Raw genomic sequence first — 144179 nt, forward strand, 5'->3', positions numbered from 1 at the left:
TCAGGGGCTGGCAGCTACAGAGCTCGCCCTGACTGAGAAGATTTCTTACCGGACCCGGAGTCCGAGGCTGTGGGGACTAACTCCTACCCAGCAGCAGAAACCGTCCGGCAGAGGATTTCAGGTCCTCTGGCCCAGAAGCCCGAAGGCACGGTCACACGCGTGGGACCAGCACCGCCATCGTGGAGCGGAAGCCATTAGAAGGCCCCGAGTCACCGGCCATACGGGTGAGCACCAAACGGTACACTCAGGGACGTGGGCTACTTATTCCCGCCTCTAGCAAGGTAGCCAGAAGAGTACAGCTAGTTGGGAAGGCCTACAACTCCGCCTGGCCAGGGGAGATCCCATCTGCTCAAGGACTGACCAGGCCCCTATCACTAGCAAGTACTCCGGGAGGGTCTATCTTTGTCACCAGTAAAGACCCTGAACTACACCGCACCGTCTCTGAGTGGTTCCTGCTACCCCCATCATCCACATCTGCTGCCCTGAGGCCATACCCCTCCCGTTGGGGGTTATACCATCTACGCTGCACCATCCATCCACCGGCCTCAGCGGACTGTCCTGCAGCGGCAGCTCCATAGCTGCATTCAACGGGTGGCGTAGTCGTCCTGCATCTACCGCTGATACATCGCCGCTCAGTTTGACTCCCTGGGCACGGACCGGGTCACCGCCACGAGACTACAGGCCTCAACAGATCCGGCTCCGGGTAAGCTCCCGCGTGCGCAACGCTGCGCGACACAGGCCCAGGGGCGCGTCAACTTTGGCGTAGTCGGCAGGATTTCGTGCCCGCAACCACCGGGTACTGCGTGCCTGAAAAGCAAAGACTGTTCAAACTTACCAGTGGTGAAGATTCCCGTTATCCGTGGAGGTTTCCCGCCATCCGGCGCCATCTTCTACCTTCTTCCCGCCATCCGCGAAGTTTTCCCGCCATCCGGCGCCATCTTCGACCTTCTTCCCGCCATCCGTGGAGTTTTCCCGCCATTGGACGCCATCTTGAGGACGCCGCGCGGGAAGAAGAGGGGCGTGGACTCCGAAAGCGCGCGAGAACTGAAGCCCCGCCTCACGTCCGGACGTTGCGTAAGGTCCTGGAAGGAGCCCAGCAGACGCCGACGTCACCGGAGCGCGACGGAAGGTCCTCAACCCTGACGATCCACTGCGGAGCCGCGGCCTACGGAACAGGATCATCGCAAGGTAGGCCACGGTCCACTAGGGGGGAGGAAGATGTCGGATACGGAGGAGAGCTTCACTGCCTCAACCCCCGCCAGCGCCACCGCTGCTGCAGTTATGCCCTTCACCATGCCCTATATCCCGGGAGCAGCTTGGCTACCCCAGTACTCAGGGGAGTCACATACCCTGCATGACTTTAGAGAAAAGCTGGATAGCCTCTTCCAGGTGTACCCCCTCACAGAAGAGCAAAAAGTGAGCATCCTGGTGGCCCAACTAACTGGGGCAGCCAAAAGGGAAGTAAAATCCTGGCCACCTGGGAGGAAGACTGTCGCAGGGATACTAACCCGGCTGAAGGACACCTTTGATACCCGCACCTCAGCCGAGATTAAGCTTAGATTCTACGGGTGCAAGCAGCGAGCGCATGAGAGTATAAGGGACTATGCACTAAACCTACAAGAGGCCCTGAGGGCCATAAAGCAGACCGACCCTGATGGGGTGGGAAACGAGGACAGGCTGTTGACTGAACAATTTATAGAGGGTTTATATTGCAATGCCCACCGAACCCAGTTGCGGGCAATGGCCTTACAGGATCCCCATCTGGACTTTGCACAGTTCAAGGACAGAGCCATCCGAGTGCTCCGAGAACCGGCACCGGGTGGCGTTGTGACCCACAGGCGCCCAGCTATCACTTACCACCAGGAGGCGGCGCCCTTGTCGGCAGGGCCTGTGGGAGCTGATGCGCAGGCTTTGGACAATGACCCGGCTCCAGACCTACGCCATCAGGTCCAAGAGCTAGCTAAGAGCGTTGCTGCGCTAACCCGAACTGTGCAGTCTTTACAGGTTTCCACCCCAGGGAAGATCCAGCTGGCATCCGGACCGGAGGACATCCCGTGGCGTCGACCAAGGAGGACCCCACCGGCCAGAGGAAGACCCAGTGACCGATACAGCGAGGACGGACGACCCATCTGCCGCCGCTGCAATCAACCCGGACATATGGAAAGGTACTGTTCTTTAAACGGGCACAACCTGGGGTAGAGGGCCAACCCCCAGGAAAAAGATCACCAGGCCCATCGAACTGGCGCGACAGATATGTGGGAGGACGTCCAGTCTTGCCTGTGGTACTGGAGGGCATTCCCATGAGTGCCCTACTGGACACCGGGTCACAGGTCACCACCATCCCGTACGTGCTCTTTAAGCAGTACTGGAATGACTCGGATATTACCCGCTACCCTGACGACGACTTGAGTATCATCGCCAGCAATGGCCAGCCCGTGCCACAGATCGGATTTAAAGAGGTGACCATCAAAATCGGTAGAGTCGAACTGGCAGCACAGGGACTGATCATTGTAGACATTGACAAACATGAGAGCCACCCAAAAATAACTCTAGGAACTAATGTAATTGAGAATTGTCTTGCAGAGGTGATTTTCCTTCTACAGCAGGTTGCCAAGAACGCCAGCTCCGGCGAGCAGCGAGTGCTCCAGAAAGAGATCCGGGCACTGATGCGACGGCAACAGGTGGAACTCTCCGGCGGTGAGATTGGTAGTGTAAGAATGTGTGACCCTTTCCCTATTGCCATGCCCCCAAAAAGTGAAATGATGATTTGGTGCCGGGCAGCTATTGGTCTGAGAGGTAGAGATTACCAGGCAATGGTAGAACCAGTTTACTCAGACAGTAGGCCCACCATTTTGACAGCACGGGGGGTGGTCAATGTACGCCATGGGAGGGTGCCCGTTCGCATAATCAATATCGGGGAGAGGGAAGTGTACCTGCCCCGGTATGCCACGCTAGCAAAATTATATACCATCAACCAAAACTCTATACAGTCTGTGGAACCCTTGCCTCCATCTCACCCGGAGGAAGGTAACGGCTCTAAGAAAGTAATGGAGGATTGGTGTCAGCAACTACACTTGGGAACTGACTCCACTCCCTCCCACCAGAAACAGGGAGTCTACCGGGTGGTTCAGGAGTATGAGAGAGTGTTTAGTAAACACCCGTTAGACTTCGGGCGAGTCAAGGGGGTAGAACACCGCATCCCCACGGGAGATCATCCTCCCATAAAAGAGAGGTATCGACCCGTACCCCCTGCACATTACCAACACGCCAAGGGGATGCTTAGAGACATGAAGGAGGCTGGGGTAATCCGGGATAGCTGTAGCCCCTGGGCAGCCCCGCTAGTTTTAGTCAAAAAGAAAGACAACACCATGAGGATGTGTGTAGATTACCGGAAAATCAACCGTATCACACACAAGGATGCGTACCCCTTACCAAGGATAGAGGAGTCATTGGCTGCTTTAAGATCTGCTAACTTCTTCTCTACCTTGGATCTCACTAGCGGGTACTGGCAGGTTCCTGTAGCAGAGGCGGACCGGGAGAAGACCGCATTCACCACCCCGATGGGACTTAGTGAGTTCACCTGCATGCCGTTCGGACTCTGCAACGCCCCAGGAACCTTCCAACGATTAATGGAGTGCTGTCTGGGCCACAGAAACTTCGAGACGGTCCTGTTGTACCTGGACGATGTCATCGTATATTCCAAGACGTATGAGGACCACCTGAAACACCTGGCGGAAGTGTTCGAAGCTCTGGCAAGTTACGGCCTAAAGGTGAAACCCTCCAAGTGTCACCTCCTGAAACCAAAGGTGCAGTACCTGGGACACGTGGTGAGCGCTGACGGAGTGGCTCCCGACCCTGATAAGATCACCGCAATTAAGGAATGGCCAAGCCCCTCCAGCGTAAAAGAAGTGCGGCAGTTCCTCGGGTTGGTAGGCTACTACCGAAGGTTTATTCCCGGTTTCACCAAAAAGGCAGCACCTATGCAGGACCTCCTGATAGGCCAGTCCCGGAAGGCCAAGAACCAGAAGCCGCCCTTCAAATGGGAGGAGCTGGAAGAAGAGTCCTTCCGCCAGCTGAAGATGGCCCTCACGGGGGACGAAATCCTGGCGTACCCGGATTATAGCCAGCCCTTTATCCTCTACACCGACGCCAGTAACATCGGGCTAGGAGCCGTACTGTCCCAGATCCAGCAGGGGAAGGAACGAGTAATCGCCTACGCCAGCCGAAAACTGCGACCCACCGAAAGGAACCCCGAGAATTACAGCTCATTTAAGCTAGAGTTCCTGGCCGTAGTATGGGCAGTCACCGAGCGCTTTAAGCATTACCTCGCTTCTTCCCGGTTCACCGTGTACACGGATAACAACCCGTTGACACACCTGGACACGGCAAGACTCGGTGCCCTGGAGCAGAGGTGGATGGCCCGTCTGTCCAACTACGAGTTCACAATCAAATACCGGGCCGGACGCTCCAATACCAACGCGGACGCCCTGTCCAGGATGCCCAACTTGCCGGACGAAGGAGAAGATCCGGAGGGACTGGAAGAAGTTGAACTCCCTGCGTTCCACCGTCATGGGACTATCCAGTACTCCCACCGGGTAAGGAGTAAGCAGGCTGCTACGTTGAACCCCTTACCTCACTACAACTGGGCGGAAACGCAAGACAGCGACCCTGCCGTCCGACTGGTGAAGGAGATGCTGACTCGCCCGGAGGCTTGCCTTGAACCAGACGCTCCGGAGGAAGCCAAACAACTATGGGCAGAGAGGAGTCGACTGTTCCTTTACAAAGGGAAGTTGTGCCGCAGAATGGTTAACTCCCGGACGCATGAATTACTCTGGCAAGTAGTGGTGCCACGAAGAGACGCAGCCATGGTGATGGAGGCATACCACGACGGAGCTGGACACTTCGGGTGGAAGAAGCTGGAGTTCCTGCTGCGCGAGCGGTTCCACTGGGTAGGCATGAGGGGAACCATCGAGAAGTGGTGCAGAGACTGTGGCCCGTGCAACCTGAGAAGGAAGGACCGTGCCAGCCAGAAGACTCCCCTGCAGTCCATCGTCACCCGGCAACCGTTGGAACTGGTAGCCTTGGATCATGTAAAACTGACCCCAAGCAGAAGTGGCTACGTCTACGCGTTAACCATCGTGGATCATTACTCCCGGTTTCTGGTTGTCGTCCCCGTCAAGGACTTAACGGCTCAAACAGCAGCTAGAGCCTTCCAGCAGCACTTTTGCCGTCCACACGGGTACCCGGACCAAGTGCTGACGGACCAGGGACCTGCCTTTGAAGCGGAGGTCTTCCAGGAATTCTGCAATCTGTATGGCTGCCGGAAGATAAGGACGACACCCTACCATCCGCAAACTAATGGACTTTGTGAGAAAATGAACCAGGTGGTAATGGATCTTCTAAAAACGTTGCCCCTGGAAGAACGCAGTCTGTGGCCTGAGAAGTTGCCCGATCTGGTGGACCTATACAACCACATCCCGGTAGGTTCCACCAACTGTACCCCGGCTTACCTAATGAGGGCAAGACCTGGTAAGTTACCTGTCGACCTGGAAATGGGAGTCCTGACACCCGAGGACACTTCACCAGAAACAGACTGGGACACAGAGAGGCAGCAGCAGTACCGGAGAGTACAGGAGAGCGTGGAGCGAAGTCTCTGTCAGGCTAGGGAAAGACAAGAGAAAACTTACAACCAGTATGCTCCCGCTGTTCCCCTGGTACCCGGAGAGCAGGTCTTGAAGAGGAAGAGACGGCTCCACAAGTTGGATGACCAGTGGGAGAAGGACCCGTACACCGTACTGCCCTCAAGCCACGAGAACCCGAAGGTTTGTACCATCAGTAAAGACGGAGGGGAAACCACAGCCATTGTATCCCGGGACCACCTGAAGAAGTGTCCCGAACAACTGAGGAACCCTGAAGAGGAACAAGAAGACCATCGACCCGTAGAGGAAAGGGAAGATATGGTTAGTACCGTGCTCGGGGACTTCCCTCGGTCTTGGACTCAAGTCAATGGTGCAGTTGTGGTACCCGTACTCACCTTCCTCCAACCATCATCCCAAGAACCTACGGAGCAACCGGTAGAGCTGGAAGAACAGCCGGTCCAGGAGGCAGAAGACTCTACACAAGCAGACCCGGAAAATCAACCCTCTGCTTATAGTGAGCCTGCCATACCCCTAGTGAGCCAGAGGGCCCATAGACAGCTGCCCAGTTTACCCTTGACAGCTCCTACACCCTGTAGTTCAGGGCCAGACAGTCAGCTCCGTAGGTCCACTAGGGCCACTAGAGGCCAGCTACCCGCACGTTGGAGGATCTAAATGTTTAAGCTATCTTATAATGTTTACTTGTTTATAGTTGCTTGTGTATAATTTTGTGTTTCTAGTTCTTTTTAGGAGTCCTTGGTGGATTTACCGGGAATCCTTGTACATAGTTGGAGCGTAACCCAGGATGGACTAAAGACTGTTAAGGACTCGGGGCAGGACAGGCCCCTACCTGGTTACGTCTCCCTGTTTTGGTGAAATGGACACCTTGCTTTTCAAAACTGCACCCGGTTGCGGACACGCCGTAACCATCTTATGTGTTTTTCTTATTGTATTGTTATTGTTATACCTTGTTATGTTTTTCTAAAAAAAAAAAAAAAAAAAAAATATGTTTAGTCCCGGAGTACTAAATTTCACTAGGGGGGAATGTGACACCCCAGGGGTCTGGTTGCCACAGTGATAGAGATATTACGTCTGAGAGCAGGTGGGAGGTCCTTTGGTCAGGGATCCTGTGCATGCCACACCTCCTGCCCAGTCTTGGGAGGGGAAGAACTTCCCCTATATAAACCCGGGGCTGAGGCAGGGTTAGTGAGAAAGAAGACAGAATAAGAGTAGAGAAGAGAAGCAGCATAGCAAGAAACATCAGGAGCTCTGTGGGGAGCAGTGTTACAACGAGTCAGGGGCTGGCAGCTACAGAGCTCGCCCTGACTGAGAAGATTTCTTACCGGACCCGGAGTCCGAGGCTGTGGGGACTAACTCCTACCCAGCAGCAGAAACCGTCCGGCAGAGGATTTCAGGTCCTCTGGCCCAGAAGCCCGAAGGCACGGTCACACGCGTGGGACCAGCACCGCCATCGTGGAGCGGAAGCCATTAGAAGGCCCCGAGTCACCGGCCATACGGGTGAGCACCAAACGGTACACTCAGGGACGTGGGCTACTTATTCCCGCCTCTAGCAAGGTAGCCAGAAGAGTACAGCTAGTTGGGAAGGCCTACAACTCCGCCTGGCCAGGGGAGATCCCATCTGCTCAAGGACTGACCAGGCCCCTATCACTAGCAAGTACTCCGGGAGGGTCTATCTTTGTCACCAGTAAAGACCCTGAACTACACCGCACCGTCTCTGAGTGGTTCCTGCTACCCCCATCATCCACATCTGCTGCCCTGAGGCCATACCCCTCCCGTTGGGGGTTATACCATCTACGCTGCACCATCCATCCACCGGCCTCAGCGGACTGTCCTGCAGCGGCAGCTCCATAGCTGCATTCAACGGGTGGCGTAGTCGTCCTGCATCTACCGCTGATACATCGCCGCTCAGTTTGACTCCCTGGGCACGGACCGGGTCACCGCCACGAGACTACAGGCCTCAACAGATCCGGCTCCGGGTAAGCTCCCGCGTGCGCAACGCTGCGCGACACAGGCCCAGGGGCGCGTCATCAGCCCAGTCGCGGCTCCTGCTGCTGCTGGGCACTTGCTTGTGCCCGCTATTCAAGAGCATGAATATTCACCCCTCTCCACACCCATGGGCGTGGGGAGCGAGCATAGGCGGATTATAATGAGGGCAATCCGGGCGACCGCCCGGGGCCCCGAGCCTGCAGAGGGCCCGCGGCTCCGGGCGGAGTGTCTAATGCCGGATTGCCCTCATTATATGTGCGGGCCGCCGCGGCACATACCGGTAGCAGTGGTGGGAGGGGGGGCCCCGGACCGTTCCCCCAGCAGCAGCCGCCGCTACTTCTTCATCGGCCGGGCCAGCACTGCAGCAGTTAACTTCCCTGTGCTGGCCCGGCCGCGTCACTGCTAGGAGACACGGCCCTGTGCGCGGCCGTGTCTCCTAGCTGTGACGTCACGCAGTGCGCGCCCGGCCTGCACTGCTACTTACCACGGGAGAGGAGCAGGAGCCAGGAGGACTGGAGCCGGGGGATGGTGAGTGAGTGTGTGTGTGTGTGTGAGTGAGTGTGTGTGTATGTGTGTGTGTGTGCAGATGTCATTGTGTGATGTCTGTGTGTGTGTGTGTGTGTGTGTGGGCAGATGTCATTGTGTGATGTCTGTTTGTGTGTGTGTGTGTAGGCAGATGTCATTGTGTGATGTCTGTTTGTGTGTGTGGGCAGATGTCATTGTGTGATGTATGTGTGTGTGTATGTGTGTGTGTGTGTGTGTGTGTGTAGGCAGATGTCATTGTGTGATGTCTGTTTGTGTGTGTGTGTGTAGGCAGATGTCATTGTGTGATGTCTGTTTGTGTGTGTGTGTAGGCAGATGTCATTGTGTGATGTCTGTTTGTGTGTGTGTGTGGGCAGATGTCATTGTGTGATTTCTGTTTGTGTGTGTGTGTGGGGGGGGCAGATGTCATTGTGTGATGTCTGTGTGTGTGTGTGTGTGTGGGCAGATGTCATTGTGTGATGTCTGTTTGTATGTGTGTGTGTGTGTGTGTGGGCAGATGTCATTGTGTGATGTCTGTTTGTATGTGTGTGTGTGTGTGTGTGTGTGTGTGGGCAGATGTCATTGTGTGATGTCTGTATGTGTGTGTGTGTGTGTGGGCAGATGTCATTGTGTGAAGTCTGTTTGTGTGTGTGTGTGTAGGCAGATGTCATTGTGTGATGTCTGTTTGTGTGTGTGTGTGTGTGTGTGTGTAGGCAGATGTCATTGTGTGATGTGTATGTGTGTAGGCAGATGTCATTGTGTGATGTCTGTTTGTGTGTGTGTGGGCAGATGTCATTGTGTGATGTCTGTTTGTATGTGTGTGTGTGTGTGGGCAGATATCATTGTGTCATGTTTATATGTATTTTTGTGTTTCAAATGTGTTTATGCGTGTATGTATATGTCTGTATATGTTTGTGTGTGTGCGTGACTGCGTGCGGCCTCCTGCTGAGTATAGTTGGCGCCGTGCGGCCTCCTGCTGTATCTTGGGGGGGCGCCGTGCGGCCCCCCGCTGTGTACAGATGGCTACGTGCGGCCCCCCACTGTGTATAGATGGCAACGTGTGGCCCCCCGCTGTGTATAGATGGCTACGTGCGGCCCCCCGCTATGTATAGATGGCGCCATACTGCCCCCCGCCGTGTATTGATGGCGCCGTGCGGCCCCCTGCTGTGTAGAGATGGCGCTGTGCGGCTCCCCGCTGTGTATAGATGGCTACGTGCGGCCTCCCGCTGAGTATAGATGGCGCTGTGCGGCCTCCTGCTGTCTCTGGGGGGGGGCGCCGTGCGGCCTCCCGCTGTGTATAGATGGCTACGTGCGGCCTCCCGCTGAGTATAGATTGCGCTGTGCAGCCTCCTGCTGTCTCTGGGGGGGGTGCCGTGCGGCTTCCCGCTGTGTATAGATGGCTATGTGCGGCCTCCCGCTGAGTATAGATGGCGCTGTGCGGCCTCCTGCTGTCTCTGGGGGGGGCGCCGTGCGGCCTCCTGCTGTGTATAGATGGCTACGTGCGGTCTCCCGCTGAGTATAGATGGCGCTGTGCGGCCTCCTGCTGTCTCTGGGGGGAGCGCCGTGCGGCATCTATACTCAGCAGGAGGCCGCACGTAGCCATCTATACACAGCGGGAGGCCGCACGGCGCCATCTATACACAGCGGGAGGCCGCACGGCGCCATCTATACACAGCGGGAGGCCGCACGGCGCCATCTATACACAGCGGGAGTCTCAGTGCTTTGCAAGAGAAGTCAATAAATTCTGCTTGACTAATTCTGAGCACCATAAAGTCTGGTTCGCTTCTAACCTGCTGTCTTCATTTTCAGCTTGCTGAATTCTAACTCATTTACTGTCATTCGAGACGATGCCTTTGCTGGTCTCTTTCACCTTGAATACCTGTAAGTGCTCCACTTAATGTCATGTTTTTGATTCTGTTCTTCTTCATCTTTTGGCATGTGAAATTGTATGAGCAAGTATTCATATGAATTTATGACCTACTTAAACCTTCGAGGACCTTAAATTTTATTCAATCAAATTTTTTTCCAGTTTAAAACTATGGGACATATATGTGCCTTGGTCCTCAAAGGGTTTTTAAAGGGGCTGCAAACATAAATACGAAAAAAATAATTCAATTAGTGCTTTTTGTGTTCATTTAATTTTTATTTGAAGTCCATTTTTTTTATATACCTTGAAATTAAGCCCTACCCCATGGAATGAAGCCCTACCTACATGACATCTGAGAGCTACATGGATCCCGCTTGTGAGGTGCCTGTCCGTCACTACTGTTCAGTTTTAGGTTCCACTCACTAAGCCATATATTCTCTCATGCAAGAGAATAGGGCCAATTATGCTAATGACACTCGGCTCAAACTCAGAGCTTCAACTGAGTGTGATCCGATTCTCTCGCAGCACAGATATGGAGAAGATGGAGAACTTACTTTCTCCATCTTCTCCATAGTCTCTGTGAGTGTTCATCGGACTGCACTTTGATGACATCCGAGTGCAGTCTAATGTTTTACGTGCACCCATAGACTTGTATGGGTGCACATGGTCCGAATATCGAATGAGATTATTTTCTCATGCCAATAATCGCACTGTCCCATAGTATAACATAGGGCCGAGTCCTATCCGATAAAACATCACATAGCATTCAGCCGTGTTATACGACAGTGTGAGCGAGCCCTTAGAGTCAAGGAATATTTACATGCAGATGATGATATTACTCTCCAAGTGTATATTTTTTTAGGCGAGTTCATAGTAAATGCTTTGCCTTTTTGACATGTGATCAACTAAAGAACAAGAAAGATTTAGGACCTCCCCTATAGAGAAACGGAAAATAGTTTGGAGGACTTGCATGTCCTTTTTTATTTATTATGAGAAAATCATAAAAGATCCCGTTTTTTCACCATGCTGTGACTTTCTGCTGAGGGAGAGGGAGAGAGCTGCCCTATTCAGAGTCTGTAATAAGACCTGCTGACAAAAGTGTTGAAGATACAGTCTAATGTGAATTAACAATGAAAAAAAGTTAATTTCACAAATGGCTTGTATTTTTTTTAATACAAACCTTTTTGTGTTACAGCTCCTTTAAAGGGAATCTGTCATCAGTTTTTTGCCACCTAATCTGAGAGCAGCATAATGTAGGGTTAGAGGCACTGATTCCAGTAATGTGTCACTTACTGGGCTGCTTAGTGTTGTTTTGATAAAATCATTGATTTGTCAGAAGGTAATTATCACTAGATGACTAGTAAGTTCTGTAGGACCCCACCCCCATCACTGATCAGTAGATTTCTGTGTACACTGAGCATGGGCAGAAAGCTGCCAATCAGTGGTGTGGGCGGGGCTATACAGAGCGCAGCATTCAGAGAGCTGCTAGATCTGCAGCAGATAAAACGGTGATTTTCTCAAAATGACAACAAGCAGCTGAAAAAGTGACACATCGCTGGAATCAGGGTATCTGCTCCAATATTGTGCTGCTCTCAGATGAGGCAGCACAATTAATATTGTGGCAAATTAATTTCCCGTGAACTATCACATGATCTATCACAGGGGATCATGTGACATGTCACGTGATAAATCAGGTGGGGGGGGGCCCCGCGCCTTCTAAACTGCCCGGGGCCCTTGCTACTCTTAATCCACCCCTGGGAGCGAGCAGTGAATATTCATTTTCTTTAGCAGTGGGGACAGTGTAGGCTGCAGCAGTCTGAGGCTGCCTCCTGTGCTCCGCTCCCCCCACACACCCACAGCAACAGTACACTAGTAGATTCGGACTATAAGATTCACTCCCCACTTTCTTCCAAAATTTTGGAGGTAAAAAGTGTGTCTTATAGTCTGAAAAATACGGTAATTCCCTATGATGGAGTTACCTTCTGGATATTTTTCAGATGCTCTTCACACTCTATTTTTAAGCACACTAGATTGATTTTCTGGCAGATGAGGGTGATTTAAATCAGCTCTATTGGCCATTTAGGCTGTGTGCACACATTGCGCTTTTGCTGCATGTCTTTCAGTGCAGATTTGTCACAAGCTTCAAGGGTTTCCTGATGCCAGCAAAGCGAATGAGAATCCTGAGGTCTCATGCACACATTGCTTATTTGTGACTTGCAGATTCATTACAGATTTGGTGCAGCATGTCAATTCTTTCAGCAGATTTCAGCCATACTAGTGAGAGGGGAAAAGTCTGCACCAAAAACACAAGTAAAAAACATTTGTTTTTGCCTCTGCGTTTTTCCTGCCAAGAGATGCAGAAATGGTGCAGTAATTTCTGTACCAAACACTTAAAGTGTGCACAGAAACCCTTACACATATTTGGTCTGCACTTGTGCAGGGACCCAGTGATGTTCTAAATTTCTGACACAGTCATTCACTTTGGTAACCATCTCAAACCAAATATAGGCACGTTTTATATGTAGAAGTTTATTAAACATTTTACTTTTTTTTTTTACAGTTTGTAAAAATATAAGTCGATATATTTATAAATATAAAATGCTTGTAGGATAATGCTTGAAAAATAAATGTTATAACAGAATAGGAGTTAATTTTATAAAAATTATATGAAATGGAATGTAAGTATGTGACAGTGATATATAAAATACATCTGAACCAATAAAGTAAGACTATTCACAGAATAATCAGGGTAAACAATCTTTTCAGCCACATAAATAGCCATTAAGATTTGCAGCAAGAAATAGGAATATATAATTTACAATTCAAATAATTGCACTCAATATCTTGAGCCAAAATCCCTTTTCTATACAGTATGCATCTGTTACATAAGGAGAGCTTGCTCGGGTGCTTGTTTGTCGGCTGACTGCTGGGCTGACATGCATGCTCGGCCGATTGCAAGCATTTATAATAGAGGGGAATAAGCCTATAGTAGAAACAAATGATAGGTCATAATGAAATCCAACATGTCCTTCCCCTGACATCCACTAACAGAATGATTTTACAGGACACTCCCATACACTTAAGATGGTCAGATTAATCAGCTGAAATAAGTAGCTAAATTTATAGGGTTTGTCCCATTTTGACATTTCTGGCATAACAATAGGATAATGTCGTATAGATGCAGGTCCCCACTGGCCCTTTAATCAAATGTGTATGATCACCTTAAGGCTATGTTCACACGTCGTCTTTTTTTCTGCAGCTAAATCTGCTGCAAATCTGCTGACAACGTTTCTCTGGCAGGAAAACAGCTGCGTCAAAAATGCAGGTTTTCTTGCGTTTTTTGATGCATTTTTGTAGCGTTGTTTTCACTGTCCTTCTGTCTCTATTCAGGCATATACATATAATTATTTTTTTAAAAAAAGGAATCCCATTCTATGTTGCCATCAAAAACGCTGCAAAAATGCAGGTGCGTTTTTTGCTGCGTTTTTGCAGCGTTTTTTCACCACCCATTACTTCCTATGGGTGAAAAAACGCTGAAAGAAGTGACATGCTCTATTTTCCAAAAACGCAAGCAACGCAGAAAATACGCAGCAAACAAAAAGCAACATGTGTGAACAGAGAATTCTGGTTTCTCATACACTTTGCTGGTACTGCCAGACGCAGTTGAAAATTTGCATAAAAATCTGCTGCAAAATAAGCAGCAAAACACGTGTGTGAACATAGCCTAACACTACTTTCTAACAAAGGTCTTGAAAACTTTCATATGTTTCCTTGTTCCATCATCCACGTTAGAGACCCCTAGACTTCAGTCTGAAATGTGATAGGTTTTAAGAATACAAGGAATTTTACTGATATGTACACAGATATAGTAAATTCTTCTACTGTATATAAAACATAGTTGGGTCAACTTACATTGAACACCTTCACCCATGCACACGTAACTATTTACATCATAAACATCCGTCTTTTATCAGTGTGCAGTATCAATATACATTTTACAATAATCAGTAGTTCCAGTCTCTGAAACGCATGCATTAAACAATGTAAAGTAGAAGTTCACATTTGCTGAGAAACTCCCTAATATAGAATTATTGGAATATGAGCAGAAATAACCCTATACTAGAGCCGAGTATACACAGGGAATATAATCTGCCCTGTGAGTCTGCAAATAGCATATAGGTTTCTATTAGGAAAGCTTGTATCTGTGGTGCAGCAGACACGGCCAGGCATAAGTTAGGAAAGCTTGTATCTGTGGTGCAGCAGACACGACCAGACATAAATTAGGAAAGCTTGTATCTGTGGTGCAGCAGACACGGCCAGGCATAAATTAGGAAAGCTTGTATCTGTGGTGCAGCAGACACGGCCAGGCATAAATTAGGAAAGCTTGTATGTGTGGTGCAGCAGACACGGCCAGGCATAAATTAGGAAAGCTTGTATCTGTGGTGCAGCAGACACGACCAGACATAAATTAGGAAAGCTTGTATCTGTGGTGCAGAAGACACGGCCAGACATAAATTAGGAAAGCTTGTATCTGTGGTGCAGAAGACATGGCCAGGCATAAATTAGGAAAGCTTGTATCTGTGGTGCAGCAGACACGGCCAGGCATAAGTTAGGAAAGCTTGTATCTGTGGTGCAGCAGACACGGCCAGGCATAAGTTAGGAAAGCTTGTATCTGTGGTGCAGCAGACACGACCAGACATAAATTAGGAAAGCTTGTATCTGTGGTGCAGCAGACACGGCCAGGCATAAATTAGGAAAGCTTGTATCTGTGGTGCAGCAGACACGGCCAGGCATAAATTAGGAAAGCTTGTATGTGTGGTGCAGCAGACACGGCCAGGCATAAATTAGGAAAGCTTGTATCTGTGGTGCAGCAGACACGACCAGACATAAATTAGGAAAGCTTGTATCTGTGGTGCAGAAGACACGGCCAGACATAAATTAGGAAAGCTTGTATCTGTGGTGCAGAAGACATGGCCAGGCATAAATTAGGAAAGCTTGTATCTGTGGTGCAGCAGACACGGCCAGGCATAAGTTAGGAAAGCTTGTATCTGTGGTGCAGCAGACACGGCCAGGCATAAATTAGGAAAGCTTGTATCTGTGGTGCAGCAGACACGGCCAGGCATAAATTAGGAAAGCTTGTATCTGTGGTGCAGCAGACACGGCCAGGCATAAGTTAGGAAAGCTTGTATCTGTGGTGCAGCAGACACGACCAGACATAAATTAGGAAAGCTTGTATCTGTGGTGCAGCAGACACGGCCAGGCATAAATTAGGAAAGCTTGTATCTGTGGTGCAGCAGACACGGCCAGGCATAAATTAGGAAAGCTTGTATCTGTGGTGCAGCAGACACGGCCAGGCATAAATTAGGAAAGCTTGTATCTGTGGTGCAGCAGACACGGCCAGGCATAAATTAGGAAAGCTTGTATCTGTGGTGCAGCAGACACGGCCAGGCGTAAATTAGGAAAGCTTGTATCTGTGGTGCAGTAGACACGGCCAGGCATAAATTAGGAAAGCTTGTATCTGTGGTGCAGTAGACAAGGCCAGGCATAAATTAGGAAAGCTTGTATCTGTGGTGCAGTAGTCACGGCCAGGCGTAAAACAACACATCTGCTAATGACTGGCAGGAAAGCCATGTCTCACTGCTCTATAAGACTGATTCCATTAATAACTGAAATGATTGTAATAATATATACAGAAATCAGCCATGACTTTAAAATCACCTTCCTAATATTGTGGAGGTCTCCCGGGTGGCTACAGCTGCACACTGGCTCTGTCAACTTGCTTCCTACTGCCATCTCTTCTGCAATGGAAGTGATGCACACACACCCGGCCACCCACATGATGGAAAAGAAAACATGGCTAGACCAGGTCACCTTCTTTCCTTAATTTATGGTTTAATTCTGTTTCATATAGGCCCAATATACTCACTTTCTGTGAAGGGAGGTCAGCGTGGGCACTCAGACTTAAAGAGGTTGTCCACTACTTTTACATTGATGCCCTATCCTTAGGATACCAAGCCCCAGCCACTACAAGTAGACGGCCAAGCTCTACAAGTAAGTACTTCCAGCCGGTGGCCGCCACTGATGCCAGCTGATGAGTGGAGTTGCTAAGGATAGGGCATCAATGTAAAAGTAGTGGACAACCTCTTAAAGTAGCACCATACACAGAAAAATGTGACACACTGTCTGTTCTGACATCTTTCCAGAATAGGCAACATTATCTTCTTTTTAAGCTAATTATGCATAGGACGAGACGGGCCAATCTACGCAAACCCATGTGCATCAATGGGACACCCATTACCCTGTAACCGGTTCATCAGTTGTCCTTCCTTCAATCACTTATTCTAGGTCCTAATCACGGCATACTTGCCGTCTTTAAGGTGCTCTGACCCAATCATCTATCCATGTCTACTTGGCCTTTTTCAAAGTTGCTCAGACCCATAGGCATGCCTATATATCCTGCTTCTAACAAATCAACACTAAGAAATCCAAAAATATCAGATTTTATCCACCCAGTGTGATAGAGCAATGTGCCAGATTCTCAATTGAGCCATCAACACTAGATATTCAATGTCTTTCACTTCACCTGTCAGTTGCAGTAATGTTATAGCTTATGGCATATATTAACATATTCGCTAATAACTGTATATATAAAAATTTTACAATGTGCAAATACACATTAAATTCCAGTGATAATCTTTATAATATAGGTTCACAATACAATGTGGGAGTGCATTAATTATCCCCTTCATGCCGTAGCCATTCCCCACCCTCCTTCTTTCAAGAGCCATAACTTTTTTATTTTTATGTCAATATGGCCATATGAAGGCTTGTTTTTTGCGGGAATAGTTGTACTTTTGAATCACACCATTCATTTTACCACATAGTGTACTGGAAAACGGGGAAAAAAATTCCAAGTGCGATGAAATTGCAATTCCACAATTTTTTTATTTTTTTATTTACCATGCTCGCTATATGGTAAAACTGACCTGACAATAGGATTCCCCAGGTCAGCACGAGTGCTTTCTTTAATTATTTTATTTTCAATGGGGCAAAAGTGAGGTTTGAACTAACTGATTTGATCTTTTCCGTTTTTTTATTTTTTTTATTTTTCTTTTACTTTATTTAATAGTCCCCTTAGGAGACTCGAATCTGATTGCCTGTGCTATACATAGCAGTGATAGAGCACTACTATGTTTAGCAGAAATCACGATCTCCTATGAATGCCGGCTTTCACAGGAGTATCGTAATGACAGGCACAGGGGTCTTCTGGAGACCCCCGGCTATCATAACAACCCATCGGCGCCTTCTGATCACATGACAAGGGCGTTGTTGGGTGGGATTTGTGACGTGCTTCCGGCTGGCGCATGTTAATTCCCATACAAGCGCCGATCCACCCGCGGCTGTTATAGACACTTATAGCTGTGATAGTCTCTTAGCAGAGGCATATTGTCCATTTATACAGGCTTATAGCCCAAGAGTGACATATCCAGTGGTAGCGTAGTTACCCATCAGACAGAGGTTACCTTGTCGCGGTTGATGGGCACACACGAAAAACCTTCATTTTGTAAGTACATTTCATTAAGTGACATCAGTCTAGATTCAATATTTTCAATGTATTCATGTATTTTGACTTCTAATTTAATATAGTGCTGCTGCTGCTGCTCTTTCTGTCTTTTTTACAGTGTTATAGCCACTTGATGGCTGATTAAATCAGCTGTCATGTGCAGGGAAAGATGCGGTCTCAGCGCTGGAGTCCACATCAATGTCAGGGACACAACATATGACGTAAAATACGTCATATGTAGTGAAAGGGTTAAAATAAAAAGTGTTCTTGATTTTATAGATTAAATAAAATGTTTCTGTAGAGCTCATAGGGGAAATCTATAATATTTCATCTGCCCACAGATATACTGTATGTGTCAACCTATAAACATCATACAAAGATAAAAAGTAATTTTTTTGGTAAGTGCTTCATCTATACTTATGGGGTCTGATTACATGAAAGGGAATAGGTCACAAGTATGGTTGAGCGAGTATGTTCTGTCCGAGTATGCTCGGGCCGAGCTCCGAGTAGTTACAGCTGCTCGGTGATATGGTTGAATCGCTCCAGTGTGCATGATTTGCAACTGTTTGACAGCTTTATTATATGTGAGGAATGTGTAAGAAATAGACATTCCTCACATGTAATAAAGCTGTCAAACAGTTGCAAATCATGCACACTGGAGTGATTCAACCATATCACCGAGCAGCTGTAAATACTCGGAGCTCGGCCCGAGCATACTCGGCGAAAGGGTTACTAGAACATACTCTCTCAACACTAGTCACAAGGCTTTTGCTATATAACCTGAGAGTAGCACAAAGTAGGGGCAGAGAAGAGACCCTAATTAAAGCAATGTGTCACTTACTGGGCTACTTGCTGCAGTTTTGATTACAGCCTGTTTTACTTGCTGCAGATCTACCAGCTCTCTGAATTATGAACTCTGTATAGCCCCGCCCACACCACTGATTGACAGACTTCTGTGCATAGGCAGAAAGCTGCCAATCATTGCTGGGAACGGGGTTATACAAAGCTCATGAGTGTGGAGGACTACATGGCAGCAGATTTACTAGTCCTCTAGTGATAATCTCCTGCTGATAAAACAATGATTTTATGAAAACTGCACTAAGCAGCCCAGTAAGTGATACATCGCTGGAATTAGGGGCTCTGAATCTTAAAAAACAAGATGATGTAGGGGCAATTATCATTAAAACTAAGTTCTATGCAGAAATTAAGCATGTGTCCTATTGCTTACATGTCATTACAAATATTTCCAGTTTATGTAAAAAATGTGTTCTACATCTATATTTGTGATGCATAGCAGGGAACATGATTCAGTATAACCTATTAGTCCATATGTACACTGCTTTATTAAAGGCACTGGACAAGCTCTGAGTTGTATAGAGCTGTATGGGGCCGTACGGCACATTTTTATGCTTTTGACTTTATACAGTCATTCAGAGTTTCCAGTTAAATCTTACAGAAAAAAAGTGTTGGCTTGCTCCATCAGAGGCTATACAACCCCTGGCAAAAATTATGGAATCACCGGGCTTGGAGGATGTTCATTCAGTTGTCTAATGTTGTTGAAAAAAAGCAGATCACAGACATGGCACAAAACTAAAGTCATTTCAAATGGAAACTTTAGGGCTTTAAAGCCCAGTGATTCCATAATTTTTGCCAGGGGTTGTATAATCGAGCCACTCGCCCTAGAAAAGAATACCTGTGCAAAACTGTGCGTCTCCGGTGTCCTGTACAGGTTTTATCTACATCGGTATAGATCTATGTGCACAAGACCTAATATCACAATAGACGCCTTTCCCAGAAATAATTCTTTACAAAAATATACATTAGCAATTGTGGCAAATAAAAAACATATTAACCATTTTCTTTACTGTGGTAATAGTGCGTATTTATCATTACAGCCAAAATGGAAATTTCTTACGGATGAAGTGTATCCAAAGCAATATGCCAAATAGATATTATATGTATAACATGTCAAGCAACGCAGATGTTTTTTTTTATCCATAAACATTTTTCTTGCCCAGATGGTTTCTCATTGGGAAGGAAGAACATAATAGATATTTCATGAGTTGTAGATTTATGGTGTATGGCAATGGCAAAAATCTGGACGCTGACTATATTCTTAGCCCCATTTCTAATGAATTAAGGACAATGATGTCGCCTGCCTTCAGGTGTCCTATAGTAAGGGTTATAGGTAATAAATAATGAGCGTTTCATAGCAGCACATATGCAGAGTAAATTCACAGATAACTATGCTATGTATATATTAATGTGAACTGACATGAATCCTTACAAACGTCATAACATTCTGTACATTCATTCACATAACACATTTCCCACATGCTGATACACTCTATTCTTCTGTCTTCTATATTCCCTTCTTTTGTTCCGGCCATTTTCAGCTTGTGTATTCACATATCTTCTTCTTTCCTGTAAATACATAAGATGCATTCAGATTGGAATATGTATACAAGTTTTCTCTTGGATTTACAGCTCTGGGGCCCGTGGGTTGTGTCTGCTATTGCAGCTCACCCCTATTGACTTGAACGGAGATGAGATGCAATAATAAACAGAACCCATGTGCAATTGTAGTGCAGCTTCCAGAAAACAAAACATCTTTTTCTAGTCTTAGGCATCTCTTTTAATTTGATCTTCCATGTAAACTAATCTATGACTGTCCATATTGGATGTTAGTAGTTATCTCCCAACAAGATCCAACTTCTTAATTTGCAACAATATTACCTGTGCTTGGTCACATATGGTGCCACATATTTCTAAAAGAAAGGAATTGCCAAAAGAGGACAATCCCTTTAAAAGAGATGTTTGTCAAAAAATCAGGAAAAGATAGCACCCACCACAGGGCATCAGTCTAAAGTACTTTACTCCAGGTCATGCGTACATGTGAGTGGTGGGCACGGGGTTGCACCTCTATGGGTCCAATGGTCGTAGAAGCGCAACTACCAGTTTGAAACGGTCGATGCCCTCGTTCACTCCCGCAGCCTCCGTGCCCACCGCTGTCACAGGTGTATCAGATTTAACAGACAGTCGTTTTGGATCCGGCTATAGGAAGTCGCTGCGCTTGGATTTGCAGACACCTTCCACATTCTTGATCTTTGCATCATCCTTTTCTCACTAGGACCCAGTGGTGATGTCCACTTTCTGCTGCTAATTAACACACCCTTGTTTAATATTTAAAAACCCTCAGTGTCTCCAGAGAGTCACCAGTGGTAGAAGTATTTTCCTCTGTTCAGGCCTGGAGGTCTAGCAGTCGGCTAGTTTCTTCTTGGAGTTCAATGGTGGATTGTTGTCGTGATCTCTCTGGTGTCTTCTTAAAGCTAAGTGTACCCCCTTGTCTGTTAGCCTTGTTTGTCTTTAATTGTAGTGGGGCCTGACTAGTGGTCACCCCTTCCCCTTCCCCTTCCTACCTAGGGCTTAGCTCTAGGATCAGTCAGGGATTAGATATTCTGCTCGGCAATAGGTGCGGAACCTATTTAGGGACGGTAGGGGAGTCAGGGTGTTGTTGGATCTGCCTAGGGGTCTCCACTCTCCCTTTCCCTAGTTGTTGGGCTTCCCCCCTTTTCCCATCATCGTACACTGGGTCCTTCCCATACCTAGCATGACAATCACTCACATATATGCATGACCTGGAATAAATGGCTTTAGACTGATGTCCTTTGGTGAGTGCTATCTTTTCCTGATTTTGTGACAAACGTCTATATTACTGCTACTGTGGAAGCACCACCAAACACATGCAGCATGGCTATTACTCTGTAAAAGGACCACAAAGTATCGCTTGGTGAATATTTGGACTGGTGTCACAGTAGCTTCATCTATATATATTTTTGTTTAATCCCTTTAAAAGGTGGTGTTGTCCAATTCCTGGACATCCCCTTTTTAGATAAAATAGTCCCCTCACATAATAAAAATAACAAATTCTCACCTCCTGCACTGGCAGCATTCAAGAGGTGTTGGCGCCAGGCTTCCAGTGACATAGTTATTCCACATAAGCGATGCAGCCAATCGGCTGCTTTGCTCTCATGTCCTTCTGACGAACCTTGGATAAGCGAAACAAGTGAGTGCAGCAGCTCAATAGAGGACGCTGACTGGCTGCCACGCTCATGTGGCATAACAATGTCATGGGAGACCCGTCGCAGATATTGCTGTAGGAGATGAGTCTGTTATATTTATTTTACCACAGTCAAATGTCAAATGCCATGACAGTAAATAGATTTTGGGGAGATACTCAACAATCAGCTGTAATATGTGGATGAACCCAGCAACAAATGTTTAAATCCCCTGCAGCGCCACCACAGGAGATAAAAAGCATTACACAGTTCTCAATTAAATCAACGCCTCACCATTTCCCAGATTGCTGTGAGTGAGTGGAAACATTTTTGCTTGCACCCAGAGGTAATGGGGTAATACATCTCATTGCCAGGTGTAAACTATAATTCTATGCAATTCAGTCTAGCCCCTGTGCAATAAACAGCCTGCGCTCCAATTTGGTAAACATGACATAGGGTTCTGTCACATTGTGCTCAGGCTCCTGTTCATTGGCCCCGTCGCTGAAGGCGTCCGAACCCCCGCAAAATGGGATTCTGGTGTATGCGCTGACTGGGCCATGAACTATAATGGTGCCGACAGAGCGAATGTGTGCTCTGTCATGCCTAATTTTCGGGCATGTCCACCTCCAGAAGGCCAACACTCTTGAAAATGATGCACAACAGAGCTCACGTTCACTCTGTCGGCACCATTAGAATCTATGGCTCCGTCAACTCATATGGCGGAATCCTGTTTTGCGGGGTGTTTGAACGCAACCCCGACTGAGTCAACAAACGGGTGCCAAAACGCAGTGTGAAAGCACTCTTACACATAGTATAAAAAAACGCCAGAAGAGGGAAGATTTGTCCTGCTGACATAGTTAACTCACAGGGGATTGTCTAGACTTGATACAATTGTGTTTACCGCTCAGCTGTTAGGCTATGTTCACACATATTGGGTTTTTCAGCGTTTTTTGCTGCAGATTTTTATGCAAATTTTCAGCTGGATTTTGCAGTACCACCAAAGTCTATGAGAAACCAGAATTCTCTGTTCACACATCTTGTATTTTTGTTGTTTTGTGCATTGTTGGGGTTTTTGAAAAATAGAGTATGTCACTTCTTTCAGCGTTTTTTCAGTGTTTTTCACCCATTGGAAGTAATGGGTAGTGAAAAAAACATGATGTGTGAACATAGCTATCAGATTTTGCTGCATTTTTAGTGAAAATAAGCAATGGGATGAAACTAAATGGGAGGAGACACAGATTAGATATTAGAAAAAACTTTTTGACAGTTAGGGTGATTAATGAGTGGAACAGGCTGCCACGAGAGGTGGTGAGTTCCCCTTCAATGGACGTCTTCAAACAGAGGCTGGACAGACATCTGTCTGAGATGATCTAGTGAATCCTGCTTTGAGCAGGGGGTTGGACCAGATGACCCAGGAGGTCCCTTCCAACTCAACCATTCTATGATTCTATGATTCTATGATTCTAAGTACAACAGTATATGAAACTCATTTATTTTTGTGATTTTACCATCGTGTATTGGTCACTGAGATGTTTGTTTGTATTGGGAGAGTTTAGTTGAATTAGTGATGTGTAAAGTATAAACAATAGCTTTGCTAGGTGTGAAATTGAACAATACATGTGGCCAATTGAGGTGTGAAATTGAACAATGCCCTGAGCAACTGAATGGCAGAACCCATAGTGTGAAAGAAAATAGTGTCATACAAACTCAATGCATTGCCAGTGTCTAACCTGTATCTAAACAATTCACCCCCAAAAACCAGAATGAGATTTTTTTTTCCACAGAACTTTATGTACATGCATAGAGACAGAAGGACAGTAAAAAAAAACGCAGAAAAAAAACCACAACAAAATCTGCGTTTTTGACACAGCTTATTTCCTGCCAGACTTGGGGTTTGCTGCAGATTTGTGACGCTGAAAAAACCCAACATGTGTGAACATAGCCTTAAAAGCATTAGGTTTATAGGTAAAGTTTTCAGTTTTTGTGAACAAGAATGTTTCTATTTAATGAAAGGAAACAGATCTTGAAATAAATGAAGACTTAAAATACACAGTATAATCTCACAATAAAATGTAAATCCTCTTAACATGGTATTTACCTGTTTAAGACATACAGACTGGACCATGCGTTTTCTCTGCTTACATTCTGCCCAAACACAATCATGGAGTTTCTGTCTCTTCTCTTAATCTCACCATGTACGAGATCAGGCCTGGTGGAAAAAAGTGTATTGTATGATTGACTCTATAAGCAGAAAACAACAAGGTGAGCGTGCAATGTTATTACAGCGATGATGAGAAGTGATTACACTTCTATATCAGGATGTGTCAGTGCATCTGGAGGTGCTGGGCACACAGTGGAAAGATATATCCACATTCATCATTTCTTGTGATTCACACATAGCACATTCCAATCTTAGCCACGGGAATGGTTAGTGGAATAACACATTCATGATCTCTTTACACATACACAGCTAATTGGTATTAGTTAGTAAAAAAAATAGGAATTTAATAATCAAGACGGTCCCTCAGGGGTGAATATATATATGTATATAAGTCTATTTCTATCTATCTAGACATATATACATACAGTTGTGCTCAAAAGTTTACATACCACTGCAAAATTGTTGCTTTCTTGGCCTTGTTTCAGAGAATATGAATGATGACAAGAAAACTTTCTCCACTCATGGTTATTAGTTGGGAGAAGCCATTTATTGTCAAACTGCTATGTTTTCTCTTTTTAAATCTTAATGACAACTAAAAACATCCAAATGACCCTGATCAAAAGTTCACATACCCCAGTTCTTCATACCATGCATTGCCTCCCTCTAACATCAATGACAGCTTGAAGTCTTTTGTGGTAGTTGTGGATGAGGTTTTTATTTTCTCAGATGGTAAAGCTGCCCATTCTTCTTGGCAAAAGGCCTCCAGTTCCTGTAAATTCCTGGGCTGTCTAGCATGAACTGTGCACTTGAGATCTCCCCAGAGTGTCTCTATGATATTGAGGTCAGGAGACTGAGATGGCCACTCCAGAACCTTCATTTTGTTCTGCTGTAGCCAATGACAGGTCGACTTGGCCTTGTGTTTTGGATTGTTGTCATGTTGGAACGTCCAAGTACGTCCCATACGCATGTTCCGGGCTGATGAGTGCAAATTTGCCTCCAGTATTTGCTGATGACGTGCTGTATTCATCTTTTTTCAAATGTATCAAGTTTCCTGTGCCTTTGTAGCTCACACAACCCCAAAACATCAGCGATCCACCTCCGTGCTTTACAGTAGGAATGGTGTTCCTTTCATCATAGGCCTTGTTGACCTCTCTCCAAATGTAACGTTTATGGTTGTGGCCAAAAAGTTCAATTTTGGTCTCATCACTCCAAATTACCTTGTTCCAGAAGTTTTGAGGCTTCTCTCTGTGCTGTTTGGCGTATTGTAGGTGATATACTTTGTGGCATTTGTGCAGTAATGGCTTTCTTCTGGTGACTCAAGCACGCAGCCCATTTTTCTTCAAGTGACTTCTTATTGTGCATCTTGAAACAGCCACACCGCTAGTTTTCAGAGAGTCCTGAATTTAAGCTGATGTTATTTGTGGGTTTTTCTTTGCATCCCAAACAATTTTCCTAGCAGTTGAGATCGAAATGTTTGTTGGTATATCTGACCGTGGTTTGGTTTTTACAGAGCCCTTGATTTTCCATTTGTTAATCACAGTTTGAATGCTGCTGACTGGCATTATAAATTCCGTGGATATCTTTTTGTATCCCTTTCCTGTGTTATACAGTTCAACTACCTTTTCCCGTGGATCCGTTGACAATTCTTTTGCTTTCCACATGACTCACAATCCAGAAACGTCAGTGGCTGGATGAAAGATGCAAAAGTCTGTCTGGATCCCAGAAACTCACGTAGCTTTTATGCACACACACTGATTACAAGCAAACAAGTCACAAATGAGGATGTTACCTTTTAGTAGCCATTCAAACCCATTTGTGTCAAATTCTGTGCAAGTTATCAGGCCAAAATCACCAGGGTATGTGAACTTTTGATCACGGTCATTTGGATGCGTTTGGTTGTTATTAAGATTTAAAAAGAGAAAACACAGTAGTTTGGCAATAAATGGCTTCACCCAACCAATAACCATTAGTGTTGAGCGAGCACTAAAATGCTCGGGTGCTCGAAGCTCGGGCCGAGCTCACCGTGATACTCGGGTGCTCGACCCGAGCAACGAGCCCAATGTTAGTCTATGGGAGACCCGAGCATTTTTGCGGCGGCACCCCCGTCAGTCTTTTAAAAGCCTAACAAGTGCCCAAAACGATAGTGACAGTGCTCAAATGACATGGGGACAGCATGGGGATCGCCCCAGGAAGCATTTGTGACCCCCAGGTCACTACTGTCAACAACGTGGTCAGAGGTATTAAGCCACTTTTACGGGCTCACAATAAAACGTTCAAAAACGAAACTGAAACTGTTTTCCTGTGAAATATGTTAAGGAACATCCTTTCCAGGGTAAAGACTTGTGTATAAGGTAAAATAAATAACCAAAAACAAAAATACTCCTCCACACCTTGGGCTATGTTCACAAGTAGCCTTTTCTATGCGTTTTTGCACTTTTGTATTGCTTTCAACCGTGACAAATGCATTCACCGGGAAATGTCATTTTAACATTTTACAACCTTATCTGGCCATGTGCTGTGTGACACATGCATATAGTGCTGAAAAGACATGGGAACAGCATGGGGAAGACCCCTGGAAGCATCTCTGACAACCAGGTCACTGTCTAAAAGTGTGCCCATCAGAAGTGATCCTTGCCGCATCAGAAGATGCAGACTTGCAACTAACCCCGTGCAAGTCCTTGTCCCAGGGCAGTGTTCAATTGTACCTCTCCCATTCCTTGAAATGCAAGCGCAAATATGCAGCCAACCACCCACCCGCAGGCTGCAATACTATACTGCTAGCTTGCACTTGAAATGGGGCCTTTTAGTTTGGAGGAGGCCAAAGCTGGCCACTACATCATGGCTGCGTCGGCGGTGAGGTCTCCATACTCAGTCCCCAGCCGCCACTATTTGTCCCGGGAACCTTCCCCACATTTTTCTTAGCCTGGCCTGCTTTAGGGCAGCATTGGACGAGCCCACCAGACAACCAGAGACTCCTAAGGTGGGCCCTGGAATCTCCATCAGGGGAGTTGAGAGTGCCAAGGTGAGGAGCATGATGATGATGATAGAAGTTAGCATCTGCTTTGTTTTCTTGGAATGCAAGCGTAAGTGTGCAACCTGCCACCCACCCACCCCCAGGCTGCAATACCATACTGCTAGCTTGCTTGCACTTGAAATGAGGCCTTTTAGGCTAGTGGAGGCAGACGCCGGCCACCATGTCATGGCTGCGTCGGCGGCCTGTTATCCATACTCAGTCCCCAGCCGCCCGGCGGCCGGGTGTCCATACTCGGTCCCCAGCCGCCCCTATTTGTCCCAGTGTGCCTTATACACAAGCGCGCATACCAAAGCATTACCTGTGCCTTCCTCAGTGCGTTTAGTGGGAAGGACAGCCTATTCCGCTGTAGTGTGTGCACGCCAACTCCCTGTTCATGGCACATGCGAAGATGCCTCCCGCTCTGCACCTTTCATTGCAGACTTGCAACTGTCCCCATTCAAGTCCTTGTCCCAGGGCAGTGTTCAATTGTACCTCCCCCATTCCTTGCAATGCAAGCGCAAGTATGCAGCCTGCCACCCACCCACCCCCAGGCTGCAATACCATACTGCTTGCTTGCACTTCAAATTGGGCCTTTTAGGCATGTGGAGGCGGGATCTGGCCACCACGTCATGGCTGCGTCGGCGGCCTGGTATCCATACTCAGTCCCCAGCCGCCCGGCGGCCGGGTGTCCACGCTTGGTCCCCAGCTGCCAGGGGGCGGCCAGGTGTCCATACACGGTCCCCAGCCGCCCCACGGCCGGGTGCCCACACACGGTCCCCAGCTGCCATATTTGTCCCGGTGCGCCTTATACACAAGCGCGCATACCAAAACATTACCTGTGCCCTCCCCAGTGCATTTAGTGGGAAGGACAGCCTAACCACAAACACGCGGACAAGTGAATGTGGCCAGGGATGGTCCATCTCACTGACGCCTTCACACTGGGTTAATATTGTGGAAGCCGGGACACAGTTGGACACTGGGATGCAACACGTCCTCCAGACATAGAGGATTGCGGGCCCTGGGTCAATCAGGCTTCAACACAAAGTTCAGAAGGTAGACAGCAGCAGTGGTCAGCCTCCTACACAACGAGTAAATTATTCATGATCATGAGGCCTTCCATCTTCTTAGCTTTCTGTTCCTTGGAATGCAAGCGCATGTATGTAGCAGCGGCTAGGCCTGAGGTGGTCAGCGTTTTGGCGCATATCCCACCTCCTCCGAGGATTGCTGGATGTTTTCCTGCTACTATCCCAGTTCTATGACTCCTGTTAAAACAAAGCTTCAGGTGATGAATGATGGATGAGGTGGTGGCAAAGGAGAAAGAGCAGGAGGAACAGGGACCATTCACATCAATATCAGGCCAGTCAACCACACATGTCTTGTAGGATATGTTTCTGTACCAAAAGAAGCGGTTCGGCTACACAGTTACAGTGAGTGCAATGCCTACCAAAAATTTCAAGGCACTCCAATGCCCTTTGGAAGTGACATGGAGGTCAGAGGGCCTTAACTAAACCACTTTTTCCATTTATAGCAACTGGGTCTCCTGTACACTGTTGGCCTAAGCAGTGAATGGAAGGCTTTTCAAAAATGATGAGGAACTGCAATGCCCCTTGAAACAGATGTGGATTACAGCGTACTAAAAACCTTCGACCCATTATTGGGGAGTGGGTCTCCCTTAGTGTTCGCCTATGCATTGAAAAGCAAAAGCTGACTAAAATTAGGAGGAAATGCAATGCCCGTTGGAAGAGTCGTGGAGGTTAGAAGTAATTAAAAACAACATTTCAATGCCCCTTGGAAGAGCTGTGGAGTTCAGAGTGGTTTAAGAAGACGGTTTTAATGCCCCTTGGAAGAGACATGGAGGTCACAGTAGCTTAACAAGACGGTTTTAATGCCCCTTGGAAGAGACGTGGAGTTCAGAGTGGAATAAAAAGACAATATCAATGCCTCTTGGAAGAGTGGTGGAGGTTACAGTAGAATAAAAAGACAATATCAATGCCCCTTGGAAGAGTGGTGGAGGTCAAAGGAATAAAAAGACAATATCAATGCCCCTTGGAAGAGTGGTGGAGGTCGCAGTGGAATAAAAAGACAATATCAATGCCCCTTGGAAGAGTGGTGGAGGTTCCAGTGGAATAAAAAGACAATATCAATGCCCCTTGGAAGAGTGGTGGAGGTTACAGTGGAATAAAAAGACAATATTAATGCCCCTTGGAAGAGTGGTGGAGGTCGAAGGAATAAAAAGACAATATCAATGCCTCTTGGAAGAGACGTGGAGGTCACAGTAGCTTAACAAGACGATTTTAATGCCCCTTACAAGAACCATGCAGTACAGCATATTAAAAACATTATTCCCACTATTGGGGAGTGGGTCTCCCATAGTCTTTGCCTATGCCTTCCAAGCAAAAGCTGCCAAAATTTAGGATGGAGGAACTTGCAATGCCCCTTACAAGAGCCATGCAGTACAGCATATTAAAAACATTATTCCCATTATTGGGGAGTGGGTCTCCCATAGTCTTTGCCTATGCCTTCCAAGCAAAAGCTGCCAAAAATTAGGACGGAGGAACTTGCAATGTCCTTACAAGAGATACTTGCAATGCTGGCAACACAGACCACGGTCACCCTGGTGGTATAGTGGTGGTGGAGGCTGAGGATAAGGAGAAGAGCAAAAAACAGCCAAAATGAGGAAGCGTATACCCATGTGTGGGTGTGAAGCGGTGAATGGGAATACACCTCCCGAAATAACACAGTGGATTTGACTTTGTTACTCTGCTGTCATTTGGTGGTGATGAGAAGTCTGGCCCAATCTAGCCCTTGTTCATTTTGATAAGGGTCAGCTTGTCAGCATTGTCAGTTGACAGGCGAGTGCGCTTATCAGTTATAATTCCCCCAGCGGCACTAAAAACACGCTCCGATAACACGCTAGCAGCAGGGCAGGCCAGGACCTCCAAGGCGTACAGAGCGAGTTCATTCCAAGTGTCCAGCTTGGATACCCAATAATTAAAAGGCACAGAGGAATCACGGAGGATGCTGGTACGGTCGGCAAGGTGCTCCCTCACCATCTTTTGAAACTTTCCACTCCTTTTGAGAGTACCCCGCGCCTCAGGGCCCATAAGCTGGGCGGGTCTCAGAAAACTGTCCCAGAACGTTGACAGTGTTCCCCTGCCTCTGCTGGATTGGAGTTGCGTCTCTCTCGCCTGTACGCCTTGGTTGGTCAACGAACTGTGACCTCTGCCGCTAGCGTGTTCAGATGGGAAATTTTTAACAGTTCTGCAGCAAGGGCCTTCTGGTACTGCCCAATTTTTGTAGACCTCTCCACCTCAGGAATAAGAGAGTGAAAGTTCTCCTTGTAGCGGGGGTCTAAAAGTGTCATCAACCAGTAATGACTGTCACCCAACATTTTGACAACGCGAGGGTCACGGTTAAGGCAGCGTAACATAAAGTCAGCCATGCGTGCCAGACTGGTAACGGGCAAGACTTCCGTGTCCTCACCAAGATGACGACTGACCATGCTCTCCTCCTCCTCTCCTCCTCCCCCCTGTCCTCAGGCCACCCACGCTGAACCGAGGGTATGACAGTTGTACAGGTACTACCGTCTACAGCGCATGATGCCAGCTCCTGTTCTTCTTCCTCCTCCTCCTCCTTCTCCTCTCCCTCATTGTCGCCCAATACACGTTGGGATGAGATGAGGCTGGGCTGTGTGTAATCGCCCGCTACGGCTTCTTGATCCATCTCATCATACTCTGGCTGCAATGCCTCCTCTTTAATTCTCTGCAGAGAGCGCTGCAAAAGACAGACAAGTGGGATGCTGACGCTAATGATGGTGTCATCACCACTCACCATCTTGGTGGACTCCTCAAAGTTTGTCAGGATGTTACATATGTCAGACATCCAGGTCCACTCCTGAGGTCTTATGTGTGGAGTCTGACCTGAATATCGACGGCCTTGTTGCAGCTGGTACTCCACAACTGCTCTCTTCTGCTCACAAATCCTTTGCAACATGTAGAGGGTAGAGTTCCAACATGTGGGGACATCACACACCAGTCGGTGTGCCGGAAGTTGCAAACGCTGCTGCAACACAGCAAGGGCGGCAGAAGCTGTAGCCGACTTCTGAAAATGAGCTGACAGGTGGCGTACTTTGACGAGCAGATCTGGCAACTCGGGGTACGATTTAAGAAACCGCTGAACCACGAGGTTAAGCACATGAGCAAGGCATGGTACGCGTGTGATCTCGCCTCGTCTCAGAGCCGCCACCAGGTTACGGCCATTGTCACACATGACCATGCCTGGATGTAGGTTCAGCGGTCTCAGCCACAGATCTGCCTGCTCTTTCACAGCTGTCCACAACTCAAAAGCAGTGTGAGGTTTATCACCTAAGCTTATGAGTTTCAGCACAGCCTGTTGCCGCTTGGCTGAGGCAGTACTGCAGTGCTTCCAGCTTGTAACTGATGTGGTGATATCTGAGATGGAGGCTGAAGATGAGGAGGATGATGCGCAGGAGCTGTACACTGTGGGGGCAACTCTGACTGACATAGGGCCCGCAATCCTCGGTGTGGGGAGGATGTGTTCCGTCCCAAGGTCCGACTGGGTCCCGGCATCCACTATGTTTACCCAGTGTGCCGTCACGGAGATGTACCGTCCCTGGCCACAAGCACTTGTTCACGTGTCCGTCGTCAGGTGGACTCTCCCAGTAACTGCGTTGTTGAGGGCACGGCAGATGTTTTGGGACACGTGCTTGTGTAGTGCGGGGATGGCACACCGGGCAAAATAGTGTCGGCTGGGGACCGAGTACCGAGGGACGGCCACTGCCATAAGGTTGCGGAAGGATTCCGTCTGCACCAGCCTAAAAGGCAGCATTTCCAACGCAAACAGTCGTGAAATGTGCGAATTTAGGACTGTGGCCTGTGGGGCATTGGCTGCGAATTTGCGCTTTCGTTCAAAGGTCTGGGATATGGACAATTGAATGCTGCGGTGGGACGTGGACGTTGATGCTGTTTCTTGAGAAACTGCCATAACAAGTGAAGACTGAGAGGAGGGGGCATCTTTGCATGCAGTATGGACAGGGGATTGCCTTGCATGCACAACAGGGGGTTCTCTTACATGCACAACAGCTGAAGAAGCACTGGTGACACCCACTGACACTGGTCGTGGACCCTGGGGTTCGCCCCACAAAGTCGGGTGCTTTGCTGACATGTGCCTGATCATGCTGGTGGTGGTCAGGCTGGTAGTTTTGTCACCCCTGCTGATGCTGGCCTGGCAGGTGGTACAAATGGCCTTTTTGGGGTTATCAGCAGAGTGTTTAAAAAAATTCCAGACTCTTGTACTGGCAACATCCCTCGTGTTGGTGTTACGGGGAATGGTTGCCCGCCTTCTGTCTGCGGCCACCACACTGCTTCTTCCTGCCTGTTGGGGTACTCTGCCTCCCTCCCTCTGTGTGCTGCCGGTCTCGCTCTGCGTGTCCTCCTGCCACGTTGGGTCAGTTACTAGATCATCCACCACCTCCTCCTCTTCCACTTCCGCACAACGGTCCTCCTCCTCACTTCGTGGCAATTGTGTCTCGTCATCGTCCACCTCTTGTGACAAATTTCCAGCGTCGCCTTCCTGTGGCCGTGGCTGTTCAAATATTTGGCCATCGCTACATGGGATCTCCTCTTCCACCACTTCAAGCGGAGCAGGCGAGGGGCCCAAATATGGAAATGGACCCGTGAACAGCTCTTCAGAGCTCTTCAGAGTGTCCAACTGTGGGATCAGTTGCTGTCTGACGACACTCGGCATGGTGGGAGGAAGGAGCATCAGGGTGAGGAGGAGTATGCGGTCGAGACTCACGGCTACTAAGATTTGACCATGTGGAAGACAGACCGGAGGTGGTGGTGCCCAGGTGACTGGAAGTATTATCTGTTATCCAATTAATAACCTGCTCACACTGATCAGTTGGCAATAGTGGTGTGCTTCCCTAGTAATTCGGTCAAGAACTGGGAGCGAGCAGATGTGGCTGTTGGTTGTGGCACATTTTCACCTTGGCCACGGCCCCATCCTCTGCACACACCATCACCAGAACGTCCAGTTCCACGTCCCTTGCCACGCGCCTTGCCCATTGTAAATGAAGTAAAATAGCTTACACTCGCACTATCAATGGCGAAAGGGTAATAAAAAGGAGATTAGAACCGTGGAAGAGGAAAACCACAGTTCTAGTTCTCTGGCCTACACCAGAATCTTTTAAACAGATATATTTGTGTCTGAACAGTCAGCGAGACACTCAAACTGTTTTTTTTATGGAAAAAAGGCAAAAAAGTGAATAATACAGAGATTTGAACCGTGGAACTGCAAAACCACAGTTATAGCTATCTGGCCGAAACCAGACTCTTTTAAACAGATATATTTGTGTCTGAACACAAACACACAGACACACTTTTTTTTTGGGGGGAGGGAAATACCAAAAGGTTAATAAGATGGGTATTTGTACAGTCTGACTGAGGGGAAAAAAAAAAGAGGATTTAGATGAAAAAAAAAGGATTTTTCCTGGCCCCTGAGACCTGGGGCTAAGTCTAGCAATTTGAGCAGCAGCAGCACACAGGACTGTAGAGCAGTGTTTGTTGGTATAATCACTGCGTCTCCTATACAGTCTGCCTGCCTGCCTGATATCTGGGATGGATATATGTCCTCAGAAGGACTGTTTGTTTGATTTTGCAGGCTTTAGAGACCCTACACTACCTATTTCGCAGTATAAATCTCTCCCTAGCTCAGCAGCACTCTCCCTACACTGTCTGATCTGGAGCGACTGTGTCCAAGATGGCGGCGCCCGGTTTTAAATACTCGAGGTGACGCTGTGCGACCAGCCAATCACTGTAATGCCCACAACCAACATGGCTGCGGCATTACAGTGACTGGCTGGCAATCCCTGCATGTTCATTGGCTCTGTAAAGAGCGCCAAACATGCAGGGCGGAGACCCGAACTCCCGCCCGAGTAACCCGAAAATGCTCGGTGCTCGCCAAGCATCCCGAGTAGTGAGATGCTCGGGCGAGTACCGAGCAGTGTCGAGCATGCTCGCTCAACACTAATAACCATGATTGGAGAAAAAAGGTTTTTTTTGTTAGCATTCATATTCTCTGAAACAATGCCAAGAAAGCAAAAATTCTGCAGGGGTATGTAAACTTTTGAGCACAACCGTATGCCTCTCTGTATACATGTATATATACAGCCATGGGCGAAAGTGTTGACACCTTGAAAATGAAGTATTTCTCCCAGAAAATCATTGCAATTACACATGTTTTGTTATACACATGTTTAACTTCCCTTGTGTGTATTGGAACAACACAAAAAAAACAGAGAAAAAAATGCAAATTGGACATAATTTCACACAAAACACCAAAAATGGGCCTGACAAAATTGTTGACACCTTTCCAAAATTATGGGTAAACAACTTTGTTTTAAGTATGTTATGCTCATTCAAACTCACCTGAGGCAAGTTACAGGTGTGAGCAATATGAAAATCACACCTGAAACCAGATAAAAAGGGTTAATCTTTGCATTGTGTCTGTGCTTGCCACACTAAGCATGGAGAGCAAAAAGAGAAGAGAACTGCCTGAGGTCTTGAGAACCAAAATTGTTGAACAATATCAACAATCTCATGGTTACAAGTCCATCTCCAGAGATCTTGATGTTCCTTTGTCCACGGTGCGCAACATAATCAAGAAGTTTATAACCCATGGCACTGTAGCTATTCTCCCTGAACGGCAGAGAAAAATTGATGAAAGGTTGCAGCACAGGATACTCCAGATGGTAGATAAGCAGCCCCAATCAAGTTCCAAACAAATTCAAAGCTGTCCTGCAGGCTCAGAGTGCATCAGTGTCAGTGCAATCTATCTGGCGACATTTGACTGAAATTAAACTCTATGGCAGGAGACCTAGGAGAACCCCCACTGCTGACACAGAGACATAAAAAGCTATACTGTAGTTTACCAAAATGTATGTGAGTAAGCCAAAATCCTGCTGGGAAAGCATCTTGTGGACAAATGAAACCAAGATAGAGCTTTTTGGTAAAGAACATCGTCCTACTTTTAACCGAAAATAGAATGAGGCCGACAAAGAAAAGAACACAGTACCTACAGTTAAATATGGTGGAGTTTCAAATGTGTTTTGGGGTTGTTTTGCTGCCTTTGGCACTAGGTGTCTTGACTGTGTGCAAGGCATCATAAAATCTGAAAATTACCAAAGGATTTTGGGTCGCAATGTAGTGTCCAATATCAGAAAGCTGGGTTTGTGTCCTAGGTCGTGGGTCTTACAGCAGGACAATGACCCCAAATATACTTCAAGAAGCACGCAGAAAACAAAGCGCTGTAGAGTTCTGAAGTGGCCAGCAATGTGTCCGGACCTAAATCCCATTGAACACATGTGGAAAGATCTTAAAATTGCTGTTGGGAGAAGGGGGCTTCAAATATGAGAGATCTGAAGCAGTTTGCAAAAGAAGAGTGATCAAAAATTCCAGTTAAGAGGTGTAAGAAGCTTGTTGATGGTTATAAGAAGCAATTGATTTCAGTTATTTTTCCAAATTCCAAAAGGTGTGCAACCAAATATTAATTTGAGGGTGCCAACAGTTTTGTCCGGCCCATTTTTGAGGTTTTGTGTGAATTTGTCCAATTTGCGTTTTGTTTCTTTTTTGTGTTGTTCCAATACACATAAATATATATACACACATACACATATATAAGGCCATCAGTGGCCATAGTACTATAAGTTAATGAATTTTTTATTTTATTTGTAGAAAAATATTCTTCGTTTACATCTGGTTGCTCAGGACCACGGCTTCTGTGATCCATTTATTACTTTTACCTCCTTTTACAATGCATTGTCTTAAATGAAGATATATATATAGAAGCAATGACCTCTTGTCACACAGTCACTAATTTACACGTGCCGATCTATTAATGTTTGTTTACTAGTCTGCTTATACAAACTGATGAGAACAGAACAATCGTTAATAGATCGTTCAGTAGTATGTTTACCTGGGCCAATATTTGGGGACGAGCATTTTTACAAATGCTGGTTCACTGATTCCTTCCTCGTCTGAATACACCAGACAGGAAAATGTCTGGGAAATAGTTTCTTTAGAAATTGAACACTGGGTCTATTAGATAAAGATATGTTCTGTACATAAAACAAGGAGAGGAAAGGAACACATGGCTAGGTCAAACCATACATGACATGGAGGAAAACTATTTTTTGAATACATATACTGTAAATCAGAAAGTTGATTTATTTTCATTTACATAGCTAATGTTAAAAGGTATATGAGGACAGACAACTCATTCCTAATCTGATAAATGTATGTCACATTTTGTATCTCCAAGTGGCTAAGTAAATTGAAGGAACAGTAAAAAATAGCTAAATATAATATATGCAATAAAATAATAGAACTGCACATGGATCTTTCTCTGTCTTGTTCTTTAACAATGAGGTCAAAAAAGCAATTCAATTGTTAAAAAAGGAAGTGCAGAGAATATGCTGAGGTCTGGGTTTTCTTTAATTTCAAACAATTGAAGGAAATTCTGAGGTTGACTACAGATGTTAATGTGACAGTATGGGCTTATTTGAAGAATATGTATATATATAGGCTATTTCCTTTGAGCTTATGAACAAAAAAGTAACCTCTGCTTTTTCCACTATTTCTGTTGGATGAATTATGATCACGAGAGGATATCACACACCCTAGAAACACTGAATTGCTAGGAATGTGAAGCTCCATTTTTAAGTCCATAGCTAATTACAATGGTTAATGGTAAAGACAACCAACAAGGTGGAGTTGGAAAAAAACACAAGTGAGCAGAATCTACTGTATATCCTTGGTGAAGATATTTTTTACACACTGTACCTATCAGAAACTCACATCATTTATGATGAAAGTTCTATAAAAGATAACTCAATTGTGAGGGCAGCCAACTGGATATTTTATCAGGTCTTACTATTTATATGACCAATAAAAACCCATCTGACTGTAAATCCTGCTGATAGTCGGCAGTGCTCTCATGACATAAAGAATGTCACGAGATCACTGGGGGACTCTGAGAGGTAAATATGCTTCTATTTTATTCTGTACACAGTAGGGTTGTCCAGTAGCCGGCAGCCCATTTAAATTGGATCTATCAGCTCAATATTCCATCTAATGTAAGGATATTCTATTTCAGCTCGAGGTCCATCTTCTTAACAGCCAAAATTGCACCAAGAAATATTATGCAGTTTGATTACTAAGAGTGCTGAAAAATAAACCTGACCCAGTGATAATGAGTGGGGGACTCATCACCATGTGGCTCAGGTATTTTTAGCACACTACTAGTAACAAAATGATACCATTTTTTTGTGACATTACCAGGTATTCAGACATGTGCTCCTACACAGGGTAGAATATTAAGCTGATAAGTCCGCTTTAAAGTTGCACCTACTTTATAACGAGCCGTAATGCTCATCTTTCAATGTAGACAATATCAGGTATTATGCTACCAAATCAACAATTATAGACATGGATTAATAAAAAGAAAGAAGTAAAAAAAAAATCCCAGGTGCTCTCCTATACAAATTTATGTACTGAAATGAGCTTTTGGCAAGTGAAAGTAGGGCCCATTTTCACACACAGGGTGCTTTTAGATTGCATTTCTGCACCCGTTCAATGGCCCCGTCAGAGTTTACATCCAAATCCCATGCAAAACGGGGTTCAGACCTATGCGCCTACCGGGATAGGAGGACAACGCAAGGCAGTCTTTTTATGTCTATGGGAACTGCCACTGCAGGAAACCCTTATATTTAAACTCCTATATCCCCTGATGAATCCCCCCTATGGGGGAGGAAACGCGTAGGGATTTCATACATAAAAGAATTTTGTAGTGGCTTTGGTCTGGACATTAGGCCTAGTCTCAGACTTGGGGACTGCCCTTGTAAGGGCGGGAGCTTTGCAAGGGCACGACAGGGGAAAGTAGCATATTACTAACATTTCTCCGGATTGCTGTGAAGTCCTGATTATCTTTTATAGCCCCTATGGTCTTGGAATCTCGGGTCCCCCTGCCTGTGAAACTTCATCTGAGTAGTGAGACCAAACCGTATATTTTCTTAAGCACTGATCACTTTGTGGAGCAATTGGACTTTATGTTTGTATTTGAATCCTAGGTACGGTTGTTTTAAATGGTCTTATTAAATGTTATATTTTACATGAAATAGAAATATTCCCTAGTATAATTTCTCCTGCTGAATTTTCTTCTTTATGCGCCAATGGGGCCATAGACTGTAGTGGTGATGGATGTAAACTCCGACGGTACCACTTAACGGGTGCAGAAACGCAATGTGAAAGCACCCTTAGCGTCTTTTTAGTGTTGTTGGTAGCATTGTTCATGCAGGTTTTTGCTAAAGTTTTGTTTTTTAAACATTAAAAAACACTGCGTATGGCTGCAGATTTGTCCATCTTGAAGCAAAAAAAATTTCTTGTTGCCAAAGGTTAAAGCAGCAAAGTTCAGACCTGCAAAATGACAAGATTTCGACTGTGTATAGGAAAAGCCAAAGTGGTCTGTGGAGCGCTGGAGTGATCACTGGAAATCAAATTTGGGGCTAAAATCATTTAATGAGCCCCGGAAGCGGCAGTCACAGGCAGCAGTCCGCAGCACATAGCAGGTGGCAAGCCCACCGGCCAGTACCACGCGGTGAGAATCACCATCTCCCCACCCTTTGGCAGTCCCTGGGGTTGTGCAAGGGTGCACAACTCCAGCAGGTGAGTGGCATCTTGGCAGTCCTTAATCCAATATTGGTCCACCCGGTCCTTCACACAGCGCGCTTCTCTCCTTTCTTTCTTAAGATTTTGAATGTGGCATAATAATAGTGTTAAAAAGGTATTGAACGTTATCCTCTATCCTTAGGAATGAAATAGAAAGAGGAGTACAACACTGAGACAGTTTACCTGTAGAGTTGGGGGCAGGATCTTTTTAGTGACGCTGAGGATAATCCAAGTTTATTTTGGTTCTTATTTTTGGTCTTCTTGAGGAGATCTCTGACTCTGCCCCATGGGTGATCAAGCTAAAAACCAAGAATAGAGATATGTCAGAACATCCACAAGACATATAGGGAGGACCCTGATGCTGACATTCACTAGCCTTTACCCTATGACCCTCTAAGACTAATATTATAATGGATGAGTCATATTTATTCAGTATCTGATGACATGAGACCAGGCCTCACACTGACAATCAGAAACAGATTTTCTGTTCCGTCTTTCGATTGGATGATCAGATGTTAATAAAACAGGCTTTGTTATTCTTGCTTCACACCATTCTGATAAAACTTATTTTACCCTGTGCATAATAATATCTTTCCCACTCTGGAGTAATGTCATTTAGCTGGAAGCTATTTTCTTTTGCTATATTGGCGTTATCCAGTGCTAACAAGCCAATCCTGCCAGAGAACTCATGCAGTGTAGAAAAGCAAATAATAAAGTGCAGGTTTCGGCTTGTTGAGGAATGTGTGAGCATCCGTTAGGGACGCAGACACCTTATAGTCTGAAAAGCATGGCTGCTGATTACTGTCTCTATGATCACACTTTTAGGAGCCAGACTCACACCTGGTATTTTCATCAGAAAATCTTTATTACCCTTCCATTAATTAGTCTGGCCTCAGTCTGCCATAAAGGGTGTCTGGCAAGGGAGCAGATGACCTAAGAATAACACCCAGTGACTGCTGCAAGAAAGATCACTCCACTATGTATATTAAATATGATATTTTATTATCTAAAGGAGCCATGGATGTGGCCCTGCATAGATTCCCTGCTTTTATATTGATATGGCATCTTTTAGATGTTTTTGTTAATGGGGTCCGTCTTGGGCATCTTTTAGATGTTTTTGTTAATGGGGTCCGTCTTGGGCATCTTTTAGATGTTTTTGTTAAAGGGATCCATCCTGGGCCAGTTTAATTGTAAAGCCCTACAACTTCCTTTACATGTCAGTGAAAATAGGGCAAGAGTGAGACTCATGTGTTATACATAAAGAAACATGGCTGTCAGTGAGACATTTCATTGAGAACGGTTAAATTAAAGGGAACCAGACAGGTCCCCCATGCCCCACCAAATCACCAGCATTTGTATTTTCCTATATAAACACCCTGCCAAACAAGCCCTTTATTACGTTTGACACATTAGCAGATATTTAGAAAAAGTATTTCTAAAGTCCATTTTTCATATTGTAGGGTTTCTACTCACTTGGGTCCGTCGGGAGGCAAAACAGGAAGCATTTTCATTTAAATGTCCATGTCGGTTTACTACCTCATAAACCGTCCACAAGCAAAAGGAAAACAAACAGCATTTAGTGCAGGCAAAACAAAGAAAACAGTGCTTTAGGCAAAGCCTCTGGTTAGCCAGTCCTGTGGGCACACAGGCTGGGTAGCATCCAGTACACTGGCTCAGTCTGGAGATAACACCAAACAAAAGGGCTTCTACCTCCATACACAGACTGTGTCAAACAAAATACTCCATTTTAACTTTTTAACCACACCCAGAGGTGACGTATGTGGGCAACCAGACCCGCCTGTCTATCAGGTTGCCAGTAAAACATGGACCCAGATGCACAAACAATCCTCTTAGTGCTATGCGCACGAGAGCAACACTGCAGGATTACATCACAGACGACAACCATCTCTGTGACACATATGACTCGCCCCCTGGGCCAGTGCTGTAGTGCGGCGCGCGTGCGCGCGGGGATACCCGGAGCCGGATCCGATGGGGGTAGTAGTCTTCTTGTGGCGGTGACCCGGTCCGTGCCCAGGGTGTCAAACTAAGTGGCAGTTATTGGTGTCATGGTATTAGTGTCCGACTACACCACCCGTTGAATGCGGTTATGAAACCGCCGCTGCAGGGCAGACCGCTGAGGCCGGTGGTATAGGTGTGCAGCAATGTTGATATAACCCCCAACGGGAGAGGTATGGCCTCAGGGCAGCGGATGTGGGTGATGTTGGGAGTGATGGTGTGGATGTCCCGGCACTAACGGTGCGACAAGGAAGCACGGAGACACGAGGGTACAGTTCAGGGCCTTTACTGATGGTACAAGGCAAATTCCCCCGGGAGTACTGGCTAGTAGTTGGGGCCTGGTTAGTCTGCGAGCAAGCCGGAGTTCCCCTGGCCAGGTGGAGTTGTAGGCCTTCCCGTTAGTCTGTACCCTTCCTGGCTACCCTGCTTTCAGCGGTTACAAGTAGCCCACGTCCCTGGGTATACCGTGTGGTGCTCACCCGTATGGCTGGTGACCTGGGGCCTCCTGCTAGCCTCCGCTCCGGGATGGCGGTGCTGGTCCCTTCGTTGTGACTGAGCCTCCGGGCTTTTATGGCCAGAGGACCTGGAATCCCCTGCCGGATGGATTCTGCTGCTGGGTATATCTTAGTCCCCACAGCCTCGGACTCCTGTGTCCGGTTTTAGTACCTTCTCCCAGGGTGAGCTCTGCACAGCTCCAGCCCCTGGCGCTTCTCCTTGGCTCCTACAGAGCTCCTGATGTCTCTCTGTCCCTGTTTCTGCGTGTCCAGACCAGACTCCGTCTCTGTCTGGAACTCCTCTCTCTAACCCTGCCTCAGCCCCAGTTTATGTAGGGGAAGTTCTTCCCCTCCCAGGACTGGGCAGGAGGTGTGGCATGCTTAGGATTCCTGCCCAGGAGACCTCCCACCTGCTCACAGACGTAATACTGCTATTACTGTGGAAACCAGACCCCTGGGGTGCCACATTCCCCCCTAGTGAAATTTAGTACTCCCGGACTAAACATATTTTTTTTTTTTTTTCAAAACATAACAGGGTATAAACAATAACAATTAAATACATGAGATGGTCACGGCGTGTCCGTAACCGGGAAGCAATAAGGGTGTCCATTTCACCAAAGAACAGGGAGCCGTAACCAGGTAGGGGTCTGTCCTGCCCCGAGTCTTCAACAGTCTTTAGTCCATTCCTGGGTTACGCTCCAAACATATTTACAACAGAGTTCCGGTTACTCACTGTCCATAACCTGTCAGTCCATATAAAGAAATCTGTAACTGAAAAACATAATTAGCAACGGCTACAACAAAACAGGTAAACATAAAATAGTTAAAGCAACTAGCCAACTTAGATTCTCCAACGTACGGGCATCTGGCCTCTGGTAACCCTAGTGGACCTACGGAGCTCACTAACTGGTCCTGCACTACAGGGTGTAGGAGGTGTTATGGGCAGGCTGGGCAGCTTTCTGCGCACTCTTTGGCTCACTAGGGGCACGGCAGGCTCACTACTAGCAGAGGGTTGATCCTCCTGTACTGCTGGTGTGGACTCTTCTGCCTCTTGGGCCAGCTGCTCTTCCAGCTCTACTGGTTCCTCTGTAGGCACTTGCGGGGCTGGCTGGAGAAAGGTGAGGACAGGTACCACGACAGCACCGTTTACTTGTGTCCAAGACCGGGGGAAGTCTCCGAGTACAGTCCTGATCATTTCTTCCCTTTCCTCTGCGGGTCGAGGGTTTTCTTGATCTTCCTCTTCGGGGCTTTGCAGCTTCTCGGAACACTTCTTCAGGTGGTCTCTGGAGACAACGGCTGTGGTTTCTCCTCCATCCTTACTGATCACGCAAATCTTTGGGCTCTCATGGCTTGATGGCAGTACGGTGTACGGGTCCTTCTCCCACTGGTCGTCCAACTTGTGGAGCCGTCTTTTCCTCTTCAAGACCTGCTCTCCAGGTACCAGGGGAACAGCGGGAGCATACTGATTATAAGCCCTCTCTTGCCTTTCTCTAGCTTGAGACAGACTTCGCTCCACGCTCTCCTGCACTTTCCGATACTGCTGCTGCCGTCCTGTATCCCAGTCTGCCTCTGGCGAGGTGTCCTCGGGCGTCAGGACTCCCATATCCAGGTCGATAGGCAGCTTACCAGGCCTCGCTCTCATTAGGTAAGCCGGGGTACGGTTAGTAGAACCTACAGGGATGTGGTTGTATAGGTCCACCAGATCAGGCAGCTTCTCAGGCCACAGACTGCGTTCTTCCAGGGGCAATGTTTTCAGGAGGTCTATCACCACCTGGTTCATCTTCTCGCAGAGTCCATTAGTTTGTGGGTGATAGGGCGTTGTTCTTATCTTCGTGCAGCCATACAGGTTGCAGAACTCCTGGAAGACTTCCGCTTCGAAGGCTGGCCCTTGGTCTGTCAGCACTTGGTCCGGGTACCCATGTGGACGGCAGAAGTGCTGCTGGAAGGCTCTAGCTGCTGTTTGAGCCGTTAAGTCCTTGACCGGGACCACCACCAGGAACCGGGAGTAATGATCTACGATTGTGAGGGCGTAGACATACCCAGATCTGCTTGGAGCCAGTTTCACATGGTCCAGGGCTACCAGTTCCAGTGGCTGTCGGGTGATGATGGGCTGCAAGGGAGTCTTCTGGCTGGCACGGTCCTTCCTTCTTAGGTGGCACGGTCCACAGTCTCTGCACCACCTCTCGATGGCTCCTCTCATGCCTACCCAGTAGAACCGCTCACGCAATAAGAACTCCAGCTTCTTCCACCCGAAATGTCCTGCTCCGTTGTGGTACGCCTCCAGAATCATAGCCGCGTCTCGTCTGGGGACCACTACCTGCCAGGTCAACTCATGTGTTCGAGAGTTAACCATTCTCCGGCACAACTTCTCCCTGTAGAGGAACAGCCTACTTTTCTCCTTCCACAGTTGCTTAGTCTCCTCTGGGGCGTCTGGGTCCAGACTGGCATCGGCTTGGGTCAGCATTTCCTTCACCAGACGGACTGCAGGATCACTGTCTTGCGTCTCCGCCCAGTTGTAGTGGGGCAAGGGATTGAACGTCGCGGAGCGCCTGTCCTTCACACGGTGGGAATACAGGGTAATCCCATGACGGTGGAACGCAGGGAGCTCAACTTCTTCCAGATCTTCTGGATCTTCCCCTACGTCCGGTAGGTTCGGCATTCTAGACAGGGCATCCGCGTTGGCATTTGAGCGTCCTGCCCGGTATTTGATGGTGAATTCAAAGTTGGACAGGCGAGCCATCCATCTCTGTTCCAGAGCACCGAGCCTTGCAGTGTCCAGGTGTGTCAACGGGTTGTTATCCGTGTACACGATGAATTTGGAGGAGGCAAGGTAATGCTTGAAACGTTCGGTCACTGCCCACACTACTGCCAGGAACTCCAGCTTGAATGAGCTATAATTCTCAGGGTTCCTCTCGGTGGGTCGTAGCTTTCGGCTAGCGTAAGCGATTACCCGTTCTTTTCCTTGCTGGATCTGGGACAGCACGGCTCCTAGCCCGATGTTACTTGCGTCCGTGTGGAGGATAAAGGGCTGGCTGTAGTCTGGATATGCCAGGATTTCTTCCCCCGTGAGGGCCATCTTCAGCTGGCTAAAGGACTCCTCTTCCAGCTTTTCCCACCTGAAGGGCGGCTTCTGGTTTTTGGCTTTTCGAGATTGACCTATCAGGAGGTCCTGCATAGGGGCTGCCATTTTGGTGAAACCGGGAATGAATCTTCGGTAGTAGCCTACCAACCCGAGGAACTGCCGCACTTCTTTTATGCTGGAGGGTCTTGGCCAGTCCTTAATCACGGTGATCTTATCAGGGTCAGGAGCCACTCCGTCAGCACTCACCACGTGTCCCAGGTATTGCACCTTTGGTTTCAGGAGGTGACACTTGGAGGATTTCACCATTAGGCCGTAGTTTGACAGAGCTTCGAACACTTCTGCCAGGTGTTTCAGGTGGTCCTCGTAGGTCTTGGAATAGACGATGACATCGTCCAGGTATAACAGGACCGTCTCGAAGTTCCGGTGTCCCAGACAGCATTCCATCAACCGTTGGAAGGTTCCTGGTGCGTTGCAGAGCCCGAACGGCATGCAGTTAAATTCGCTGAGACCCATCGGCGTGGTGAATGCGGTCTTCTCCCGGTCTGCCTCTGCTACAGGAACCTGCCAGTACCCGCTAGTGAGATCCAAAGTAGAGAAGAAGTTAGCAGATTTTAATGCAGCTAAGGACTCTTCTATCCTTGGTAACGGGTACGCATCTTTGAGTGTGATACGGTTGATCTTCCTGTAGTCTACACACATTCTCATAGTGTTGTCCTTCTTTTTCACTAAGACTAGTGGAGCTGCCCAGGGGCTACAGCTGTCCCTGATTACCCCAGCCTCCTTCATGTCTCTAAGCATCCCCTTGGTGTGTTGGTAGTGTGCAGGGGGTACGGGTCGGTATCTCTCCTTTATGGGAGGATGGTCTCCTGTGGGGATGTGGTGTTCTACCCCCTTTACTCGCCCGAAGTCTAACGGGTGTTTACTAAACACTCTCTCGTACTCTTGAACCACCCAATAGACTCCTTGTTTCTGGTGTGAGGGAGTGGATTCGGTACCCAGATGTAGTTGCTGACACCAGTCCTCCACTGTTTTCTTAGAGCCGTTACCTTCCTCTGGTTGAGATGGAGGCAAGGGTTCCACGGCCTGTACAGAATTCTGGTTTATGGTGAACAATTTAGCTAGCGTGCATACCGGGGCAGGTGTACTTCTCTCTCACCGATATTTATGATGCGAACGGGCACCCTCCCATGGCGTACATCGACCACCCCCCGTGCTGTCAAAATGGTGGGCCTACTGTCTAAGTAGACGGGTTCTACCATTGCTTGGTAGTCTCTACCTCTTAGACCAATAGCTGCCCGGCACCAAATCATCATCTCACTTTTTGGGGGCATGGCAATAGGGAACGGGTCACACATTCTCACGCTACCTATCTCACCACCAGATAGTTCCACCTGTTGCCGCTTCATCAGTGCCCGGATCTCTTTTTGGAGCACACGCTGCTGGCCGGAACTGGCGTTCTTGGCAACCTGCTGTAAAATGAGAATCACCTCTGCAAGACAATTTTCAATTACATTGGTTCCCAGGGTGATTCTAGGGTGACTCTCATGACGGTCTATGTCCACTATAATCAGTCCTTGTGCCGCCAGTTCGACTTTACCGATTTTAATGGTCACCTCCTTGAATCCCACCTGCGGCACGGGCTGACCATTGCTGGCGATGATACTCAGGTCGTCGTCTGGGTAGCGGGTTATGTCCGAATCATTCCAGTACTGCTTGAAGAGCACGTACGGGATGGTGGTGACCTGTGACCCAGTGTCTAGTAGGGCACTCATAGGAATGCCATCCAGTACCACAGGCAAGATTGGACGTCCCCCTACGTATTTATCACGCCAGTTTGATGGGCCTGATGGTCTTATGCCTGGGGGTTGGCCCTCTACCCCAGGTTGTGCCCGTTTAAATGACAGTACCTTGCCACATGTCCGGGTTGATTGCAGCGGCGGCAAATAGGTCGTCCGTCCTCGTATCGATCGCTGGGTCTTCCTCTGGCCGGTGGGGTCCTCCTTGGTCGGCGCCACGGGATGTCCTCCGGTCCGGATGCCAGCTCGATCTTCCCTGCAGTAGAAACCTGTAAAGACTGCACAGTTCGGGTTAGCGCGGCAACGCTTTTAGTTAGCTCTTGGACCTGATGGTGCAGGTCTGTAACCGGGTCACTGTTTAAAGCCTGCGCATCAGCTCCCACAGGCCCTGCAGACAAGGGCGCCGTCTCCTGGTGATAAGTGATAGCAGGGCGCCTGTGGGTCACAGCGCCACCTGGTGCCGGTTCTCGGAGCACCCGGATGGCTCTGTCCTTGAACTGTGCAAAGTCCAGGTCAGGGTCCTGTAAGGCCATTGCCCGCAACTGGGTTCGGTGGGCATTGCACAGTAGACCCTCAATGAATTGTTCAGTCAACAGCTTATCTTCATTTCCCACGCTGTCAGGGTCTGCCTGCTTAATGGCTCTCAGGGCCTCTTGTAGGTTTAGAGCATAGTCTCTTATACTCTCATGTGCCCGTTGTTTGCACCCATAAAATCTTAGTTTTATTTCGGCTGAGGTGCGGGTGTCAAATGTGTCTTTCAGCCGGGTTAGTATGTCTCTGACAGTCCTCTTCCTCCCAGGTGGCCAGGACTTTACCTCCCTTTGGGCTGCCCCGATTAATTGGGCCACCAGGATGCTCACTTTTTGCGCCTCCGTGAGGGGATACACCTGGAAGAGGCTATCCAGCCTTTCTCTGAAGTCATTTAGGGTATGTGACTCCCCTGAGTACTGGGGTAGCCAGGCTGCCCCCGGGATATAGGGCATGGTGAAAGGCATGACCGCAGCAGCGGTGGCGCTGGCGGCGGCTGTGGCGGTGAAGCACTCCTCCGTATCCGACATCCTCCTCCCCCCTAGTGGACCGTGGCCTACCTTGCGATGATCCTCTTCCGTAGGCCGCGGCTCCGCAGTCGATCGTCAGAGTTGAGGACCTTCCGTCGCGCTCCTGTGACGTCGGCGTCCGCTGGGCTCCTTCCAGGACCTTACGCAACGTCCGGACGTGAGGCGGGGCTTCAGTTCTCGCGGGCTTTCGGAATCCACGCCCCTCTTCTTCCCGCGCGGCGCCCTCAAGATGGCGTCCAATGGCGGGAAAACTCCACGGATGGCGGGAAGAAGGCAGAAGATGGCGTCGGATGGCGGGAATCGGCTCCAGATGGCGGGAAACGACTCCGGACGGCGGGAAACTTCACCACAGGTAAGTATAAAAGTCTTTTTTTTTTTTCAGGCACGCAGTACCCGGTGGTTGCGGGCACGTAATCCTGCCGGCTACGCCAAAGTTGACTCGCCCCCTGGGCCAGTGCTGTAGTGCGGCGCGCGTGCGCGCGGGGATACCCGGAGCCGGATCCGATGGGGGTAGTAGTCTTCTTGTGGCGGTGACCCGGTCCGTGCCCAGGGTGTCAAACTAAGTGGCAGTTATTGGTGTCATGGTATTAGTGTCCGACTACGCCACCCGTTGAATGCGGTTATGAAACCGCCGCTGCAGGGCAGACCGCTGAGGCCGGTGGTATAGGTGTGCAGCAATGTTGATATAACCCCCAACGGGAGAGGTATGGCCTCAGGGCAGCGGATGTGGGTGATGTTGGGAGTGATGGTGTGGATGTCCCGGCACTAACGGTGCGACAAGGAAGCACGGAGACACGAGGGTACAGTTCAGGGCCTTTACTGATGGTACAAGGCAAATTCCCCCGGGAGTACTGACTAGTAGTTGGGGCCTGGTTAGTCTGCGAGCAAGCTGGAGTTCCCCAGGCCAGGTGGAGTTGTAGGCCTTCCCGTTAGTCTGTACCCTTCCTGGCTACCCTGCTTTCAGCGGTTACAAGTAGCCCACGTCCCTGGGTATACCGTGTGGTGCTCACCCGTATGGCTGGTGACCTGGGGCCTCCTGCTAGCCTCCGCTCCGGGATGGCGGTGCTGGTCCCTTCGTTGTGACTGAGCCTCCGGGCTTTTATGGCCAGAGGACCTGGAATCCCCTGCCGGATGGATTCTGCTGCTGGGTATATCTTAGTCCCCACAGCCTCGGACTCCTGTGTCCGGTTTTAGTACCTTCTCCCAGGGCGAGCTCTGCACAGCTCCAGCCCCTGGCGCTTCTCCTTGGCTCCTACAGAGCTCCTGATGTCTCTCTGTCCCTGTTTCTGCGTGTCCAGACCAGACTCCGTCTCTGTCTGGAACTCCTCTCTCCTAACCCCACCTCAGCCCCAGTTTATGTAGGGGAAGTTCTTCCCCTCCCAGGACTGGGCAGGAGGTGTGGCATGCTTAGGATTCCTGCCCAGGAGACCTCCCACCTGCTCACAGACGTAATACTGCTATTACTGTGGAAACCAGACCCCTGGGGTGCCACACATACATCCCATCAACTATGTGTCCAAGAGCTATCTTACAATATGCAAATTAACCTTTTGACCAGTCAATGGGGCGTTTGTTTCCCCAGACTAGCCTTCCAAGTCAGCATGTTATCACGCCTCTGTGGGCGTGATTACATTATGTACCAGAGCCAGTGTCATCCCCAGCTGTCTGGAAAAATTCTTGCATGCACATTACTTCCTTTCTTACAAGTCATTGCACTTCTGAAGCCGCGTGTACACTTCCTGGCTTCAGAGGCGTATTGCGCATGACCGGAAACAAAGAAGAAGTTTGATCTTTGGCTCCTTCGTTGACGTCAGGCCTCTTCTCTGTCTCCGGACAGGCACAGGGCACTTCTGATGCCAATAGTTGTGCACCCAGCTTCAGAGGTGCAATGACTTGTAAGAAAGGAATTCATGCACATGCAAGAGTTTTGCTGAGAGCTGGGGATGACACTGACTTTTGAAAATCATGTTATCATGTCTGCAGGGGCGAGAGTGGGACAACTAATCTGGGGAAGCAAACACCCAATCAAAAGGTAATTTTCATATGAAAAATGGACTTTAAAAATACTTTTTCTAAAAATCTGTTAATGTGTCAAACCTAATAAAGGTCTTGTTGTTAGACAGGGTGTTTATATAGGAAGATACAAATGATGGTGATTTGGGGGACCTGTCAGGTTCCCTTTAAAGGAAATGCATCACCTGCATTTTTTTAAATTTAAGCTGAATACTAAAAAAAAAATCATTTTATTTCTAATCAGATTTCATTTTCTGTTTTTTTTTATTCTCTTTCCTGCAATCTTGCTTGAGCTTCTAGTAACAGCATGTAGAGAAATGTTTTACAGCAGCTATGAGGAGCATAGGAAACAATAATCTGGATATGTTCATTGACTCCTTAGTTAAGGGTTTTCTAGACCAGCGTTGTGATCTGTGCAGGTGTCACTCTGTAGGGAGGGAGAGGAGGTGAGCTGTGGCTATCGCTTATTGTGAATGACAGATCCTGTGTTGTCGTTTTTTTAGTTTTTCTGTAGGATTTGCTACATGCTCTGAGGACATTAGAAGCATTGCAAAATATCTACACACAAACACTCACAGCCAGGAGTATGTACGGCAGTGAACAGTAGCCATAGAGGTTCAGTACCAGGGAGCACGAGCCCCAAGTTATCCAATATTACTGAATACACATATGTTCTAAAAACCTTCTAAGGATTCAGAAGACTTTGTATGGATTATATTATAATGTAATATTCTTAGAATAGACAACATAATATAAACATCTTGGTTCAAGTAACATATTAAAACCATTCGGGAAAGTCACTTCAAAGTCTATTTGTTCAGCTGCATGTTGTAAGCAGACGTATAGTCAAGCACCACATGATACTTTATGTATGTACTGTTACTTAATATAGTCTTCCCTAATATCATCTGCCAAGTAATGTCAAGGTATTTCAAAATCGAAAATACTGTTTTTATTAGTTAGTGATAGGAAGTTATACTGTAAAAAAGAAAATCTACAGTATGGCTTCATACTTCATCCTCGTCTAATTATAAACTTATGGTTGGAAGGAGCTGAGTGCAGAACCCTATGCATTGGGTATTTATGTAATGCTGCAATAATAAAGCTGTCATAATTACATATTAAAGTGGTAATTCCAATTCGTACATTTATGGCACATCTACAGAATTGTCATACACACGCAGCTCTCACCATGTTAATTGTATGGGAATTCTGACTGCGGCGCATGACTGAGTCCCGTACTCAAATCAGATGCGGATCCCATTTGTGGTACAATCTACTATACATGTTTGACGTATCCTGAGGATATGGTTATAAACGTACGAAATATAAATATCCCTTTAAAGTTACACAGTGCAGCACTGACACAAGTCAACCTGTATAAGCGTATAAAGGAAAGAAACGGCAAACCTTTTTAATATCTTGTTCTGATTGTGTAAAGGCGTCACCGTAATTCCTGTCCCACGTTTGCTTACTTTCTTTGTCATCACACTTCAATTTAGTAAAGGGTTTCCTTACTCCCAATATAGAAGGGCTCCTCCAGCCATCTGTCTGTGCAAGATTTCCTAAAACAAGTAATAATGGTTATATGGAAAAATTACAACACAAAAAAACACTTTCATCTAATTAATGACTTCAGTCATGTTTTTATTAAAATGTTGGTCCATCCTAGTCACTTTTGTAATCAGCTTTATTACACAATACCCTACACGGATCCCCATTTAGAAAATTCCTGTTTTTTTTCACTTCCTTTGACGTTTCGTTTGACTGGAGTCTCAAACAGGACATCACAGGCTGGGGCTGCACTCACTTCTCTGTAGAGTTCTATCGCCCCTACCGGAACAGGACGTCATCAGGGGGCAGTGATGCAGTTCCTTACTACAGTTTCTTGCATTGCAACCCTTTGAAGATGTCCCGAATCAATGGTGATAGACGCTGCAGGAGAGGTGAGTGCAGCGCCAGCACCTTGATTCTACCTCCTCTGCACCTTCTAACTGTGAAACAAGATGTCAGGGGCATTGGTAAAAGCAGTGAGTGAAAACAGTGCCACCCCACAGCTTCCAGCTTGTCATTAGGGGGCTGTGTAGGTATGATTTACTGCTTCTATCATCGGAGGAGACAGAAGTAGAGTGTGGGTGCTGCTCTTACCTATCCCGCAGCATCTACCACCATGGATCCTGGATATCTTCAGAGGGCGGCAATGCAAGAAACTGTAATAAGTGATTACAGCGCTGCCCCTTGATGACGTCCTGGTCCAGGAGGGGTAATAGACCTGCAGGGAAGTGAGTGCAGCTCCAGCCTCCTGTGACGTCCTGTTTGAGACTCCTGTATTAGCTATAAAGGGAGAAGTGTATGGCATTTTATTATAAAGCTAATTACAAAAGTGGTTAGGGTGTAAAGATAGGACATTTTTACATTTTAAGTTCCAGACCACCCCTTTAAAGATTAATAAGCTTTGAAATATTTTATATATGCCCATATAATAATATTAATTGTGCTGGGTCCCAAATTCCCTACTAATCATTCATATTGAGGGCTTAGCTTATACCTGGCCATGACCAGAAGCTTATACACAGTTATGCTTGCACTCAAGAAAATGTTGAGCGCTTCTGTCCCTTGGTTTGAGCAAACAGTGGGGTCTTGGGATCACAGGGAATAAAACATATCAAAAAAGATTTGGAAGTTTATTTCCTCTTATAATATCAAGTTAAGTTTTATCAATGTACACAGTTATCAATGTACTTTTCAATTAATATACCCCACTGTCAGCCAAGAAGCAATTCTGATCTACACATAGTGACCCAATAGTGTCGTCTTTTGGTTAATTTCAGTAATGAATTAGTAATTGATCTCCACTGAAGACAATATCTTACCACTTATAAGTCTAATAAGAATGTAATTTCACCAGCGCTGACATGTTAATGTACCTCTCAGGTACCAATGTCAGTACACCTCAAGTAACAGGCTGCTGTTCTCAGACAATATAAAACGGGGCCTTTATCCTCCATACTATTGTTCTCTGGAGTTTTATCAGGGTGTGTTAAAACAGACACATTGAGATAAGAAACCAACCTTTGTAGCCAAACTTTTCAGAGTTAATACCAATTTCTGGGATCATGAAGAGGTCAGATTGGTTTCCACTTTGTACAAACATACTATGCGGCCGGTTCCTCCTTACAGGAAAATGCTTCTTAGACTCCTGGTACGGAGTGAGGAAAATATTCGCTGCTCCACAGGAGCAATGCTGTCCAGCGTACTCCTACACCAACAGAAGAAAGGAGTCATGCAATGTTACATCTCAAGCCTTCCAGTAAGTGCGGTGATATCATATGCCCACATTGCTGGCATTCCAAAACTAAGCCCCTTCTAATGGAATTCCTGGATCCCTGACTTACCATTTTTTATATGGTCTCTGGGTAAACAGGGGCTGTGATTGGTTATTTGATAAATTGATTACTTAGACCCATATTTATGAGCACCACTTCAAGTATGTTTGTATTTTGGGTTTGATCAGTTCTGTACTTTTTGTTACCTGCTCTTAACTTCTACTAAGTGGCATAATGAGAATATTTCATATATAGATATAAATATTTTAGATCATTGGCAATCAGTACATAAATACATTATTTTCAGTGAAACACAAAATATCAGCAACATCTCCGAATTGTAACACAGGCCATACACATGAGAGAACTGTTGGATGAACACTCATTACGCTTACTCCTATCTCTCCCAACTCCCCCCTACACCTGTCTCTTCCGACTCCCCCCTACACCTGTCTCTCCCGACTCCCCCCTACTCCTGTCTCTCCCGATTCCCCTCTACACCTACCTCTCCCGACTCCCCCCCCCTACATCTCCCGACTCCCCCCTACACCTATCTCTCTTGACTCCCCCCTACACCTATCTCTTGACTCCCCCCTACACCTATCTCTCCCCTACACCTATCTCTCCAACTCCCCCCATACATGAGCACAAGGTTTGGCTGAACAGTTATGTGTTTTCAATGGGGAAAAAGGAAATGGCTGTTGACTCACACCACTGGCAGCATCTTATCCCCCCTGAAAACAAAAGGATCTGTTGTTCATATACCAACTGCCCGATCCTTGTCACCCCTGCCATCATCAGGAAGCCTCCATACACATCGGAAGGTCATTACATTGAGCTGTATGGGTGTCTTTTGTCTCACATTACTTGTTTTATAAAGCCTATACATATATTTATACTGTAGATATATTCAACAAACAAGACTACATACACACATTCCCTTAGCTGCAGCTTGATACCACATGAGCCGGTTCCCGCACAGTTAGGCACTTCATACGACCATATGTTCTGACTTCACTACAGCTGTTTCATCAATGCTTAATATAGATATCATGGCTGTATGGCAGGAAGCAGCTGTATAGAAGATAATGTATATATGGTGCTAGATTTTGAGCAGTATCTTATTTTGTGCACTGTTGGTCCTAGAAGCCTTGTAAGAACCCTTGGGGCAAATACTAATTATTTATTTAAAAAGAAACATAAACTACTTTATTGAGATTTGTGATGAAAGTAGTGCAATGTGGCATATCATGTCTGTTTTAAAAGGAATATGTCAGCAGATTCCCCTTCCCACCAAAACTATTTATATGCGCATGTAGCTCTTTCAAAGACAAGTCCAGTAATATCTTTACATGGCCAGTCCATTCCTCCATTACTGAGAAATTTTGATTTGAGTTGATATGCAAATGAGGCTCAAGAACTATTTGTAGCCTCTGTCAATTCAGCTGTATTGCCAGCCCAGCACCACCTACTCCTGCTTGACTGACAGTCTCTATACTTTGTGACTTCATGCCAAGGAATTCTTAGTCAAGCAGGAAGAGGTATCACTGTACAGGGAATAGAGCTGGAGTGACAAAGGCTTCAACCTCATTTGAATATCAATTCAAACGTTGGTTTCTCAGTAAACGAGGAATGGACTGGCCATGTAAAGGTACTTCTGGACTTGTCTTTGAAAGAACTACAAGCACATATAAATAGTTTAGAGAGTGAAATCCTGCTGACAGATTACCTTTACAATGTCAAAATTGTACTGCAGTCCCTTCTATCCTACCACAACCAGGGACAAATCCCAGAACTTTGTATGGCTGTATCTCAACAATGTGGATGTATCTGCCGATAATGATGCACACTGTGTGACTCAATGCTCTACAGCTGCTTCCCCATCCTTTTTTACTTTGAGAGCCATGTTTAACCCTGAGAGATGGTCACAAGTTACTTCAGGCCTACACTGCATAGTAGTGACACTCAGAGCCCACTGTTACCAGTAAGATGACTGCCAAAGCTTCCCAAGAGAAAGCACTATGAGACCTTGTGCCTTCATATATAGGCAGTATAATTACATCCACTTTAAATATACTTTACCCTCATTTGGTATTCACGTATCAAGCACACCCCCAACACTATCTCATCCAGCTTAATGCCCCCCTCTAACTAACATCAACCTATCTCCAGTTTACTATTTTTATTTCTCTCCCCATTCCCTTCACCAATATATGCTCATCCAGATCTTTTCTACTGTGCAGGGCTACTCATAGAAGTCACAATTTGGAGACCTCTTCTTCATAGCTGGATGTTAGACCTGTTGCTGGTGCACTGAGCTGGCAGACAGCGGCGAGCCACACATCTTGGGCCCGTGAGCCACATGTGGCTCTCGAGCTGTAGGTTGGGGACACCTGCTCTACAGTAGACAGTACAGTAGACCTTTACATTTCTTACCTCTTTCATTTGTTTCACTCTATCTTCCTTTTGTAACGAGAAGACTTGCTTCTGCAGTTTTAGATTATGCTCCTGAAGCTGTCCTATTTTTTCTATTAGTTGACAAATGTGTTCCAAATATCCAAGACCAGATCCGAGTGCTTTCGATGCTCCCTGGTTGACCTGCAACATAATAAACAATGACATTTAAAATAAAATTTTCAAAACGTATTGAACAGTATACAAATTATAGGTGGCATATTCTTAGCTTTATATGGGTTTAGAGCAGCTGTACCCCTACCGGTACACATTATTTTCACTTAATATTTTTTTCAAATCTGTTCCGCCAAAGCTTTCTCAAAGAGCTGGTGCCACGATTAAATATTTTATATTGTTGGATCAGGCAAAACCTAACACATTTATAAAAAATACCCCTGTGTCTAGACATTGTTGGGTCATACATATTGTAGTGCCCCCTGGTGTATTTTTAATTTCCACTTATAATGTCCACCCAATATGCCAATTGCTGATGAGAAGACTAGTTTTATGGACTGGCCCATGCAATAAAAGTAATCACTTGCCAGAGTGTACAAAAACCCAGAGCAATTGCTGATCTGTGGCACATCATCGGTTTACACAAATGAGGTGCTGCCAAGAACGGTGATTGTAATGCTGGCATGAGCGATCCAATCATTTGTTTGTCAGGTGATCATGTATACACAAGCGTTCTAAAGAACACTTGTTCCCAATTATTGACTTGTCTAAATAAATCTTAAAAGAGGACCTTTCACCAAATTGTTGGATTGGACACAGGATGCAATAGTGGCTGCAGAGCTGAATAAAACTTTTTTTAAAAAATTTCGCCTCTCTTGCAGAGATATTAGCAATCAAAGAATTTGGATTCGAATACATTAACATCCACTTGTATTTAGCAAAGTTATCAGACAGTTTTCACTGGGGGTGTGTACTTCTTCTAAGTGTTGCTGCCAGCATATGATTGGTCAGCATCATAAAAAAGGGGAAGAAATTTACACCCCCAGTGAAAACTGTCTGATAACACCCATTGGAAAAAGTTAATTCATTAAGTGCCTAATACTTTGATTGCTAATATTTCCGTAATGGAAATGCAAAATAAAAAAAAATGTTTTATTTTATTTTCCAGTCACTATTACATCGTCTGTCTAGTTCAACATAAAAAATTTGGTTAAATGTCCTCTGTAAATAACATCTGAGGATTTTAAGCATCTCAAGGAAAGAAAGTTATTTACTTGGGGGGAATTAATTACATTTACAGATTTTTTTTTTCCAGGTGGAAGTTCACTAGAAGTAATGTCCATTATTATCCTTTAGCTACCTGTATTATAATCAACGGGCACAGAGGAAGGAATGGACAACCATACTAGTGCTTTCAAGAATCAAATACTTTTCCTTTTTGTGAAGGAAATATTTGCCCTTCAACATTTAACTAAGTATTACAACAAGGTGTTTCTGTGAGTTGTCAGAGGAGGAAAGGATCACTGCTTTTAACCAGATAAAGAGCGTTAGAAGGTTACATCAACAGAAAATGTGTAATGATGCATGGCAGGACTGACCTCATGGCAGAATTCTGGGAAGAAGAGAGATTTATGGTACTTCTATGATGTGTAGGTCAAACACACTATATTTTGTCAGCATTACCTATCTACTGCAAACAGATTGTAATCCCCAGCCCAAGATATTCTATTCACCTGTCTTTTTTAAAGCGTATTTAATGAAGAACCTTAGATTGGCTCTGCAAGAACCTGACAAATATCTGGTACAAGATCGGGAACACATTTAGTCATACAGACTATTACACAACAGCACTTTTTTCATTTTTTTTATTTTATTTTGATTTAAAAATAAAGAAGTTTTTATAGCTAAACACTGGTTGACAACTAATCCTCAATTGATAAATGAGATAATTAGAATTTTTCAATAAGAATTCCATCAATACTGATGGAAAAGAAGGTATACTGTATATTAAAAGGGGAGCAACGGGTAAATTTGGTAAGAAGTGGGGCAACTGGATTGGATCCTCTGGGGTGATATCTGAGGAGTTGACGAGATATGTGGTTTGTAATTTACTAATACTTTAATCTCAATTGTTTTCCGGTTATGTTGTGCACCAGAAAGGTAGGAGGGGTTCATTGGTTCGTTCGGGAGGGTGGATGGCTCTTTGGCTGTATGGTTTTTTTTGTAATATATACTGTATGTAAAAAATCTATAAGGATCTATAAGGATCCTGTGTTTACCAAAAAGCTTGGTGTTAAACTTGTTTATGATTTTGAATCAACCTTTTCTTGATTAAAAAAAATAAAGAGGTTTTAAACAGCCGAACAGTGGAAGATTTTGTGTTTGACAAGACAATGCTAACACTCCAAAAAATTTTCACTGAACTCCATTTTGGTTATGAAGCCTGTATATCATTACAACGTTCCCCTTTTGGTATGACTTAGTGGGATTCCAGGGTGTGATTCAGATGATTGGGTAACCAGTAGAATGAGCAGCAGGTTCAAATTATTCCCGTCTAAGTTTCTCAGTGATCAGTGGTATGACGTTTCCGTAAAATGTACCCAACATTGATAATCAGAGGAATTGTGCATTTTTCATAAAAGAATTCATTATATAAATCCCCTCTCATGGTACAGCAACTAAAAATAAAATGGGCATCATGAAAACGATGTAAGATAATTACTAGCAAATCACTGAGATCAAAACAAGCCTCAACACTTGTGACCACCGCTATCATCACTTTTTGTTTCATTTGCTGGATGCACATTAGCGTTTTCCGTGCTGCCAATGTCATCACTTTGAAAAAAAAAAAGAAATAACCATCAGATTCGTGGAAACAAGCTGTGCTCATTTCTTTTACACTCTTCATCTCTCTTTACAAAAGCAGGAAGTGAACTCAAAGCTTTCCCATAACAAACGCAATATTAGGGAAATGCCAAACCAATGACTTTCCGCTTTCTTCATTATGTGTGGACTACTGCGAAGATGAAATGTTCAACAATAATACCACCCAGAGCACATGATGATTGCACACGATTTCCAATGAGGTTTTACCGGAGTAAAGTCACACAATTTCCTTCCTATGTGTAGAAGTATATCGTAATGCTCCTAATTTATCTTGTGGTCACACAGGAACATCTGCCCCGCACTTATTTATTGGGGTAGCTGTGGAACAAAGGCCACAACTAGGAAATGTTCCTGGAATCACTGCATACAAAGGTGTCCCCTGAATTTATGGCTCAGAAAAAAAAATACTATATTGATTCTTATATTCCAGTAGACAAATTTGGATTTACTTAAAGATGCTGTCCACTACTCGGACAACTCCTTCTGAAACACTATATTTCGTAATGTCCTAATTGACATCTGGGGAAGTGAAAGCTGTGGCTGCTCTCTCACTTCCACCAGATATCTTGACTTGTTCAATGGAGGGGGGAGCATAGCCAGCGCTGATTGGCTGCAGTAATGCCCTGGAGAGCCAGTACCGACATCACTGGGACGGCACCGGCACCCGAGGGGAGTATAAGTGTTATTATTTTACTGGGGGAAATCATAGGGATTCAGAAGGGGTTGTCCGCGTTTTGGACAACCACTTTAAACTTTAATAGTTAGGTTATAGGCATGTTAGCTTGCAAAATAGGAATATACTGTAAAAGTCACAGTTTTTGTTTTTATTCTTTTATTAAAGGGGTTGTCCGGTCCAAATCGATAAGTCTGCAGTCACTCTGTGTGACTGTAGACTTATGAATCCCCCCAGCACATGCACTGTACGCTGTGAAGATTCACCAGATTCTGAGCCGGGACCAGAGGGTATGTATGCGTTATACATATTCCCGGCCAGAGCCCGTCTAGTGGGCGCAACCTTAAAGGGGTTGTCCAGAACTTATAAATCCCCCCAGCGCATGGACTGTGCGCTGCAAGGATTCGCCAGTTTCTGAGCCAGGACTGGAGGGTATGTATGCGTTATACATATTCCCGGCCAGAGCCCGTCTAGTGGGCGCAACCTCGCTTCATACACTTGTATGGAGCGAGGCCGCACCCTCTAGTCGGCTATGTCTACTGAACAGCCACGTCACTAGTCGGGGCACGGCCTCACTTCATACAAGTGTATGGAGCGAGTCTGCACCCACTTGTCGGGTTCTAGCCAGGAGTATGTATAACGCATACATACCCTCCAGTCCCGGCTCAGAAACTGGCGAATCCTCGCAGCGCACAGTCAATGCGCTGGGGGGATTCATAAGTTCTGGACAACCCCTTTAAGGGCTCTTCTACACATCAGTTTTTAATACACATGCTATCCACTGATTTTTTGTATGGATATATCAGAGACCCATTACAATCAGTGTGCCTTTTCACATTCATGTGTCCTTGATTTTATGGAACTATTGTCCCCCATAAAAAAAATAAAAATGGAGACATGCCCTACTTTGATACGTATCATTGATCATGTCATTTGCTTGCTGTCCATATTATACTTTTTAGTTGGTATGAAATAGCTAAGAACAAGGATGCAACAAGGATTGTGAAAAAAGACACATGGACCAAAAATGGTTCCTGCACACTGAAAAAAAAAAACAGACCGTTTTTTCACATGTGAGAGAAAAACTGTGTAAAACTGCCGTTCACAAAATAATCACAATGAAAAACATAAATTTAAGGTATTTCAGAATGAAAGCCTCATCTCAAGCAAATATAAGGTCAAACACAGCTCATCAGAATATTGGTTTGTATGATATTAGGCAGTGAAATTGATTTTTCAGTTAGCAAATAAACTGAGAACATAACAGGATTCCCCGCAATTGTCAGATCGACCAGGTCACATGCCGACTAGATCCTCTGTGGCTTCTCTGACTAGAACATTGAGAGAAGTGGATGAGAATCTAGTCGGTACATGAACGCTTGCTTCATCTGACAATTGAGGGAAATCCTGATATGTTCTCATATTTTATGTGCTAAGTGACAATTCTCTATTGAGTAAAGCGGATGAGAATTTAGTTGGCACCTGATCGCCATTATACGATTTGCATACTAGCAGTCACATGACTGCCCGCTCAGTCTGGCCATTGAGGGGAATCCTGACAGTGTTTTTTCTCCTCAAGCCCAGAAAATGCCTCTAAGAAAAGAGAAGATGAATAGAATCCATCTCCGATTGGATAAATTGACAACTCCTACGAGAACCTCTGTTATGTCAGGATTGGCTCAAAATGATGTCTTTGTAGATGACACTACACTCCCACACTCCAAAGACATACTGATAGGGAATGGAGATTGTGAGTCCCAACGGGGACAGTGCAGATAATGTCTGTAAAGTGCTGTGGAATTAATGGCGCTATATAAGTGAGTTAAATAATTAAATTAGATTACAGGGGATGTCTCATGAATATGCCCCATTTTAAAATGGATGCTGGTGCAATGATCAACTGTTATCGCCAAGAGAAATGTAGTACTACATTGACCCTTTATGTAATCCATACACGATCCAGGTCAATCCCAACCGAAGTATGTCTTCCCAAATTTCTTTCCATTTTGGCTTCCTGATAAGGGATTCATTCTATGATGTTTGTCTGTCCTAATAGGGCATAATACAAGGAATAGTGTTCCTGGAAAAACTCTAAATGCCAAAAGATTTTTTTTGATTTTGTCAATCCCAATCTGATGAATATTGGGGAAGGGGCAGTTTAACTTAAATCTTGCGGGCCCAAATGCAAAATCTCTAACAGGTCCCCCAACTATCACAGGTCTTTAATAGTATTTGTCTTCTCAATATGGTCAAATGGACCTTTTGGGCTTCCCTGTGATTCAGGGTCTTGATGTGACTGCACCTCCAGTACCCACTATAGTTACAGCCCTGAATGGCGACCTCCTGATTGGTGTTTACTTTGTCCTTCTAGGACAGGGATGTCAAACTCAAACACACAGAGGTCCGACATGAAAAACTTGGACAAAGTCGAGCCACAGCCAGTATACAGTATAATGGGCCCCACAAGATCCTCCATACAGAATAATGGGTCTCACAAGATCCTCCTTACAGAATAATGAGCGCCACATAGGAGTGGTAGTTCTGGTGTCGTGGGCCAAATAAAAACCACCTTGTGGGCTGGATTTGGCCCACAGGCCAGAGTTTGACATATGTGTTCTAGGAGATAAAAGGCATCAGACAGTAGCTTGTCTCTATCTTCTTATTGAGAAAAATACGTATAATTGGATGTGCATTTTGCTGCTACATATCTGGAAACTCACTGTAAAGCATTTCTTGTTAGCTACCAAAACGTCACTACTAGGGGGTTCCACGTTAGGCTTGGTGAGTGCTTATGGGTTAAACCCTTAATATGTTGATGTAGTAAAGTTTCATGTTCTATAGGTTATCCTCAACTAAGGTGAATGTAGGTATTCTACAAGAATATATAATACCCGTTCTTATATCCATTGTTATTTTGATGATAGATGTTGTGACATTACTTCTCTGATGTATCTGAACTGCACCTTACGCTTGTTCCCACATGCCTGATTTCCACCAGGAAAACTGCCGATTGCAGCAGGAATCTCCTGAGGACATGCAGCTGGCAGAGCAGATGTACATTTTTGCCTTAGGTCAATAAATAGAGATTTCTTTGAAGTGAAAGAAGCACATAAACCACATATAAGTAACACGACTGGATTAAAGTGATATTTTCGCCTCCTACGAAAGAAGCTCTAACCTTTTGTTACATGAGTGACATTAAATTGCCTGGTCCATTATCCAGATCACTCACTCCAAGGTATCTCCATGTTACAACCTACGCTTATCTAAGCAGAACGTTACAAGGGAGAGATGAGGCTAACCCTCTGGTTACTTTCCATGATGTCTTTGTGAACCTGCAGTAACAACTAACAAATTATTAGCCAAAGGATAGTTCATTGCATTATTTACCTATGAACATAGCACACCTGTACTAAGAAGCACACTGTAAATTCATGATAACATATAAAAGGGATTATATAAGAAGTATTGCAATATAAGATAACAAATGGCAAGAAAATCATATCTCTTATTGCATGGAAAGTAGGTTTTAACAGTAAAGGGGTATTCCCAATCACTTGGATATCTCATCACTTATTCTCAGGATCGGACTTCTGGGAACTCTACCATCCAGAGTTTAAACGGGCTGTGGCACTGGTATAAAGCTGCGCCACCAAAGTGTACAGGGAGTAGTCAAATGGGGGTTGTGGCAGTTTCCTGCAGAGCTGTGCCCCCTCATTCTAGGGGTCTGCTGGAGTCCCACCATCAATTTATAGCAGTCTTTAGTTTAGATTCCTGTAAGCCCAAAAGATGTTGTGAGCTCGGAGCTGAACTTAAAGTCTAAGATCTTGATTTATGTGTCTAGTTAACTAGGATGTCCTTGCTATATCCTGTTGTGTAGTCTGTATGATGCACATTTCCCTTAATACTAACAACAGTTCCAGTTCCTAGATTTATAGCTTCCTAGATGATTTGTCTAGTGTATGTCAAGTAAATATACTGTAGGTAAAGAGATAACTTTATGTATAGGGCAGTGGTGAACTTTGGAGACAGCTTTTAGAGATGTTATACATTTAGAAATATAAAAGCATCTTGCCTCCATATTCTTATTATGTCTGACAGGTTTTAGTTAGAGTTCAATTTGTCACAAGGTAGAGGGAATATTTTCCACAGCACGATGTCAGGTATTGCAGCTCGGCACCATTTTACTTAAAGCAAGAGTGGTGCGCATCTAACTCAATGCATCTTAATTTTGGATGCACTCACAATAAAATACATATGGGCACTGTCAGACATCCTAAAGCTGGCTATACACATTTGATAGCTGACTGCCAAACGATTCTTCGGCTGATAGACACCTCAACCAATTTTTCCATTCAAAGAAGCTTTCACTTGGCTGAGTGCTCCCTTGTTCTTTATGAGAACACTGCCGACTGACTGTCAGCTGGTGGCTTATCTCCAAGAAAACCATGTGTTCAGTAGTTCAAAATCAGACATGTGCGTTGGACATCTCCCCCAACCATGAGTCGGCCGGTGCCCCCATATACATTGGACCACTGGTTGAAACTCGTCAATATAGGTTGGTTTGGCCGACATGAGTCTAATGTGTATGGGGACCTTAAGGCTTCTCTCTTACAAGCAATTCAAATATGTTTGCTCCCTCTTCCATCCCGAGATAAGCCATGCAACTATTGCCCAGAATCAAGCCTTTTCTCCCGTACTTAGAAATTACAATGCTATTGCCTCCTTGGTAAACAAGGTCATCAGAAGTTATCCATCGTATATTGATCATATAAGCTCCATAAAAATATGCAAACTTGGGAGCCAAAAGGTCACAAACAATCTATGGCCATTTTCTTTGGAATGACTTTTGTGTGTCTATGATTGGAAATTTAGATTGTGATTCCTATTGGGAACAGGGTGAGAACTTGTATACATGGGTGCAGGATGTGTTGGTGTTATAAAGGCAGCAGGAAATCCAAGAAATAATGAACACACCATGCCCAGCTATAAAGGTCATGTTTTGACTATGTAAAGACATGTTTGAATATTTTGTTACTTTGACATTATAGATACTAATAGCTGCGATACCAATGAAAGGGCCACAAATCCTTGGACTGGACCAGCAGGTTAAATGGAATTTGAGTTATGGTCTTTTGTGTGTATTATTTTTTCAGCTTCACTGAACCATAAAGAAATAAGAAGGTAAACGTAGAAAGGGTTTCTTTAGACTGTCTATAAATGTCAGGTGTTTTCTATCTGTACAACTGGATTACATCCTATATCTTTGTAAAATAAATGACCTGGACCTTTGACAAAACATTAATACATTTTTTTTTAATTTAATTTAAAGTATTTCCAATCACTATGTAATATCACCTGAAGTAATGTCGATTTGCTTCAAATAACAAAGATGACGTAAATATGATGAGAAAATCAAAATTCCCCTTGCAAAACCACAGACCTGCGTAGGACCCAATTCCCTGAGGAATGTGCAGCATTGTCTACGTGGTGAACTTCTTTTAATAACATCCTAGTGATCAGAAATAGAGTCCGCTGCTGGGAACAACTTCACAGCATGGTTTTCCTTTTCTTGATCTTGGCTTCCTCTGCTTTGAGGCTCAGGGTGTGCTAGACAATCCTGATCTTCTTACTGACTTTTGGCTGGAATTATCAGACCAGATGAGAGACAAGTCACCACATACTCTTTCGTTTTTATGGTAGGACGTTCTAGTATATCTTATTGAATTATTTAGAAATGTGAAGCAAATAACTTTAAATAGCTGTTAAATCGATAATATACAAAACTGCCTTAATGGGCGTCAACTACAAATATATAGTACCAACATTTATATATACACAGAAAGGACATGTAGTTTTGAAATTATGGTGGATTTAGGCTGGCTGATAATTGGCATACCAGCGTTTGTTCGAACATTTGTTCCTAATTATGATCCCAAAACATGGTGGTGATTTCTCGAAGAACCATCAAAATAAACATTCATGCCGGCATAAGAGTCATCATTATCGGCAACAGATCGCCCAATGTGATCACTGGATAGGCTGCTGATAACGTGATATCGTAGGTTGCAGAATGATCGTATTAACAATTGTTCCATACCCATAAGCATTTGTTAGCCAGTGCAAACAAACTAGTAAATGAGCATTGATCGACTTGTATATATTCTATCCGTGCTTGTTAGTGGACCTAAAGTTACACCGCTATATGGACCATTACAGTTATAATAATTCTCTTATTACAGTTACTCAAAGTCTTATAAAAAGGCAAAAAAGTAATGGTTGACATAGATTGGGGAAAGATGGACCTGAAACCTTCTAAAGAAGTAAATGATGCACACTGCCATAGTCTGCCATAGTTCTCAGCAGTGCGAGTCCTGTTTCCACAGGATGGTGCACGACCGAGAATGGTGATCTATTGCACTGCAGAAAAGATCATTTCACCTGGTGAATGGGCGTTTTGTTTGTTCTTCGGGTGATTGACAGCCTGTTTACACTGAACGATTAATGCAAAAAGAGCATTATTAAAGGGAATCTGTCAGATGGATCAATCCTCCGAAGTTGTCTGCATGGGCATGTAGGTCATAGGGGGATGTTGTATAAAACGAAACCCTGATATTTGCGATCTGATGTCTTATTCCAGAGAAATGCATGTTTTTCTTATATGCTAAATGAGTTGTTCCAGATTATGGGTAGACACTGATCTGCATGAGAATCTGCCTTCAGAGCTTTTTTTTTTTTTAATTAAAGGAGACGTTATCAGTGTGAGTCATGTAATGACTGACAGTCTGCTCTCAGTAACAGCTCAATTGCGTATAAAAAAAAAGAACTTTTCTGGAATAAGACATTGGATCGCAGATTTCAAGGTATAATTTTATTCAACTTCTTCTGGCCTACATGGCCATATACACAGATTAGGATGGTTGATCCTACTCAGATTCCTTTAAAGAAAGCTTGGTCACGATTATATTTCATTATAAATTCACTCTTACAATGTCAGCCACTGCTGTGCTTCATTCATACTTTGGCTGTCCCTAGTTGCAGATTAAATGCTTCACAAATCTATAGGAATGGCCTTACAATGCCAGTTACTACTGACTTCCATCCAGTCATATGTATGTCCCTATAGCAGGCAATGTGCCCCATCTTTACCAGCTGATATGCTTCACAAGTCCCAGAGTTCCCAATTTCCATACTGCCATACTCCGCTATAGATGTTTGTCATGTTTTAATTGCATAAATGCTAATACACTCAGCTCATGTGCTCTAGGGTTATGAAACCTTCTTATCATAGTTTTGCATAGGGATTAATTATACGGCATGATGAGTGAAAATCTCTCTTATCACCAGTCAGTGAACTTAAGTCAAGCAAACCTCAATGGGAACCATGTATTTTACTATGCTCTGCTGACAGATCACCTTTACAGTGATAAAAGGGGATTTATTTTTGCATTTCTCTTCGGGGTCTTTTGAGACCCTGCTTACTTTATTTACAGTTATATGAAAAAGTTTGGGCACCCCTATTAATCTTAAGCTTAATGTTTTAGAAAAATTGGTGTTTTTGCAACAGCTATTTCAGTTTGATATATGTAATAACTGTTGGACACAGTAATGTTTCTGCCTTGAAATGAGGTTTATTGTACTAACAGAAAATGTGCAATCTGCATTCAAACAAAATGTGACAGGTGCATAAGTATGGGCACCTCACCAGAAAAGTGACATTAATATTTAGTAGATCCTCCTTTTGCAAAAATAACAGCCTCTAGTCGCTTCCTGTAGCTTTTAATGATTTCCTGGATCCTGGATGAAGGTATTTTTGACCATTCCTCTTTACAAAACAATTCCAGTTCAGTTAAGTTTGATGGTCGTTGAGCATGGACAGCCCTCTTCAAATGATCCCACAGATGTTCAATGATATTCAGGTCTGGGGACTGGGATGGCCATTCCAGAACATTGTAATTGTTCCTCTGCATGAATGCCTGAGTAGATTTGGAGCGGTGTTTTGGATCATTGTCTTGCTGAAAGATCCATCCCCTGTGTAACTTCAACTTTGTCACTGATTCTTGAACATTATTGTCAAGAATCTGTTGATACTGAGTGGAATCCATGCGTCCCTCAACTTTAACAAGATTCCCGGTGCCGGCATTGGCCACACAGCCCCAAAGCATGATGGAACCTCCACCAAATTTTACTGTGGGTAGCAAGTGTTTTTCTTGGAATGCTGTGTTTTTTTGCCGCCATGCATAACGCCTTTTTGTATGACCAAACAACTCAATCTTGGTTTCATCAGTCCACAGGACCTTCCTCCAAAAAGAAATTGGCTTCTCCAAATGTGCTTTTGCATACCTCAGCCAACTCTGTTTGTGGCGTGCTTGCAGAAACGGCTTCTTTCGCATCACTCTCCCATACAGCTTCTCCTTGTGCAATGTGCGTTGTATAGTTGACCGATGCACAGTGATACCATCTGCAGCAAGTTGATGCTGCAGCTCTCTGGAGGTGGTCTGAGGATTGTTCTTGACTGATCTCACCATTCTTCTTCTCTGCCTTTCTGATGTTTTTCTTGGCCTGCCACTTCTGGCCTTAACAAGAACTGTCCCTGTGTTCTTCCATTTCCTTACTATGTTCCTCACAGTGGAAACTGACAGGTTAAATCTCTGAGACAGCTTTTTGTATCCTTCCCCTGAACAACTATGTTGAATAATCTTTGTTTTCAGATCATTTGACAGTTGTTTTGAGGAGCCCATGATGCCACTCTTCAGAGGAGATTCAAACAGAAGAACAACTTGCAAGTGGCCACTTTAAGTAGCTTTTCTCATGATTGCATACACCTGGCTATGAAGTTCAAAGCTCAAAGAGGTTACAAAACCAAAAAAAGTGCTTTAGTAAGTCAGTAAAAAGTAGGTAAGAGTATTTAAAACAAGAAAATGATAAGGGTGCCCATACTTATGCACCTGTCAAATTTTGTTTGAATGCAGATTGCACATTTTCTGTTAGTACAATAAACCTAATTTCAAGGCAGAAACATTACTGTGTCCAACAGTTATTACATATATCAAACTGAAATAGCTGTTGCAAAAACACCAATTTTTATAAAACATTAAGCTTAAGATTAATAGGGGTGCCCAAACTTTTTCATATGACTGTAGATGCATCCTAGAAGGTGTATTATCCATAATATTGTACAATGTATTTACCGTAAAGGTATAATGCTCCTTGTACATCTGACATACTACTAAAACATTGAGTCATAGTGAAATACCAGTGCTCAGGTTTTTTTCCCCACAGAGGAAATGATGGTTTTAGTAAGTATGAATTCCTGCAGATAAAGATGTACAAATAAAATCAGGGTGTTGAGTAAGTTACAGTATTTCCTCATGGATTTTCTTTCTACTGAACCAGACAATAGCTTGGGGCAGGGTTTAATATGTTTATTTAATTTCCATTGAAATATGAGTTATTTCCTTTATGGGAATTTCTAGAATATGTTTTTGGACATCTGAATGGGTTCTCACCACCCAGAAACAATGCAATGTGGCCATTAGGGCTTCGTTCTGTCATTTTTAATTTGCCTAAACATGACAATATTACTAGGACCAGCCAACAATGTAATGTACATTGGGGCTTCCCAATTCTTCCAGAACTGATGTTAGTAGGGGAAATAATCCAAGGCCGGAGCTGTCAGCAGCTTACTTCCCTCTCCCCATTTAAAAAACATGCATGTTTGGATGAAATGATCATTCATGTGTATAAGGGTTGTCTGTTTTCATGGCATGTCCACAAATTTCCATAAAGAAGCTGAAGTTCAGGATGAAAATATTGTTGTAATGATGTTCTGTCAGTGGTCGCCTTGCATCTCTAAAATGGCTATCATGGACAGGCTTAGTGCAAGCCACTCCACTTACCGAATCCCAGGGGTTGCCCTGACCTACACCCTTTAACCCACGGACAAGAATCTGAACTCAAACAGTGGCCCGTGGGTTGGGGGCCACAGAATAAGCTGCTGTTTGGTGGTGCAGGCTGGCAGGAGTGATCATGAAACCGGTCAAAACCAAGAGGGCAGGAAAAAGTACAAAATCATAATATGTAAGAAAAATCAGAAACACAAGCCGAGTTCAAAAGCAAGGAACAATAATACTGCAAGGAGCAAAACAATCAGGACTAAACCAGAGGACCACATGACTACATCTGGCAGCTTCCAGCAGTAAAGCTAGAAGCTTAAGTAGGGTGTGGTGCTTTCCAATTGGCTGAAGTGGGGAGCTGATATAGCACACACAGCCAGATTACCAGACTGGACGGCACTGCAGTTCCCAGCCATCCTAATCTAAATGAGTGCAAAGAGCCTGCCGTCCAGAGCTTCTGGTTCCAACGCCTCTTCTATCACCAGTGCCACCTGTAGAATGAATATACAGCAGGTCCAGGTGGAGATGTGACAAATAAAGGTGGGTTCTCTCTACAGTGGCATGCGAAAGTATTCACCCCCTTGGCATTTTTTGTGTTTTGCTACCTCACAACCTGGAATATAAATTTTTATTCGAGAGCTTGCATCATTTCATGTAAAGAACATGCCTACAATTGTGAACATTTGGTTTTCTTTTCATTGTGAAGCAAACAACAAATAGGACAAAATAACTGAAAACTTCAGTGTGCATAACTATTTACCTCCCTAAAGTCAGTACTTTGTAGAGCCTCCTTTTGCGGCAATTACAACTGCAAGTCACTTTGGATAAGTCTCTATGAGCTTTCCACATCTTGCCACTGGGATTTTTGCCCATTCCTCAAGGCAAAACTGCCCAGCTCCTTCAAGTTAGATCTTTCAAGTCTGATCACAGATTCTCAATTGGATTAAAAGGGTTGTCCAGTCAAAAGAGATAAGTCTGCAGTCACTCTGCGTGACTTCAGACTCATGAATTCCCCCAACGCACGCACTGTGCACTGCGGGGATTCACTGGTTTCAGACCCGGTAATGGAGGGTATCTATGAGTTATACATACCCTGTCCAGTGGGCACCGCCTTCCCTCATACACTTGTATTGAGAGCAGCCACACCCCATCTAGTGACATGGACGGCCAATGAGCATGTCCAACTAGAGGGCGCGGCCTCGCTGAATACAAGTGTATGGAGAGCGAGGCCGTGCCCACTGGCCGGGAGTATGTGTATCACATACATGTATAACTTGTATAATATCTATAACTTGTTGTATGTTGTATATCTCATACATACCCTCCGGTCCCGAGTCTGTAACCGGCGAATCCCTGCAGCGCACAGTGCGTGCGCTGAGAGGATTCATAAGTCTGCAGTAACACAAAGTGACTGCAGATTTATCGCTTTTGACCGGACAACCCCTTTAAAGGTCTGGGCTTTGACTAGGCCACTCCAAAACATTTACATGCTTCCCCTTAAACCATTCGAGTGTTGCTTCAGCAGTATGCTGTGGGTCATTGTCTTGTTGGAAGGTGAACCTACTTCCCAGTCCCAAATCACTGACACAATGAAACAGGTTTTGCGCAAGAATATCACTGTATTTTGCACCATCCATCTTCCCCTCGACTCAGACCATTTTTCTTATCTTTGCTTCCGAAAAACCACTCCATAGCATGATGCTGCCACCACCATGTTTCACTATGGTGCTGGTGTTCTTGGGGTGATGAGCTGTGTTGGATTGGTGGTCTCATCTGACCACAGCGTCTTCCTCCATACATTTGGGGAGACTCTCACATGTCTTTTGGCAAACTGAAAACAAGCCTTACAGTTTTTGCGTGTAAGTAAAGGCTTTTTTTCTGCCCACTGTTGTATAAAGGCCACTTCTATGGAATGTACGCCTTATTGTGGTCGTATGGACAGATTCTCCAGTCTCTGCTTGGGAGCTCTGCAGCTCCTTCAGGGTTACCTTTGGTTTCTGTGCTACCCTCTCTGATTAATACCCTCCTTGCCTTGGCTGACAGGTTTGCTGTGATACCACGTTCTTTCCATTTGATGATAATGGATTTGATGATGCTCCGGGGGATCCTCAGAGATTGGGACATTTTTTAGGGCATGGCCCCACTATCAATATTTGGTCAGTATTTTTTCTCCGGAGTGGGAGCCAAAACCAGGAATGGATGATAAATGCAGAATTAGCCCACTTGTTTCTATTATACTTTTTCTCTTATTGTTCCTCACCTGATTTTGGCTCCCACTGCTGAGAAAAAATACTGACCGAATACTGACCAAATACTGATAGTGGGGCCTTGGCCTTATAACTCAACCCTGACTTGTACTTCTCAACAACTTTGTCCCTGACTTGGAGATCTCCTTGGTCTTCATGGTGTTGTTTGGTTAGTGGTGCCTCTTGCTTAATGGTGCTGCAGCATCTGTGGCCTTTCAGAAAAGGTGTGTATATACTGACAGACCATGTGACACTTAGATTGCACACAGGTAAACGTCCTTTCTCTAAGCATGTGACTTATGAAGGTAATTGCTTGTGACGCGCCCCCTGGGCCTGTGCTGTGCAGGGGGATACCCGGTGCCGGATCGCTGGGGGTTGTAGTCCTCCGTGGCGGTGACCCGGTCTGTGCCCAGGGTGGTCAAACCAGTGGCAGTCTATTGGTATTGTAATTGTCCGACTACGCCACCCGTGGATTGCGGTCAGTGGGGACCGCCGCTGCGCTGCAGACCGCTGAGGCTGATGTTATATGCGCAGCCAAGAATGGGATGTATTGCCTCAGGGCAGCTAGAGTGAATGATGGGAGTGATGGTGTGAGCATCCCAGGAGTAATGGTGCTGGTGCGGCGATGAAACACAGAGACGTGTGGTGCAGTTCAGGGTCTTTACTGATGGTATAACACAGACCCTCCTGGGAGTACTGGTTAGCAGTAGGGGCCTGGTCAGTCTGTAAGCAAGTAGGATCTCCCCTGGCCAGGTGGAGTTGTAGGCCTCCCCGACTATCTGCACTCTTTCCTGGCTACCTTGCCCTATGCGGGTAGAAGTAGCCCACGTCCCTGAGTATACCGTGTGGTGCTCACCCGTATGGCCGGTGACTTGGGGCCTTCTGTTAGCCTCCGCTTCACGATGGCGGTGCTGGTCCCTTGCTTGTGACCGTGCCTCCGGGCTTCTATGGCCAGAGGACATGGAATCCCCTGCCGGTTGGATTCTGCTGCTGGACCTGGATGTCCCCACAGCCTCGGACTCCGTGTCCGGGTTTAGTGTCTTCAGCCAAGGCGAGCTTTCTAGCTTCCAGCCTCTGGCACTCGCTCCTGCTCCTACAGAGCTCCTGTTGTAACTCTCCCTGTGTCTGGAACTTCACTCCAGGCTCTGACTGACTCAATCCCGCCCCAGACCCAGTTTATAAGGGCAGATTCCTCCCCTCCCAGGTCTGGGTGGGCCGTGTTGCATGCTTAGGGCTCCTGACCAGAGAAACCTCCCACTTGCTCTCAGACATAATATTTCTATTACTGTGGTAACCAGACCCCTGGGGTGCCACACTTGCACCAGAAATTTTTAGGGGCTTCATTGCAAAAGGGGTGAATACATATGCACATGCCAATTTTTAGTTATTTGATCCCATAAATTTGATTTATGCCTATATTTTTCTCACTTCACTTCACCAACTTAGTGTTAAGGGGACGGTTGCAAACAACTTTATTAAATAATGGAAAGCAACCGAACCTGGGGTCCGCGATGCAGCCTGGTGGACTGCGGCCAAACACTTTCCGGGTGAGAAGGTAAAACAACTTAAATAACAATCCCTTCCGTGTTACTGCACACCGGAAAAGGAATAGGGATTCGCACTATCTCCGTTAACTGCACGAGAGATGTGCGATAAATAATGTATCTGTAGCCCTGTTACAGCACAGGGACTACACAGCAGGCACTAGGATGCGTGTGAGATACACGCCGGCGTATAAGTGCTCCCAGCCAGCGTGCTACCGGACTAAGGAGTATCTCTCCGCGTGGCTTACAGGCGGTGCCGGGAATACGGCGTCTGCAGACTGCTCGGGGTGTATGGCGACCCCTTTGTCGGAGCCAGACTGTCAGACTAAGCTACCTGCCTCCCTCCATCTAAGGCTGCCTATCCCCCGCTAAACCTGCCTGAATCAAGGTAAAGCACACGTGGAGCCCAAACGACCAAGCATCCACACAACACCATCACTGCTCAATGATCAGAGCGCGCCGCCATGTTTGTGGGCAGGCTATTTAAAGATTAAGCCCTGCCCACCGTCGCATTATTGGTGACGTCACCCGCGACCATTCAGGCGGTGCCAGGTCACCGGATCAGCTGACTCCCAAACCACCAGTCACGGTCTGCCATGTCACGGGCATGCTCAGTACAGAGAATCCTCGACTTAGGCTTTAGCAGCCCTGTTTCCCTCCACAACCTATCCTTCATGTTGCTAGGAACAAAGACCCAAGAGACAACCAGTACATCTCGTGCACAAGCTAGGCGTTGGGACTGATGACGATGCTGAGCAGCAGTATCCCTGGCTGGACAGGAGTGGGAGACCACAGAATCCACTGATGTTTCTGAACCCATTTCTGATCCAGCAAACACCTAACACTTAGACTATTTGGTGCTGATGCATCACACACAAATCAGATTACAAAAATATTTAAACACAGGTTGTAATGTAAAGAAATAGTTAAAAAGCCAAATGGGGTGAATACTTTCACAAGCTACTGGTAAGAAAAAAACTATTTATATGCCATATGACAAATGTATCATGTGCTTTACAATGACATTTTATGTTCTTTTTTTATTCTCTTTACTTGTTTCTTGCCTTTCGTTCTTTCCATTGAGCAGATTTTGTTTTTCTAATTTTATATATCCTTACATTGCATTTATACAATTATAATGTAATATTTATATAGATCATTTCTTTAACTGAAATGTGTGATCCACTGAGTAATCTCTTCATGTCACAAAGTACACATATCATCGAATCCTTTAATACTGTTTAATTTTCATTTCAATGTTTGCAATGTTCAAGCAAGATTGATGTCGTTTTAACTGAATGTTTAACAAAGCGCAATATCTCTGATCACAATTTTCTTTTTCTTCTGAAGATAAATTACATGATTGCTTTTAAAGCCCGGCGATGATACAGGTTGAACAGAAAACAACAATCTGTCAGCGCAGAGGATAAACCTGAGCTTCTGAAGTATAGAAGCAGCAGGAGCTGGAGCCGGGCCAGGCTGCTTATAAAGCCTCATTCAACAAAGATGCCTTTATTGGCCTGAAACATAAATAATTTAATCAATGTCGAACCTCTGTTGAAAAATGTAGCGTGTTGTACGATGCAAAAGTTACAGGGCAGGACAAAGCAATTGCATTCTTCATGGACTGCAAGGACTTTGAAATCATCTTTAAATATGATATAATGGGAGTTCTGTGTCCTATGTCCAGCTTGTCTGTCATGTGTGGCCTCCAATGCCTGCTAATTACTGTATGTGAAGGGGCCACGTAGAGAGAAGGAATGCCGCATGAACAGTCGGGCCTAAGGAACAATGATGTGTGCGGCCTAATGATTAGAAGTCAGTGCTCTTACATGCAACATACAAAGGACCCAGGAACCTTTCTTAATGCTTAATCCCTTTGGTTCAACAACATTTTGCCATAGAATGAATCAAAGCAGACAAATATGTATTCTCTTGTATTATGTATGAGTCAATGTTAGCTTAACGGATTCCTTACAATGTAATCAAACACTATTCATATGTCCATTGGTATTTTAATGTAGAATATACAGTGTCAGAGGCCTGACTAATGTTCACATTATCACATCAGAACTAAAGAATATAATTCTTAGGTTTGTGCAGACTGCGCCTTTGGTTTCTCTTTTTGGTTTCTGTTGGGCTGCCACATGTCGACTTATTGTTATAAAAACCATTATTCATCTGACAGCTATTGTGTATGTATGGGGACCCTTAGTCCTGGAAGAACACTTTAAGCAGAGCTGCAGCTCAAAACCTGGAAGGGAGAGACAGAGCTGCAGTCCAAAACCTGGAAGGGAGAGACAGAGCTGCAGTCCAAAACCTGGGAGGGAGAGACAGAGCTGCAGTCCAAAACCTGGGAGGGAGAGACAGAGCTGCAGTCCAAAACCTGGGAGGGAGAGACAGAGCTGCAGTCCAAAACCTGGGAGGGAGAGACAGAGCTGCAGTCCAAAACCTGGGAGGGAGGACAGAGCTGCAGAAAAAAAAACATTGGAGGGAGGACAGAGCTGCAGCACAACAAAAAAAAAAAAATAGGAGGGTGTCTGGACAGAGCTTCCTGATTTTCTGATGACATAGTGGATATCTACAGCTGGCCATACACATGAGATAGCTGAGAACTGAGCGCTCATTTGGACATCAACAGTTTCTCCCAATTTCCCCCCATACGTGAATGTTTGGCTCAGAAAAACTGACAATCATTTCAGATGTGGTTCGGAATGAAAAATTGATCCATAAAAATAGTGACATCATGTCACCAGTATAAGGATATATTCAACAGTAGTGTTACATGTGAAAATGAATCAAATCCCAAATGACTTATCACAAGGGCAGAGTCGCTGTCCTCTTTCTTCACTTGGTTTCATAAATAAACCCTTGTGCCAAATGTGATATATGTGTATATATATATATATATATATATATATATATATATATATATATATATATATATATATATATCAGTATTCAGCCACTATTGTTCTAGTGTTACGCAGAGGAATATAGTGATCTGTGTGGTTTTGATGAGCCTCCATCCCTCTTCCTTTACTCTATAATAGATGCGCATGCAAAATATCCTCATGTCAACAAAATCAACTAGTTTTAAGCCTAAATGCCTTTATAAATGTTTACATGAAGATCCTAACAACTGATATTTAAGAACTTAAATACCATAGGGCCGGACATGCAGCTGCCATGGGGCCTTTTGGTTAGTTCCATTAGCTTTGCTGCTGCGTTGCAAGAACCTGTGCAGAACTCTCCTCTCCAAAAAAGCTGTGGAGGAGTACACAAACACCAAGACTTCCAGTCCTGGATAGAAAATCCGCACTATTGCCCCCTCTCTTGTATATATACCACTGTTGAAGTTGTATATAGAATAAAATTTAGTCTTATAGTGAATACAACTTTGGCTTTGCTACAGCAAACAGGCATTGAGTAACAGGTTTAGTTGCACAGTTAAATAAGCTCTGTTACAGCAACGTTCCGCCACATTTTAGTGGTTTGGATGCTACATTTACTTGAGCAGCTCAAATATTTTTCTTTGTCAGAAAGACATTAATTGTCAGATGTCCAGAACGCACGCATTCAATAGCACTACCTGTCAATGATTAACTATCAGCTGCTATATTGTTGGCCAGCCTCTCCCTACTAACAGAAATGTCAGGGAAAATGTTCTTTCTGAATTAAACATAAGAAATGGTTCTGGGTGAACTTTACTCACCTAAAACTACAATTTAGATTACATTCATAACACAGACAAGAGATTTGTGGTGTGTAGTGAATACCCTTTAACGGCAAGTGTTTGGGCAGATATTGTATCATGACGAGCGCGTAAGGGATATGTGCATGATATTGTTTGCGTAATTAATCACATAAGTGATGGTATGTTAAGCTAGCCATACACAATTAATGTATATTATCAAACCCCCGGCCCAGTCAGGTATATACTGTATATGGGGAGCCTCCTGACTCTTCCATGACAGCAGATGTTGAGTTAGATGAGGGTATACATGCACATGTGTAGGGGCTAGGAAAGATAGATACGGGCCAACAGCTATTTGTGAGCATGGCCAGCTTTACAATACTTCACTGAAGAGATTTTTTTGTTCATCTCCTTCTACAAAACCATAGCTTTAAGGACCCATGCACATGTTGCAGATTTGTCACAGTGTCTCCTGATTCCAGCAAAGTGAATGAGAATCCAGAAGTCTCATGCACACTTTTTGTACTTGCAGATTTGGTGCAGATTTCACTCATACTAATGAGGGGAGAAAAAAACCACACCAAAAACGCACTAAAAGCTCATCATGGGAACGTAGCCCAATGGTTATCTTTTAAGAAACAAGATCCTTCTTAGATACACAAAGTCAAGTTTGTAAAATATCATCTATTAAAGGGAATCTGTTGGCAGGATTTCACACCCCAAACTAGATATATTTCAAAGATAAGTTCAGCAATACCTTTATAAGGCCAGTCCATTCCTCCATTACTGAGAACTTAGCAATTCCATTAATATGCAAATGAGGTTGAAGAGCTATGGTAGATCTGAAGCCTCTGTCTCTCCAGCACTATATCCCGCCCTGCGCCAACGCCTCCTTCTTAATTGACAGCTCTTTTACCTGCAGTTACACAGCATAGAGGATATCAGTCAAGCAGGAGAAGGTGGCAATGTGAGGGAATAGAGCCGGTTGAAGGAGGATTCAGATCTACCATAGCCCCTCAGCCTCATCTGCATATAAATTAAAACACTGATTTCTAAGTTATGAAAGAATAAATTGGCCATGTAAAGTAATTGCTGGACTTGTCATTGGCAAGGCAACATGTACGTAGAAATAGCATGGGGGGTACAATCCTGCTGACATGAAAACATTATGGGGCAATAAAATGGTCTAGACACAATGTGCGCCCATTGGGATCTCCTAGGGAACTTTATTACGGGTCTGTACAACACAGATGTTCAGGTTCATGGAACTTAAATTGAATCTGACACATTATCATACAAGTGTTCTTCATGTCAAAGAAATAGCCTTACCTCACTAAGCCTGCAACATTCATCCATATATTCATCCAGGCTGTTACTTGTTGGACATCTTTTTAATTGATGCAAATTCTGGATATCATCAAAAGTTTCTTTGTAAAAGTCATCCATGTCTTTTGCTTCCTCCTCCATTGTAGAAGAAAGCTCTGCATTAAACAAAGCAATGGCTGAAGGTTCATTTTCCTCATTACATGGCGGTAAGTTTAGCTCTTCCTCTTGGCAGTCAATAAAATCTTCTACGCTATTTTCATTCTCGTCACCCTCTTCTTTACTAAGGTCCGTGTGGTCTTTAAATTTCTCTACATTTGAAAGGAATGTATGGGTCACATCTACAGTTGCTCCTCCATCACTTATTTCCATGTGAGCTACAGTGGGTGATGATGATGCACTAAGGACCCCAGAATCACAGGATGAATCCCGACTATGCATCACAAAACTCTTCTCAGAACCTTTGGGAGTAGAAGGTGAGTTTGCCCCACTTGGCATCTCAACCCCAGAATCCTCTGACTCAAACTTGTACATCCTCTTGAACTGCTGAAGAGGGTCACGCACTGGCAGTTCACATATATTATCTTCTTTAGCTGGAACATCAGACGGACAATCTGAAGCCGCATCAGTGTGTTCAAACCGATCTCCATTCAAACTGTGAGCACTTATAGAGTCATTTTCATATTCATTTATTAGCTTCTTCATGTGGGTCAGCACTACTTCCCCTTCAGTTGAGATACTTTTCTTCCCTGTGGAAACAAAAAAGTTGTAAAATACTGAAACGCACACTAAAACAATACAAAGAGAATTTTTTGGAGAACATACTATTTTTGTTACTTTTCAGGTAATCTACACTGTAATTAGATTTAGCAATTTAAGGATAATTTACAAACAAGACAATCGGTTTATTTAGGTTCTCTGTGAAGGGTACCAGTACGTAACACCTTTTACTTGGCAGAGTTTACCAATCACTCCACATTCAAACTATAGGGGTGTTTGTGGTGTCATTTTTTTTACATAATTATGGACATATTTTTAAAGAATCCCTTTTAGTCCTAGACAGTTTTAGCCTATAGAACCAAAAGATTATCTCAGTTTTTGCATTGCCACGTTTTGACAAAACAGATGTTTGCTCCAGACTGGCTGTATGAGTCTGTTGGGTTTTTTTTTGACCTGGAAATGAAAAACATTTTTATTTTCATATTCTCTTCATGGTTATAGATAAACCAAATATATCTACATTATTTAGTGTCTTCCATCTATTATTTAATAAACTATTTTATAAAATATATTTTTTCTTTTCAATATTTTCATATATAAATATACAGTGTGTGTATGTGTGTGTATGTGTGCCAAAAAAACAGCCTCCATTTTATAGGCTGTTAACCACACCCAGCGGTGAGGTATGTGGGTTGCTGGACCCGCCCATCTCTCCTACCAACCCATACCGCGGCTCCCAGCGGCACCAATTAATCCTCTTAGTGCATGCTGGCACTAGAGAAAATACACTGGGTTACATTCCAGAGACCAGCCATCTCTGGGATACATACCTCCCATGGATTTCAAGACCATTAGCCACCTTACATACCTCCCCCTCTGCCTAAAGCCATGGGGCTTGGCACCTCCTACGACTAGACAGGGGATTCTCAAGAGGGCATCAGCATTACCATGTAGCTCCCCTGCTCTATGTTCTACATGGAGGTTAAAATCCTGTAGGGCTAAAAACCAGGGGGTGACCCTGGCATTTTTTCCCTTTGTTTCCCTCATCCATCTGAGTGGGGCATGGTCAGATACCATTCCAAATTTTTGACCTAGCAGATAGTACTGCAACGTGTCAACCGCTCACTTTATGGCCAAGCACTCCTTCTCTATGACTGCATAATTTTTCTCGCAGGAGGACAGCTTCCTACTCAGGTAGAGGACAGGGTGCTCATCCCAGTGTATCTCCTGGGAAAGGACTGCTCCCAAACCAACATCTGAGGCATCTGTCTGGGGTATAAACTCTTTCTTGAAGTCAGGGGCAACCAGGACCGGTTGCCTACACAGAGCCACTTTCTTGAAAGACCGTCTCCGCCTCTGCAGTTCACTTGGCCATGGCTGATTTTGTCCCCTTAAGAAGGTCAGTCAGGGGTGCAGCCATCACGGCGAAGTTTGGGATGAACCTCCTGTAGTATCCCACGATCCCCAGGAAGGCTCTAACCTGTTTTTTTGACAAGGGTCTCGGCCAGGTTTGGATTGCCTCAACTTTACTGATTTGGGGTTTAATCTCTCCTCTACCAACCACATAACCGGGGTATCTGGCCTCTTCTTTACCCATGGCACTTTTCTTGGGGTTTATCGAAAACCCCGCCTTAGTGCATCAAACACCACTCTCCCAGTCTGGGCTGAATAGAACAATATTGTCCAAGTATGCTGCAGCGTACTTCTTATGAGGCGCCAGGATTCGATCCATGGCTCTCTGGAAGGTGGCAGGGGCCCCCTGCAGTCCAAACTGCATTCGGACATACTGGAAGCACCCGTCCGGTGTAGAAAACACAGTCTTATCCTTGGCTCCCTGTGCCATGGGGATCTGCCAGTAACCCTTCGTTAAATCCAAGGTGGTTATGTACCTTGCTGACCCAAGTCGCTCGATCAGCTCATCGACACGTGGCATGGGATATGCATCGAACTTGGAGACTTCATTCAATTTCCGATAGTCATTGCAGAATCTCCTTTCACCATCGGGCTTTAGGACCAAGACAATCGGGCTCGACCAACCGCTCTTGGATTCTTCAATGACACCAAGTTTCAGCATACGAGCCACCTCTTTGGAGATCACCTCTCGTCGGGCCTCAGGTATCTGATAGGGTTTCAGGTTCACCCGCACATGTGGCTCTGTCAGAACCTCGTGTTCAATGACCCTTGTGCAGCCCAGCAATTCCGAGAACAGATCCCTGTTCTTGTGCAGCAACTCCTAACACTGCTGCATTTGGGCCTTCGAGAGCTATTGTGACACCTCCAACGTCACCTTTTGGCTTCCTAGCAAGCATGGAGCTTCCACAGCCTCTGTCTTGCCACGGCTTGATGAGGTTGATGTGACATATCTGGTACGGCTTACGTCATCCCGGTTAATGAATCTTGTAGTTCACCTCACCAACTTTTTCCACCATCTTAAATGGCCCTTGCCATTTGGCCAAGAACTTACTCTCCACCGTAGGTAATAGTACAAGGATTTGGTCTCCCGGATTGAATTGCCTCACCCTGGCTGCCTAGTTGTAGACCCTGACCTTAGCTTCTTGTGCCTGGAGGAGATATTCCTTTACGATGGGCATCAACTTCTCAATCCTCTCCTGCATCAGAGCAACATGCTCGATGACGCGCCTGTGGGGCGTGACCTTTCGGCTTCCCAGTTTTACTTGGCTATATCCAGGAGACCTCGCGGATGTTGGCCATAGAGCAGTTTGAATGGCGAGAACCCTGTAGATGACTGTGGAACCTCTCGGATGGAAAACAACAGAGACGGTAGGAGCCAGTCCCAGTCTCTATCATCCTTTTCTATGGCCTTCCTCAGCATACTCTTCAACGTTTTATTAAACCTCTCCACCAGGCCTTCTGTCTGAGGATGGTACACTGAAGTTTTCAGTTGGGAGATTTGCAGGACCTTGCATAACTCCCTCAATACTTTACTCATAAAAGGTGTTCCCTAGTCGGTCAGGATCTCCTTTGGTAAACCTGTCCGGGAGAAAACATGGACCAATTCACAGGCTATACTCTTTTCAGATGAGTTTCTCAGGGGAATTGCTTCCGGATAACGTGTGGCATAGTCCAGGATGACCAAGATATATTGGATGCCCACAAACAGATTTAACCACGGGACCGACTAAGTCCATGACAATTCTCTCGAATGGCACTTCAATAATGGGCAATAGCACGAGGGAACTTTGAAAGTGAGAGGTTGGGGCAGTTAGCTGACACGTAGGGCAAGATCTGCAATACTTTTGTATTTCCCGGTGACATCCAGGCCAGTAGAACCTTTGCATAATCAGTTCCTGCATTTTTTCCACCCCTAGATGTCCCCCCAAGATATGCGAATGGGCCATGTCCAACACCTTCCGTCTATAGAGACCTGGCACTGTTACGCTCCTCCCTCACTTTCGTGACGCGGTACAATAACTCCCCGCTCATCATAAAATGGGGAAACCTTGTGTCAGCCCCGTCTCCTGAGCAAACCCATTTATGACAGTGACATTATTAAAGGCTTCCTTCAGAGTTAGGTCCCTATGTTGTGCAGACCCCAAATTTTCACTGGTCACCCCTAACTCTGGAATATCAGGCTCGGGGGACACTACCTCCTCATCCCCCACAAGAACACAAAAAGGAAACCCGTCTGACTCTGGGTGTGGTGTTACCTCTTCAGGGTTACCTTATATCTCAACTGCGCCAGCGAACCCTGAACTCTTCGCCCACAGATCCCAAAATAAACAAAAGTCTCAGCCTATACTGATAGGGTGCAACAAGTCCTGAACGACGCCGACCTCGTGGAACTCGGTACCGTGGGCTGTTTCAATGTCTACTCTAGCCATCAGATAGTCCTTTGCATTGCATGAATGCATCGTACGCCGACTTTTTTCCCCGGGATCAGTTGTAGGGGAAGAGTGGCCCTCACAAGGGTCACCAGACTCCCGGAGTCTAGCAGTGCCGCTACCTGCCGGCCGTTCACTTTCACTGGACAGGCTTGTAGGGCCCTCGCTGGGTGGACAATTCCCACTGCAGGCTGGATAGGCATAATAAAAACAACGGCGTCCTATGCTGCAGTCCATCTGCTCAGGAGTCAAGGGACAACGGGCAGCTATATGACCTGGGCCGTGGTACCTCCAGCAATCAACATCATCCGTAGGGACCTTGGGCACCACCTCCCCTGCTAGGAACCCCAGTATGGAATGGGCTGCCTTCCCAAAAAACCTTCGACCCCCTGGTATCTCTCTACCAGTCTAATCAGTTAATCTGCATTCCGGGGATCACCCTGGGCAACCCAAGTTTGTATGGGCCTCGATAGAGAGTGCACAAACTGGTCCATCACCACCCACTCTACCATCTGCGCAGGCGTGGAGGACTCTAGCTGCAGCCACTTCTGGACCAGGTGCAAGATTTGGTCAAACATTTGGAAGAGAGGTGGTTTGTCCCGGTGATACACCCAGCGGTGAATCCACTGCGCCCTGATAGTCATTGTCACCCCCAAGCATGCGAGGATCTCAGACTTTAGCTTGCCATACTCTTTGGCGTCCTGCAAGGTTAAGTCATAGTACGCCTTCTGGGTCTCTCTCGTCAAGTATGGCACCAGTACCTCTTCCCACTGGTCTGGTGGAAGTTTCTCCCTCTCAGCGACCCTTTCAAACACGGTCAGGAAGGCCTCAACATCATCCCTCGGGGTCATTTTCTGCAAAGCTCGTCTTACCGCCTTCCAGACGTGGGATTCATCAGCCGGAGTCGGGGTTAGGGTGCTCGTCCTGCCCTGGATGGCGGTTGCCAGAAGCTGCATCTGCTGCCGTTGTTCCTGCTGGTGCTGCTGGATCTGCTGTAACAACAGCCTGTTGGTCTCCTGCTGCTGCGACTGGACCAAGTGTTTCAGCAGGTCCTCCATCTTGTCTGGCGATGCTTGCTGGCTTGCGACAGACTTTACCCAGGACATACAGTCCTTCCTGTAGCAGTCACACGTCTCTGCTGGGAATGCTGCCCGCACGTCTAACACCAATTGTAGGGATGTACTCACTCAGGTGTGTTGAGAGGCAAACAGGAGGCAGGTTCCTTTAAATGTCCACAGCGGTTTATTAACTTCATAAACCGGCAAAAGTAAAAAGTGCAAATAAACAGCTTTTAGTGCAGACAAAACAAAGGAGAACAGAACTTTGTACAAAGTCTCTGGTACACCGAACCTGTGGTCACACAGGCTGGTGAGCGTACAGCACACAGCTCAGTCTGGAGGCCTTCTCCCTCCAAACACAGACCATGTGCCAAACAAACAGCCTCCATTTTATAGGCTGTTAACCACACCCAGAGGTGAGGTATGTGGGTTGCTGGACCCACCCATCTCTCCTAGCAACCCAAACCCCGGCTCCCAGCTGCACCAATGAATCCTCTTAGTGCATGCATGCACTAGAGAAAATACACCGGGTTACATCCCAGAGACCAGCCATCTCTGGGACACATACATCCCATCGATTACAAGACCATTAGCCACCTTACGATATATATACACTGCTCAAAAACATAAAGGGAACACTTAAACAACAGAATATAACTCCAAGTAAATCAAACTTCTGTGAAATCAAACTGTCCACTTAGGAAGCAACACTGATTGACAATCAATTTCACATGCTGTTGTGCAAATGGAATAGACAATAGATGGAAATTATTGGCAATTATCAAGACACCCTCAATAAAGGAGTGGTTCTGCAGGTGGGGACCACACACCACATCTCAGTACTAATGCTTTCTGGCTGATGTTTTGGTCACTTTTGAATGTTGGCTGTGCTTTCACACTCGTGGTAGCATGAGACGGACTCTATAACCCACATAAGTTGCTCAGATAGTGCAGCTCATCCAGGATGGCACATCAATGCGAGCTGTGGCAAGAAGGTTTGCTGTGTCTGTCAGCGTAGTGTCCAGAGGCTGGAGGCACTACCAGGAGACAGGCCAGTACACCAAGAGACGTGGAGGGGCCCGTAGGAGGGCAACAATCCAGCAGCAGGACCTCTACCTCCGCCTTTGTGCAAGGAGGTACAGGAGGAGCACTGCCAGAGCCCTGCAAAATGACCTCCAGCAGCCCACAAATGTGCATGTGTCTGCACAAACAGTTAGAAACCAACTCCATGAGGGTGGTATGAGGGCCCGACGTCCACAGATGGGAGTTGTGCTCACAGCCCAACACCGTGCAGGATGCTTGGCATTTGCCACAGAACACCAGAATTGGCAAAGTCACCACTGGCGCCCTGTGCTCTTCACAGATGAAAGCAGGTTCACACTGATCACATGTGACAGAGTCTGGAGACGCCGTGGAGAGCGATCTGCTTCCTGCAACATCCTTCAGCATGACCAGTTTGGCAGTGGGTCAGTAATGGTGTGGGGTGGCATTTCTTTGGAGGGCCGCACAGCCCTCCATGTGCTCGCCAGAGGTAGCCTTACTGCCATTAGGTACCGAGCTGAGATCCTCAGACCCCTTGTGAGACCATATGCTGGTGCGGTTGGCCCTGTGTTCCTCCTAATGCAAGACAATGCCAGACCTCATGTGGCTGGAGTGTGTCAGCAGTTCCTGCACGATGAAGGCATTGAAGCTATGGACTGGCCCGCCCGTTCCCCAGACCTGAATCCGATTGAGCACATCTGGGACATCATGTCTCGCTCCATCCACCAACCGCAGACTGTCCAGGAGTTGGCGGATGCTTTAGTCCAGGTCTGGGAGGAGATCCCACAGGAGACCATCCGCAACCTCATCAGGAGCATGCCCAGGCGTTGTAGGGAGGTCATACAGGCACGTGGAGGCCACACACAATACTGAGCCTCATTTTGACTTGTTTTAAGGACATTACATCAAAGTTGGATCAGCCTGTAGTGTGTTTTTCCACTTTAATTTTGGGGGTGACTCCAAATCCAGACCTCCATTGGTTAATAAATTTGATTTCTATTGATGATTTTTGTGTGATTTTGTTGTCAGCACATTCAGCTTTGTACAGAACAAAGTATTCAATGAGAATATTTCATTCATTCAGAGCTAGGATGTGTTATTTGAGTGTTCCCTTTATTTTTTTGAGCAGTATACACAAACAAGATTGTTGGAAGACCATTTCTGGTGACTACCTCTTGAAGCTCATCAAGAGAATGCCAAGAGTGTGCAAAGCAGTCATCAAAGCAAAAGGTGGCTACTTTGAAGAACCTAGAATATAAGACATATTTTCAGTGGTTTCACACTTTTTTGTTAAGTATATAATTCCACATGTGCTAATTCATAGTTTTGATGCCTTCAGTGTGAATGTACAATTTTCATAGTCATGAAAACACAAAAAAAATCTTTAAATGAGAAGGTGTGTCCAAACTTTTTCTGTGTTTTCATGACTATGAAAGTCAGTCAGATGCAAATGCTGTTCAGCAATGACGGCTTCTGTTCTCCCGGTGTTCACTTGATCTTATTAGGTCACGCAAGCCCCACAGCCAATCAACAGTTGCTTCAATCTCACTTAATTTGGTCGAAACGGTCACCCAGAAGAAATGAGAACTGCTGCTGCTCTCTGACTTCCTCCGGATGTCAGTTAAGTGCAAAGGAGGTGAGAGTAATGCAGCAGTTGATTAGCTGCAGGGCTCAATTAGTAAAGAAATATCACGTAAGCCCTGGGAGACCCCACGTTGCTGAATCGGTGCCAGCACAGGAAGTGAGTAAAGCTGTTATTATTTTATATAATATTGTGATTGAAAAGGGGTTGTCTGAGTAGTGGACAAACCATTTAAAACTTATTTGACTTCAAGGAAAATATTAAAATCACTTTCAATACTTACCCCCTGCAGGTTTAGCGTTGCCTTTCAGCTGCTCCAAACAGTCTGTTACCATCTGCCTTGGCATACCCATTGAGCTTAGTGATTGGATGCAGCAATTACATGCTGTAGTCGGGATATCACCGCTGCAGCCATGTCAACAAAGGCTGGCTGGGAACTGCGGAGAGGCAAGTGCTGGTGTAGCAAGGTGTAGATAATGGTAATTTATTAATTTCAGTGGAGTTAAGCCCTTGGGATATTATTTATTGAAAGATGAAAACCTTTTGGATCCATGAATAATTGCTAGACCATCCTCGTGTTTTTTTTTTCTTTAAGCCAAAGAAAGACTTAAAGTGAACCTGACAGCTGATACATGCTGCCCAATCCACAGAAGCACGTGAGACTTTGGCTGTATGATGTCAGCCAGGTATGTCTAACTCTGAAATGTTGCTGCGTTTCAGAGAAAATCATTCTTTAAAACCCACCAGGGACCGAGTCACATGGGAGGCTATTCGGACAGGCGGGTCTGGGCCGGCTTCTCCGCTGACCGCTGCCCTGGATTGACGGGTCTCTGCCTACATGCGCATATATACAGAGACCTGTCAATCCAGGGCAGTGAGTGGCTAGAAGCTATCAGGGACTCGACTGTCCGACTAGTCTCCCATGTAGCTTGGTAGCCAGCACCTTTTAAAGTATGTTTCTCTCTGTAACACCATAGCGTTTCAGAGCCAAACATACCTGGCTGACATCATACAGCCAGCGTGTGATCCATGCTCCCGGTGGATCGGGCAGCATATATCAGCTCTCAGGTTCACTTTAAATGACAGAGTTATTTGATATCTGCCATTGGACTGGGAATGCAGCAATTCACTCTTGCGCTACAAAAACTGCAGTATGTGAACAATGTTTAGAACTGTTTCTATGGAGACTTGAGTATTATGGCACACAGAATGTCTAGATGCCAATCAACAACAAGAAAAAAATCACCAGAAAATGTCAACCAAAAGCATGTTACAAAAAAGTAATAATTGTTTAGATCATGAACCTCTTATCTTTAGGTTTTCTAAAATAAGCCTAACACCATTTCATACAAGAATAAACTGTTTGTTAAGCAAATTTATAGAGCACCTTCTCTTTGGAATTTTACTGGAGTCCAAGAAAACAATGTTATAAATCAACTTGAAGAAAAATGAAACGTGCCAGACATTCATTCCTTTTCCTCACACATCCAGAGTAAATCCAACACACGCCTGCTGATCTTAAGAAATAATTCACGAGTAATATTCACAAGTCACACAAACATCTGACCTTGCTTGCTCCTGAATTGGTAATGAGTAAGGATGCTGGCAGGAAGGATTTAGTCATTAAAACTGTACTTTTCAAGCAATTATTGAATCTTGGGTTTTAGTTCAGTAGTTTTATGGCACAGTATTAGCTCTTGCTACTATTGCTCAAAGGAAAAACCCTCTGAGAGACGGATTCATTCGTTTGCGAGAAATCTGGTGGATTTGGCTAACATTAGTCCAATGTGTACGGGAGCATTCAACCTTAGACTTAACACACATGGTTGTAGGGCTCATTCAGACATCCGGTATTCTCATACAAGTGCTATCTGTACTTTTCATGAATAACATTCGTACCTGTAATTGTCTGTGGGGCAATTCATATGTCCATGATTTTTCACGGAACGAGAAATCAGCCAAAAATTTCAGAGACATGTCTGATTTTGGTCGGATAAATATCGTCAATGCAAGTCAATGGGTCCCTGAGAAAATTGGATGATATCTGAATGCAGATGGACTGTCAGAAAGCAGGAGGTGGAGAAACTTTTTTTTTTTTTTCATTACGTGTGAGAAAAATTGATAACACTTGGACCACCCTCTGATCAAAGATTGATCAAAATAATCAGTTTGTTTTTCTCGTAAGTGGAAGAATAGTGATGTGTGAATGAGGCCTTAAAGCTAGCTACAGTATAGGATATCAGAATAAGGGCTCGTGCAGACAACCGTATTTTCATGTTGAGCGTGGTCCGACAAAACATTGGCTCGCACTCAGACCAATGTTATTCTATGGGGCAGTGCACATGTCCGATTTTCTCCTCGGACCGATTTTCGGAGGAAAATAATTGCAGCATGCACAATTTTCATCCATAAATCTGATCAAAAACTACTATTCAAGTCAATGGGTCTGTCAAAAAAAATCAGACCACACTTGGATGACATCTGAGTGCAGTCCGATTTTCAAGGACTGACAGAATGGAGAAGAGGGCAAATTTTTTTTTTCCATCCCCTCTCCACTTCTGAGAAAATCATCTCACACTCTGATCAGAGTGTTATTAGCATAATCTGACCAATTTTTTCGGATGAGAGAAAATATGGTCGTGTGACCCTAGCCTTTGAAACAAATGATTTTATACCACATACAGTGCTGGCCAAAAGTATTGGCACCCCTGCAATTCTGTCAGATAATACTCAGTTTCTTCCTGAAAATGATTGCAATCACAAATTCTTTGGTATTATTCTTTTCATTTAATTTGTCTTCAATGAAAAAAACACAAAAAGAATTGTCCTAAAGCCAAATTGGATATAATTCCACACCAAACCTAAAAAAGGGGGTGGACAAAAGTATTGGCACCATTTGAAAAATCATGTGATGCTTCTCTAATTCGTGTAATTAACAGCACCTGTAACTTAGCTGTGGCACCTAACAGGTGTTGGCAATAACTAAATCACACTTGCAGCCAGTTAACATGGATTAAAGTTGACTCAACCTCTGTCCTGTGTCCTTGTGTGTACCACATTGAGCATGGAGAAAAGAAAGAAGACCAAAGAACTGTCTGAGGACTTGAGAAACCAAATTGTGAGGAAGCATGAGCAATCTCCAGGCTACAAGTCCATCTCCAAAGACCTGAATGTTCCTGTGTCTTCCGTGCGCAGTGTCATCAAGAAGTTTAAAGCCCATGGCACTGTGGCTAACCTCCCTAGATGTGGACGGAAAAGAAAAATTGACGAGAGATTTCAACGCAAGATTGTGCGGATGGTGGATAAAGAACCTCGACTAACATCCAAACAAGTTCAAGCTGCCCTGCAGTCCGAGGGTACAACAGTGTCAACCCGTACTATTCGTCGGCGTCTGAATGAAAAGGGACTGTATGGTAGGATACCCAGGAAGACCCCACTTCTTACCCCGAGACATAAAAAAGCCAGGCTGGAGTTTGCCAAAACTTACCTGAGAAAGCCTAAAACGTTTTGGAAGAATGTTCTCTGGTCAGATGAGACAAAAGTAGAGCTTTTTGGGAAAAAGCATCAACATAGAGTGTACAGGAAAAAAAAAGAGGCATTCAAAGAAAAGAACACGGTCCCTACAGTCAAACATGGCGGAGGTTCCCTGATGTTTTGGGGTTGCTTTGCTGCCTCTGGCACTGGACTGCTTGACCATGTGCATGGCATTATGAAGTCTGAAGACTACCAACAAATTTTGCAGCATAATGTAGGGCCCAGTGTGAGAAAGCTGGGTCTCCCTCAGAGGTCATGGGTCTTCCAGCAGGACAATGACCCAAAACACACTTCTAAAAGCACTATAAAATGGTTTTAGAGAAAGCACTGGAGACTTCTAAGGTGGCCAGCAATGAGTCCAGACCTGAATCCCATAGAACACCTGTGGAGAGATCTCAAAATGGCAGTTTGGAGAAGGCACCCTTCAAATATCAGGGACCTGGAGCAGTTTGCCAAAGAAGAATGGTCTACAATTCCAGCAGAGCATTGTAAGAAACTCATTGATGGTTACCGGAAGCAGTTGTTCGCAGTTATTTTGGCTAAAGGTTGTGCAACCAAGTATTAGGCTGAGGGTGCCAATACTTTTGTCTGGCCCTTTTTTGGAGTTTTGTGTGAAATGATCAATGATTTGATTTTTGCTTCATTCTCTTTTGTGTTTTTTCCTTGCAAGCAAATTAAATGAAGAGAATAATACCAAAGAATTTGTGATTGCAATCATTTTCAGGAAGAAACTGAGTATTATCTGACAGAATTGCAGGGGTGCCAATACTTTTGGCCAGCACTGTATATGCAAAGATAGACTGGAAAGATTTTCTTCCAGGATATAAATACTAAGAGAAAACACCGCAATCAACTCACAATCTAAACAAAACAAGGAACAAGAGAGACACTAAGTCTGTTGGGGACAGGTTGTTTTTTTAGCTAATGAATGGGAAGTATGTAAGTCATATGTTTGCACTAAGCAAGATGCACTTGTATTGATGCTTCCTTAATAAGTGTTTGCATAGTGGTGAATGTGCCTGTCCACAGTGCAGTGTGATTGCTGATATCAGGGTAAAGCCACCTTCAGTATATGGTCAGCATTTTACATCAGTATTTGTAAGCCAAAACCGGGAGTGGAACAATCAGAGGAAAAGTGTAATAGAAACACGTCACCACTTCAGCATTTATCACCCACTCCTGATTTTGGCTTACAAATACTGATCTGAAATACTGACTAAATACCGATAATGTGAACGTAGCCTAAGAATGTTGCTGCACCTCTGATGAGCCAATTTATGTACAACCCTAATTCTGTAGCGCCCCGAGGGTTCGGTTGCTACAGGGGTATTGCACCTCAACCAGAGGTGTGATATTCCACTCCCAGGTAAGGATGGAGTATGGACCAGGGCTCAGTTAGCTGCACACACACATACACACTCCCCATTTCCAGGGGACAGCTCGACGGTGCTCCCATATAAATGCAAGCACAACTGACCATGTCCCTGGCTGGAGTGGGGAGGGGGGAGAGAACCCAGTGATGTGGGAGCAGAAGGGGACGGTTTCTGGAGCATAGTAAGGAGCTCATTGGATGCAGGTCACCTGAGCTCAGACACAGAGAAGCAGATAAAAGGTGGGAGCCATCTTAAGTCAGAGAGAAAGGGAAGAAGCAGAGTAAAGGAGTACAGAGCTGACAGGTTACCGAGGCTCAGCCTGAGCTCAGCTCCACGAGGCAGGCCTAGAGAGAAGGCCGGGGCCAGAGAGGAGAAGAGGAGAAGGAGAAGGAAGGAAAGAGGAGAGACAGAGGAGTAGAAAGGCTCCAGAAACAAGAAGGCAGAAGGGACCCTAAGAGAGCAGAACGGACAGAAACCATTGCAAGCCCGCGTTATATCGGGTGAAGGGTCAGGCCATGGAAGGGTACCGGATTCCCAAGTTGGTGGAAGTAAATCATCCCTCAGCCAAGAACCGGAGGTCGTGATCATTTATTGGTGCGACCCCTTGCTACACCCGCTAGGAAGGCACCACATAGGGTCAGGGAAACTGGCGCCAAGTTTTACCAGAGAAGGCCCAAGGCAGCCGGACAGAAGCGTGGTCACTGGTGGGACATGAGAGGCCAGAGAAAGAGTAGAAGGGGGTCCTGTGCCACACTCCTGAGTTGCCTGGGGGTTGACCGAGCCCCTCACCTGGTGTACGCAGCACAGCTTGGGCAGTCATTGCTGACAGAAGTGACTTGGATATCAACTGTGAGTAAAAGGCCTGAACTGCACCATTGGACTCTGTGTGATTTATGCTGCGCCTGCACCATCACCCCCAGCATCCACCTAAATTGCCCTGAGGCTACACTCCTCCCGTGGGGAGTTATCCTATCCCTGTGCTGCACACCAACACCAGCCTCAGCGGTCTGCCTTGCAGCGGCGGTCATCCCTGACCGCAATCCACGGGTGGCGTAGTCGGACATTCAAAACACTGATAAATAGACTGCCACAATTTGGTCTGACCACCCTGAGCCACGGGATCGGGTTGCCACTACTACCCCATCAGCACCGTACACCAAAAGGCCCGGTTCCGGGTACCCTACGGCCCAGGGGGCGAGTCAATTCCACAAAAATTGGGACGCTGTGAAAAATGGAAAGAAACAATATAAAAATCTCTTATTACCATAACAGAACACGTATCAGAAATGAAAGTTAGAGATTTTTTCCACTTAATTTGAAAGAATGAACTCATTTAGTAATTGATGACAGAATGACTTTGCTATACAATTTAGATTAATATGAGTCCATTTTCATATCTGCAAAGCACATAGGGTACTGTACTTCCGAGTCCTTCATTGCTGTCACACATGTGGGGTCACACGCGCCAACCTAAGTGCCAATGTAATGACAGGCTTTATGATAAGTAATTGATTTAGTGAGTTTCATAGATAATAAATGAATAGAAGGAAGTTAATTAATGAACAGGAACATCTTTGGCTCAGATGAATAAAGTAAGCATTGTCCCTGGAGAAGAAATTGCCATTTGCATAGTAATCCACTATTACGTTATTCTGCAAGGTGTACTATTTAAGTTTGCAAAATCTTAGCATCCTGTTTATCCGGGTACAACAATGATGGGGTAAGAAGCCAGAAAAATCACAAGCAGAAAACAACAGCGTTCTCCCTTACCACAGGCAGGTTATTATATGGCAGCCTGCTCATGCCAAGACTTAAGTAATCTCAGTTGTATTTTTTTCTTTCTTCCACTGATATTAAATAATTATTATAATTACATCCCGATTCTATATTTAACCTTAGTTTAGAGTCAGTAGGCTGACAGAAAATATCATGCAATATTCATAAAGATGTATTACACATGCATATTCCATTATTTAATTCTATATAATTTGGCACATGATTTTGTTATCTCACGACTTACCTTTTGGATGTAATGTACTATAAAGTAAAACAATTTAGATTTTTACACATTGTCTTTACAACGTACCATAATTTTAGCAAATAGGGTTCTAAACTTGGGTTCCTTCCTTGTATACCTGTTTCTAATATTAGTGAGCAGTTTGGAGCTGTCTAGAGACATCTGTGCTTGCTCTGCTGTATATGGATCATCCCTGGGATTCAGGGACCTTACAATGACTTCTCTGTACAGCTTATTCTTCCCACAGCTGTCCTGGTGTGGATACTTTGGTTTTCACTATTCTTGTGATGTATTGAAATCCTAGTAGTCAGAACCCCACTAATTTAACACTGATCACCTACCTCATGGATATATGTAAATTATGGGAAAGCCGCTTATTGTAATATACTAGAAAATAACATTTTTAAAAATGACCCTATAGTTGACTATTTATACACATACATTGCTCAGTTTATGGGGCCACAATAAAGTGTCTACAATAAAAAACTGCCGTAAAACATTTTGGATAGATGCAAAATTTTTGTGCAACGCAGTTGTGCAAAAATTGGTACTTTTGGTGTTTTCATGCCAGTTTCAAGCAACTACACATCCATGTCTGACTGGAGTAACATTTCAGATTGTTTGGGACAATGACTGTCCGGACCAGAAAAGGTGAGCACCACCATGAGTCCTGTGTCATGCCAACAGTAAAGCATCCTTAGACCATTCATATTCATGTGTGACGTGGCTTTTCATCCAATGTAGTTGGCTCATTCACAATTTTGCCTAAGAACACTGCCACGAATAAAGAATGGGATCTAAACATCATCCAAGAGCAACTTCTACCACAATCGAAGAGCAATTTATTGATGAACAATGCGTTTTCCAGCATGATGGAGCACTAGGTCACAATGCAAAAGTGATAAATGCTCAATGAACAAAACATTGAAAATTTGGGTCCATGACCAAGAATCTCCCCAGATCTCAATCCCATTGAGAACCTGTGGTTAATCCTCAAAAACACAGAAATTGTGATAAACTCTAAGCACTAGTTAGGTTAGTATCAGTCAGGATTTGGCACAGAAGCTGATATCCAGCACGGCAGGACAAATGGTAGAAGTCTTGAACAATAAGTGTACGACTCTGAATTCTCCGGAGCTTACAGCAAGACAACGGGGCAAGGTACAGCAATAAACGTTACATATTCTGAAAGGGCTGCCCAAGCCCTGTTTCAGGATACTATTAGTATGCTATGAAAAAAAATCACCTGACAGATTCCCTTTAAAAACACAGAATCAGGAAATTTTGAAACAAATGAAAACAAAAATTTGTGTCAGTCTCAAAACTTTTGGTCACAACTGTACATGCTAAAAAAAGGACTAATCCACAACATATTAATAAATAAAGTTTGAAACAAAGTTGGCCAGTATTACTACTCCTGTGTTCCTGACCTGGCGTGGCTGTCACTGTGATCTAGTGGTGCTTCTTTACAAAAAGCCACCATAAGGTCCTCCAAACTAGCATGAAGGTGACCACAGATCATATCTAGTACTTCACCTACCACTGAGAAATAGCCACTGGTGAGACAGACAGATCTTGTCTGATATAATCACTCATAAATGTTGCCAAACTCAACAATTTTGTGTTTGCAGAGCCTGTAGGAACAGAAGCCACATACTTCCTTCTATGCAGCATTGCACTGTTCCCAATGTCTAATGCATTGACAGGGAATTTTACTCCTAAGCAAATGGTAGTAGAATTCCTGTCAACAGGAGAAAGATGAGGTGATGAAAGAGAAAAAGAAGGAAAGGTCAGGTGCAGAAAGGCAATGACAACCAGGGAGTGTGAGACAAGAGGTGAAATCCCACATTGTTTACCATTCTTTCACAACATTGTCACTTTTATTACGCACTCATTTGACTTTCAGGTATAATAAATCACATTATCCTTATCTGCTTAAGTGACTATTACCCAGAGAGTTCAGTCATGTGATTAATCCTACACAAAATAACATTATTGCCTAACTATTAATATAGTTTTTCATAAATCAATATTACATCTACAGTATAAAGCAACAAATCTTATTAAGATTCCTTCCTTATTCTCTTGCAGCCAACAGTTCCCCCTTTCCCTTTCTGTGGGGTCTCTGTTCAGCAACAGCAATTGGAAGACAGTCAGGAAGGAGATGATATTTCTCTCCTGTAAGGTGGCTAACGAACACATAGTTGATGGGAGGTATGTATCACAGAGATGGCTGTCATCTGTGATGTAACCCAGAATGTTGCTCTAGTGCACTAAGAGGACTGTTTGGTGCACCTGGGGCCAGGTTACAGGTAGTTGGGGAGATGGGAGGGTCTAACTACCCACATATCTCACTTCTGGGTGTGGTTAAGATATAAAATGGAGGCCGTTGTTTTGCACATGGTCTGTGTGTCTGAAGGGAGAAGACCTCCAGTGTGTTGTGGTCTCATGACTGAGCCAGTGAACGGGATGCTATTTAGCCTGTGAGCCCACAGGACTGGCTAACCAGAGACTTTGCCTGCAGGACTCTTTACTCTGTTTTTGCCTAAACTAAAGGCTGTTTGTATTCCTTTTGCTTTTGCCTGGTTTATGAAGTAATAAACTGACATGGAAATTTAAAGGAACATGCTTCCTATTAGCCTCCCATCGCACCCAAGTGAATAAAAAACCACACCTCCATTAGGATATGTTTATACTGCATCTTTTTCCACCATTTTTCGTGTAGATAACATTGCAAACAAACTCTTAAAATGCTCAAAATAAGCCTATTCCTTTCAATGTAAAAAACACTTGCTGTTCATGTGTTCAGGCTTTTGAGCTGCTTTTAAATGATTCAGGCTTTTAAGAGATGGCATTTAAAAAAGTAACATTCATTCATCAGGTGTTTTCCGCTAGGAAGACACCCAATACTTTACAATTCATGTCAATGGGAAGGCTATAAAAACATCCTGAAGATACCTAGCCATTGTTTTGCATGTTTCTTTTTCTTTTAGTGTTCCCATCACAAGAAATGCTAGCATTTTCTTCATTTCTTTATGGAAATCAAAAAATGCCCAGAAAACACTGGGAAAAAATGACGGAATCCCCCCCCCAGTAATGAAATTTTAAATGAAAGGGGAGTTACCAATGTGAGACATGTAATGACTAACAGTCTGCTCTCCTGATCTACATGTCTCACACTGGTAACTCCCCCTTTTATGTAAAATAACCTCTGGTGGCAAATTGTCACGAAGATCTGTGTCCAGCCTGTAGGTCTTAACCGATAATTTACATATAAGAAAAAAACGTGGATTTCCCTAGAATAAGACATCAGATCACAGATATCAAGATATCATTTTATTCAGCTTTCTATGACCTGCATGCCCATATAGATGGAGGGTTGATCCTACTGACAGATTCCCTTTAAGGTCCTAAAGTTTCATAATAAATAGAGCGGTCTTTAAATTTGGCGCCAAAATCGCTCAATGGTCGCGGCCGGCGGCAACCAATCAGCGAATCGTATTAGTGAGGGCTGGGGAGCGGCGCTGCCTGTGCGGGTACTTCCGCTGCGAGCAGCCAGGACATGAGCGACTGCTCGCAGCAGAAGCATCCCGACCGGTGGCGGAGCTCCCCGGTCCTCCCTTCACACTTGCCATCGGGAGATCAGCGGCCCTAGCGGTAGTCGCATGGAGGTCAGCGGAGCCGCCGGTCGCTGTACTTCGGCTGCATCGCCGCTGATCTCTGTGCAGAGCGTTGTTTAAATTTGGCGCCAATATCGCTGATTGGTCGCGGCCGATGGCGGCAGATGACCTCCGTGCGGCAGATGAGCCGCTAACGGCCGCCATCTTTTTCTGAAATCCCGCGTTGCTGATTGGCCGCGGCCGGACCAATCAGTGACGCGGGATTTCCTGGACAGACAGACAGACGGGATAAGACGATTATATATATTAGATTTTCTTTCCCCCATCATTACTGTCAGCAGCACATGCCTATTGACATAAGGGGAGAAGGTGCCAACCAATGATAATTTTTAGTTCTGCATAAAAGACGTGATCAGGCAATAAATGAGGGATTTCTCGTTTGGCGGCTGATCGATGGGCACGTATAAATAGGACATGAGGGTAAGGTTCCTATGAATGTTTGGCCAATAATCAACCCATGAAAAAGGGTGAGTCTGAGAATCATTATGTAAGAGGGGAGGTGGAGCACTAGCACTAATCACCACCAGAATAAGACCACAGTCTCAGGAAGCATGGAGAGAACAAATATGCATTCACTGAAATGAATAAAAGAAAAAAAAACATGGAGGTTAGAAACAACTTTTCAGTTTGCATTACCTTTACTACACACCTTTAGCCTTGTTAATGATAGCTAAGCTTTTAGTATACGTATAAACCTAAATAAAGTTTACAATGGTCCATGAAAGCTGAACTACAGCTAAATCAGCAGATATAAATCCATAATACATATAGCTCCAAAGAGCTTATTTAGGGACAAAAAATGTGTCATGTCACTTGTCTGACTCCAATCAAAGGTTAAGATGGAAAAACGTGCACATATGCAAGTAATTACCAGACTGCCAACTAAAGTTTTATGTTATATATTTTTTGTCATGGGCGGGACATTTATTAAAAGAATCACTTATATATTCAATTTCCTTAATTACAGTGCTGCCGCTCTGGTGGTGACTGCAAGTGCTGCAATGATGACGTCTCATCTATCAATCACATGACCACTGCGGCCAATCACTGGCCTCAGTAGCAATGTGTGCATGTATGGTATGTGACTGCAACAGCAAGTGATTGGCTGCAGTAGTCACGAGAATGATAGTTCTACATAGTGTGATAGCTGAAGAACCAGCGTGAATCAGCAGAGCATTCAAACAATGGGATACATATTGATTATTCCGTTATGTTAACAATTTTCCAGCTTTTTTTGTTTGTTTTTAAATCTTGGACAACCGCTATATGGAAAGTCTTTTAGAGGGTGCTTGTAACCTCAAAATTACTGCTTTTACTATGTTTGTAAATATCTATGGTAAGAGGATCTGTTGTGGTGTTATGTACCATTAAATCACAATCATACAACATCTAAATGGCTTAGTAAAATTCACTGCAAGCAATTAATTTACTTAAAGGGGTTGTTCAACTTCTAACAACATTTTCTAAACGGTAGGGAATGTTGTAGCATAATAATATGAGGCTTCGCCAGCTCAAACTCCCATGGATCCAGTACTAGCTCTTCTAGATGTCTTCACTGGGACAGGAAAGGTGACGTCCCGTTCTTCAGTCACTTGACCAATGAGACTTTTAGTTGACTGGAGCATTCAGGTAACTGAAAAGGGACATCATCAGATAATGCTGAGGGTGACATCCTGTTCCAGTCATCTACCTACAATCCACTGCAGCCAATCACCATCCTCAGTGGTCAAGACAACAAATAGCAATGCATGACCACTTCTTGTCTTGGAGCAGAGAAGTATTGCAGCCAGCGCTGGAGGGTATGCCTTATTTTATTATGTTATAATATTCCCAGGAAGACATTCCCATTGTTTTATCCCATTGCAGCTGATATTTTGCGAGGATTACTAATGATTCCGGTGCCTTACTGGTTGTCAGTTTTGGCAGCAGCCACTTAGCAACTAATCACAAATTGTCACTTTCCATAGATAAATAGAAATTCGACAAATTGACACATGGACTTAAATCACATTTTTATAGGTCAATAATCACAAACGAGCCTTCCTAGGAATGCTTGTGACGCGCCCCCTGGGACATATTCCTTTTTGAGGGGAATACCCGGCACCGGATCAGATGGGGGGTTGTAGTCTCCGAGCGGCTGTGACCCGGTCCCGTGCCCAGGGCGTCAAGCTAAGTGTTATGTGGCAGTCTTTACTGATGTTATTAAAGTTCGTTTTGTCGACTACGCCACCCGTTGTGATGCGGTCACTGTGGCCGCCGCTGCTGCAGGGTCCGCTGAGGCTGATGGTGGGTGCGCAGCTTGGTGGGATAACCCCCAACGGGAGGGGTATAGCCTCAGAGGGGACAGGCGCAGAGGATGGGGGTTGTGGTGGTGCGGTGCAGCCGGTAATGATGACAAACTCGGGTTGTGCAGTTAAGGGTCTTTACTTACTGCAGATGTTCCTGGTCACTCTAGCTCCAAGTGACCTCCCGAGCCGTGCTGCGTCCACCAGGTCCTGGATCCAGCCAACCCCCAAACAAGTCCGGAGCGTGGCCCTGAGCTCTCCCTCTGTCCTTTCTTCAGCCGTCCCCACCAGTGATTCACCTAAATCCAGCTCCCTCGGGCCTTCTGTTGGGCAACCTTTGGCCTCAGGTTCCCTGACCCTCCATGTGGTGTGCCTTCAGGGTGAATGTAGTGGGTGACCGTGACAGACACTGCCCACGGTCTCCGGTCTCTGGCTGGGGAATGTCTTTGCCCCCACCAGCTTGGGTTCCGGTACCCTTCTGCTGACTCCTCACCCGGTGTTCTTATTTGGGTTCTTGGGTCCCTTCTTTGTCCCCCTCTGGGTCTTTCTGCACTCCACTCTCTCTCCAGGGCTGTTGTTTCTTTCTCTCAGCTGCTCCTCTGCCAGCTTCCTCTCTGCGTCTGACAGGCTCTCTGCGTCTGACCCTGATCTTTGATGGTGCCCACCTTATATACACCCTCTATGTGTGAGCTCAGGTGACCAGCACCCAATGAGCTCCTATCACTACCCAGACTGCTCCCCCTATCTGCCCCTACACTACATGGGATGTTCCTCCCCCCTCCCACTCCAGCCAGGAACAGGCTCGGTCGCACCTGCACATTTCTAAGTGGGAGTGCCGTCGGCCTGCTCCTCTGGAATGGGATGTATGTAGTGCATGCAGTCTATCTGAGCTCAGTTCCACACTCCTTCCTTACCCGGGAGTGGAATATCACACCTCTGGGTTGAGGTGCAATACCCCTGTAGCAGCCGAATCCTCAGGGTGCTACATTCCCCCCTGGTAAATCACAGCACGTCCTCGGGCTGCAAAGACAAAAAACACCAAAACATACAACATTTTTATAAACATGTAAAACATATTAAATATTATACGAAATACTATATAAATATATATATATACTTTTTCAGGTAAACAACATTCTCGTCGTCTCTTTCTCTCTTCTGTTCCTCTGGTCACCGTGCAACTCGTGACCAGGTAGAGTGCGACAGTCTTTTGTAAAACAGTTTCCCAAATAAAACCGGTAGGGGGCGCTTTAGCAAGCGCAACTATGTACAGGGGAATTTTGGCCGTTCTCAGTCCCCGGCCAGGTAAAGGGAAAGGGATGGCTGCTCACAGTCCTCAGCCTGGTATGGAAAGGGTTACAGGTAACAGTTCGCTGGTCCCAACGGGGACTATTTTAGCAGCAACAACAGTTCCAGTTTCAGTTTCAGTTCCGATTCACTGTGCCCCGACAGGCAACTATATACAGTCTCCTGCTCTGCCGCACTCAACGGCGTCTGCCTCCTGCTCTTATCTTACGGCTGGTGGTTTCTTCAGACCCGTCCGGCCATGTGAGCTGGCTGAACAAGTCCTCCCCCAGGTGTGGCACCCTTGGTATTACGGGCGCGGGCGCGGTGGTGGTGGCGCCCGGGTTGCCCAGGCCTTGCGGCCAGGCCTGGGGCACCTGGAAGGTGAAGGGCACCGTTAGGACGGCGGCGCCCTGGGTTACCTGGCCTTGCGACCAGGCCGGAGGCTCCGCGGAGGTAGATGGCTCTGCTTTGGATGCGGCGCCCGGAAATGCTAGGCCCTGTGACCAGGCCGGAGGCTCCTCTTCCGGCGCCACGCTCCGGGTCACGATGCGTGACGTCATCGGGGTCGCGACGGCGGCTTCCGGTCGGGGCCTAGTCGGTGGCGGTGTCATGGCGGTCTCGGGTACGGCCGGGGGACCTTCGGGCTCTGCGACGGGGAGCTGGGGCAGGTAAGCGGTCTTCCGGTATGGGGTATAGGCATCCCCCTTACCTGCTGCCATGCGTCTCGCTCCCTCTTCTGCGCCGTCTCCGGCCTTGGGTCCTCCCGCGTCATCCGCAGAGGCACTCGATGTCTTCTTCCAAGGGAGCGGGCTCCGTGGACGGGTTCCAGCTTGCTGGGCCATCTCCCGGCCCCACTCCGCCAGGATCTCCCTCTGCACTCGGGCCATCCTTCCCGCGAGGCCCTCCAGGGCACTCCGCGCGCACTCCCGGTCTCGGGGGAGCTGCGCTAGGATCTCCGCTAAGCCTAGCGGGGTTGTTGACTCCAGCAGGCTCCTGACCATCGGGTCGGTGCTGCTCTGCTCTGCTTCCGGCAGGCTCCTGGCCAGCGGGCCGGTGCTGCTCTGCTCTCCTCCTTCTTCCTTCTGCAGGCTCCTGGCCAGCGGGCCGGTGCTGCTCTGCTGCCGCTCCATTCCCGGGTCTACTCTTCCTCTTCTCGACTCCGGGTGCTCTCGCTCTCGACACCTTGTCTCCGGGTGCGCTCGTTCTACACTGCTCCAGGCGACACCCATCTTCTCTCCTTTCTTTCGTCTCCTCCCACTTCGAGGGCGGTCCCGGGGCAACTCGGTGACTGTCAGCTCCAGGGGGAGTTCTTTCACGCTGACAGACACCTCCAGCATCACAGTCTCTGTTGGTGGGGGCGGTTTCCACTTTTGGCGCCATTTTCTGTCCCGGCCCACGATGGGAGGTTGCCTCTTGCTCTCCTTTGGCACGCCCATAATGGCGTCCGCTGCTCTTCCAAGGCGGGAAATCTGCGGTTTTGGCGGGAATCGCTTCCCAGTGGCGGGAAACTCTGCAGATGGCGGGAACAAGCTGGAAATGGCGGACAATCGGCGGGAAACGACTGGTGATGGAGTCCGATGGCGTGGACCCTCCGGAACCGGCGGGAGACTTCTTTCTGAGGTATACTTGCACTTTTCTTCAGGCACGCAGTACCCGGGTGTTGCGGGCACGTAATCCTGCCGACTACGCCAAAGTTGACGCGCCCCCTGGGACATATTCCTTTTTGAGGGGAATACCCGGCACCGGATCAGATGGGGGGTTGTAGTCTCCGAGCGGCTGTGACCCGGTCCCGTGCCCAGGGCGTCAAGCTAAGTGTTATGTGGCAGTCTTTACTGATGTTATTAAAGTTCGTTTTGTCGACTACGCCACCCGTTGTGATGCGGTCACTGTGGCCGCCGCTGCTGCAGGGTCCGCTGAGGCTGATGGTGGGTGCGCAGCTTGGTGGGATAACCCCCAACGGGAGGGGTATAGCCTCAGAGGGGACAGGCGCAGAGGATGGGGGTTGTGGTGGTGCGGTGCAGCCGGTAATGATGACAAACTCGGGTTGTGCAGTTAAGGGTCTTTACTTACTGCAGATGTTCCTGGTCACTCTAGCTCCAAGTGACCTCCCGAGCCGTGCTGCGTCCACCAGGTCCTGGATCCAGCCAACCCCCAAACAAGTCCGGAGCGTGGCCCTGAGCTCTCCCTCTGTCCTTTCTTCAGCCGTCCCCACCAGTGATTCACCTAAATCCAGCTCCCTCGGGCCTTCTGTTGGGCAACCTTTGGCCTCAGGTTCCCTGACCCTCCATGTGGTGTGCCTTCAGGGTGAATGTAGTGGGTGACCGTGACAGACACTGCCCACGGTCTCCGGTCTCTGGCTGGGGAATGTCTTTGCCCCCACCAGCTTGGGTTCCGGTACCCTTCTGCTGACTCCTCACCCGGTGTTCTTATTTGGGTTCTTGGGTCCCTTCTTTGTCCCCCTCTGGGTCTTTCTGCACTCCACTCTCTCTCCAGGGCTGTTGTTTCTTTCTCTCAGCTGCTCCTCTGCCAGCTTCCTCTCTGCGTCTGACAGGCTCTCTGCGTCTGACCCTGATCTTTGATGGTGCCCACCTTATATACACCCTCTATGTGTGAGCTCAGGTGACCAGCACCCAATGAGCTCCTATCACTACCCAGACTGCTCCCCCTATCTGCCCCTACACTACATGGGATGTTCCTCCCCCCTCCCACTCCAGCCAGGAACAGGCTCGGTCGCACCTGCACATTTCTAAGTGGGAGTGCCGTCGGCCTGCTCCTCTGGAATGGGATGTATGTAGTGCATGCAGTCTATCTGAGCTCAGTTCCACACTCCTTCCTTACCCGGGAGTGGAATATCACACCTCTGGGTTGAGGTGCAATACCCCTGTAGCAGCCGAATCCTCAGGGTGCTACACTTGTTTCCCCAATTATGGTCCAGGCCAGGTAGTCACCAGATAAACAAACAAAATGCTTGTTCTTCGGGGGAGATAATTTTTAAGCAAGTTTAAAAATTATCACTCTCGGCAGCACATTATCCTGTATAAACAGGACATGTGCTGCCAGTAACATTATGTTTTATGAACACAGATTAAATGTATTAAGGATCATTCTGTGTGCACAGAAGTGTGGTCAGCCGACCTAATCGGACCATTAAATAACCGCTGATCGGCTTCTATGTAGTGATCACCCAGTTTCAATGGGCCCTTAGGCTAATGCATGATCCTAGTAAAAGGGAAGATTCAGTGCAGTTTCTATGTCCCATAAAAACATTTATTGGGGAAAAATCCAGTAAATCCAAGTTTGTTCCTTAATTTTAAAGCACATTAAATGACAGCCAATTTCTAGCTAAGCACACTCCAAGGTGTTTGAGTTCTTGGGATGTAGGAAGCATTATTGACTTTATCAATGTTATAAGGTTCCAACAATGGAATTCAGACCGGATCTGGGGCAAGTGTCAATGCATTTGTTCAATGGACCACTTGTTTTCTTTTAGTTTTAGGCCAGTGCACGAGAATACCACTTTCAAGCAACTTCACAATTACATGAAATGGGCACTTGGTTATGGTGATGTGGCAATGTGTCTCTGCTGCATTAGCATTTGGTTCACTGATTAACACTACATCATCGCCTATTGTGCTGACACAAGTGCACACCTTTGCAATGTCCTGTATAGATCATCCTGTGTGGAATTTAGAGGCACCTTAAAGTGTCTAGCCTGATAAGATGTTATGGGCATGTTAAGGCTGGACTAAAGAAGATTAAAGGATAATATGTCAATAGTGTTTACAATTGTAAAGGAAATAGTAGCGTTAAAAGTAGTATTTTGGAAAAAACATCCCTCTGTTGTCTTGCTGTTGTCACTTTTTCCGCTGTGAAGAGGGCACTGATCTGTAACATGATTGAAGTTCGTTGAAAGGATTTCATCAGATTTTCCTAATTTGAGGCTTCAGACAAAAAGTTGGTTTTAAGAGTTTATGATCAAGCAGAGATAAGATAATTTATGGTAGGTCAGTGTTTAGGCAGGGAGGGAGTCACTGTCATTAAAAGAGTTTCCAGTCATGTTTAGACAGATGTTATAGGGTGTAGGATATACAACATTTGCAAAATGACACCTTGTTGTTTCCCAATCCCTTTGATCAGGCTAGCTGCTAAAATCATACAATTACTGTTGTGTAAGCTAAACGGTCTGTGTGTATTTAAATGTTAATTTCCCTCTAAATCATAAATCTATATATCGTACAATAATTCATAAGGGGTCTTCTGCTATATCCACATTGTTTGCATATGTGCAATTAAAGAGTTTTGTGTTAATAAAAGGGGTTATTTAACTACAGTGTCTTGTTTCTGTTCTGTTATATCCTGTATGATGATATAGCAGTGCTGAATTTGTCATTTAAATGTTTCACTACAGTGGCTTGCAAAAGTATTCACCCTCCTTGGCATTTTTCATGTTTTGCTACCTCACAACCTGGAATTTCACATTTTTTTTGAGGGTTTGCATCAGTTCATGTAAAGAACGTGCCTACAACTGTGAACATTTGGTTTTCTTATTATTGTGAAGCAAAGAACAAATAGGACAAAATAAATGAAAACTTCAGTGTGCATAACTGTTCACCCCTCCTAAAGTCAGTACTTTGTAGAGCCTCCTGTTGTGGCAATTACAGCTGCAAGTTACTTTGGATAAGTCTGTATGAGCTTTCCACATCTTGCTACTGTTTTTTTTGCCCATTCCTCAATGCAAAACTGCTACAGCTCCTTCAAGTTAAATGGTTTCCTCTGGTGAACAGCAATCGTCAAGTCTGACCACAGATTCTCAATTGGATTAAGGTCTGGGCTTTGACTAGGCCACTTCAAAACATTCACAAGTTCCCCCTTAAACCACTTGAGTGTTGCTTTAGCAGTATGCTTTGGATCATTGTCTTGTTGGAAGGTGAATCTCCATCCCAGTCTCAAATCACTAACAGACTGAAACAGGTTTTGCTCAAGAATATCCCTGTATTTCGCACCATCCATCTTCCCCTTGACTAGGACCATTTTCCCTGTCCCTGCTACCAAAGGACATTCCCACAGCATGATGCTGCCACTGCCATGTTTCTGTGGGGATGGTGTTCTTGCTGTGTTGGTTTGGCTTCAGACATAGTGTTTACCTTCAATTTTGGTCTCATCTGACGACAGCACTTTCCTCCAAACATTTGGGGAGTCTCCCACATGTCTTTTGGCAAACTCAAAACGAGCCTTACAATTTTTATGCGTAAGTAAAGGCTTTTTTCTGCCCACTCTTCCATAAAGGTCACCTCTATGGAGTGTACGGCTTATTGTGGTCGTATGAGCAGATACTACAGTCTCTGCTTGGGAACCCTGCAGCTCCTTCAGGGTTACCTTTGGTCTCTGTGCTGCCTCTCTGACTAATACCCCGCTTGCCCTGGCTGAGAGTTTTGGTGGGCGGCCCTCTCTTGGCAGGTTTGTAGTGGTACCATGTTCTTCCCATTTGACGGTGCTCCGGGGGATCGTCGGAGACTGGGATATTTTTTAAACCCAACCCTGACTTATACTTCTCAACAACTTTGTCCCTGACTTGCCTGGAGCTCTCCCTGGTCTTCATGGTGTTGGTTGGTTAGTGGTGCCTCTTGCTTAATTGTATGAGTTGCAGCGTCTGTGGCCTTTCAGAAAAGGTGTGAATACACTGACAGACCATGTGACACTTAGATTGCACACAGGTGGACTTCCTTTCACTAAGAATGTGACTTATGAAGGTAATTGCATGCACCAGAAATTTTTAGGGGCTTCATAGCAAAAGGGGTGAATACATATACACATGTCGATTTTTAGTTATTATAGGGGTTGCCCAAGTTTAGAAAAATCACCATGTCTGATCATAGGCTACATCTGGTATTGCAATTCAGCTCCATTCACTTGAATGAGAATGAGTTGCAAGATTAAACACATGGCGGCTCTTTCTGGAAAACAAAGTGATATTTTTTTTCATACTTGATATTACCTTAAATGGGAATTGTACTTTCAACAAACTTATATTACAAGTAAATATAAGAAACTTTATATATCAGAGACAATTGCTTCTTTCTCCACTTATCAGCCATTCCCCCCCCCCGATTCCTGTTGAACATAAAGGGTATATACCAAGATTAGAAGTTACCTCCTATCAATATAATAGGGGATAACTTTCCAATCGCTGGGGGGTCTGACTGCTGCGACCTCCACTGATCAAGAGAACTGGGCTTACCCCAACAAAAGTCAAGCATACACTCCTTTGCTCCATTTATTCTCAATGGGGCTGCCGGAGATAGTGAGCACTGCCGTAGTAAAATGGTGTTCAGAGATGAACACATGCCTTAACGTCTTCTAAAGCACTGGATATGTCCTTCAATGCAATAAAGAAATGTTGTCGATACTGGAAACGGTGCATGACATATTGAAATTGAATATTTTAGCCATGTCTAGTTCTATAGCTGCAGTGATTGTAGTATAGGTGAACCAACCAGCAAAAGGATCAATCATGAGTTGTACTTTTGACTAGATCTGCTACAGAGAAGTAGATAAGTGTAATAAGATATGACATAGATACATAGATGTGACTGTGAAACAGATCGATAGCCAATTTCACATAAAGCAGTTAGGTGACAGATTCTTCCATAGATTATGGTGAACTGCAACCCATATTCTTGCCTTTACTTCTGCCCATTCATAAATGGGAAGAGACGTGACAGCTAATAATAAACCTGTGGCAGTTTTATTGCAGTGTACTCCTGCTTTAACCACAAGTTTATCGGCAAGTAATAAAAAGACATTTTCTCTTCTTCATGTTACCCTCTAATCATCATTTCCATAAATTTACTATTGTTTTATTTTCAGTAGAAAACATAATAAAACCAAAGCCATTTATCTTTCGGATATGCCCGTTACAGTTTGGACTATGTAATGGTGTGATGTGGCAGTCACTTTGTCAAGGTTAGGGTCTCATGTCATTTTAAAGTGACTTTCGGGAAAAAAAAAAAACTATTAAAGCGTCAAGAAGAAAATAAAGTGTGCTACATTATGTGCTCATCTTATGGTAATAATAAAAGGTACAAACAGTGAGCCCTAAGAGCTGACAATCTGTATCGAGATAGACCCTAGATGAGTAATAAGAGCAGTCACAGATGGATTTTCATTCTTTTATAGTCAGATTATGCCCCTGCTATTTTAGTAAAATTTAGTACATTTGTTACTATGTGATAATTGCATAGATATTAAAGAGCATAGAAGCCATACCTCTCTTCCAATGTGGCAAGATGGCAAAGGTTTTGTGCCAGTTAAACATTGTCCCCCTCTGACAAGCGGATAGTCGCAGCTTGCGGAGTGCACTTGTGTCTCTCTCCAGAAAGTAGTGACTTGGATCTAGTGCTGTGGAATCCTCTTTGCTTAATTTAAGGCTATAAAGTAATCGGCTTCTCGTTCCGTCTCCATGATAGTCAGCATTGCTCAGGTCCCTGATTGTAATGTGCACAGCCAGTTATCTAAGGAGAAGCAGCTCTCCAGCTGGAGAGGGAACTGGAGACTGGATTCTTGTCTCTGCCACAGAGGAAACTGAGCTAAAAGCTCAATCAGTGCTGGCTCTTTCAGAGGCTGCTCTGAACTGTAGGTGGCTCCCAGCCAGGAGTGACTGAAAAAAAAGGGAGCAGCCCTTAGGAATGTATCTCCCTTGGTTGATAAGCCAAGGTGACTGGATGGGATGAAACTACCTCTGTTAGGGGAGCACCCCTGAAAATGCCTGAGATCTTACACAATCCCAGTGCATCCAGTATAATACAATAACACTATGAAGTGAAGTAACGGGAGCAATGAAATGTAAAACCTCCGCAAACAAAGAGCTCATGAGTAAAGTTTGTTTGTTTGACTATTTTAGAGGGAAGCGGCATCAGTTTATGATTGTGCATTACATGATTTTATCGCAGTGCTACTGATTTTCTCAGTTTTGTTATTTTGCTGAAATTGATTTAGCAAATAAAATAACAATTAACCCCTTTACCCCCGAAGGCTGTTTGCACATTAATGACTGAGCCAATTTTTACAATTCTGACCAGTGTCAATTTATGAGGTAATGACTCTGGAACGCTTCAATGGATCCCACTGATACGGAGATTGTTTTTTCGTGGCATAGTGTATTTCATGATAGTGTTAAAAAAAAATTTGATATGACTTGCGTTTATTTGTGAAAAAATCCAAATTTTGGCTACAATTTTGAAAATTTCGCAATTTTCAAACTTTAAATTTTCATGCCCTTAAATCAGAGAGATATGTCACACAAAATAGTTAATAAATAATCTCCCACATGTCTACTTTACATCAGCACAATTTTGGAATCAATTTTTTTTTTTTGTTAGGAAGTTATAAGGGTTAAAAGTTGACCAGCGATTTTTAATTTTTCCAACAAAATTCACAAAAACATTTTTTAGGGACCACTTTGAGGGGCCTTTATGACAGAAAATACCCAAAAGTGACACCATTCTAGAAACTGTGTGGCACCCCAGGGGTCTGGTTACCACAGTAATAGAAATATTACGTCTGAGAGCAAGTGGGAGGTCTCCTGGTCAGGAGCCCTTAAACATGCAACACCTCCTGTCCCAGACCAGATAGGGGAGGAACTTGCCCTATATAAACTGGATCTGGGGCGGGGTTAGAAGAGTCAGAGCCTGGAGTTTGTTCCAGACACAGGGAAAGTAACAGCGAGGAGCTCTGTAGGAGCAGGAGATGAAGACCAGGGACTTGAGCTAAGCGGAGTTCGTCCTGGCAAAAGACGCCAAGAAGCGGACACAGGAGTCCGAGGCTGTGGGGACTTATATATACACCCAGCAGCAGAAACCCGCCGGCAGGGGATTTCAGGTCCTCTGGCCATAGAAGCCAGGAGGCTCAGTCACGAGCAAGGGACCAGCACCACCATCGAGGAGCGGGAGCTATCAGAAGGCCCCAAGTCACCAGCCATACGGGTGAGCACCACACGGTACACTCAGGGACGTGGGCTACTTCCACTCGCTTACAGCAAGGTAGCCAGGAAGAATGCAGATAGACGGGGAGGCCTACAACTCCACCTGGCCAGGGGAACTCCAGTTTGCTCACAGACTGACCAGGCCTCTTATGCTAGCCAGTACTCCCGGGAGGGTCTGCCTTATCATCATCAGTAAAGACCCTGAACTGCACTGCAAAGCCTCTGAGTCGTTCCTGCTGCGCTCGTGCACCATCACTCCCATCATCCACACTCACTACCCTGAGGCTATACTCCTCCCGTGGGGAGTTATACTACACTCTGCTGCCCTCACAACATCAGCCTCAGAGGTCTGCTCAGCAGCGGCGGTTCTTATTGACCACAATCCACTGGTGGCGTAGTCGGACATTGCATTATACTGATACAGAGACTGCCACAATATTGGTCTGGCCACCCTGAGCCACGGGACCGGGTCGCCACTACTACTCCCAGCATTGCCCTGAAGTCCGGTCCCGGGTGCCCCACGGCCCAGGGGGCGCGTCAACTGCACCCCTCAAGGTGCTCAAAACCACATTCAGGCTGCGTGCCCACGTTGCGGATTACAAGCGTATTTGCTGCGGATTTTCCGCAGCGGAAACGCTTGTAAAATGCTTGGTAATCCGCATCCCATGGTCCCCAATGAGAATCCGCAAGTTCTATGCCCATGCTGAGGATTTTTCCGCAGCGTTTATGCTGCGTTCAAAAATCCGCAGCATGTTCATTAATTTTGCGTTTCCGCAAGCGGAATTGCCTTATACAATGCAATAAAAAACGCAAGGCAATTCCGCATGTCGAAAACGAGTGAAAAACGCGCGACAAACGCTTGCGGAATTCCGCATGCGTTTTTCAGGGAGAGGACATGCGGAAATGAAGCAGAAATTTTCTGCTTCATTTCCGCAACGTGGGCACATAGCCTCAAGAAGTTTATTAACCCTTCAGGTGCTTCACAGGAATTTTTAGAAAATAATGAACATTTAACTTTCTTTTCACAAATATGTTACTTTAGACCCAATTTTTTTATTTTCGCAAGGGTAACAGGAAAAAATGGACCCCAAAATTAGTTGTGCAATTTCTTCTGAGAACTCTGATACCCCCTATGTTAGGGAAAACCAGTGTTTGGGCGTACGGCAGGGTTCGGAAGGGAAGGAGCGCCATTTGACTTTTTAAATATAAAATTTGCGTGAATAATTAGCGGACGCCATGCCACGTTTGGAGAGCCCCTCATGTGCCTAAACCCTCCACAAGTGACACCATTTAGGAAACTAGAACCCTCAGGGAACTTATCTAGATGTGTGGTGAGCACCTTGAACTCCCAGGTACTTCACAGAAGTTTATAAAAGTGAGCCGTAAAAATAAAATTTTCACATTTTTTCCACAAAAATGTTTTTCAGTCCCAAATTTGTAATTTTCATAAGAGTAACAGGAGAAATTGCACCATACCATTTGTTTTGCAATTTCTCCTGAGTAAGCCAATAGCCCATGTGTGGGGGAAAACCACTGTTTGGGTGCACGGCAGGGCTCAGAGGGAAAGGAGCGCCATTTGACTTTTTGAATATAAAATTGGCTTGAATAATTTACGGACGCCATGTTGCGTTTGGAGAGCCCCTGATGTGCCTAAACAGTGGAAACCCCCCACAAATTACACCATTTTGGAAACTAGACCTCTCAGGGAACTTATCTAGATGTGTACTGAGCACTTTGAACCCCAAAATGTTTCACAAAAGTTTATAACGTAGAGCCGTAAAAATAAAAAATCACTTTTTTTTCACAAAAATTATCTTTTAGCCCCAATTTTTTTATTTTCACAAGGATAACAGGAGAAATTGGAACCCAAAAGTTGTTGAGCATGCAGATACCCCATATGTGGTCAAAAACTACTTTTGAGGCACAGTGCAAAGCTCAGAAGGGAAGAAGCGCCATATTGGAGTTCATATTTTGCTGGGCAGGTTTGACGGTGCCATGACACATTGGCAGAGCCCCTAAGGTGCCAGAACCGCAGAACCCCCCATAAGAGACCCCATTTTACAACCTGCACCTCTCAATGAATTCACCTAGGGGTGCAGTAAGCATGTTGACACCACATGTGCCTCACAGAATTTTACACCAAAGTTTTGTTTTAGCCCCGGATTTTACATTTTCGACCTGGGAAATGTGTAAAATTGGCACCAAAATTTGTCACACAATTTTTTATGAATGTAGAAATACCCCATATGTGTCACGGGTATGTCAGGATTGACAGACAGTCATACGTGGTCCAGCTGTAGAAGGTCTCTCTAGGAACCAGCGGTGATCCTCACCTTGCTTGGGGATTATACCTTTAGGACCCAGCAGTGATCCTCACTTTCTGCTGCTAATTGCCACACCCTTACTGTATCCTTAAATACACTCAGTTTCTCCAGAGAGTTGCTGGTGATAGTGTTCTTCTTCTATTCAGGCCTGGAATTCTAGTAGTTGGCTAGAATTTCCTTGGAGTTCCTTTGTGGATTGTTGTCGTGTTCTATCTTGTGTAATTTTAAAGCTAAGTGTATTCCCTTGTTTGTTTCCCTTGTGTGTACTTTAGTTTGCAGTGGAGCTGACTAGTGCTCACCCCTCCTTCTCCCTACCTATTGCTTAGCTTTAGGGTCAGTTAGCGCCAGGTTTCCTGCTTGGCGATAGGTGCAGAAAATATAGAGTCCATAGGGGAATTAGGGTTTGTCTTTTGAGCTGTTTAGGGATCTCCACCTCCCCTTTCCCTACTTGTACAGCACCCTTCCCTTTTCCTGTCGTTATACGCTGGGTTCTCCCCATACCCAGCGTGACAATATGTGGCTGTACAGTATTGCTTAGCCACACAGTGAGACTCCGCAGGGATGGAGCGCTATTTGCCTCCTGGAGCGCATATTTTCCTAGAATAGTATGCAGACTCCATATACACAGCCCCTAAGTGCTAGAAGAGCAGATTTCCCCGTCAAGTGCCCCAATTTTGGAAATTATACCCCATTGGGAATTTATCTGCAGGCGTGATGAAGATTTTAACTACATGGGTGTTTTCCAGAAACAAGCAGCAGTGGATGCTGCTGAGTGAAAATTGCAAACTGCGGTCATAGTGACCAGTACGTTAGGCCCTGCTTGTGCTTCTGGAGACATGCACCCGTAAATTAGGTGGGTTCTCATCGCTTCAAAATGCCAAACATGTGGACGCTAACTGCGGTTTAGGCACACTGTGGAGCTCAAAAGGGAGGTGGGCATTTGTATTTGGGAACACAGTTTTTTTTTTGGGGGCCAAGGGCCATTTCGCTTTCCAGAGCCTTTGTACTACTAGTAACGTAACTAGTAACAGATGACGGACCTGAATGGGGACTTGCTTTTTCTGTGGATTGAGTCGAAGATTTTACTGGGATCCAAAATGTTATTTAAAATGTTCCCATTTATCCTGTGCTCTACTCTGAGCACTGATATCAGGGTTTCCATTTAAATCTCCGAGTGACGTAATTCAGATGAAACCCCCGAGGGATCCATTCACTATAAGGAGGCAGCAGAGTTAGGCCTCTTTCACACGTCAGTGTATATATGTGTGGTGACAGTTTCCACACGTACCGGAGACACATACACACAGACCCATTCAAATGAATGGGTCTGTGCACATGTCAGTGTTGTTAGAACCTTGCTGTTAGGTTTTTTTTCCTTTGCTGGTCACATGACCTTGTTGGCCTATTTAATCCTGCTCCGCCCTTCTGGCTTTGCTGGACTTCATTGTATATCTACTTTCTAGCTAGCCTGTGCTCTGTATCTAACTCTGTTAGTTTGCTTGGTCTACGGACCTCTATGTTCTATCTATTTTGTTTGTTCGTCTGTCTGCTACTATTTCTGTTAGGAGGTGTCCCATGTTCCTCCCAGTCCTTAGTACTTGTAGGGATTCCCTCCTCACATCTATAGGTCTCCGTACAGACTAGATTAGGACTTTAGCAGGTCTGATCGCAGGATCAGGTTCCCTGTTACATCGTAGGGATTCAGCTGAGTCTTATAGTAGGGACAGATCTCCTCTCTTTCCTTAGCTTTGGTAGCAGAACATAACAGTAAGTCCAGCCTGCAAATTCTCTAAGGAAAGATTTTTTTTTTTTTTTTGTTCCATCATGGTGTCGGTTCAGGATTTGGCTAAACACCTGCAGGGACTCTCTCTGGAAGTGGCCGAGCTCCGTCAGCACGTGAGTAACTGTCCTGGAGCATATTTCTTGGAGCCTAAGGTATGTTTGCCGGATTTATTTTTTGGTGAACATCGAGAATTTTTTTCATTTAAAAATGCTTGCTTATTGTATTTTCGTTTGAGACCCAAGTCCTCTGGGGATGAATCCCAGCGCGTAGGGTTCATAATGTCACTTTTGCGCAAAGAGCCTCAGGAGTGGGCCTTTTCTTTGCAACCTAGTGATACATGCTTCAGATCAGTGGATAGTTTTTTTTCTGCTTTAGGACTATTATATGATGATCCTGACCGTGTGGCATCAGCTGAGACTGAGTTGAGACGTTTAAAACAAGGATCAGGTAATGTCGAAAAATATTGTACTCATTTTCGTCGTTGGTCCACTCAAACAGGGTGGAACGATTCTGCTCTGAAAAGTCTATTTCTTGCTGGGCTCAGTGAAAGGGTTAAAGACCTGCTAATTGCTTATCCTACACCTGAGGATTTGCAACAGGCTATGCAATTAGCTATACGGGTGGATAGAAGACTGCGTGCTAGGGTTAATGAGAGCAAATCCTCTGCTATGTCAGTTTCTGGTTATGATAATGTGTGTACTAACAGTGGTGAACCGATGGAGATTGGATCGGTGGCACCTCGCTCTCAAGAAAAAGACCGTCGTTTTTCAGAAGGCTTGTGTTTCTATTGCGGAAAATCTGGTCATTTGATTAAAGGCTGTGAGCTTCGTATGAAGAAAGAAAAAAAAATGGTCAGTCACGCCCGTATTGCCTGTTTAAATTCCAAGGGTATATTTTTAGCTGCTTCCACGATTGCTCAGGAAAAATTAATGGAATTTCGGGTGTTTGTTGATTGCGGGTCTACACTGAATGTAATTGATGGGGGATTCGTGGAAAAACTCAATTTAAAACCTGAACCTTTATCATCCCCCATTGCTGTGGTTTCTGTGGATGGCTCCCCTTTGAAGAATATTACTCTCAAGGTCAGTGAATTTCCTCTCACTATTAATGGTGTTCACCATGAGAAATTGGATTTGGTAGTGTTGAATAACTTGCCTTCTCCAGTAATATTGGGTTTGCCCTGGTTAAAATTTCACAATCCTGTACTGGATTGGTCTACCAGTGAAATTAAATCCTGGAGCCATAAATGTTATGACAAGTGTTGTAACGGGCGTATTGCAGCTTTGGATAGGGGAGAATTGCCTGTTCCTATTCAGGATTTTTGGAGAGTTTTTTCTGAGAAGGAATCGCAGGTTTTGCCTCCCCATAGAGACTATGATTGTTCTATTGAATTTGTCCCTGGAGCGACTCTTCCTAAAAGTCGTTTATTTAACCTTACCATTCCTGAGAGGAAGGCTTTGGAGGAATACATACAGACAAGTTTGGCCGCCGGTCACATTAGGCCCTCTAAGTCTCCTGTGGCGGTTGGATTTTTTTTTGTAAAAAAAAAAGGACGGCGGTTTACGTCCTTGTCTGGATTTTCGTGAGATTAACAAAATTACGGTACGCAATCCTTACCCACTGCCATTGATTCCTGATCTGTTTAACCAGTTATTGGGGGCCAAGTGGTTCTCTAAAATTGACCTTAAGGGGGCATACAATCTGTTGCGCATGAAGGAGGGTGATGAATGGAAGACTGCTTTTAACACTCCTGTGGGTCATTTTGAGAATCTGGTTATGCCTTTTGGTCTTACTAATGCTCCTGCATTTTTTCAGAATCTGATTAATGACATCCTTAGACCTTTGATCGGTAAAAATGTGGTTGTGTATTTGGATGACATTTTGATTTATTCGCCAGATCTGGAGTCTCATTGGCGGAGCGTGCGTGAGGTATTACAGTTATTAATGGACAATTCGCTTTTTGCTAAGCTGGAGAAATGTGAGTTCGCTGTACAGAGAATTAGTTTTTTGGGCTACATTATCTCCAGCAAAGGTTTTGAGATGGATCCGGTTAAGGTTCAGGCTGTGCAGGAATGGCCTAGGCCTATTGGTTTGAAATCGATACAGAGGTTTTTGGGTTTCGCCAATTACTACAGAAAATTCATAAAAAATTTTTCTAGTATTGTCAAACCTCTGACTGATCTCACCAGGAAAGGTGCTGATGCGGTTCAGTGGTCTTCTGAGGCCATTGAAGCTTTTGTGTATCTCAAGGAGAGGTTCACCTCTGCTCCCATCCTTATGCAGCCTGATGTTACTAGGCCGTTTTTGGTTGAGGTTGATGCTTCCTCTGTGGGGGTTGGCGCAGTATTGTCTCAGGATAACGGGGATGGATTACATCCCTGTGCCTTTTTTTCAAAAAAATTTTCGGAGACTGAACTGAATTACGATATTGGTAATCGGGAATTATTGGCTATTAAACTCGCATTTGAACACTGGCGCCACTTCTTGGAAGGTGCGGAATTTCCCGTTCAGGTTCTTACGGATCATAAAAATCTGATATATCTTGATGCTGCCAAGCGCCTGAATGCCCGTCAGGCTAGGTGGGCACTGTTTTTCTCGCGGTTTAATTTCTCCGTTACTTACATCCCTGGTACTAAGAATGTTAAGGCGGATGCCTTGTCTCGCAGTTTTTCTCCCATAGTCGGTGCTGAGAAAGAGGAAAACATTTTACAAGAAGGTGTTGTGATAGCTGCTTTAGACTCCGTTTTGGAAGATGAGATTCTTAAAGCTCAGGAGAATGCCCCATCTAACACTCCTCATGGGAGGTTGTTTGTGCCTGGGACCTTTAGGAGAGATTTGTTTGTTGAGTGTCACGAATCTCGGTTGGCAGGTCATCCCGGAATCTCTGAGACCAAGAGACTGGTGGGTCGCAGTTTTTGGTGGCCTGGATGGCAGAAGGAAGTCATTAAGTGGGTGCGCCAATGTACTATATGTGCTAGATCTAAGTCCTCACATACTCCTGCTGCGGGGTTGCTTTGTCCTTTGGAGGTCCCCAGTGCTCCTTGGACACATTTGGCTATGGACTTTATAACTGACCTTCCCCCCTCTGAGGGTTTTACTGTCATCTGGGTGGTCGTGGACCGTTTTAGCAAGATGTGTCACTTGGTTCCCTTCGTCAAACTGCCCTGCGCTAAAACTCTCGCTAAGGCCTTTGTCAAGGAAATTGTCAGACTTCATGGCGTTCCTACTGACATTGTTTCTGATAGGGGTCCTCAGTTCGTGGCTCGTTTTTGGCGTGCCTTTTGTGACAGGTTGGGAATTCATTTGTCGTTTTCGTCCGGATATCATCCTGAATCTAATGGCCAGACAGAAAGGAAAAACCAGGATGTTGAGCAGTTCTTGCGTTGTTTTGTGGCAGACAATCAAGAGGGGTGGTCTGAGTTTCTGCCACTTGCTGAATTTGCTCTGAACAATCATACATCTTCTTCTGCTGGTTGTTCGCCTTTTTTTTGTTGTTCTGGGAGACATCCGTCGTTTGGGTCGTTCTCCAAGTTGGGATCTGCCGTGCCTGAGGAGGAGAATTTTTCCGGTGATTTGGAAAGAGTTTGGACGGATGTGCGTGGTAATCTTCAGGAGGCCAACAGAAAATCTAAAGACTACTTTGATAGGAAACGACAGGAGGTTTTGTTCGCTGTTGGTGACATGGTTTGGTTGTCCTCTAGGAATCTGCGGTTGAGGATTCCTTCTAAGAAATTGGGTCCCAAGTTTGTAGGGCCCTTTAAGGTGCTTCAGGTTGTCAACCAATCTGCTGTTAGGTTGGAGGTTCCTACCTCCTGGAGAATTAATCCGGTCTTTCATGTCTCTCTGTTAAAAAAAGCTGTTGTGTCGGATGGTGACGCCTCTGCCTCTGTTCCTCCGGTGGTGGAGGACGGGGAATATGAAATTTCTCGCATCCTTGACTCTAGACGGTATAGAGGTAGTTTGCAGTATCTTGTGGCCTGGAAAGGTTTCGGACCCGAGGATAACTCTTGGGTGAGGTCAGATGATGTTTCCGCGTCCAGACTTATCAGAGCGTTTCACAGGAGATTTCCTGATAAGCCTGGTCCTAGGGGATCCGGAGGATCCTCTTAGAAGGGGGGGTACTGTTAGAACCTTGCTGTTAGGTTTTTTTTCCTTTGCTGGTCACATGACCTTGTTGGCCTATTTAATCCTGCTCCGCCCTTCTGGCTTTGCTGGACTTCATTGTATATCTACTTTCTAGCTAGCCTGTGCTCTGTATCTAACTCTGTTAGTTTGCTTGGTCTACGGACCTCTATGTTCTATCTATTTTGTTTGTTCGTCTGTCTGCTACTATTTCTGTTAGGAGGTGTCCCATATTTCTCCCAGTCCTTAGTACTTGTAGGGATTCCCTCCTCACATCTATAGGTCTCCGTACAGACTAGATTAGGACTTTAGCAGGTCTGATCGCAGGATCAGGTTCCCTGTTACATCGTAGGGATTCAGCTGAGTCTTATAGTAGGGACAGATCTCCTCTCTTTCCTTAGCTTTGGTAGCAGAACATAACAAGTGTGTTTACACGGACCATGTATTTTTTTCAGACTGCACGGGCCGCAAAATGTCCCACACTGATGACACACAGATGGCATTCGTGTGTCATCAGTGTGACACGTACCAGCGCCTGGGAATCAGCGTACAGTTAGCGCAGTACCCAAGCGTCTGGTGCTGAACGCTGCCCTCATCATTGTTGCTGAACTTAGTGAGTGACAAGACACTGCTCGCTGAGCGCTCCAGGGCCTGCTAGCTGGAGCGAGTCATTTTCCCCGGCGTAAGCAGTCAGATGGGTTACAGCGGGGGACACCTTCGGACAGATGAATATAAGGATTTTTTTATTTTATTCTTACTTTTACACCAGGACACAGCGGGAGCAGAATACTACTCTCAACATTGTCCCATGCGCCGGCAGGGGACAATGATGAGTGCAGCGTTCAGCACCCGTCGCTTGGGAACAGCGATAAGTGTACCACTGATTCCCAGACACCGGTATGTGTTCTCCTGATGGGGCACACGGTTGACACACATATGCCGCATAGGTGCACACGGACATGAATATCTGTGGTACCGGTTTTTACGGTATCGGAAATATTAGGACGTGTGAAACCGGCCTTACTCTGGACTCCGTCTGGCCTCTGTTTAGCGGTGTCCTTTTTTTCAGAGGTTCACAAAACTGTGACAGGCGGCACTTTTATGCATGCCTAATTAAAAAACAGGCACTGTGTAATCACAGGCCAGACGACGTCCACGGTGCCTATATCTGCCTCATTACAGGGAATCTTCTGTCGGGGTATTTCCGTCTGAATCTCGTATTTCAGAGATTTACACGGAAACCCCAATGTAAGCGCTCAGCGAAGAGCGCAGGATAAATGTGAGCCGAGCCTTACTGTGATCTTTGGGAGGCAAAATGAACAAATCAGCAGCAGGTGAAGAATTGGTTTTATTTATTTTTTACGCCGTTCCTCGTACGGTATAAGTGATTAGAAGGCTTTATTCTTCGGGTCGGTGCAATACCAGATTTATATTGGGTTTTTATGTTTGGCAGCTGTGACATACTGAAAAAAACATTTTTTCTTGTTGCAAAGACTAGTTTTTGCATTGCCATATTTTGAGAGCTATGATTTTTCCATATTCGGCTGACAGATTCATGTAAGGGTTTTTTTTTTCCGGGACAAGTTGATGTTTTTATTAGTACCACTTTCGGGCACGTGACATTTTTTGATCGCTTTCTATTCCGATTTTTGTGAGGCAGAATAAACAAAAACCAACAATTCAGGAGTTGTTGTTTTTTATGCCATTCCGCGTGTGGTAAAATTGATAATGAAGCTTTATTCTTCTGGTCAGTATGTTTACAGCAATACTACATTTATATCTTTACTTATGTTTTGCCGCTTTTACACAATAAAAACTATTTTATAGAAAAAATAATTTGTTTTGCATCGCTTTATTCTGAGAGCTATAACTTTTTTATTTTTTGGCTGATGGAGCTGAAGAGTGGCTTGTTTTTTTGCGGGACAAGATGACATCAGCGGTACCATTTTTATTTACATTCGTCTTTTTGATTGTGTTTTATTCACTTTTTGTTTGGCAGTATGATGATAAAGCATCTTTTTTTGCTTCGTTTTTAATTTTTTTTATAGTGTTAACTAAAGGGGTTAACTAGTGGGACAGTTTGATAGGTCGGGTCGTTCCGGACGAGGCGATGCCAAATATGTGTACTTGTATATATATATATTTTTTTTTTTTCACAGGATCACTTCTATAACTTATGACCTGTCGGCCCTGCAGATACAAGATAGTTTGATCACGCACTGTGCATGATTAAACTATCTTGCTAGTGCCTGGTGACCCGGATATCGTCATGACAACATTGAGTCACCATGGCAATGATCGGTACCCCGCAATGGCGATTTAAAGCACCACTCCAGCCCTTTTTTTTCATTGCAGCACTGGAGTGGTGCTACTAATCTAAGTTACCCATGCTTACCAGCCACCGTCTTCATCTGTTATCGGTGCCACTCTGGTCAGTCTCCAGCAATTTGTGACCTGCTGGATTACTACAGTGTTTGCTGGGTGAGCTGGAGGCCATAACTCAATGTAAGTCTATTAGAGCCAGAACGAAGTTCTCCTAGACTTACATTGTGACCGTTACCTCTGACTTCCGATTAGTCAGAAGTTGCGATCACAAGATGGTGGATCGGAACGTGAGCAGCGCCAGGAACCATTGAAGACAGAGGGTGGTAAATATAATACTAGGGCCAGGGAACTTAGATTAGTTGCACCACTCCAGCGCTAAGATATAAAACAAACTGCTGGAGTGACATTTGAAGGACAAAGCTATCTTTTTTTGTTGTTTTTTTTTCATTGTGACATTTTAGGAGCCATAGGATATGTGCACACGTTGAGTATTTGGTGCAGAAATTTCTGCAACGTTTCTGCATCTCTTGGCAACAAAAACGCACTGCTGTGTTTTTGTTGAGGTTTTGCATTTTTATAATGCATTTTTTTATAGTGCATTCAATGGGTGAAAAACACAGGCAAAAAGCGCACAAAGAATTGACATGCTGTGGATTTTCAAGCACAGCAAATCCTGAAAGGAAAAATACTGATCATGTGCACAGCACTTCAGGATTCTCATTTGCTTTGCTGGCATAAGGATTTCCTAGCATTTTTCAGCCAATTTTAACGCAGGAAAAAAAGTTATCCAAAACACACTGTGTGCACACAGCCTTGATGTTTTTTTGTTTTTTTTTTAATTGACTTACTTTTTACAGTATGAGTGTTGTTTGTCAGTGGCAGCATTTTGGGGTTCATATAGCTGATTATCAAGCTTTATTAATTTTTTGTTGGGAGAAATAATAATAAAAAAAACCAAATAGTTCCATTTTTTTATTAGTAGTTTAAAATTTCCGCTATTCACGTACTCTAGAAATAAAATGTAACCTTTATTCTCAGCGCTGGCGTCACTGTCTCTACCTCCTGTCAAAGTCAGAGATCAGCTGCAGCCCGGACTTCCTCGTCATGTTCAATTTGTCCAAAGGCGGAGACAGTGACACCAGCGCTGATTGGGCATCGGTGTCACAACAACAGCACGGCAGCCCCATTACCAAGAGTGCTGACACCGCGGGAACGGTATAGGCCTTATTATTTTATTGGGGTAAAATATTTAGTTCAAAAAGCGGTTGTCCAAGTAGTGGATAACCCATTTAAAGGGGTTTTGCCACGAACAATGATAATTTTAATCAATAGATCTTGGAATAATAAGTTCCACAATAGGATGTGTTTAAATAAAATGTTCCTGTGCTGAGATAATCTTATAAATGTGTCCCTGCTGTGTACTGTGTAATGGCTGTGTCTGACTTTGCAGGAACATGGTCTACGAGAGCCAGAATGAGGATCTCATAGACTTACATTGAGAGCTTGTGACCTCTGACTTTCAGTAAGATACTTTTTTAAATGTCCAGTTTTCATTGGGGAAACGTGTAACTTTTTTGATTTGTGGGTGCAAAAAAAGTTTTTGAACATTTGTGGATCGAGCTTGCCCATTTAAGTGAGTGGGTTAGATTATTTATAATTATTTTTTTGTTTTTGCATACAAGAAAAAATGGATGTCACACTGATGGTAAAAACAAACATATGGACAAACATATAAAAAAGTCATAGCAGGTGCAGAATTAGGTGGGACTGGGTGCAGTATTAGGTGGGACCGGGCACAGTATTAGGTGGGACCGGGCACAGTATTAGGTGGGACCGGGCACAGTATTAGGTGGGACCGGGCACAGCACAGCAGGTGTGATATCAAAGTCAGCAGCAGGATCCAGATTAGGAGAATTAGGTGATTCATACCTGGAAAGAGCTTTGATAATAAAAGCAAACGACTGCCATCATAGATGTCAACAGTGTGCTTCTGACTGCTCCTTGCTTTTGCCCTGCCCATTTTGTTTTGTGACTTATGTCAGGAACATGAAAGTTGTAATTGGATTTGTTGCTCGGTCAATTATTTCCTTAAGCTCATTTAGACACTTAGGAATTTGTGGGGCAGCAGGGATGTGAACCTCTTCTAATCTAATGCATTTCTCCTTAGCACATTAGGACATATTTCTACATACTAACCTGTATATACAATTTGCTATCATGGAAAGTAAATATGGTTATAAATAAGCTGTGAGTGAGAATAATGAATACAGCATATCTAATATTGTGAAAACTGTCCTCCTGTGCTGCTAAATCATGGCCAAAACATTCTCATTTTTACTGCATTTCTCCAGGGAGACAATATCATTGCAGATGAACGTGTTGTATTCCACATATACTGTACAGTAATAGTTTGCTGACTCATCCAAACCTGAACCTACGGAGATAAAGCAGGCGGAATATTCAGTGTGATGGAAGCCATGCTAGGAATGTAAAAAGCACAGAAGCATGCCTGAAAAGAAAGAGATTCTTTTGTTTGTGGGAGCTGAGTATACATGATTTTCCTTGTAATTGAGGTCCTGAATTGATTAAAAAGGGGTTGTCCAGTAATGAACAACCCCTTTAAGGCTCTATTCACACTTGCAACATGGCTGATATTCATAATGCCTGATTCAAATTGGTCCAGAAGAAATTGGACAAATTTCACTTATTTATTATCCACAATATGTCAGTTCCTCTTGCTGGTATGTTGAGTTTTATGCGCAGATTTTCTCCATACAATTGCATTTGATGTGGAAAATCTGCAGGTAAAAAACGCATGTAATCCGTACATGACGGTATCAATAAAGTTTTGTCAAAGCCATATATCATCAAGTATCAAAAACAAAACAGCTTTATTTAAAACTTGACATACCAAAAAGAGACAAACCCCACATAAAAAAATGTAATAAAAATACATGTAAAAAACGCACTCAAAATCACAATAAAAAAACACAAGTAACCTAATCTTGTTAATAGGTGCAGAAATAAAGCAGAAAATCTGCAAAATTAAAAACTCACCAAATACTAATTTCGGGAACGTAGCCTTATGATGTGGAACCAGTAGCAAAAACATGTGCCTGACATATTGTACACACAAGCAAGGATGTGATTCCCTTCCAGCCATCTGTGCAGCACTGCTCTTTATATATGATCCCTTATTGTCTGTAAATAAGAAACTGTGGATGACAGGGGCTTCCCTGTGGTATGTTATTAAACAGTAAAAAGTCCAATCCTTTTGGATTCACTATTTGAACTACAGTGTAATGGAAGTCTATACAATTTAACGTGGGATATCAAATGCTCATATTTGTAGAGTTTGTGTATGCAGACGTGTGCATCATAAAAAAGCCCTCCCATCAAAGTTTTTATCCTCTTAATATATTGTAGTCATCATATTATATAGCACTGTGTACTTTCAATTTTTCATTTTGCCTTTCTACCTAGTTAATTCTTTTGTTTTCCATTTGGTTCATGACATCATGTGATTAAACACTGACTAGCTGAAGCCTTCTAAGCTCTATGTAGAAACAGGAGGTCAATTTTCTCTGCACAAGTCATGAATCACTGCAAAAGTCCCTGGCAGGGGGAGGAGGGAGCAGCTGGGTCAGGAGTTGAAGAGGAGGATGAGTCATGGAGGGACAAGATACTTACTGTTTCTACATAGAGCAGAGAAAAGAGAGGAATTAGCTGGGTAGAAAGGCAAAATGAGCAATTGTAAGTACACAGTGCTATATATCATGACTGCAATATATTAAGAGAATAAAAACTTTGATGGGAGGAGGAGTGCTTCTTTAATGCTACACCCTCAAACGACAAGATCTTTATGGCTTCCACTAATTATGTGATACTTTTGTGAAAAATGAGAAAAGACATATGCATGTTCCAGTATTGCTTGTCCATTAAAGTATCATTTATATGTTTAAAATTAAGAAATAAACATCCTATACTCTTTTTTTTTAATCAGGGTCATTTTATTAGACAAGTTTTTTTTTCATTTACAACAATACAGCGATTAGAAGTATAACAAGTAAGGTGAAACAGAAAAATCAAAATACAAAATTGATATATCTTCCTTTTACATGTGTCAGCATATCTTAAGAGGGAATTACACCACCATAACAAAGCAGCAATTTACCAATGCACTTTATGTCCTAAATTGTCGCCACCAATTGTTATCAGTTTCCAAACAAAGAATCTATTTGATTAGTGGCAGCCGAGGGACAAGAGTGGACAGATTTTCTCTGTTATCCAAGGAGATCCAGAATAGATTAAAATATACTATGAGCAGCAAAAATCGATCCAGTGCACTGTCTTGGAGTATCGCTGGTGAAGGAAGACCCGGCATTTATGTTGTTCATTTTATTCCTAAATTCTCTAATAGTCTGGGGAGCAGCATCTAGCCAGTGGTAGGCCAACAGTTTTCTGGTCTGGAATAGTATAAGTGAAATGCCCAAGCTCATTGAAGAATTTGGATCATCCCCTCCTCCTGAAGACCCAGAACACATGACAATGGGTTTGGCAGTATTTGAATGTTATAAACCTGTTTCCTATACTTTTATATACTTCTAGAACTAGAACATTATTGCGCCATTGTGCGCATTGTTTATTTTACACTAATCAAATCCATGTCCTCCAGTGAAGAAATTTTACAGTTTTTTTTAGAAACAAGATAAAAATAAAAAGAGAAAATAACCGATATTAAATAGTAATAGTGCATGAAAATAATATAGGGGACTTGGTTAACATAATTTTGATTAATAAAAAAACGTAAAAGCCATTGCTCATTTTGTTTTTATCTTAGGTTTTGTCTGTTTAGTGACCAGTGTGAACAGCGTCGTCCTCTGTGGGCCCCCGCCGGTAACCGTGGTCTTTCTGACCACGGGCCTATTAGAGGCCGCCGCGCGCTCAGCGCGTGGCGCATTCCGTCCTCCTGATGATGGCGGCAGCCTCCGCCGCCGAGAACATCAGCTGTCTTCTGCTATGCGTTGCGCACAGATGACGCATCGCAGTAATGTTTAAAGGCCGCCAGCCAATCAAAGCCGGTTGCGGCAGCATTCGGCCTCTGATAGGTCGGCGGACATTGAACGTCACTGCTATGTGCCGGGCAATGACGTCAGTGCGCAGCGCATATCAGTGATCTGTATAGGTCTCCAGCTGGGGGGCTGCTGTCAGCGCGCAGCCTCTGATCGGTCAGCGGTCCTGTAGAAGACCACACCGATCGATATGAAGCTGCAGAGGACACTGCTGGGGGAGCGCAGGAAGGTAAGAAGATTTTATTTTCCTTTATGAATGGGCAGGGTAGCGAGTGAATGGGGGGGGGAGATGATACTATATAGGGGCACATGATGGGGAGGGAGATGTTATATAGGGGCACATGATGGGAAGGGAGATGCTATATAGGGGCACATGATGGGAAGGGAGAAGCTATATAGGGGCACATGATGGGGAGGGAGATGTTATATAGGGGCACATGATGGGGAGGGAGAAGCTATATAGGGCCACATGATGGGGAGGGAGATGTTATATAGGGGCACATGATGGGGAGGGAGATGCTATATAGGGGCACATGATGGGGAGGGAGAAGCTATATAGGGGCACATGATGGGGAGGGAGATGTTATATAGGGGCACATGATGGGGAGGGAGATGCTATATAGGGGCACATGATGGGGAGGGAGAAGCTATATAGGGGCACATGATGGGGAGGGAGATGCTATATAGGGGCACATAATGGGGAGAGAGAAGCTATATAGGGGCACATGATGGGGAGGGAGATGTTATATAGTGGCACATGATGGGGAGGGAGATGCTATATAGGGGCTTATGATGGGAAGGGAGAAGCTATATAGGGGCACATGATGGGGAGGGAGATGCTATATAGGGGCACATGATGGGGAGAGAGATGCTATATAGGGGCACATGAGGGAGATGATCCTATATAGGGGCACATGAGGGAGATGATGCTATATAGGGGCACATGAGGGAGAGGATGCTATATAGGGGCACATGAGGGAGAGGATGCTATATAGGGGCACATGAGGGAGATGATGCTATATAGGGGCACATGAAGGAGATGATGCTATATAGGGGCACATGAGGGAGAGGGTGCTATATATGGGCACATGAGGGAGAGGATGCTATATAGGGGCACATGAGGGAGAGGATGCTATATAGGGGCACATGAGGGAGAGGATGCTATATAGGGGCACATGAAGGAGATGATGCTATATAGGGGCACATGAGGGAGAGGGTGCTATATATGGGCACATGAGGGAGAGGGTGCTATATAGGGGCACATGATGGGGAGGAAGAGGGTGCTATATAGGGGCACATGATGAGGGGAGGAGGATGCTACATAGGGGTCCATGATGGGGGGGAGGAGGATACTACGTAGGGGCCCATGATGGGGAGGAAGAGGATGATACATAGGGGCCCATGATGGATGGATGATACATACAGGCCCAGGATGGGTGGGGGGGGGATACATACAGGCCCATGATGGGTGGGGGGAATATTATTAAATAAAGGGGGCCAGGATTGGTGACAATTACAGTATGGGGGCCAGAATGAGGTATTATTAGTTTATGGTGGCAAGTGGGGACATAATTACTATAGGGGACATTACTGCTGTAATATAATTTATTTTTGAGGATACTGTGCTGTAGAAATGATCAGCTATTGAAAACTGTGTGTTATTTTCTGAAGCGACAAGTCCTGGATGGAAGAAGTGATGGCGGTCCGTGCCAGATGAAGAAACAAAGCGAAGATCAAGGACTTAAACTAGAGACGTCACTGGTGAGTCAGTGTGTTACATGTAAATGCACACTATACACTGTATACAGAATTAGGATTGCGTTTTTATTCATGAGCCATATGGTAGTATTATTCGGTGACTATGTAATGGTAATGTGTGGTCTGGTCATGGTATGGTGGTATTTGTTCCTTTGTATGTGGTATTATTTGGTCGCTATGTGATGGTAATATGTCATCCAGTCATGGTGTGATGGTGTGATGGTATTTGTTCCTTGTATGTGGTGTTATTCAGTCACTATATTGTGGTAATATGTGATCTGGTCATGGTGTGTTGGTATTTGTCCCTTGTATATGGTATTATTCGGTCACTATGTGGTGGTAATATGTGGTCTGGTCATAATGTGACGGTATTTGTTCCCTTCTGTGTGGTATTATTGGTCTTGGTATAGGAGATTATGTTGTGTATGGAGGATTCACTTGTTCTCTCTGATATCAATAAGTAGAAGATTCTTTAGTTCCAATAGAGATTAATTACTTTGACATTTAACCCCTCCCTGTCCTGTGTCTATTACACAATAGCAAATATGCACTTTGAGAGGTTTTCCGGTGAAAATAAGTAATCACTTATCCTAAGGCCACATTCACACGTTTAGCATTTGGTCCAGGTTTTACATCATTATTTGTAAGCCAAAACCATGAGTGGGTGATAAATGCAGAAGTGGTGACATGTTTCTATTATACTTTTCTTCTGATTGTTCCACTCCTGGTTTTGGCTTACAAATAAGTGATGTAAACTTCTGACCAAATACCGAATGTGTGAACGTGACCTCAGGATAAGTTATTGATTGGTGGGTGTCTGCTGGGACCTGCACCTATCTGCAGAATGTGGAACTTTTCTCCTCATTAGACTGGAGCTCATGGGCAACTCGACCACCGATCCATTCATACCCTCAGTAGCTGTGAGCGCTGCTCTTGTTTTTTTTCTGGAAGCCCCCAAAGAGAATGAATGGAGCTGCGGTCAGATATCCCACCTGAAGCTCCATATTAAAATGGGGATAAAAGTGTCCTGTCAGGGATAAAAGTTCCCCATTCTTCTGATCGGTGCGGTTTCCAATGGTCGGATTCCACCGATCAATAAGATATCTCCTGCCTAACCTGTGGATCGGTGATAAATTGTTTTCATCAAAGAACCCCTATAATGTAAACTACTGTAATTGTATATCCCAGTTATAGTGGTGCACAGTAGATGTGCAGGAGCCGCCTGTGTTTTACAAGCGCCGCTCCACTATAACAGGGATAACGGCTAACGGGTATTTGCATATAACTGTAGGGTGGGCCCCTAAGGTCAATTTCCCCTGTGGGCCCCAGACACCCCAGTCCGACCCTGAGTGTGAATATATGCCTACATGTTGCATGCAGATCAACTTATATTCCATGTTCATCCCTTTAGGTTTTTGTTCTAGGTTTTTGCAAATAAGGGTGTTGCCTCCTTTTTCTTTGAGCTGGAAATTATGTTTATATAGCTCCCCATGGCTGGGTGTCCATTAGTCGGGTCTCGGTCCTACTTGGCCTTTATTCACATTTATGTCATTTGACATTTGGTTAGATGTTAATACTAGCGGTTAGGACCATCCCGAACAGGGTCACCGTGACGTGGCATGATGGCTTTTACGTATTTTTGATCAAAATTATGTTATCTAAGTACTCTATATTATTTTCATGCACTATTGCTATTTATTTACTGCAGGATATTTATCTGTCCTAGGTGTCCCTCGCTGTAATCCTCCCACCGCTGACGCCGGGGAGAATGATCCGCTCCTGCGAGCAGCTCTGGAACTGCGCTTAGTGAGTAACAGGACACCGCTCGCTGGAGCAGATCATTCTCCCCAGCTCCTCGGCGTCAGCGGTGGGAGGATTACAGCAGGGGACACTTAGGACAGGTGAGTATATAGATTTTATCATTTTAATCTTATTTTTAAATAGGGACACTGCTGGAGCAGACACTACTGTCCTCATCATTGTCCCTGCTGGTGCTGATCGCAGCACCGGCAGGGAACCATGATGAGGACAGTGTTCAGCACCCGGCGCTTGAGAACAACGCTGTCAGAGGTGACAGACAGTCGCCCTGCAGTTGGTTGCAGGAGATCTCTATGTTTGGCAGTACAGACATCTTCTTAGAGACTGGCTGTCTCTAGGACCCAGGGGCTACCTCCCTCTGGCTAATTAGCTCCCTGGCCTGGGTGTATAAATACCTGGTGTGTCTGAGAGGGACAAGCCGGCGATATTCATTACTACTTGTGAGGCTTTAGCAAGAGCAGTACTTTGTCCTCTCTGGAGGTTGAGGCCGTGTGCGCATTTGTCTGGTGTCGTCTAAAGCTAAGCAATTCCCCCCTGTTTGTCTACCCTTGTTGTCTATAGTTTATTGTTGCCTAGTTTAGTGGAGATTGACTAGTGCTCATCTCCTCCCTTCCCTAGCCTTAGCCATACGCCAGGGAAAGTCAGGGCGAGGCACACGTGCGACGAATGGTGAAGAGCCAATATAGGGACTGTAGTTGAGACAGGGTGACAGTAGACCAGACTAGGAGGTCTCCACTTCCCCCTTTCTCTAGTGTCTGGTCTCCCTTTCCCTCTTCCCTCTGTGTTGCACTAAGTCTTTCCCACACCTTGCGTGACAAATGCTAACTGTACACTGATTCCCAGGCTTCAGTCCATGTGATCCTGATGCGGCACACGTTTGCCACACGTATGACACACACGGGACACGGACATCTCTGGTACAGTTTTTTCCGGTACTGGAAATATACGGACGTGTGAAACCGGCCTAATGCCCAGTGTGAACATGCACCTACTCATTGCATGCATATCAACTTATATTCCTGTTCATCTGTTCAGGTTTTTATTTTATAGAAACTTGTTAAAATTAAGGAAAATTTAATTCCATGGACTTTTCCATCCATGGTGGAATGAACATTGAATTGTGCTTACACTTTATAGCTTGTAGACTATATCATGGAACCAAGAATAATGTTCCAATTAGTATGTGTACAAGATTAATATATTTTTTATACTGAATGGCGTAGACGAGACTGAACCTCAAACATCAAAAGGCCTAACCATGAAGGGGTTTGTTTTTACCTGTATATCCTCTCCATGTCCATTTTGCCTAATTTCCCAACCCACAGTTTTGTAACAATGTCCAATGTACCAAAGGGAGAAATGCTGGTGTGCTGCTGGTAAGGAATTCACAGGATTCAGATGTATAGAAATAGAAAAATAGATTGTAGTTTATTGCCAACGCGTTTCTAGGTCGTACGGGTCTCTTCCTCAGTGGAGGAGCAGCTGCTTGGGTATAGCTATCTAAGGCTATTCAATTGCTGTGGTTTCACAGCATCACAAAGTGAGCTAAAAAATGCAATAAAACTGCATGCTATTTGGTTAATGCCATATGTGCGCTTTTTGTCAATCCCTCGCCTATTTCAATCAACAATGTCGGGCATATGTTGTGGCCCTTTTTCCTATGTCCCAATTGCAGCAACATGGTCTGTTCAGTGATATTTTATTTACAAGCAGAAATATAACTGGAAGTTCCTAGGCCACAATGTAAAATCTGTGACCTCAATTACATTTTATAACACTTGTGTCCTATTGTGGAAGACTGTTTTTTGGTACTCTCTGGCACCAGGCTAGAGAGCGACTGCTACCTCTCCACCCTCTATAGCTACGCCACTTGCAAGGTAGTGTTTAGATAAAGAAAACACAAAGTTCCTTTTTTTCAAATACTTTTTTGTTCTGAATACTTAAGAGTTGAGTTCCATTAAATAAGGTGTGCCTCATATCTCATTACTTAATAACTCTTGAAATATTTTTGTTTTAAGTATTTCCTAGACTTCCAAACATTGAGGTGTGACAAGTGAGGCAATCAAGTAGTAGACCGGATTTCTGAGCAGTATTTTCAAGTTTGTTGTTTTGTGTTTTTACAGCATTAACATAGGTTTCTAAATTGGAAAACAATAAAAGCACTAAGTGATACTAAATGTTAAATACTAAGGGAAAAATGCTTAAAATTGGTGGCTTATTTTCCAAGCAGTTAAAAGTTCAAGTGCTTGCAGACCACCCAATATCTTAAAATGTCGGTATGGTCCGCAAAGTGACGTTTTAGATCGTATGTAACCAGGAGTATGCATTTCATGTGACCGCCTGCTCCTGGCACCGGAGAATCCTCACAGCATGCAGTGTGCGCAATGTGAGGATTCACAAGTTTGCAGTCACATAGAGTGACTGCAGACTTATAGCTTGGGACCGAACATCCCTTTAAAGTAAAGGTCGATCTTGGAAGTGACATTAAGACTGGCGCTATATGGCGATTTTGGCCATTACACTGTCCCACAACCAAAGTTCAGCAGGTGCTGTTGCTACATCACAGCACAATACAGTTAAATGGGTCACATTGCAACCTCAATGGTGCTGAAACTGCAGCAAGCAAGTTGCAAAAAATCCAACGTGACTGGACTCCTTGTGGCTTGCTTGCTGTGGTTGCAGTGCCCTAGGGCTCACAATGCGACCCTACTCATTTGTATTGTGGTGCAATGTAGCAGCGACACCTGACGAACTTTGGGCGACAAGTTTCGTATCCAAAGTCGCTGTGTAGCCCCAGCCTTAGTAGTACTTTGTAAAGGGGTATTAGAAAAATATGTTACTCAAACACAATTTAAAGAGGATCAGTCATCAGATTTCACAAACTGTATGCATTATTAAACATATCTCTTAGACCCAATCAAGCTGATGTACTTACTTCGAAAATCCAGGTCAGAATGGATCTAGTAAGATTCCTAAAATGCATTTTTTAATATCGGGAAAATTCAGCCATCCTGACATGGATTTGCAAAGTAGGTACACTAGCCTCATCAGGTCTAAGAGATCTATTTAATTTATGTAGTTTTTATTGTGAAATCTGGTGACAGCTCCACTTTAAAACAAATCTATCAGAAGGTTTTTACTATTACTGAGAGCAACATGATGTAAGGACAGAGACCCTGATTCCATTGATGTGTCACTTACTCTGCTGCGTGGTGCAGTTTTGATAAAATCACTTTTTTTTTGCTGCAGATCTAGCAGTTCTCTGAATGCTGAGCTCTGTATAACCCCAACATACCACTGATTGACAGCTTTCTGTGAACACTGTGCATAGGCAGAACGCTGCTAATAAGTGGTGAGGGCAGGGTAATACAGAGCAGGAGTCCTATAGTGATAATCTCCTGCTGATAAAATACTGATTTTATTGAAACTACAACAAGCAGCCTAGTAAGTGGCACATAACTGGAATCAAGGTGTCTGACCCTACATCATGTTGCTCTCCGATTAAATAGCAACCACTTTCTGACAGATTCCCTGTGACTTTTCAGTGAATGCAGAATTCTGAAGTGCTGGCCTTAGATTGACTGATTCATTACTTTCTGATGACACTGATACACTGTACCAATCAGTGCTCAAATAATAAATATACACAAAGCTCAAATAGTTTCCTAATGAAAACTGTGCTATTGGTACATTAGGGAATGAAGCTGCTGGATGCAATTGCTTTTCTTTAGTTTTCTTTGAATATAAGATGTATCTCGAAAGGTCACAAACTATATCAGTTTATGAATAAACTAACTAATGATTGGGATCATTCTGCCTGTGTGTCCGTACACAATCTGATACCGCCAGTGATGATTGGAATATGTCAGACTTTGCATGGACACACCCCTAAATGGTTTTAGGAATTGTGGTTCTGTGCTCCCACCTGGGAATGGATCAGGTCCAGTGTTATGGTACTCAGGTCGCAGGCGCCACCATTGTCCTGACTCTGGAGGCAGAGCTACTACGCGTGCAGGGAATCTGTCCCAATCTTATGGAGCATCATGTTCTGGTGTTGTAGGATGTGTGAGGATGTGGGACGCCGTGTCTCTCATAGCTTGCCAGGCAACGCAGGACGCTGCTGCGTCTGGCACTAAGCAGTTGTGGGATTATTTCCATTCTGCTGTGCAAGCTAGCAAGGAGTGGTTGTCTGGGGATATTTGGGAGGTATTCAACACCTGATCAGGTAGGCTATTTAATCCTGTTCCCTGCTCAGTCCATTGCTGTTCATTGCAATTCTTATGTGCTGTGGTGGTGAGTGGTGCTAGCAGTAGTGTTGCTATCTTTTCAGGGGTTTTCTCATTTTCTCTTCTGGTTACACTTCCTGGGGTTCTTGCAGAGGTACTTACCTGGTCCTTAACTGGGCACCGACCACGTCACCAGATGCCAGCTGTCCGGCGACAGCGGTTTTCGAAAGGACGCTGCCAAAGACCCCGTTCCATTCACTGGGAGCTGGGTGAAAAGTATTCCTCACCCTCAAGGTCTCGCCTAGCTGGGCAGCTTGTGCCAAGTGCATCTGTGGCTGCGCCTTTACTGGTTTGGTGCCAGTCTTGCTGGGACTCTGCATAGCGCATAACAACTGGTGACCCCCATTTGTCAATTCATTCATATATTTCTAGGAGGAATAACAGATAACTAGCACAATGCAAATACTGTTATATGATGACTAATTAAATTAATTAAAAAAAAGATGTCAGGAAAGAGAGTCCTCCTTAAATAATCATCGCTCCCCTATAAACACGCAAATTCAGATCAACACAGCATTGAATAACGCTAAAGAAGTCACTTCCAAACACCTTTAATATCAAATATGTCCAAAGTGTCAGGTACCATAGCAGAAATAGTAGGAACCACAAGTTATTATTCCTAGTAAATAACCGGTTTGTCTAGGGCTAGGCAAAGCAGGTCACTGCTGAAGTCAGTGATTGGCTGCAGTGGTCAGTCACATGTCAGAGTCGGGATACTATCACTGTAGCAAGAAGTAGAGACCAGCAAGGGTCCATGCACTGCCTGGGAGTGGTTGGGTTCGATAAGGCGAGTATTGTCTCTTATTAATTTAACCCATTTTTATTTACTCAGTAGATAATCACTTTAATCTATGAGGCTGTGGGAGTCTTTATCATTGCTTAAAGGGTTTTCCACTTCTAGATAACCCCAGTTTAATAAACTCAGGACCCCATCTAAAATAGAAACAATGTATACTCACCGGCGGAGATGCTAGCTGTTCCCAGAGAGTTTTTTGTCGAGTGTTATGTCGAGTGTCGGCTGCAGCCAGTGGACGTCTGCTCTTTGGCTGCAGCTCATACATATTCTATCAGGGTGGAAATCAGTTCTGACAAAATAGTAAAGGCTGCAACTTGCGTGCGGCCGCTCGTTGGCTCCAGCCGGCATGTGACACAAGTGACATCCCTCTCCTGGAAAAGTGGCGCTGATATTACTTTAATGGCGTGTGATATGACAACTCGCTTGGCAGCTTCCAGAAGTACACTCAGGAACCGGGTTTTCTATGCAGGCTTTATTATATGGCATAAAGCCCTGCAGCTCCAGCAAGTGATAAACATGGTCTTACTGGCAAAGCAATAAAAACCTGTTTGCCCACACAGGTTATGTCCAGCCTTCAGCTCCTTCCTGAGTTATGGCTGTCCAGTCTGGAGACCTTGCCTCTCCAAACACAAAACAGAGAAAAAAAAACAGGACTGAACATTTAACCTCCTGAGGTGGAGGTATGGGGATTGACTTCCCTCCCATCTGTATGTCATTCCTATAAAACCACACCCTTTAAAAGAGTTAATCCCCAGCATGTAACACGTTGGCAGAAATTCAGTAGGTCTCAGTTCACACAGGAGAGCATAGTGAGTGACACATACCTCCCCTCACATATAATACCAGTGACTCTGTCAAAGGCGCCACTGCGGGAGGTGAGTGTACACCAGTATTATTTTTGGCAGGGTCCTGAATTGATTAAGTAGGGGTTTTCTAGTTGTGGACAACCCCTTTAATCCTTGCTATCACCTATTTGCTGCAGAAGGTGGATGATTGGACTTCCTCTTACACATTAAGATATTTACACCTGCTGTCTACACCTTTTCAATATGTATGGGTATAGTGCGCCTATACCCATGTTTATGGTGGAACCGAAGGAAGGCACTATAAAGTGTAAATTAATATGCTAATAATCTACAACCTCTGGGGTAGATAATAGCTAGGAAGAGGAGGTTGTGTATGTTCTCTTTTTTATTATATTAAAATTACAATATAACCAAGCTTGGCAAATTCATGTGGCATGTAGCTGCAAAATATGTGCAAGAGAAATACCTGCTTCTTGAAGGATTGTGCAAGGCAGCAGATCAAAGCTTGCATCCATCATCAACGACAGTTCTGCATTTCTGCCAAACAGCAATGGGTTTTGATACTCTCCTAGAAATATCAACGAGGCATTGCTCAATAGCCTGAAGAGCCCATTATCCTAGCAGGAAGTTCAAGATTATTCTAATAGAGGATATTAGTATCAAAATTATTGAGAAAAATATGAAAATAAGACTAATAATAAATAAATTAAAATAACTATATAAAGATGGTAATTAAATTAATTCTATGATTACTGGCTATTTGGTTTTAATAAATCCTTGGTTAGTTGTTGTATATTGTATGTAAAGATGTGTATTAACCCATTTTGCCTGTTGTTCTGGTATTCTCAGGAGATTCCTGGTAAAAGGTGACACAAGCTGGACCCACAGAAGTGTAAGGTTATGTGCACACATTGAATGTTAGCAGCAGATTTTTCTGCACCAAAACCAGAGTGTTGGAAAAACAGCATAAAATACAAATGTTTTTGTGTCTTTTCCCATTCATTTTAATGTGTGTAAAATGCTGCAAAAACCTGAAAGAATTGACATGCCGCAGATTTGAAAAAACGCTTTGATGGTTCAAATCCACAAGAAAAAAATATGCGCAAAGGATTTTAGAAATTCACTTTGCTGACACTCTAAATGCACAGTTTTTTACCCTTAAAAAATGCACAGAAAGAACGAGGCAAAAATTCATCATGTGACTATATAGCCACCAGTACCCCAGGTACGCAAGGGCTACGCTGACTGTCACTAATATAGGGGGAACTGTCAAAACTTCAGTAAAAACAATAGTAAAATGCATAATCTTATAGTAATGATTAATACATTTACTCATATAAAGTATTGGTTGTCCACAATTAAAAATGTAAATCCTACCAGATTTCATCAAATAGAAATTGCTTATATATTATGATGGAATGGAAATTTATGAGAACAAAAAAAACCCTCACTAGCTTCACAATACTTTCTCGTTGAGCACGAACTGCATGTTCAAGACTTCCAGAAGGAAATGATAGGAAATGCCATTATTGTCTATACTGTGACTTACTTCCATAGGAAGCTGTGATTCCAGGCTGAGAAAATGTATGAGGTCAGGAATACAATGTCCTTTTAGGGGCTGCAAAAGGAAACGGGGATCAGTCATATGAAAATGCGTTCAATACTTTGAGATTGGGCAGCATTACCTAATAACTTAATATAACTGTACATAGCTGGTTTCATTACTAGTAATGTAAAATATTCCCGCCAAAATGTCATAATTATATTTTTTGAATCGCATCATTATTTTAAAGCAAAAAATGAAAATCAGACTGTGCCCTAAATATTAATGTACAATAATTGTTTTCCTAATATTACAAAACCTGTCAGCCATTTATATGAGCCTACAATCTCATCGTTCTGTTAGACTGGCCATAGTCGGTAGATGGCTGAAGGCCAAAACGGGCAGTCAAATGTGTATGCTTATTTCAATAGGAGAGGGAATAAACCACTCCTTGTTCTTTAACTGACTCCTGCCGTCACAGATGACCAATATGGAAGGTTAAAGAGGTTGCCTGGTTAAAACAAGTTATAACCTATCTATGCGATAGGTGATAACTTATTGATTGGTGGGGGTCGTAGCACTGGGACTCACACCAATTAGTAGAACATGGGATTTTTATCTATAACGGGACACTTCTATCTGAATTACAACTTGGAGTGGCAGGTCGGATGCCTCCATTCATTCTCTATAGGCCTTCAGGAAAAAGTTAAGCCCAGCACTTGGCAGCCCCATAGGGAATGAATGGAGCATTGATCGAGCATGTGCACTGCCGCTCCATTCTAATGGGGATCAACTTGCCCTGCTCTGCCTATCAGTGCTGATCCCAGTTCAAAAGAAGACCTTTCGTCATTTTTTAAATACGAAACTGGTTATATCAAGATCTGAATAAAACTTATTTTCTAATTTTTTATTTCTCAATTCCTTTGTGGAGATGTTAGCTTTTAAAGTTTATATATGCTAATGTGTCAGTTCACACAGATCTCTCTTTTTTAATAAAGTGGTGAACCAGGGAAAGTGTCGGGGAGTGTTTATTTGAATAAAGTATTTTTGTATTTGTTTTTTTATTACTGGGTTAGTAATGGGGGTGTCTGATAGAAATCTCTCCATTACTAACACCAGGGCTTGATGTCAGGTGTGTTTTTGAAGAATTCACAGCTGACATCAACCTCAAGCCCCATTACCCCCATTGCCAACACACCAGGTCAATGGGGAAGAGCAAAGGCGAAGTGCCAAAATTGGCACATCTAATGTGATGCACCACTTCTGGGGCAGGTGAGAGCTGGTATTGATAGGCTGGGATGGGCACAATAACCATGGACCTTCCCAGCCTGATATTATCTGCTCACAGTTGTATGTTTTACCTTTGCTGGTTACCAAAAATGGGGGGGCTCCATGTAAATTTTCTAATTTATTTATTTATTAGGTTAATACATGTAGAGTATTTACCCCATATCTATCTATCCATATATCTATCTATCTATATCCTTGCACATCTTTAACATCTAAAAATCACTATTCTGCATTCTTGTCACGCAAGGTCTGGGAAAGACTTTGTGCATCACAAAGGGAAGAGGGAAAGGAAGCCCAGTCTCTAGGGAAAGGGGGGAGTGGAGACCTCCTGGTTGACAGAAAATCACCCTGTCTGCCCTAACGAACTTATATTGACACTTCACCAATCGCCGCACGCATTCCTCGCCCTGTCTTTCCCTGGCATTTGGCTAAGGCTAGGGAAGAGTGAAGATGAGCACTAGTCGATCCCTACTGAACACTAAAGACAACAAGGGAGGACAAACAGGGGGAAATTGCTTAGCTTTAGACAACTCCAGACAAATGCGCACACGTCGTCAAGCACCAGAGAGGAAGAAGTACTGCTCTGGCTAAAGCCTTCACAAGTAGTAATGAATATTGCTGGCACCTCCCTCTTGAACAAAGCAAGTATTTATACACACAGGCTAGGGTGTTAATTAGCCAGAGGAATGTAGCTGCTGGGTCCTAGAGACAGCCTCTAAGAAGGTGTCTGCCAATGCCAAACATAGAGATCTCCTGCAACCCACGGCAGGGCGACAGTTTGTCACTTCTGACACACCCGTGACACTACCCCCCCCCCTACGAGTGGCCTCCGGACACTCAGGACCAGGTTTCTCAGAGAAAGAGGTGTGGATCGAACCAACCTGGGAGCGTTCACCTCTGATGCTGAAACCCACATCCTCTCCTCTGGACCATAGCATTTCCAGTGCACCAAGTATTGTAGAGAATGACGTTGAAGACGAGAATGTACAATCCTCGAAATCTGGAACTCCAGATTACCATCAACAATTACTGGGGGCGGTGGTAAAGGTGAGGGCTCAAGAAGTTCCACATACTTCTTGAGTAAGGAGTCGGACCTATGGAACACGTTGTGGACCTAAAGGGCCTGAGGAAGTTCAAGACAAAATGCTGCTGGGTTAATGATGGCGGTTATTTTATAGAACCAATAAACCTAGGTTCTAGCTTCCAAGAAGGAACTTTCAATCTTATATTCCTAGTAGACAACCACACAAAGTCATTCACATTCAGGTCCGGACCTGGCAAGAGTTTTCTGTCAGCCATGCATTTATACCTGTCTCCCATGATCTTTAAATTACTTAGAACACCCTGCCATGATCTTTAAATTACTTAGAACACCCTGCCATACCGAGGAGAGCGGCGAAGCAAACCATTCCTAGAACGGTGACCTGCCAGTGGATTATTGACGATGATTATTAATGGCAAATTCTGACAGCGGTAAGTAGGATGCCCAATTCTCCTGATTTTCGGAGACGAAACACCTGAGGTAGGTCTCCAAATTCTGATTGACACGCTCAGTCTGGCCATTCGACTGAGGGTGGAAGGCAGAGGAAAAGGACAGCTGCACCCTCAGTCGAGAACAGAATGCCTTCCAGAACGTGGAAACAAACTGGGTCCCCCGATCTGACACCACATCAGAGGGAACCCCATGAAGCTTCACGATCTCATTTACAAACACCTGAACAAGTGTCTTGGCATTTGGAAGTGCAGGCAGTGCGACGAAGTGAACCATTTTACTGAACCTATCTACTACCACCAAAACCACAGTTTTGCCTGCAGAAACCAGTAGATCAGTAATAAAATCCATGGACAAGTGTGTCTATGGCCTTCTAGGAGTAGGTAGCGGAAGAAGAGTACCAGACGAACGGGTGTGCGAAACCTTAGAACGCGTGCAAATACTACAAGCAGCTACGTGTTCAATCACATCTCGATGCAACCCCAGCCACCAAAAACAATAAGAGAGGAGGTCCGCGGTTGCCTTACAGAGTTATGATGTTCGTTAATTACTTTGCGGCGCAGATCAGATGGTACAAATAACCTACCTGAAGGGCAGGAGTTGGAAGTAGATGATGAATTTATGAAGAAACATGTGTTCAGAAAGTCCACCTCTGTTAACGCCCTGCTACAGGCGTCATCCGCACATAGTGCGGCAACTATTCGTGCTGTCCCAGTTGGTCAGTTCCTCAGGATGAGGCGGATTTGTTCATCCAAGGCTAAGTTCAATATACAGGCGAGGGACTTGAGATCTCGTTTTGAGGACAGAGGCTACAGTCAGAGATGCATCAAGGCGGGCTATAGACGGGCCAAGAATACCTCACCTTCTTTGCACTCCTTCCAAACGACAGATGTGCAATGGGAGAATTTGATTCAGCTCTACTTACAATCATGAATGGCATAATATGAGAACTATGTTAAAGAAACACTGGCCTATTCTTAAGACAGAATCGTCTTTGCAATTGAGTCTACCAATCGCCCCTCTAATGACATCTAGATGTTGTAGAAATTTAAAAGATTTGTTAGTTAAAAGCCACTACACACCACCTGTGGCAAATTTGTTTGGAAATAGTGGTCCTAATTTGAGATTTTTTCCGTGCGGCCGCTGTCTCGCCTGCAGCAATGTCCTTCGCAGTTCTTCCTTCACGTCGGCTGATGGACTCCGCCAATTTACAATCAAACATCGTATCACTTGTACTAGTACAAATGTAGTTTATTATGCTACTTGCGGATGTTCAAAGATGTACATCGGACTCACAACCCGAGAATTGCTGGTACGTGTATGGGAACATGTGAGGGACATTGCTGTGGCCAGGACAGCGGCTGATATTACCCAATTAAAAACTATCCCCCGACATTTTAAGATGTATCATGACTGTAGCCCCAAGTTCTTCAAAGTGAGGGGGATTGCTCTTTTCCATGCTGGCATACGAGGAGGAGATATAGGGAAAAGTTTGGCGCAGTGCGAGGCCAAATGGATTGTCACCCTGGGGACCCTAGTTCCATGTGGTCTTAATGAAGCACTCAGCTTCTCGTCCTTTTTATAAGTGATGACTTTATTGACACTTGCCACCACTGTCACCAAGCAGTCTGTGTCTTGTTTTTAATTTTCCTTGTATTTTTAATTTTATGCTAATTTAATTTTCTTTTGTGAATCCATCTGCAGTTTCTGGTTCCCTTTACCTGAGACTGATTCTATGCACATTCCTCCGGCAATCTGAGGCAGCGGATAATATCTACAGATGCTTTCCGTGCTTTCCGCATACCATCATAGAGCTCTAGGAATGATCAGCTTGAGTGAAAGATCGACATAAAACAATTTCCTTGTACTTTTGTCTAGTCAAAATGTAATTTTATTAATTATATAATGATGATGATTTTTGTGTGTTTACTGCATTTATTGTATTTATTGCAGATGTAATGTAAACACACAATGCATTTTGTCTTCTTTCTTCTTCTTTTGTTCTATTCACTTCTACTCTTCTGCACTCCTATTATGATGGTGACCCTTTGGAGATTAGCCTCATTTTATTTTAATCTCTACCTATACTCACCACTGGATCGTGAGCGCGTGCCCTCTTCTCTGCCTCGTGGGCGCGCCGTGCCCCAGCGTCTTTATGCTGGTTTGGGCATGCTGGGAGTCTTTGTGCCTCCTGGTATTGTGGGATTCAGCTTGACAGCTGGGGGCGGGCGTTCTGCGAGTGCAGTGATCTGTGCATGCGCTGCCCACCCGCTCTCGTTGGTGAGATAGGACCATGTGTCCAAATCCCATGGTATAAAGGTCCCACAGATGGGATTCCTCTACTTACCCTTGAGAAAGCGTGTGGTTAACACGCAAAATGTGCGTACGTAGGGCTCTGCACTTTCTGCTTGTGCATTCCCTGGGGGGCTTCACCTGCCACATGGGTAAGGTTTCTTTTTATTGAACTATTCGATGGTGGTTTTTCTGACATACTTTCATTTACACATGTGTGAGATAGGTGGAATCTTGACATGTATACAATCTGTCCTATCAGTCGTAATATAATACCCTCTATACTTGCATGTTGGATGTGTGTTCCCTACTCAGGGTTTTTGCTTGTTGCTATTTTGCCTGTCCTGGTTATTTGTCAGAATGTTTTTAACCAGTATTTAATAAAAATGTATATTTTATACACACTCCCTTTGCTCCTCCTCTTTTCAAATATTCATTTAGGCTATGTGCCCAAGATGCAGAAATGCTGCATATTTTTTCCACATCTCCCTGGCAGGAAAACACATGCGGATTTTACATGCATTTTTCCTGCCAGGTAGAAGCATTTGTCAAGCGTTTTTGCATGCATTTCCGCATGCGGGTTATCAAGCGCTTTTCCAAGCTATTTTAGCATCACTTGGAAAGTGCTTGGACAACTTGGTCACACTGTATAAATCCATGCAACCGGCATGGATTTATATAGTGTGACCAAGTAATAGTTAAAAAAAAAAAGAATAAGAATGGTAAAAAATAAAGATTCTACTTACCTTCCGATGGCCCCCGGTCTTTTCTCCACTGCGTCTGGTCTCTTGTACTGCTCGCGGTGGTGTGAAAGGACCTGCGGTGACGTCATTTAGTCATGTGACAGGTATTGGGGTAGTATAAAATCAGTGACTGCTTTTAAATATACTTCAGTATATTTTAAGTATATATCTAATATATACTTGTCCTCTGACGTCGGCAGTCACGTGACCTGTCACATGACTAAATGACGTCATGGAAGGTCCTTTTAGACCATCGCGAGCCGCCCAACACACCGGACACATCGCTGAGGAGACCGGGGGCCATCAGAAGGTAAGTATAATCTTTATTTTTCATTTTAAATTCTTTTTTTAACAGGTACCATGGAACCTGGGTCTGGAGGAGAGTCTCCTCTTCTCCAGACCCGGGTACCATCCGCACATTGAATCGCTTAATATCCGCATGTGCACATGTAGTCATGTGGATATTAAGCGATTCAATGCAAGTCAATGGAGGCAATTACGCTGCGTGTCCGCAAAATTAATGGACATGCTGCGTATTTTTCTGCAATGATAATCCGCAGCGGAAATTTCCGCAGCATGTGCACAGCACATGCGGATTATCATTGGGGACCATGGAGCACGTATTACCAAAAGTTTTTTAAGCGTTTTCGCTGTGGAAAGTGACAACAAAATTGAACCTAGTAAAAAACAGGGGCCATCTGGCTTGCCTAGGGTTGAGACGTTTAGCTGACTGGAGATATGACAAGTTATGGTCAGTAATAACAGTAATAGAATGGACAGTCGCCTCCAATCAATGTCGCCATTCTTCAAACGCCAATTTTATCACCAAAAGTTCCCTATTACCCACGTCATAATTTCTCTCAGCCGAAGACAATTTTTTTAGAAAATAAGGCGCATGTACGCCATTTATCAAGGGACGGATCCTGAGACAACACAGCCCCAACCCCGACATTCGACGTATCAACCTCCACAATAAAGGGTTGGGAAACATCGGGTTGACTGAGTATAGGTGCAGTGGCAAAATGATTCTTTAAGGAAAAAAAAAGCCTGGAGGGAGGCATGCGACCATTTGGAAAAATCAGACCCCTTCTTAGTCATGTCAGTAAGGGGTCTCACAATTACAGGGTAATTTTGGATGAATTTCCAGTAAAAATTTGTAAAGCCCAGAAAGCATTGTAGAGCCTTCAGGTTCTCTGGAAGTTCCCAATCAAGGACTGCATGGATCTTCTCCGGATCCATCCGAAAACCCGAAGATGACAACAAATACCCTAAAAACTGCACCTCCTAAACAGTGAAATCACATTTTTCCAGTTTGGCATAAAGTTTGTTATCCCTTAATATCTAGAGCACCTGCTTAACATGCCTCCGATGTGTTTCAAAATCAGGTGAGTAAACCAAAATATCATCCAGATAAACCACCACAAACCTCCCCACCAAATGATGGAAAATATAATTTCTGAAATGCTGTAATACCGCAGGTGCATTGGTCAAACCAAAAGGCATAACCAGACTCTCAAAATTTCCTTCCAGGGTATTGAACCACTGTTTTCCATTCATCCCCTTCTCTGATACTAACCAGATTGTAGGCTCCCCTTAAATCCAACTTGGAGAATACCTTAGCTCCTACAACCTGGCTGAACAAATCAAGAATCAGAGGAAGAGGGTATGGATCACGGATGGCAATTTGATTTAATTCCCGGAAATCTAAACAGGGACGTAGACCGCCATCTTTTTTCTTCACAAAGAAGAACCCTGCCGCCACGGTCGAAGATGAGGGTCTGATATGTCCCTTCTCCAGACTTTCCAAGAATGAAATCCTTCATGGCTTGTCTCTCAGGGCCAGAAAGATTATACAGTCTGGACTTCGGTAGTTTAGCTCCGGGGGTCAGGTTAATAGGACAGTCATAAGCATGAGGAGCCAAATCCTAGTTTTCACAAACTCGGCATAAACCATGCTGACTCCGGCTCTACTGTCAACAAACACAGAAATTTTCTCGGTTTTACTCTCTAGCACTAGGTCTGCTGTCAGGACAAAGTGGGAAGTGCAGGTTGACAACAGATGAACCCCTTGTTTATCCAACTCCAGACTACCAAGAGTTAATCGAGTCTCCTTTTGTTTAGGAATTGAAGGACAGGTCCCAACAAAATGTCCCCTTTTCCCACAAAAAAAACATTCGCCTTTTTTCTTGCGATTCTCCGGGAAGACATATGATGCAGAGACACACCCTAACTGCATTGGTTTCTCCACCTCCCCCAGTACTGGTTCACCACCAGACTACTCCCCTGCAGAGGTACAGAACCCCGACAAGAAGGCCCCGGAGAAGATGGTCTCACCCGTCTATCCCGAAGGCGTCTATCAAGACGTATGGCCAATGACATGGTAGCCTCCAAGGACTGAGGGTTTGAATATACTGCCAAGGCATTTTCAACCTTTCAGTAAGCCCCTCACAAAATTGACTTCTAATGGCTGAGTCATTCCATTTGGAATCCGTTGCCCATCTACGGAATTCTGAACTGTACGCCTCCACTGACCGATTCGCCTGCTGAAGGCGACTTAGCCTAGACTCAGCCAAGGAGACTTAGTCAGGGTAATCATAGATGAGGGCCAGAGCCCTGAAAAAACCCTCCACAGACTGGAGACAAACCGAGTCCTGCGGTAAAGAAAACGCCCACGACTGAGGATCTCCCTGCAGTAGAGAGGTCACAATACCAACCCGTTGCTCCTCATTTCTGGAGGAGTAAGGACGAAGTTTAAAATACAGGTTGCAGGCCTCATTGAAAACAAAAAACTTGTCCCTACCTCCTGAAACCCTGTCCGGGAGGGCAACCTTGGGTTCAGGCTGGACTGGCCTACCTGCAGAGACCCCCACATTGGCGACCTGTAACCGCTGATGCTGCTGCTGAACCTCACAGCCGAGGTCATTCACCTTCAGAGACAGACATCGGAACTGTTCTGCGAGCTCTGCCACTGAACCCATACCAAGGAGAAAGGGGGAAAAAAAAAAAGGACGCCCAAAAACAGAAAACAGTTTTTTTTTTTCATTTTCAGAATGGGCTGGCGATAATGTCACGAAAGGTGTGGGAAAGACTTAGTGCAACACAAAGTGAAGAGGGAAAGGAAGCTCAGACTCTAGAGAAAGGGAGGAGTGGAGATCTCCTGGCTGATAGAATATCACCCTGTCTCCCCTAGCATCCCTATATTTGCTCTTCACCAATCGCCGCAGGCGTTCCTCGCCCTGTCTTTCCCTGACGTTTGGCTAAGGCTAGGGAAGGGTGGAGATGAGCACTAGTCGATCCCT

The 144179-nt window shown here is 44.8% G+C and overlaps 1 protein-coding gene across 1 annotated transcript; it reads right to left on the minus strand.

The window, feature by feature from the left end:
- Nucleotides 1-18289: 18289 nt before the first annotated feature.
- Nucleotides 18290-107120, minus strand: LOC141273586 (uncharacterized). The gene is made up of 8 exons (XM_073685626.1): nucleotides 106717-107120; nucleotides 77038-77780; nucleotides 54794-54955; nucleotides 52104-52290; nucleotides 50442-50596; nucleotides 38756-38871; nucleotides 23753-23863; nucleotides 18290-20020 (listed from the first exon to the last, which is right to left on the minus strand). Exons 1-8 carry the CDS (start codon nucleotides 106763-106765, stop codon nucleotides 20002-20004), a joined length of 1542 nt encoding a protein of 513 aa, XP_073541727.1. The 5' UTR covers nucleotides 106766-107120; the 3' UTR covers nucleotides 18290-20001.
- Between the last annotated feature and the right edge of the window lie 37059 nt (nucleotides 107121-144179).

Source organism: Phyllobates terribilis, unplaced genomic scaffold (genome assembly GCF_046119375.1).
Source record: "Phyllobates terribilis strain yellow unplaced genomic scaffold, ASM4611937v1 Scaffold_5__5_contigs__length_657084704, whole genome shotgun sequence".
Classification (NCBI taxonomy): domain Eukaryota; kingdom Metazoa; phylum Chordata; class Amphibia; order Anura; family Dendrobatidae; genus Phyllobates; species Phyllobates terribilis.

What these genes read in the sequence shown, in the direction of transcription:
- LOC141273586 (XM_073685626.1), bottom strand. Translation starts at nt 106,765, where the DNA reads ATGTTTAACTGGCACAAAACCTTTGCCATCTTGCCACATTGGAAGAGA. An exon ending in GAGTGAAACAAATGAAAGAG is followed by an intron (nt 52,291 to 54,793) that starts GTAAGAAATGTA and finishes CTGTTGGTGTAG; the next exon opens with GAGTACGCTGGACAGCATTG. An exon ending in TGAAAAGTTTGGCTACAAAG is followed by an intron (nt 50,597 to 52,103) that starts GTTGGTTTCTTA and finishes TACTTGTTTTAG; the next exon opens with GAAATCTTGCACAGACAGAT.